This window comes from Danio rerio, chromosome 20, assembly GCF_052040795.2.
Source record: "Danio rerio strain M-AB ecotype USA chromosome 20, GRCz13ab, whole genome shotgun sequence".
Classification (NCBI taxonomy): Eukaryota; Metazoa; Chordata; class Actinopteri; order Cypriniformes; family Danionidae; genus Danio; species Danio rerio.
In genome coordinates, this window is record NC_141040.1 from 38800580 (window position 1) to 38944758 (window position 144179).

General features: G+C 35.0%; 9 protein-coding genes across 17 annotated transcripts; 4 read left to right on the forward strand and 5 right to left on the reverse strand.

The window, feature by feature from the left end:
- Positions 1-834: 834 nt before the first annotated feature.
- On the forward strand, positions 835-30777 carry elp3 (elongator acetyltransferase complex subunit 3). Of its 3 annotated transcripts, NM_001014322.2 has the most exon segments (15): positions 845-994; positions 2023-2122; positions 2370-2508; positions 2609-2679; positions 4652-4715; positions 4820-4888; positions 5071-5225; positions 12554-12715; positions 13154-13280; positions 24185-24378; positions 25343-25433; positions 26405-26470; positions 26561-26788; positions 28574-28655; positions 30121-30777. In NM_001014322.2, coding segments are annotated over 15 exon segments (1647 nt in total). In that variant the 5' UTR covers positions 845-972; the 3' UTR covers positions 30198-30777.
- Positions 30778-32366: 1589 nt separating this feature from the next.
- On the reverse strand, positions 32367-40414 carry si:ch211-63o20.7. Of its 2 annotated transcripts, NM_001045121.2 has the most exon segments (4): positions 32533-33590; positions 36221-36446; positions 38968-39603; positions 40258-40414. In NM_001045121.2, coding segments are annotated over 3 exon segments (1074 nt in total). In that variant the 5' UTR covers positions 39583-39603; positions 40258-40414; the 3' UTR covers positions 32533-33357.
- A 6013-nt stretch (positions 40415-46427) lies between these two features.
- On the forward strand, positions 46428-63084 carry pnocb (prepronociceptin b). Its single transcript, NM_001015044.2, is given in 3 exon segments — positions 46428-46509; positions 56725-56904; positions 62225-63084. Coding segments are annotated over 2 exon segments (702 nt in total). The 5' UTR covers positions 46428-46509; positions 56725-56781; the 3' UTR covers positions 62804-63084.
- Positions 63085-66880: 3796 nt separating this feature from the next.
- Positions 66881-83900, reverse strand: znf395b (zinc finger protein 395b). Of its 2 annotated transcripts, none has more exon segments than NM_001045115.2 (10): positions 66881-68002; positions 71869-71987; positions 72085-72174; positions 75107-75329; positions 76074-76174; positions 76289-76488; positions 78661-78767; positions 78918-79066; positions 79181-79297; positions 83827-83900. In NM_001045115.2, coding segments are annotated over 9 exon segments (1164 nt in total). In that variant the 5' UTR covers positions 79244-79297; positions 83827-83900; the 3' UTR covers positions 66881-67890.
- Positions 83901-86073: 2173 nt separating this feature from the next.
- On the reverse strand, positions 86074-91820 carry LOC141379369 (uncharacterized). The gene is made up of 4 exons (XM_087298442.1): positions 91758-91820; positions 91059-91206; positions 90630-90705; positions 86074-87104 (listed from the first exon to the last, which is right to left on the reverse strand). The coding sequence occupies exons 2-4, from the start codon at positions 91187-91189 to the stop codon at positions 86700-86702; spliced, it is 612 nt and encodes a 203-aa protein (XP_087154568.1). The 5' UTR covers positions 91190-91206; positions 91758-91820; the 3' UTR covers positions 86074-86699.
- Positions 91821-93575: 1755 nt separating this feature from the next.
- Positions 93576-97564, reverse strand: paqr8 (progestin and adipoQ receptor family member VIII). 3 transcript variants are annotated; one of them, XR_015517481.1, is made up of 3 exons: positions 97407-97564; positions 93828-96740; positions 93576-93755 (listed from the first exon to the last, which is right to left on the reverse strand). XR_015517481.1 is itself a non-coding variant. In NM_183344.2 (2 exon segments), a coding segment is annotated over 1 exon segment (1059 nt). In that variant the 5' UTR covers positions 96732-96740; positions 97407-97564; the 3' UTR covers positions 94859-95672.
- A 1971-nt stretch (positions 97565-99535) lies between these two features.
- On the forward strand, positions 99536-112444 carry mcm3 (minichromosome maintenance complex component 3). Its single transcript, NM_212567.3, is given in 17 exon segments — positions 99536-99643; positions 99808-99920; positions 101155-101363; positions 101454-101584; positions 101969-102207; positions 103012-103120; positions 104542-104695; positions 105956-106087; positions 106167-106375; positions 106982-107156; positions 107404-107530; positions 107747-107897; positions 107995-108135; positions 108947-109059; positions 110410-110480; positions 111486-111561; positions 111724-112444. Coding segments are annotated over 17 exon segments (2424 nt in total). The 5' UTR covers positions 99536-99568; the 3' UTR covers positions 111923-112444.
- Positions 102343-130157, reverse strand: stmn4 (stathmin-like 4). Of its 3 annotated transcripts, NM_213401.2 has the most exon segments (7): positions 102343-102676; positions 124642-124739; positions 126173-126364; positions 126441-126646; positions 126761-126856; positions 128753-128808; positions 130065-130157. In NM_213401.2, coding segments are annotated over 5 exon segments (567 nt in total). In that variant the 5' UTR covers positions 128766-128808; positions 130065-130157; the 3' UTR covers positions 102343-102676; positions 124642-124679.
- On the forward strand, positions 121147-123447 carry il17a/f3 (interleukin 17a/f3). Its single transcript, NM_001020790.3, is given in 3 exon segments — positions 121147-121186; positions 121869-122098; positions 122497-123447. Coding segments are annotated over 3 exon segments (489 nt in total). The 5' UTR covers positions 121147-121171; the 3' UTR covers positions 122741-123447.
- Positions 130158-144179: the final 14022 nt, after the last annotated feature.

The window sequence follows — 144179 nt, forward strand, 5'->3', positions numbered from 1 at the left end:
TATTATATTATATATTCATATGACTCACAACCTAGATAGACAGACAGAAAGACTGACACAGATAGATTTGCTAATGATATATATTCTTCTTATTTATTTATTATTATTAATAGTATTTTTTAGCTTGCATGTTACAGTTTGCTAAATGCACCGAACAGCTGTGTTCTATAAATGATCAAACTTTTAGTTTAATTTTGCACTAAGCCTGTTGTAGAAACAAATCTTTCTAAATATAGCAAGTTACTAAGATGTTCAGTTATGAATCGTGTAAATATAGCTTCAAATGACTGCACAGCAATTATTATGACTGTAGTACAACAGCCTGTTACTTTCCAGTCATTTAAATTTCATCTAGTTTAGTTCATCTTATTGTGTTTGTTTTACTCAAATTATTATTTATTTATTGTTTTTACCACATTTTGAGTCATTAATTTATTCACATTTAATTATTTTTATTTTTCAAATAAGTATTGTATTAGTCATTGTAGCTACTAGAATATTTGATTTGGTTGTTTCATTATAACAATGTGTGCTTGTATATATCATAATAAAATGTACGTTTACTAATATTAATTTTAAATTTAATAAATATTTTATGATTAAAATATGTATTTTTTAATCAATATACTTTTTGTTGTTTTTAATTATTTAATTTTATATGTATTATTTTATTTCTTTGGTTTATACAATGATTTTATTATGAATGTTCTCACTATTCTTGAATGTCTCTACTATACACCTAATCTGAACACTAGAGGTCCTCAAGTATGTACTTCAGATCTGTGGTAAAGTGCTTGACAACTTTACGACAACAGTGCAGTGTTCCTTTACGACACACGTTTTCGTTTTACGGAAGAGTGTAGCATGTTAACAGATGTTGACAATATTATCTGCGAGTTCATGAAGTAAATAACTGCGCGTTTTAGTCTTTATCTGGTACGAGAGCTGGAGTGTTTGTAGATTGTGTCTAAGATGGGAAAGCCAAAAAAGAAGAGTAAGTATTATTTGCTCATTTTTAGCTGGGCGTATTCTGTTACGTTGCTGCTGAAAGCATGTTGTAAAAACTAATCTTCCATCATATATTAACAGCTTTGTGTTTGATTTAATATTAAGGAGAATGTTACGTTATATAGTTACGATAAAAACTTGTTGATCTGGCAATGTTCGTCAATATTAAAATAACAGCTTGACAAAAAGTTGGAGGGATTAAATGCACATGTTTGCTTACTAAATGTACCTTTCTTATGGGTATGTTTTGTTGAGGAGATATAAATGCAGAACTACCATGATTTTATTATAGTAAAACTGTAGTAAGCAGCCATGTGGTTATTGTGTAGCAAAGCCTTATTGGTTATTGTGATTTTTGGTTAGCCTACCATGAGATTACCAAACCTCAGTAACCATGATTTTTTGGTTTATTTGTAGTAAAATTCTGGTTAGTTATCATCAAAGTATAATAATGCGTGCTATTTTACTCCAAATAAGCAAGCCAAATGTCTGCCAGGGTGTTTATTTAAAGCATTTGGGGTTAAACCTTAAGTTAATGTTAATAGTTAAAGCTGTCAGTCTATTTAAAGTAATTCTATACTTTAATTCTTTACCATTGTGACAGGTATCTTGACACTTTATTGAGGTAAAGGTGGTTTTATATTCACACATTAGTTCATTTTTGAAGAGTTACAACTTGTGACACGGCCCCTATATTCTTTACCATGCTACTTTGAATATTCGGTCTAAAATCGCATGTAAGAATGACTTCAAAACAACATGAGCACTATCTAACTGACTGTGAATAATATTGTTTTTTGATTGTCATTGACTGTTAATATGACTTCCCTATTTAGAAATGGCAAATAATACATTTTTGAAATTATATTATTAGGTAGAAAGTTTAAATGTGCAAATATAAATCCAACTTAACATCAATTGATGCTTTCTTCTGAGGCCGAGAAGAGCACAGAGTTTGGCGTTTTTCCCAATATGACTTGTCTGTTTAATTTAATGGTTTGTTTTATACGTCAGGTGACTTGAGTCGTGCAGAACTGATGATGATGACAATAGCAGACGTCATCAAGCAGTTGGTTGAGGCCCATGAAGAAGGAAAAGATATTAATCTGAACAAGTCAGTGCATTTTAAAAGATGTACTAATTCTATTGCTGTGTCACAGTTTGCATACTTGTACTACGTCCTAAAAGTATGTACTTTTCGTGTGAAGAAAGTATATATTTTTGAGTGTGCAACAGAAGAGTATGCAAGTTTTCCTACTTCTATACTACTAGTATGCAAATTGGGATGCAGCTTATGTTTCAAAAGCACAATTGTAAGTGTTTATTTAAAGACATTGACAGATAAAATCATGTCTTTATAGGGTCAAGACAAAGACCTCAGCTAAATACGGCCTCTCCGCACAGCCACGGCTGGTGGACATCATTGCTGCAGTACCACCACACTATCGCAGAGCATTGGTACCAAAGTTGAAAGCCAAACCCATCCGCACAGCCAGTGGGGTAATGATGGGTTGATGTTTATTTTTTGGGAGGTGATGTAAATTGTAATGTAGAAATAATTTTAGTATTTTTATATATTTTTAAAATATTTCTTTTGTAGATTGCAGTCGTTGCTGTGATGTGCAAGCCTCATCGCTGTCCACACATTAGTTTCACTGGCAACATCTGTGTGTGAGTATGTCTAGCATAACATGTCTTATGTCAGACTTCCCACATTTCTTGTAAGACTTTCATTTCAGACATATTGATTCAAGCACTGGAAAGTACTTAAAAACAAGCTTGGGTCCTTGAAAGTGCTTGAATTAAATTTGAAATTAAATTTATGGTTTTATTTTTAACAATTGCACTCAATTTCAAGTTGGCTTTTAGTACTTAATTGTATCTGCACTAGTTGTGTACACTTTTTATGTTTTTCTTGTTCTCTTATTGCTTTTGTTTTATTGTACAGTGTCCTTAAGTTACCGCAAAGGCAAAAAAATGTATTATTATTATTATTTTTATTATTATTGTCAAAGACAAAAAGAATAAAATGTAAAATTCCTAAATGAAAAATCTTACATTTAAATCTTGCACAATAACAATGGCAACGTATGCACATTTGATCAATATTTCAGAAACCATATTTGAACATTACCAGTATTGAATTCTACATTTTTATTTAAGTTCCTTGAACATGACTTTTTAAATCAGTCAGTTTCTGAAAATTCCTCATTTTTAATGTAAATATTAAGTGTAATGTTAAGTACAAGAAGGACGTTTATGCCACTACATTCGCTGGGTATGAATAATAAAGGTGCTTGATTTAAACTTAATGGTGCTTTAAAAATTCATGAAAAGTCTTTGAATTTGCTGTTCATGAAAACGTAAAAACTCTGCCTTGTGTTGCTTTTACGTAACTGTTTAAAAGATTGTCTTTTTAAAATGAATTATTATTTGGAATTAACACCAGGAGAAAAATACATTATCAGTTTTAAGCAATGAACATTAAATAATTAAAAAATGTGTCCTGGTTTTGCCAAACTGTCTGTGATTATAGTGAATATTTTGTAGAATTCCAATATATATATATATATATATATATATATATATATATATATATATATATATATATATATATATATATATATATATATATATATATATATATATATATATATATATATATATATATATATATTCTCAGCGCTAAGGATTTTCTTGTTTAAAAAAAAAAATGAAAAAATAAAAAAATGGGAGGAAAAGCAATATACTATGGAAGAATTTTTATGAGTGATTTATCCATGTAATACTAAACACAGACACATTCTAAATTAGCATGCAGCTATTTTAATGCAAAAATACGCAGACTCCGTATAATAATGCACATCTACTTTCTTTCTCAGATGTTTATATTCACTAAAGGCACCATCACCTGTTGCTTGTACAAACCAAGATGCTTATATTGGCAAAATGTGTTTACATATTTAATGTAAAACAAATGTTAAAAGCATACTTTTTGTTACATTGAAGACAACACACAAAACATAAATTCCCGGACATAAATTCTTGCACATGAAAAAAAATTGTGCTTAAAGTGTTTAAAATAATGATACATTGATTTTGACAATGTAACTGTGCTTTAATTAGGTCGGTGAGTGATCCATCAACTTTCCCAAGTGTGTTGCCCAATACCCTTACTTGGTAATTATTGTGGAGCCCTACTACCAGATCAGTATATTAGAAGAATTTTTGAAGGATCACCTGCCACTAAAGACTGGAACAAATTATTTGCATAAAAAGTACATTTAATCTGGAAACCGTTAATACAAAAGAGTTATTTTACTGTAAAGTGGTATATTTCAGTTTTTCAAAAACAGTAAAACAAAAATCCGACCCTGCACTTTTAAACAGTAGTGAACATGTATTCATTCAGCCCATTATTGTGTACAAAATGACTAAAAAATGAGCAAACCCACAACACAAGCTGTTCATCCCAAAGATCTGCATCATGAATATTTTACAGTACATATTCAAAATGATGTCCTGCATCTGGTTCAAGCAATAAACATTGTGTTCCAGTTGTAGTGGAGACATTTATGACCTTAATGACAAACCTGGCCTCACTTTTGATGTTTGTTGTTTTTGTTTTCATGTCCTCAAACAGCTATTGCCCTGGGGGTCCAGACTCCGATTTTGAATATTCCACACAGTCATACACAGGATACGAGGTAATTGTCCTTCTGTTTCCCAAAGCAATACTATCACAGATGTTTTTATGAGTTTTGCACTGGTGTCATTCAGTACGCTTGGTTTTGATCATCTATTCACTCAGCCCACATCAATGAGAGCCATCCGTGCACGATACGATCCCTACCTCCAGACTAGGCACCGAGTAGAACAGGTGAGTCATCTTCACAGTTCATAATTCATCAGCGCTGTACAGTGAAAATCGTAAGGCATCATAAAAGCTACTTAATGGTTTTGTTTTTTACGGTGTAGATCTGCAGGTTTGATGATCCTCTCAGCTTTTCCGCTCATTTAAATGCTGTTAATGTCATTGCGCTGCTGTGTTTGCACATCTAGCTCAAGCAGCTGGGACACAGCGTGGATAAAGTGGAGTTCATTGTGATGGGAGGCACATTCATGGCTCTGCCGGAGGAGTACAGGGACTATTTCATCCGTAACCTCCATGACGCGCTGTCAGGACACACGTCTAACAACGTCACCGAAGCTGTCAGGTACCAGCAGCCCATGATAAACTTTGTTTGAGTGATAGAATCAGGCCAGTCTTAATTATGAGCTTCGTGGCACAAATTCTCAGGGCCAGGAGAGGGCAACGAACAGTCAATCACCAGCTGGTGTTGTGCCTTGGGAAAGACAACACTGTTTGAGACATGATGCGCTTGTCTTCGTGAGAATTAGTTGGGGTGATTTCTGTTATCTATCATCACATGTTTGTTTGGAGTCAACTTTAAAGGGCTGTGTATGGAATTCAGTAACCCTTGTTATTGTGATGCCGAGAGCTATTAAGTGAGCTGCGGCCATAAAACTTATAGCTTGTTCTTAAAATCGCGCACACATATAAAAGATGGATCATGTTTTGATTCTCCAACACACTAATGGCAAAGAGCTAATGCCTATCCCATTCTGAAAATAAGAGTCCCATATACATAGTAAATATAATAAGCTGTGTTAAACTTAAAATAAGATTTAAATATTATAATTGTTTTAATGTCGCTAGGAAATCTTGTGGCCAATCAAACTCTGCCTGGAACATGCATATTAATGATGCCATGAGTAACATCAGTTGTTGTTTTTTTCTCAGATTGGCTTGTTTTTACGCAACGATTTTACACTACTCATATTTGCATGAGAATGAGGAAACGGTGGTGTTTGCAGCTCAATGTATGCCATTTCCACATACTCAACTCTTGTTTAGCTTTGTCTTTGTATATCCAGTTTTTTCTTTCTATAGCACCTTTAAAAAAAACTTTTAATCTTAGCATTGTGGATGTTTGCATTCACTCCTAATTTCACTGGCCTCATGTAGTCAAACGTCATATTCTTTCAAGAGTTCACACTTAGCTGATGATTGATAATAAAGTGTAGTTAGTATGCTGTCCTGGGAGAGGGCCCTGAGCTCAGAATATCCTCGAACCCCGGGCTCCCCTCTCGTCCTTCAAACGAAAGGAAGTGTAAGCTCAGGTGGGTCTCGAACTCCCTTGCTTGTGAACGTGCTGAGATATAGCTGGCTAAGAGTTTGTCTTAGAATGCTACTTTTGAATAGTCAATTTACTTAAGGTGTATGTCTTTGGACAGTGGGAGAAAACCAGGAAACCCGTGGAAAAGAGCATGTGGAGAACATGCAAACTCTAAACAGAAACCGGCCCGGTGAAGATGCCGAACCATTGGCGTTCTTGCTGTAAGGCAACAGTGCTAACCACTGGGCTGCCGTGCTGCCCTATCAGGAAAAGGGGAGGCGTAGGGTTGGAAAGGAGGATTCTTCAAGACGAAGATGACTGAAGTGGAAAACTCTGGTTATAGTGTGTCAGTATTCGTCTGATTGGTGCAATAAACGGAGCTGAGGCGGTACCAGACATGTTCCATCATAAGCACATGATCCTCTCAAAATAAGTAAATAAATAAACCACACTTAAATTTTCCCAGCAAAAGCAAGTGCCAGTTTTATATATATATATATATATATATATATATATATATATATATATATATATATATATATATATATATATATATATATATATATATATATATATATATATATATTACAGGCTTCAAGTTATTATAAACTTTTGTTACGACTTCTCGATGTTAATCTAGGGACTGAAGTAACATTTTTATTGTGACCATTCTGTGTGATTCGAAACTGTGCATCAACCAATAATACTGCAAAAAAAGAATAATTTATAATTTGTAAAAAAAAAAAAAAATAATAATATATTAAACAAAACCAAAGATAAACAGAAAATAGTAGTAATAAAGATGAGTAATATAGATAACAACAAAAACCATTTATTCATTCATTCATTTATTCATTTTCTATTTAGTCTCTTTATTAATCTGGTGTCGCCACAGCGGAATGAACCGCCTACTTATCCAGCATATGTTTTTCGCTGCGGATGCCCTTCCAGCTGCAACCCATCACTGTGAAACATCCATACATATGTGGAAAAATTAGGTTTTTAGCAAGGCAATCTGATCTTTTGGATGTTCATTCTTTACAATTGTTGGCAGGAGCTTTAATTCAACCCCATTTTGATTATGCTACGTCATTTTGGTACAGTAGCTGCTCACAAAATTTGAAGAAGAAATTGCAAAAGGCACAAAATAAATTAGTACGAATAATTTTAAAAATGCATCCTAGAGCACATTTGCACAAAGAGTCTTTTAATAAATTAGGTATGTTAACTGTTAGTAATAGAGTGTGTTTTTTAAAACTGTGAATGGTACGTAAAATGTTTAATAATGTGGTTCCTAGCTATTTGATGAACTATTTTCAAATGGTGAGGCAACAGCATTCATACAGTACTAGGAGTTGGGATTTTAATATTTGTTTATTTAAATTTAGAAGTTTAGTGGGGAAAAATATGTTTTTATATACAAGTGCAATCATGTGGAACAAACTACCAAAAGCAATCAAGGAAATAAAAAATTTAAGGTTGTTCAAAAAAGCTATTAAAAGATGGTTGTTTGATGAGGATAATTAGTTTTGCATGGTGGATGAGGATCTTTTAAATTATGTTACTTGAGTGTGAATAGGTTGGCGGCTGGAGGGACATTGTGCTGGATAGGTTGGCTGTTCGTACCGCTGTGGCGACTGTTTGTTTTATTCTTCATTAGTATTTTGAAGCCATACATTGTTTTTATTTAACAGAGGACCACAATGGAAATAAGCCCAGGGCTTTATTGTGTTTTTATCCTCGACAGTTTTTTTTAACAAAGTGTATGGAATATTTTTTGTACAGTTTGTCTAAAATCTGTCAAATAAAATTCAATTCAATTCAATTCTACACACTTATTCACACACAAACACTACGGACAATTTAGCTTACCTACATAGCATGTCTTTAGACTTGTGGGGGAAACCAGAGCAACATGCAAACTTTTTACAGAAATGCTAACTGACCCAGCCGAGACTTGAACAAGTGTCCTTTTTGCTGTGAAGCAATTTTTCTACCCACTGAGCCACCGTGACACCCACAACAACTGACATCAAAAGGTAAATTATATACAATTTTTACACCGACAAAAATAATCCAAAAACTGTCAAGGACAAAAGTGGTGCTGAAAAAAGAAAATAACAAAATCAAAAATCAAACTAACTCAGTAGAACCCTTTTCCCTAGCTAAAAACAATAATCGAAAGCAAGTCTTCGGCGTTTGCGCGCCCTAATTTAGCTACTCTAATCTAACCAAGTAGAAAAATACAAGGACAGCGCTCACTCCTAAACCTGGTGTGTCTTTACACAGGTTCACTAAGTGTTGTAAGAATGTAAGTCACATGACATTTACCTCTCCAAATCCTTTGGGGGAAAAAGCAAAGTATCAACAAACAATCACAAATGGGAAAAAGAGAGAGACACGCAGAAGTTTATGTATAACATATTTAGATTTGAGAAAAAAAAAAGAAGAATGCAGTTACAGACAGTCGTTTAGTAGCGTTACTAAATTATTAACGAGAATTTGATGAAAGCAGATAGTTTAATGTTGAAATGGGGTGATTCATTTATTTATCAGGGGTCGCCACAGCGGAATGAACCAACTTATGCAGCTTATGTTTTATAGCTTATGCCCTTCCAGCTGCAACCCAGTACTGGGAAACATCCATACACACTCATTCACACACACTCATACACTACGGCCATATTTAGTTTATTCAATTCAATTCACCTATACCGCATGTGTTTTGACTTGTGGGGGAAACCGAAGCATCCAGAGGAATCCCACACGAACACGTGGAGAACATGCAAACCTTCATTCAGAAATGCCAACAAACCCAGCCGGGACTCGAACCAGCGACCAGGGGACAGTTGTAACCACTGAGGCACTGTGTTGCCCAAAATGGGGTGATTCATATATAAAATTAATTTGGCTGAAATTTGAACTTGAACTAATGAGAGAAAAAAAGATATTGAGTCCTCCTGACTTCTTTTCTCATTCACCCCTCCCTTCCTTTAATCACTTTTTATGTTTTGATTCTTTCTGCTATCACATCTCAATAAAAAGAGCAAATTTCATAAATACCTGCTCACATTTGCGTCAGTAGTAATTATACATAAATGCACTTGTTTTCAAGCCATTAAACAAGTGGTCTGAGATCAGCCGTTACGTGCAGGAATTAAAGTGCGGGAGTTAAATGGAGCAGTTAGAGGGGAATTGAGCAGCTGTGTTGTCTTATGTCCGTCTGAGGAAATTCACCACTTAATAAGCTCTGATCTGGAATCAGTGCTTTTTGTTGTTGGATCATTTAAGTCCATATTGGCAGAACTAACAAATACTGGTCTTGGATCAGTTACAGCACGGTGCCAACCCCCCCTGTTGGGCAGATGTAGCAGCATGTCAGTGTTTAGAAGAATAACTGGTGTTTTTGAGCAGTCTGAGCAGCTGCATTGGCTCTGTTTTCTGACTAGTCACAGAACAATGAGACAGAAGGTGGCATTTAAACTCTTTGCTTAAATGATCACGACAAGATAAAGTCAGTTATTAGCCACATCTCCTGATATCTCATTTAACAGTTAGGCTGACATTAACTCAACTAACCAAGCAAATAAATTATTTTTTTGCATTTAAATGAATAACTGAATTCTGTTTACACACCTTTTACATGTTCCAAACCTGTTTAACTTTCTTTCTGCTGTTAAACACTAAAGAAGTTATTTTTGAGAAATCTGGAAACCTGTAACCATTGACTTCCATAATATTTGTTTTCTCTACTATGGAATTTAATGGTTACAGGTTTTCAGCTTTCTTCAAAATATCTACTTTTTAAATATCTTACAGAACTTGAGGGTGAGTAAATGAGCAAAATAAACATTTTTAGTGAACTGTCCCTTTAAATATTTTTACACTAGCCTCTGTGACACTAGCCAAATGATTTTTAGAAAGGCATCAGTTTGGGCTAAGTGGTGACGCTATTGTGATGCTGTTGACCTCCAAAGTAAAATTATTTCCGTAAGGAAGGCCAATGTTTTGACGTAAAACTGATTGTAAGATTGTGATAGACTGCCACTGCAGGGCGCTGTTAGTTTATTCCTGAGGTTTTTTATTATATTTATTTTCTTGATAAGAGTGTGTATGTGTTTGTGTGAGTGTGTATATAGACAGGCGTCCACAGGATTGTCGGCACACCACAGCTTATCAGCAGGTTTGTTAAGATGACACGATTGCCATAATTGTTCCGGCAGCTAATCAGCCAGAGATGGGGGAGACAACAGTTCGATTTCAGGCACATTGCTTATCTCGGCGGAGGATGTGTGTGTGTGTGTTTGTCTGTGTGTGTGAGGGAGAAAAAAATAAAGAGAAGAAGTAGAAATGAGAAACACTCCATTGGTTTCATAACTGCGTTGTCTGAAATCTGGAGAAAGAAACAAGAGCTGAGCGGACAGAAAGAGTTTTTAGGTTATTAAACGTCCATTAAATTTTCAGAACAATGTCAGGCGTGACAGGAGGCTAAAAACCACATAGTTCAGAATTAGTGTTAAATTTATGCAAGTATATTCAGTCGGCCAGATGACGCCAATTCAGTCGTGATATGGTTTCATTTCAACACCAGATACTTTAGAAAGGTTTTTGTTAAGTTTATCTGTTATTAATAATATGTATTCATTATTATAAATAAGTAAGTATTTAGTATTCAATATTATGTACATTTTGTAGATTGCTTCTATCATATATGGGAGTTTATGTATAATCATCAGTAACTGTAATGCATACGAAAAAGTTTCTTGTGTTTGCTAAGTAACATTTAATTGATTTAAAAATACATTAAAAGAGTAATATTAAAAAATAAGGAAAAAAATGTATGACCATTTAAATGTATTATTATTGTGATCCATTATAAAATGTAATTTATTCATTTCAGCATTAATATTATTAATTTATAGCATACCTGAATTGTTTAGCAGTCGTTACTCTTTGGCGTCAAATGATTCTTCCGAAGTATAAGCTGATTTGTTCAAGTAATAATCAGTTGTGCTGCTAATTTATGATAAAACTGTGATACATTTATCGTGATTCAGAAATGGAATTTCAGCAATTATTTAAAATTTGAATTGTTGTGACCTCTTTTAATTCCATTATAAGATGTCATTATTAATCAATGGACCCTATCATGCACCCGGTGCAATAAGGCACAAGACGTGTATGGCATGATTTGTTGCTATTTTCAGACCAGTGCAACATGCACTTGCGTTTTGCGCCAGGTTGTTTAAATAGCAAATCCATTTGCACCTCTTTGTGGACTCATGGGTGTGCTGGACTAGAAAGGAGGTGTGTTAAGGCACATTGTTGACGCCTTGCTATTTTCAGAAACTGAACGACTGCACCACTGACCAACTAAAAGCTGGTCTAAAGTCCATTGCAGAGCGCATTAGTTATGCGCCTATGCAGGTCCAAATGCATACACATTGCTTAATACACACAGGATGGTCAGCAATACACAAATAGCTTTACCTATGAAAAAATATTAAAGGATTAAAATGTTACAAAAAAAAAAAATTCTACATAAATATAAAAACCACTGTCAGTTTATTCATGGCAATTTGCATTTGTGTAATGTTAATTATAGTATTAATATTATTTATTATATGTATTTTTATATTTGTTTTAATAAAAACAAGTTTAGATTTGTCTTCCTGTCAGGTTTTGGATATGTATACATCACTCAGTTTTTTGACCACACTTCGTTTTTATTGTTCATTTATTTGTTTGCTCAGAACTGAATTTAGAAATAGTTTTTAAATCTTTGCGCTTAACAAACTAAATTAAATATGTAGGTTATGGAGGTCTTCAGTGGAGTGCATGGAACACCGTTTCCTTATCCACAAAAATAATGGAGTAAAGTAGGAAGTAAAGAGGCCAAATGGTGAAGGCTCATTCTTTCTTCTTGTGCTGCAGATGCTCTGTTTTCTTGCTAGTTAAGCATTCAGTTTTTCCACTTTCAAAGTCCACAATGTAAATAGCAAATGCATAGCATAGCACAACGCAACTGACTCTTAAAGGGAATGTGAGATGAGAATCTGATTGGTTTAATGCATGTTATGCTCAAAACACACCCATAACTCATTAGGAGAATAAGCACAACCCTGTTAGACCATGCGCCGGGGCGCAAACCGTATTTTTCCCACCTTAAAATAGCAAACGTGGAATCTGATACGCCCTTAATGCTTTCGCACCAAGCGCTTTAGACTTTGCGCTTAGATCATTAAAATAGAGCCCTATGTATTCTTAATTTGTCTGTTTTAGTTTTATAACACTTGCATTTGATAAAAATGCATCAAATGTATAACATAGCATCCGAATTTCTAAGTTAATATTTATTTCATCAGGTACTCTGAGCGCAGTAACACCAAATGTGTGGGCATCACGATTGAGACCAGACCCGACTACTGTCTGAAGAGACACTTGAGTGACATGCTGGGCTACGGTTGCACCAGACTGGAGATCGGCGTACAGAGTGTTTATGAGGATGTTGCTCGGGATACCAACAGGTCAGCGTCTAATGCTTTTAACATCAAGGACTTTATTAGGAGAAGCCATAGAGTAAGATGAGTGGTGTTAAGACTTCAAGTGAGTCATTTTATTTGAGCAGTTTCTGCTCATGTTGGTAATTGCAGTTTACTTACTTGATTATGTGTCATTTAGGAATCGCCACAAGGCATCAGGAGACTTTGATAATCACTGTGCTAATAATTACACTGCCTTTATACCCTTTGGTCATCAATGTGCTTTGAAGGACGGTGGAATTTAACCTGTGCATAGATCCTTAACTTATAGCCAATAAAGAGGTATTTTTAATTCATCACCGAACAATGTGTATTGTTCTTGTTAGATTTAATTTCAGTGTTTCAGTCAAAACTTTGGGTGATTATATTTTTTGGAGATGCATGTGTCTTATGTTATTTTGCATGTGTATGTTCCTTTTCCAGAGGACACACAGTTCGGGCTGTGTGTGAGTCTTTCCACCTTGCTAAGGATGCTGGATTTAAAGTTGTTGCTCACATGATGCCAGACTTACCCAATGTTGGCATGGAAAGAGACGTGGAGCAGTTTATAGTGAGTACTTCCTGGATTAGTATAACAATGTAAAAATGGCATAAATTGTAAAAGGGATGGTCAACCCCCCACCACAAAAAAAACATTCTTAAACATCTTATAAAACCCTTATGAGATTGTTATAAACCGCTGAACCAAAAAGAAGATCTTTTTAGAAAGTTATAGATTACATTAGATTAGATTCAACTTTATTGTCATTACACATGTACAAGGCAATAAAATGCAGTTTAGGTCTAACCAGGAGTGCAATAGCAGCAAGTGCAGGATACAGGTAAAAGTTATAAAGTGTAAATAAAGAAAAGCTATGGTGATATTTACCGTTGGATGAACAGATTTATAAGAGATGAATATATGTACAGTTTGCTATTAATAACCAGAGGTATGTAGATGGATATTAAATATTATACATGCTTTTCGCTACATTCATTCTTCCATGGTGGGGCGCCACGACAAACTTCATCCCTACATAGCTACATTACAGCTTCTCATTCAAAACATTTAATTTTTTTAATAGCGGGTAATATCGCACCTAAACATATTAAAAGATGAATGAATTAAAACAGTGCAAACTTCTCTGTAACCGTAGTAGTGCTGTGCATTTTTTGTTTACCTCGTAAAGGTTACATGCTGACTGGCTGACTGATAGGTGCATGTTGCGTGAGGCCAGCAAACACGACATTTAGCCGTTTCACTTTACTTCAGGACACATTAATATGGCTCTGTGGGTCTATTAGAGACATTCATAAAAATATTCCTTGCAAATCTATTAAATGCTGGAGACATACTTGTTACATAAACACACTAAATCGCACTTCAGCAGCGTTTATTTGAGAGCACACAAGAAGATCTGCGAGCTCTTGAAGCAGCTTATATTTGAGGGGACGTGCAAGAAGTTTTGTGCACGAGCAGAGAAAATTGGCGCGCAAGCAAAGAGATCCGCATGCTGTAGGCTATTACATAAATGTGATCTCGAATTGTAATACTGCGCTCACGACATTTGTCACTGAAATAACGCCACAGGTAGGTGGTAGATCTGTGTAAAAAAAAAAAAAAAAAAAAAAGGTATGCTGCTATAGTTGGAAAAAAATCCTAGAGGAAACACTGTTATAGTATAGCCATTTATATCCATAGTGAGAAACAAACAAACTGTGGAAGTCAATGGCTACCAACTCCAGACATATTTCAGTGTTCTTGTGGTGTGTTCAACATAAGAATGAAAGTCAAACATGTTTAATTTGGACAGTGGAGGATGAGTAAAAGATGACAGAATTATTTTACTTAATACTTTTGAGATTTAGCTCATTTAAGGTATCATATTTTTTTTGTGTGTGTGGAATGTTCTTACTGGTCATCCTACTGGATATTTTTATGTGAAAATGAGAAAATTCATGATAGTTCACTTAACATTGAACCTGTTCTCATCATTTACAATATTTCATTTTGTTCCATAGACTTTTTTCTTTTGTTTAGCAAAATGTAGACTTGAGAAATAACAGAAAACACCATTGAAATATCATTAAATTAGCAAATAAAACTCATAGACTTATATACATTTTTGTTGCGAAGTAAAAATTAATGGTGTTCTTTTGAACTTTCTATTCATCAAAAATATTAAGAGCCACAATTATTTTCATTATTGATGAAGTAAGAAATGTTTCATGCTCACCAAATCAGCATATTAGTATGATTTCTGAAGCATCTTGTGACACTGAAGACTGGAGTGGTGATTGCTAAATATTCAGCTTCACCATGACAGGAATAAATCACATTTAAAACATAAATGGGAAGCTTGTTTGGATTCCAATACTGTTTCACACTATTACACTATAAATATTGTTTCACAGAATTTTCAGATTTTTGCATCCAAGTTTTTATTTATTTTTGATCACATAAATGCAGCCTTGGTGAGCAGAAGACACTTTTCAAACAGTGCAAAAACGTTTTGATAAGCTTTCCAACCTAAACTTCTATGTACAACAAATATTAGCCTCTGGTTTTTGTGTGTCTCATAACTGTGTTAAACCTGATTTATTTATTTATTTTTTTAACAGTCAAACAGATTCATTTACAGTGAATAACAATTTAAAGGGTTCACCAATAAATGATCATTCTGTCATTATTTACTCATCCTTTACTTGTTTCAAACCTTTGAGTTTCTTCGTTTGAACCGAAAATAAGATATTTTGAAGCAAGAAAATACACAAAAAAAAATATTTTTAAACTATGTAAACAATTGACTTTCATTGTAGGAAAATGAAATACTATGGAAGTCAATGGTTTCCATGGTTTAAACTTTCTTAAAAATATCTTTTTTTGTGTATATTCTTGCTTCAAAATATCTTATTTCCTGTTCAAATGAAGAAACTCAAAGGTTTGAGTCTTTTGTGGTCAACAGAAAATAGAAACTCAAAGGTATGGAAAAACTTGTGACTGAGTAAATTGTGAGAAAACTTTTGTATGTCTTCAGAGTACTTGCACTATACCACAATGATATTTTATGGTGGTTTTTTTTCTTCTTTTCTTTAGGAAGACAATACTTAACATTCTTAAAGTTTCTTTTTGGTGTTCCCTTGAATACAATAACAATGCAAGGGTGAGGAAATAATGACGCAGTTTTCACTTTCATAAGTGTCACTTCAGTAATCACGCTTAAAACCGTTTCTTCAAATAAGACTTAACCATAAGCTTCAAAAGGATTATGCGTAGTAGTACATTGTAATTCAAGGCCTTGCTGCTTATAACTGTTTATTTTGTAAGCTCTTTTAATGTAAATGAAGTGAGGAGCTGAGCGGCAGGCAGCCCAATCCTCATGCATTTGGTTATTTAAATGCACAGAGTTATCTCTGTAAACCTCACAGGATATGCAGGTGGTTTACAAAATGTCACTTTCATCAGCTGAAGGAGTTCAATTAATCAACGTTTCTGTGAAAAAGCTGTCGGGATATCCGAAATTTCCATTTAGCTTTCAGATGCTCTATTAACTTTGACACTGGAAGTAACTGCTGAGCCATTTTCGTCATCACTGCCCACAGGCATCCGCGTTAGAAATGAAACTAGAAAATATCTTTAGAAGGTATAAAGTGGAAAAATGTATAGCAAAATGAAATGGTTTTCTGAATCACACAGCCCTAGAGGTAACACTTTACTTGAAGGGGGGTTCATAAGACTGTCATTAAACTTTTAGAATGATGACATGGCATATGGATTTTATACATGTTTATAACAGGTGTCATTCGCTCAGTTATGAGATTTTAATTGCTAAGATGATATTGTTTATGACAACTTGACATAAACAAATACATCACGATCTGTTTTTGTCTGTCGTGACAACTTGACATTATCAAGACAATGTACCTTGTCATAAGTCTGTCATAAACATGATGGAATCGTCATGAAGTCATTACACTCAAATTACTTTTGCTGCTCGTTCAAACTACTTATTTAAAATAAGTTAAAACAACACAATTCTTAAAGTTTTTTTTAAGACACCTTAATTGTTTTATGTTCAATCTACTACAATTTGTAAAAACGATTAAGTTAAATTAATTGATTTGTGTTTGGACAACATCAAGAAATTGTGTAGAATTGTGTTTTTACAGTGCACAGATATTTAAGGAATTTAATAACACCGTCATTACTACTACTAACTACAGTGGTACAGGCTGATTTTGTAATTAAAATTACATTTAAATTTTAATGATACTGTTAAAAATCTTCAATAATGTGACTAAAATCGACATACTCCGCATGTCTTAATTCGATTTCTGTTTTGTTCGATTATTACTCTATTCAGATTAAGGTAATCAAAAATCACTGTTCACATGGTAGACTCTTAATCAGAGTTTTGTCTTTATCATATTAAAATTGGATTATTGGTGTCCATGTAAACGTACTCAATGTCATCTTTGGAATTTAAAGGGCACCTATGGTAAAAAATCTACTTTTCAAGCTCTTTGGACAGATCTGTGTGTTGGTATAGTGTATAGACCGTCATACTGGGGTGATATGAACACACCCAGTCCTTTTTTTTCAATTTAACTACAAAAAAAAGGGTCGGCCAATTGGAGCTGTTTTCAAATCGATCGCACCATTACGTAGGTGTGCGATTTCCCCCCGCCCACCGAATTGATTGACAGCTGCGCGCATTAACATGTTCCGGTAGTCGCGTGTATATGTCAACAAGACCAGGCAGACATACGCAAAGCAACCGGGAATAAAAGGTCTGTTCTGTTCGCTAGGATCATCAATCATCATCAAATGTGATTAAGAGTAAGTTTCACATGTTTAAAGTGTTTTAAAACAGAGTATATGTGTAATTAATTACAGCGTTTTACTTCAGCTTTACTTCATCAGCACAGCCGCGTGTCAGAACAATTATAAAAGAAGACGCTTCAATCCCGGTTTGTGGAAGTTAAATTAGGTTTATTTTGTACATTAGCATAACAGATATCCACACTTGAGGTTAGCCTTAACTAGGCTAAGCGCGCTCTGTCTGTCTGCCTGCCTGCGTGTGTGTGTGTATCATCTGCGGTGTGTGTGTGTGTGTGTGTGTGTGTGTGTGTGTGTGTGTGTGTGTGTGTTTGTGCGCGCGCGTTAACTTTGTAACGATATTGTGTGTGACTCATCAATGCAACTTCACAATACTGATTAGTAAAGGTTAGTTCTTACTGTAGTATCTCACAAACGCTACGTGAGACCTTCTTCCTTTAAGTCTGTCTGTTTTCTGACGCAGCTGAGGGAGGAGGCATGTAGAAACAGTGGGCGGGAAAGAAAAAGCTTAAAGGCGCAGTACGACAAAACCACCCCCTGCTGGAAATCAGTATAAAACAGCATCTTGTAAAAGGTATAATGAAAAATCTGATGGGTATTTTGATCTGAAACTTTATATACACATTCTAGAGACGCAAAAGACTTGTATTAAATCTGAAAAAAGGGGTAACCTAGGTGCCCTTTAAAATGACATGACTGAGCGAATATCTGTGCTAGGGTTGCACGATATTGGAAAAATTTGATATTGCAATATTTTATTTTAATGCAATATGAATACAGTTTCACAAGATGGTTTGAATAACACTATTTGACAGTTTTCTAAAGAGTCCAACAGTGTTCAGGTACAGAAATGGAACAATCACAATGCAAAAAATGCTTGTCTTTCACTCATTTCTAGTACAAATATCAAGTAAAAATATTGTTTTCAGAAGAAATAAGTCAAAATTAAGAGTTTTTCCTTAAAACAAGCAAAATGATCTGCCAGTGGGGTTGGATATTATCTTGTTTGCACTTTAAAATGTAGATATTTGAACTAGAAACAAGACAAAAAAGAAAGAATATATATATTTTTTTTTTTTTCATAAATTCGATAAATTTTGTTTAAATACAGTAATTAAATGCAGTTCTGTAGCTCCTGGTCCACTATAATTTACACTCAACATTGCAGATCTTGTGATGTGACTATTTCAGATGCGCAAATTTTGATATTGATGCTGAAACAATATATTGTGCAGCCCTAATCTGTGCATAAAATTTCCTTCACTTTAATGACATGTCATGATTATAAAAGTTTCATGAACGTCTTATGAACACCCCTTCAAGTAAAGTGTTACCGCCCTGGATTATAATGTAAGGATTCAAACAGAGGTTGTACAGTACAAAAACACCGTAACCACAACAATTATCCTGAGGAGCATTCCTCTTTTATCGGGTGCAGTAGCTAATTGTTACGTAGCTGGAATGATGGGTGAATGTAAATGAAGTGGTGAAGTGATGTGCCATGGCAGGCTGCTCTTTTATGGCCTCTGTCAGTGTCCAGCTGTGACGCATTGGTTCACATTATCGGGGGCTTCATTATGTGAAGTGAATGGAGCATTCATTATGGTGGGTTTCATTACCGAGGCATGGAGATCCAATCAGCAACCCTGCTTTGGAAGCCATTCAAAGTGCTTCTCTCTGAAAGACTGTATTAAACACCAACCGGGAGCAAAATTCAGGTGCCAACAGGTTTCTTTGATGTTTTTTTAAGTGAAGGCTGTCGGTGCACAATCTCAGGAGTTTAGCCATTTTAAAGCTGGTGATTATTTCCCATTAGGAGGACAAAAGAGCCCGGAATGAAGCGAGTGACGTTAATGTTGCATAAGAAACAGCGTGATTCAATGAGTACAATTATATAAATAATATTTTCCGCTAACGGTCACATAAATGCCACTTAACTGTAGAAGAGAGCCATTAACTTTTTATTGCAGTCATCCAGTCTCTGAAGGCATGTGTCTCTGAAGCAAAAAGTCTTCACTTTAGTTTTTGCATTGGTGTAACAAGGCCACTTTACACCTACCTCATTTCCCCTTGGGAGGCTCTTACTCGCCTCCCACACTGCTACAATCTACTGATGGCTCCCAAATATTTGGACAGCAACACCCTTTTTAAGCTGCGTTTCTACAAATTATCATTGCAATTAGAGGCTAATAGTACAAACAATCCATTTTATTAATGTTTATCAAAGTTTCTTTTAGAATCAGACATAGCCAAATATTGTTTTTTGGCTGTATGGTTGATCAATTTTATAGTGTTAACTCATAAATTACTGACATTAAAATTGTGGCTGATACCAATAATTGTTATTTTCAGTGGTATTTAAAAAGTCAGTATTAAAATTCTGGCTCACAGTGATTTTATTCTGATTACATTAGTCGTTACCAACTAGATAACTGATGTTGTAATCTGATTGATACAGAGAAAAGCTCAATATTTTCATCATTAATTTAACCAAGTTAGTTGTTATCCGATATTTACCTTTATTTTTGTATATTACACAGTATTTAACTGTAATATGAACTGTATTTGACAGTTATGCTGTATGTTACTCTATTTTAAAGTTGCATTGTGAAAACTGCTGTACATTTTACAGCAAAGTAACATACTGTAAAAACATATAGAGCCAGATAAATGGTGCTGTAAATGTGAATACAGTATTTTTGCTGTAATTGATTTAAAGTAAATTAGCAGCTAACTGCTGCCAGTAAAATACTGTAGATTCTACAGGAAATTGTTAACAGTGTAACAGTTCACATTAATCTTGTTAACTGATAAAAATTCTGTTGTCAGTGATGGGAGACAATTAATTGTCATGTTGTGGTCATTAACTAAGAAATAGTGAAAACTAAGACTTAAATCTAGCAGTAAAATCTGTCTGATACAGATAAAATTATTATTTATTATTGCTATGTTACTCAATAATCAATTGATATTAAAATACTAGCTAAAATTATGAGTTATTATAATTTAGGCAAATAACTGATATATGGTGCACACAAAAATATAAATTCTAATGACAAATAAATTTCAAATCAGGGTGTGAATTAATATTGGGGTTGGGGTGTTTGCTGGCGGATTGACCCCCCACTAATTAGGACATCAAAACAAGATGTATAGGGGGGGATATTTCTTACTCTTCATAGTAAGAAAAATCATTCTTTAATATCAGCTTTCTTAAATAATAATAATTAGAATTGTGTAATATAAATATACATTTGATTAATAATTTGATCTAATTTAAATGCATTCATAAAGTTGATTTACTGAAGCATGTATTACTCAACTACTACCGAAACGGTTGACTCCCCCTCCCATGTACTGTATATATAATATACCTAATACTGTATATATAATCATGACCACATCTCAGCAAACTGAAAATGGGTATTTGTCAGCATAAAGCGCCTACCATTTTTCTCCTTCCTGACCGTGTTTGCTTCATGCTTATTCTTGAAATAGTCACTTTGTACAGTTTTCTTTTTGAAGATAATCGGCTCATTGCCTTACTACTTTAATACCTTCAGCATATTATTCATACAAAAGTGTGAGTGTTTAATAATTCATCTCTCTCCACACCTGTTGCGATATCTCCATGATAGAAAGCCATAAGGAGTGTGTATGTGTGTGTGTCAGAGCGAGAGAGAGGGAGATTAATGGCTCTGGAAGGTGGTCTCTGACCCCGGCGCTATCAGCTCTCCTCCTGCACCACCACATGCCCACACAACCTCACCTGTGTCACCCACCGGCAGCGCTCGCCTGCTTTATCTCCCCTAACCTGCTTTCCCCAGTGCTCGTGTTCTCCTCTTCCCCTCCCACTTCCACATCGGCCCACTTGCTCTCCCTCACGCCTCCCTCCACCTTTGGAGAAGGGACCTGTCGCTGCTATCTCAGGACGAGTATGCGGAGGAAAAAAGCGTAGCTCTCTGATAATGAATCCCATTACTGACTCATCCGACTCCCCTCTCACTTATCAGACTGTGTGCAGACTCCACTCCCTACACAAAAAATAACACTCAGCGTAAATATATCACACAAACACTCACTTAGAGTACGGAGGAGCTCTAGTCGTGACTCGTAATCCGTGATTTTGGTTTGCATTTGAAAGGCAACTATTTATGTTTGTTTGCACTATTTAGAGCCACTGTTCGGTTTGTACTCATGCGATCTTTGGTTGAATACACTAGTGTCCGATCTGATGATTCACTTGGGTGTCAGGAAGTTGGACAGTGCCAATTAAATGACCACTGGGATTGTCTCTTTGATTGTAATGGTTTTGTTTCTGAATGTGCTCTGTGACCCCTGAGGTTTTTCAGAGTGACAAGGGTAAAATAAGTTTCTGCACAATTACACATTACTTGGAAGACGCAAGCAGGAATCTTTAAATAGCAGCTTGTCAAGTGAATTCATGAATGGTGCCGTTTTACAATTACATTTGATTCGTTAGGTTTATTTGAGGTGAAATGGATCAGCAGACATTTCATAACATGTTTTAATACAAAATCATTGGTAACACTTTATTTTGGTGGTCCATTTGAGAATTAGTAGACTGTCTGCTCAATATCTGTTGATACTGCTCCTTCAACAGACAACTTTTCAAGTACATGTCAACTTGCACTAACCCCAAACTAACACTCTGTCTATAATCTAAAGAGAATTAGTTGGCATGTAGATGAATTGTAACTTAAATTTAACAAATGGAAAATCAAAATAAAGTGGACCCAAAACTTACAGCATACAATGAGCCACAGCTACCTTTTGTACTACAGTATGTGATCAATACATTGTGTACTACAGTATATGTGATCAATACATTTCTTCTAATTTAACTTGGTACTGTTGTGCTAGCTTAAAAAAATTGACATTTTGTCAAAATTGTCACCAAAATTTATACCAATTCCTGCAACTTTAAAAATCTTATTTAACAAAATGCACCGTTAAAGGGCACTTATTTTACTGCTTTTACTTTTTAGAATGTGTCTGTAAAGTTTCAGCTCAAAATACCCATCATTTCTTATAGCCTCCAAAATCTGCCCATTTTGGTGTCTGATCACAATATAGCTGTTTTTGTAGCCCATGGCTTTAAATTCAAATGAGCTTCATCTCCCTGCCCACCGCTTTGACGTGTGTGTCTGCTTTTCCTGTGTCGCATTAGATAAACAGCCGTCAGTGATTAAGACAGACGCGGAGACTGAAATAAGTTCAAGAATACCAAGTAAGTTTATTTAATGCATTCGCGGTGGAGTTTATTCAAGCCTTTCTGAAATAATGAGTCTCACACAAATGCCGTTGGAGTATACACCCACACAAACAATTGCACGTTTACTGTCATCATGTGGCTGTAGTAATTATAGCGGTTAAGAATTGCAAACCGATTTTACTCTTTATTACAAACATGCACTGTTTCAAAAATGTTATAAACTTGCGGGTGATCACAGAGACTTGTAAAATATGTTTTAATCCCAGGTTCTTTGCAAAAACATGTTCTGTGGACATGTGTATACATGTAATTATGGAGACATGGCACCTGTGAATCAATTCAGTGGGGAAAACCGCACTCCTACGTCATGTTGAGGTGGGCCTCAAAATCACTGGGATTTGGATCTTATTTTAACGTCAGGAAATTTAAAAAAAAAAAAACTTATTGTGTTTATATCACTCCAATATGACTGTGGACACGCTATACCTACACACAGTTCTGTCCAAACAGCTTACAAAGGATGACTTTCATCATAGGTACCCTTTAAAGATTTTATTAAAGCATTATTAAGCAGTATACTTAAATGTTTTGTTTTGTTGTTGTTTGTTTTTTCCAAATTACAATGATTGCAACCATGATATTGATTTTATACAGATAAAAAAGATGTTGATATTTAAGGACATTTACATTTTAGGCCTATTTTATAAACCATTATCCTCTTTTATCATTGAAAATAGTTCTAAACAAATCTATATTAAAACTGTTGGCATTTCTCTTTCTAGTTTTTAAACAATCACCAGTTTTAAAGTAATCAGTCATGAAGTAATATCTTTGGCAATGTCTTGATATCAACACACTACTGTGGTCTTGGTTTAGGCAGTGTTGCCGAAGGCTGGGCAATTTGTCCTAAAATCAAAATCTTGATTACGATTAATGAACGATTATTTCATTTTTTTGTTTAATATTTTTTTCCTTCATAGTTTACTGACAATTTTTTAATATGTCGTCTCAAGGCATCTCTGGCTCAGCTTTCAATCATCATCAATGTAGTGCAAAGTAAGGCTCAAGAATGAGTCCATCGTCCTACTTGACCAGAGATCAGATGTGACTGCAAAATGGCGGCAGAAGTAGAAATTAGCCACAGCCTTTTAACAGAGTAGGCTCACCTGATTCTACACACGGTAGGGAAAGTAATTGGAAAAATCGTCCTAGAAAAATTCGATTATAGGTTCTGAAAGTCTTCTTTGATTACCTTTCAATTACTTGCTCAGCCCTAGTGTTGCCTACAAATTTAGTGTTGAATGTGGATAAGAAAATAATATAATCATTATCGGTCATAGTTGGCTCTAAGTCTCATGTTTGCGCTGCTTTTTCAAACGTCATTTGTCTCTGTCTGCAGGAGTTTTTTGAGAACCCTGCCTTCAGGCCAGACGGGCTCAAGCTTTACCCTACACTGGTGATACGAGGCACTGGACTGTATGAGCTGTGGAAAACAGGCCGTTATAAGAGCTACTCTCCCAGTGCCTTGGTGGACTTGGTAGCAAGAATACTAGCGCTGGTTCCACCATGGACTCGTGTGTATCGTGTACAGAGGTAAGATGAATGTAATGATGCTGTTACTGCACATACAACCTCTCATTGTATGCTCACAGATGAGTTTAGACCTACGTTTTTCTTGATCCAATCTCAAGTGGACCTGAAATGGGCTCTGAAGTGTTTTGAACTTGTCCACTTTCAGAGGTAGTCAAAAACACAACTGACTTTATTGATTTCACAGTATAGATGCTCAGGTAATAGAGAGTGTTCAATCAGCCACAAAACACTGTCCCATTCTTTGCCCACTGACTTTGACATCATGAACTTTAAGGAATGAATGTAGTGTTGAAGTGATGTAGCCAGACAAAATTTTAATGTGATTCCTTCATTTGTTAGTTTTAATTGGGGTTGGAACTAAAATATGCAAAACACCGGCCCTCCAGGACCGATTTTGGGCACCCATGTCCTAAACTCTGGGACCCGGTACTGGGTCCATGACATCATTTACTTCTGCATTCTTTAAATTTTAAAGGTCCGTACTGGCCCAATACTTCTATAAGTGGTTCCGTTTTCTCATCAGTTGGAATAGAAAAACTTTTGCATAGATTATGAATGAGACATTTTTGTTTATTCCTATGATTACTGACATGTGCAGGAACCAACAAAATTAATTACAGCAATCTAGACCACACAGAACCTAAAAAGGTACGCTTTCAAATTTGAGCTTACAAAAAAAGCACCTCTTTTTTTGGAGGGGTTTACAGTATTATAAAACAGACAATATACACAATTATTTTAATCATTTTCAACAGTGTTTTTGAAAATGCAAAGGGTTTTCTTTAAAATGATACCAAACCTTTACTTTTTTCACCTTTGCGTATTGATTTGGAAAGCTTTTAAATTTGGGTAGGCAAAATCCAGGCAGAAACCCCAAAATAGCACTTGACTTAGAGGTTAAACAAATTTGCTCGTTTAACAGTGTTGAAAGGCTTACAATCTGATCTTCTGATCAATCTTTCAGGGATATCCCAATGCCACTGGTGAGCTCTGGAGTGGAACATGGCAATCTGAGAGAACTGGCACTGGCCAGAATGAAGGACATGGGCACTGAGGTAACATTCAGTTTACAGTTACTCATTTTATCCAAAGGGACTTCCAAGTGAGAATAAAAGAAGCACTTCAAATTATCAGGGATTATAGGTATTAAAATGCTGTGACAAGTCTTATTTTTTATAACTTTTTTAGTGTTCAATTCATCTTTGTTTCTATTGCACTTGTACAATGTAGATTGTGCAGCTTAACATAGAAGTTCTAGTAAATTGAAACTGCCTCAGTTCAGTTTTCAGAGATTAAGTTCTGTTTAGTTGAAATTTGACTGCTGAAAGTCCAAACACTGAAGAGCAAATCCATTAATGTGCAGCTCCACAATCGTCACCTTAGAATTATGAGGTTCTATCTGACATTTTTGTCAAAATTGAGTTATTGACATGTATTCTTGTTAAATGACAACTTAAAGGGATGTCTTTTATATGTTGTTTACATTTTTAGACCTTTTATTTAAAAACCCAAATGTTACACACATACTGAAGCAAACATTGAACCTCAATATCTCAAAATCATTTAGAACGCAGATAGAACCTTATTATTCCAAGGTGACAAAGTCCCAAGCAAGCCAGTGGCGAAGAAAAAACTTTACCAATTGACGAAAGTGAAAGAATAAAATTCTAGAGAGAAACCAGGCTCATTTGAGCATGACCATTTTTTATCTGGCCAAACGTGCAGAGCTGCAGTACTGATAAGAAAGTGTCTATGGGACTGGAGAGAGTGTCACCTACAGGTGGTTTGCCAAGCCCACTCACCTGTGTGAAGCACACTCAGAATTGCACAATGTTTTCATAAACCTGGAGTGTTAGTGTCTGTTTGTATGGAGAGGAGAGAGTGCCACCTACAAATGGTTTGTCAAGCACACTCAGAATTGCACAGTGTCTTCATTAACATAGAGTGTTAATGAGAAAGATCATCACTCATTTTATTTTCTGTATGAATTAAGTTAATGACAATGCCATGTTGTTGACTCCTACAGTGTAGAGATGTAAGAACCAGAGAAGTGGGCATCCAAGAGATTCATCACAAAGTTCGACCATATCAGGTAGCTCATGTTCGGCATCAGTGATCAGGAGGGTCTTGCTGTTAAACAGGGTACAGTGAAAGACGAAAAGAGTTTCTGTGCTTCTCGTAGGTCGAGCTGATCCGCAGAGACTATGTGGCTAATGGAGGCTGGGAGACCTTTCTGTCTTATGAGGACCCCGAGCAGGATATTTTAATTGGTCTCCTGCGTCTCCGCCGATGCTCTCCGCAGTCCTTCCGGCCTGAGTTGAAGGGTGGTGTATCCATAGTTCGGGAGCTGCATGTCTACGGAAGTGTGGTTCCTGTCAGCAGCCGAGATCCCAGCAAGTTCCAGCATCAGGTAATAAAAAAATCTTGGTTCCACTGGTAACACATGGAGAGTGTGGAAGCTCTTCTCTTTTTTTATTCTCTAACCAGAGAATAAAAAAATTATTTCATCTCAACTCTGCTTTACAGTTCTGATTTTTTTTTATAAGATTGAGTTTACAAATTAGTCACTTTTATTTCTCAAAATACTGATTAAATTTTTCAGTGTGTACTTTTTCTTCAGAATTCCATTTGCATTTACATCTCACATTTCTACTTTAGAATTCTGTTTACAACTAAAAGTTTTGACTTTTACTCAGATTTCTGTTTACAACTAAAAGTTTTGACTTTTACTCAGATTTCTGAGTTTATATATTTAAATTCATTTTGTTTTCTGATAAGATTGTTAAAAGTTCAATTGGGATATTTTTACCTCAGAAGTCAGACTTTACATTTCACATTTCTGACTATTCTCAGAATTATTTAGTATGTATTTAGCAGTTTTCACTTTTTAACTCTAAATTTTGGTTTTATAGCTCTAGTCTTATACACTCGCCGGCCACTTTATTAGATAAACCTTACTAGTACCGGGTTGGGCCCTCTTTTGCCTTCAGGACTGCCTTAATCCTTCGGGGCATAGATTCTACAAGATACTGGGTATATTCCTCAGAGATTTTGGTCCATATTGAATGATAGCCTCACGCAGTTGCTACACATTTGTCGGCTGCACATCCATGATGCAAATCTCCCGTTTCACCACATCCTGAAAGTGCTCTATTGGATTGAGATCTGGTGACTGTGGAGACCATTTGAGTACAGTGAACTCACTATCATGTTTAAGAAGCCAGTTTGAGAGGATTCACGACTTATGATATGGCGCATTATCCTGCTGGAATTAGGCATCAGAAGATGGAAGAGGGTTCACTCTGGACATAAAGGAATGGACATGGTCAGCAACAATACTCAGGTAGGCTATGATGTTGACTTGATGCTCAATTGGTACCAATGGGCCCAAAATGTGCCAAGAAAATGTCCCACACACAATTACAACGTCACCAGCCTGAACCGTTGATACAAGGCAGGATGGATCCATGCATTCATGTTGTTGATGGCAAATTCTGACTCTACCATCCGAATGTTACAGCAGAAATCGAGACTCGTCAGACCAGGCAACGTTTCAATTTTCTATCGTCCAATTTTGGTGAGTCTGTGTGAATTGTAGCCTCAGTTTCCTGTTCTTAGCTGACAGGGGTGGCACCCGTCGTGGTCTTCTGCTGTAGCCCATCCGCCTTGAGGTTGGACGTGTTGTTCATTCAGAGATGGTCTTCTGCATACCTCGGTTGTAACGAGTGGTTATTTGAGTTACTGTTGAACTGCAGCAGATCGTCTTGACCATGTCCACATGCCTAAATGCATTGAGTTGCAGCCATATATGATTGGCTGATTAGAAATTAGCTTTAACTAGCAGTTGGACAGGTGTGCCTAATAAAGTGGCCGTTGAGTGTGACTAATAATTCTGACGTTTCTCCTCAAAAAAGTTAATATTTTGTGATTCTGACTTATTTTTTGACAATTCTTAATAAGAATAGTTATGTTTAGTCTCCACCACAGAAAAAAATGCCACAAAATATAAAAAGGAGGAGATACTGTGTAAATTGCCTATGTTTCATGGCTTGTTTTCTATGTATTTTCCATGGAGATACAGATAATTGGGTAAAATATCCAGAGTATTAGAGTATTTTTCTGTCTTTTATCATTTCATGTATAGTCTTGCTGTCCAGCATTCTCATGTTCTCTTTCTCCTCTTGTGCATTTCCAGGGTTTTGGAATGATGTTGATGGAGGAGGCCGAGAGGATAGCCAGAGATGAGCACGGCTCCAGCAAATTGGCTGTTATCTCAGGTATCAAAAATATTCCCGGCCTTAACGGAAATGGCGTATTCATTTTGTTGGTTCCTCTCTTGCACTCGCTTGAAAAGAATGAATATGAAATTTTCACCTGCACCTCCCCAAATCAGCTGTAGGAAGGAGATAACGGCAATTGGAGAATAAATGAAAATCTGCATTCATATTACTCCAGCTCAGGGATGTTAGAGAGAAGATATGACACCTTTCTACTCGCGTCCATCAAACCAAGCAAATCAACAACAGTAGAGCATACAAGAAAATACAATAGGTTGTAAAAGGCTAAGACCGCATTAAGTATCTGGTATTGAGAATTTGATTTATTATTATATTTCATGCTTAAAATATTAAAAAACTTTATTGAAAAATGGCTGAAAATATGGATCCACTCAAACCTTCTTTTATGTTATTATTCAGAGTTTGGGGTTATATGTACTAGTGGTGTAACAGATCACAAATCTCACGGTTCATATCATCATTATGATTTTTCAGTCACGAACTGAACCGTTTTTATGATCAGCAGAAAAGGGGAGACAAATGTTATTTCCTTTCCATTTATAACAAAAACATATAAAAATATTACAGATAAAAAGAAGAAATGATCAGCTAAATAAAAATAAATTGTAAAATATTCAATACTGTGACAAATTCACTGTTACTACTGTTGCTGATAATAACGCTAAATGTAGAAATCTGACATTATAATTTGTACAACCCATATTTATTTTTAGTCTCATCTTCAATAAATGATTCAGTTTTTCACTCAAAAAACTTCATGTTTCATTGTTAGATGTGTCGTTTTTGAAGAATTATTCAGTGGCATATTTTTGATGGCTGATTGTCGCCACCTACTGGTTCTATGATGTAATTGCTGCCTACAACTTACATTTTAAGCATCAAGTTAAATGCATATGATGGTGATTGTAATCTTTACCGTAAACATCAGTGGTTATATCGAAACTATAAACTGTTATCCCAGTCTTGCTGTGTAACTGATTTTTGCATTTTTCAAACACAGAAATGAATGCAGCAGTTCGAAAGATTAATAAACATATGCAAATCACCATCATTTATAATTTATGTCGCATGGGTGTTGAGATCCTGATCTTTTAATGAATAATCATGCACCTTACACTAAATACATTAATGCAGGCTAAAGAAGTAGTGGCAGAAAACACCTTAAATAACCCACAAATGAATAACCATCACCTTCTCAAAAACCTGAATAACCCACCACAACTTCTTTTGTCATCATTATATTTAGCAGGAAGGCCTAAATGCTTTCATACATGTGATTTAAATGACGCAAAAGGCCAACTTACAAATTTAGTTACAAATTTAGGATAAATCTACCAGTTAAAAAATGTATTAATCCACGGGTCATGTGTTCAGGACAATGGGTTGTAATCCGTACAAATCATGGATCAACCGTTACACCCCTAATATTTACTGTATTTTTCAGGTGTTGGAACGAGGAATTACTACAGAAAAATGGGTTATGAACTGGAGGGGCCATATATGGTGAAAAACCTTTACTGAAGCAAAGAGGAATCCAACCAAGATGCGTCATATTCCCTGGAGAATATCATCAGACATGCAGGACACTGATTTTAAGGGGGATCTTTACATCCCACCTGTAATTGGGCATGGCTTTGGGACTAGTGTGTGTGTGGTCAGCACAAAGCAAATGGCAACTATTCCGTTACATGCCAGCCAAAGAGTGTATTCTGTACAAGTATTAGTGCTTGTTAGAAAGGTACACTATTATTTTACCAAGGTTTTCTCTTATATACATGCCAATGCATGTAATTCTTTGGGATAACACTCATTTTTTTGGTCACATTATTTTTGGTTTCTATTGACAACATGGGGCATAATGGAAGAAAAGAGACTGCATAGACTCTCCGTTATCCCGTTATGGAAGCACATTTTTCATGTGGATTTGCAAGGAAGAAATTATTCATGCTTTCAGCTTGGCACATTTGACTAATCCATCGTTTATCCTGTCCGGTTAATTCTGAAGTTGGATTAATTGCATTTTTATGTTTTCTTGGCTTTGCATGAAAAAACGTTCATTTGGTCATTTTTATTGTTGTTAATAAAAGATATTTATCCAGGATTTCTCTTATCGCCTGATTCTACATTGTCATAAATCGCGGATTGGCACCAAGGCAGGCAATTTGGATGGAGTTGAATAGACATAATACAGCCATCACCGAACATTCAGCGGAATTAATGGGTAAGAAATCATCCACGGCGATCTCCTGTCCGGCTCCGATATGAAAAACTGTCGCCAAAATGATTGAAATTCAATTGCTTCTATTTCTGACAGAATGAAAAGTTCAGTGAACTACTCTGCCGAGGTTTAGTGCCTGTCACCACACCACCAATTTCTGAGAAACGCCGTCCGGCATGGCGAGAGCTCTCCTCCGTGGAAGACCTCATGATATGACTGCTGATGGGTTTTTACTGCTTCATTTGACATCGCAAAACCCGATTATATCGCTATCTCTGCCTGTGAGTCAAGGTGTCAGGCGAATGATGACCGACCACCCTTTAAAGCCCAGCTCAAGTCCGATCGCACTTGTAAGGGGTTTGTCATCACTGAAATGGCTTCCAATAAATGGCAAGATGTTGTTTTGCTACCCCCCCGCAATAAAGTGATGACTTAACAATCATTGAGCTCATAATTTCCTGGCACAGAACCTTTGTTGTGACGTTTATGGCTCAATAACGACAATGAACAGAGGCACTGTCGTTTTGCAAACCAATCAGCAGCTTTCACTCAATCTCCAGAAGTTTTAACGACAATTCCAGATTGAATGTTGCTAATTTCCCTCGCTCATTACGGCCATCGTTGCCCGTGAGTAAAATCTTACCAATGCAGGATTAATTCTGATGATGACCTCAGTGAGAGGAAGACAGAGTGCCGTGTTTAGATGATGTGCATATTTGGCCATCGAGGTCAAGATGAGCCATCGCAGCGTTTCATTTGCAAACCAGCCAAGCGTGAGGTAAAGGGCAAAGTGTCTCCTGAGATGGAAATGTCACAGATGAGATCCACTTAGGAGGATTCACAGACGCTTTATATTATTGCCGGAGAGGCTGTAATGTTTTGAAACCTTTAGCCATCTTGAAATCCATTAATATTCAACTTTGACATTATTATTGGCCTTCATCAACTCAGCGCTGCAGTTAACTGCTTGATCACGGAGATCTGTTTAAAAAATTTCACTTTTCACTCTGAAAACTGCTGAACACAAATACTTCAGGTTCAGCCAGATATCATTTATATCCATCACAAAGGGAGACTTTCATTTCCTTTAGAAGATGGAGCACTTTCTTAAACCAGAAAGCCATTTGAGTTATCCTTCCTTGGGCAAAACCAAATACAAGGCTGGCCACTAAAGCGTCAGATCCGGCTGGTGGAAAACAGGCGATCTGGATGATTGATACATGTGCCATTTTTCACAGATGCGCATTAGGGGGAAACCGACTGATTTGGCCTTCCGATCTAGATGTTGAAAATGCGCCACCAGCTGTGAAACTTCAAAGGTTTCAGTCATTTTGACTTTCTATAATTACACTGTCGCTTCAAGGTGGCGATTTGTGGTGTGACCGTTGTGAATGCTCTTTCTCCTGTCTGACAACACCACAGACACCGATTATGACGGGCTATCTTTATAAACACGAAGGCTTTGAAGCAAGTTTAAACTTGTTTTATATTGTTCTTTAATAGTCTACTCTATAAATACATAAAAATCATTGAAAATACGAGACAAGTTATATACTAATTAGCCTGCATTGTTTAAAAAAAAAAAACTGTGATATTGATCATTCTTTAAAAAATTAAATTCACATTTACAAATTAAAATGATGTAACCAGCATGTTTATGTAAAAGGAAAACAGCAGTGTTAACTGTGGCATTTTATAAATTAGTTTTATCATTAAAAACAAACAACATCTAAAATATTCCACTAACTTTTTCACAGTCACAAGCCACTGTGAAATGCATATCACCATTTGCAATTGTTCAGACCTAAAGCTATGGACAAAATTAGGAGACCACTTGAAAATGTATTTACTGGATATAAGTCTGAGTAAAATGTAAACAAGTTTTTGTTCTAATAACATGTTTTAAATAAGAAAACCATATTATATTCCATCTCCCCCCTTGAAAATGCCAATTGGACAAAATCAGTATATAAAATGTTATTCCAAACACTGATTTCTTAACTTTGTAAAAATGAATATAAATGTCTGAAGTTATTTTATACATTTTTTTAATGTTCTAAATTAATTATTTTTAAATTAAATCATGAGTAGTTAGTAGAACAAAACCAACATTTCATTTTACTCAAACACGTAAATATAAATTGTAAATTCAGAGAAACTAATAGACAAACTATTACCAATTGGAAATTCTCAGTTCATTCTCTTATTCCCATAGCTATATTAGCAAATGTCATCCTTTTATTATATTTCAACACATATTTCTCTTTTTAAATATCAGTTTTCAAACAAATGAACAGTACCCAGGCTGTTCTGTTCTGTTCAGTAACTTCCCTCTGCTTTATCTTCAAGTTTTTCAGTACATTAAGTGGTCTTGTGTTGATTTCTCCCTGTTTTGTGGTGTACAATTTAGCAAAAATGAAAAAAAAAATTGTAATAGTCTGTTTGTTTAGCCTGATGTTTAGATCAGTGCAGCTTTAAAGCACACTGGACTCTCTCCTCCAGCTGGTCCGCGGTGGGCCGGGCGTCTGGGTCAACATCCAGCATGTCCAGCAGAAGCTCACACATGGAAGGGTTTGGAGGAGGGGGCAGTGGAGGAGCCCGTCGAGTCCTCATAGGGATGATCAGCTGCAGGTCTGGATTCTCACACAGTGCTTCTGCTAATGGGGAGAGCCAGCGGCCCCGCATCACATATGCACCTACACACAATAAACAGGAAACACATGTTATGCTTAATTCATTTTCAAGCATTTGGTGAAACAGGTCCTTCATTCACTGTTGTTACCTTTGATCTACCGAATACTGCATTTGAATTTGCCCTCTTCTTTATAGTCCAACACTAAAAAGCTGTGACTAAAATAGGTCAATTCATTTCTTCAAAGTATATTTTGGGGTTTTATGAGAATACTGGGGGCGTCAAGGTGGCACAGTGGGTAGCACAATCACCTCACAGCAAGAACATCGCTGGGTCAGTTAGCATTTCTGTGTGGAGTTTGCATGTTCTCCATGTGTTGGCGTGGGTTGCCTCTGGGTGTTCTGATTTCCCCCACATGTCCAAAGACATGCACTATAGGTGAATTGTGTAAGCTAAATAGTCTGTAGTGTATGGATGTTTCCCAGTGATGGGTTGCAGCTGGAAGGGCATCTGCTGCGTAAAACATGCTGGATAAGTTGGTGGTTCATTCCGCTGTGGTGACCTAAGTATTAGTAAGCTACGAGAATACTTTCGTGTGTACATAAAACAAAAATAATGACTTAATTCAATAATCACACACTCCCATGAATGTGCGCCCTATACTGACACTGAGGAGGAAAAGAATGTTGAATTAACTATTTTTGTTTTATGTGCGCACAAAAGTATTCTTGTAACTGAAGACATGTTTATTGTTTAGTGGATGTTTATTAGGTGTTTTTCTGGAATTTGAACGAGTCAGGACTGCTGATGTCTATGGAGAATGAGGGTGATTTTGGATTTAATTTAAAATATCTTAATTTGTGTTATGAATACTATCAAAATTTTCAGATGTTTGGAATAACATGACAGGGAGTAATTAATAGCATAATTTTCATTTTTGGAGAACTAACCCTTTAAGGAACTTTTGCACCAGATATTTACAGGAAGAGTAATAGGAACTATCCATTACTTCCCCTTTAACTAACTTGCACTTTAAAGGAGCTGTATGTACGTTTTTGACTTTTCTAAAGCAAAATACCATAATATGTTTGCAGACATTGAAGAAAGATGCAAAGTGAACATTCTTGTTTATCTGAAAAATAATGTTGAAGTCAGATGTTCTGCTTTTAGCCAATTATGTTTCAACACTTCAGGTTGCCTTGGTGAAAAACAGCATATTTCATTTATTCAGTCAGGAAGGCTCTCAAAGTGTGCATCAGTAACTGAAATGAGACGCAGATTCAGAGTTCCACATGAGGTGGTTATTAGCCATTCAGAAGCACAGAATATATATGCACTCTCTGCACTCCAACGAAACGGTAAGGTTTATAATCTAATTAATACATATTAAACCTCTTTATCATTATCATCACAGCTATAAAGTTTAATATCAAACGGTTTATTTTGTTTTTAAGATCTGAGGTGAACTCTATGCTGCTGCTTTCAGTAGTATGGCAATAAATGTCATGTAAAATGGCATTCAAACTCACATTATTAGCGTTTAAAACTAAATAAAGCATATGACATGTACTTGAGGAGAGCATTGTCAGTTTCCTGTTGTTCAGCTGCAAAAAAAGAAAGTTTCTAAAATATAAATTTCAGGTGTTGGTTAGGACAAAAACTCCTATCACGTGCCTTTGCTTTTATTTAGAACACGATTTAAACCAGCTTTTATTGATGTTGTCAATCTAACAACCTACTCTTGCATGTGTTTTGAACCAGGGGTGCAAGTTTAACCACTAGGTATCAAACTTACTGCACCTTTAATCCTTTTCCTGGTGGCATTCACAAAATATTTATTGAATGGCACACTTGATGTTGCATTCAGCTGGCTTTCTATTGACTTTGTGATTGCGACCAGACTTTTGATTAGAGGGGTAAATTCCATTTTTGGGATAGTTCTTGTAACTACCAACTGTGCATGTCCCAATTTAGCTTTCAGAAGGTGTTTGAAAGCCTCTGACAAAGTGTGGAAAAAAAAATCAGCAAGGATTTAGGGTGCAATCCCAAGTATTCTTTGGGTTTAAGAAATATGCCTAGCACAAATTCATTCTAATTCACAAAACTCTAAGACGAACACACCATACAGAGAAGTTAATAAGTGGAAGGATGCTAATTGCCCTTATATAAATAAGCTACAACATTTGACCTTTTAGTTTGCCTGCTCTCAGTTAAGCAAATCGCTGGGCTCCAGTAATTACTGAGGACTGCCTGAATAGCTTATGCACTCCATCCAAACCTCGCGTCCTCAGACCACTTTACATTATCTCAGCTATTACACATTAAGTTAATGGGCTGCTGTGTCAAGCACTCAACAACAAAGCTTTCTCACCAATCTAAAGTGGTCTGTATGATGGTAACTAGTGAGAGGGGTAACCAAAATAGCCACCCGCCTGCCAGTGCCAGGGATGTGAGGCTCTGAAAACTTTTCTCTTCCATTCCTATTTCTGTTCCTTTTCTGTGACAATCACAGTATGATGGGTTTTATATTAATCCGCTATCATGAGACCTCATTTAACTGCCTATGCAAGTTCCTATTTTGTTTTAATCATAAAAATGCATGCATCGCGGATCGAGATTGATTAAATAACAAAGACATTAAAAACATTAAATGGCTGATGCTAAATGTGCCAAAGTATTTTCGACTCGACTAACCCAGCTGTTCTTGATTGGTGCCGTCTTCTAAGAAAGTGATTCTCTCCAGCACAGCCCAGAAAAGCACACCCAGAGAGAAGATGTCAGCCTGAGCTGTATAACTACGGCCTGCCCAAACTTCTGGAGCCATGTAGAAGTCTGAGCCGCATGTAGAGGACAGAGCCAGTCTGCTCTGAACACCATCTGTAGGATTGTCCAGCATCTTACTGAGGCCAAAGTCTGCAACCTGGAATACATGAGGAGGTAATTAACATACACATTTTAGATGTGGGACTTGAAACAGACTTGTTGTATACAGGTTTCACAACTAATATGTCATAATTTATTCACCCTTGTTACAAACCTTTACGAGTTTCTTCCATTTTTTAAACACAAAAGAAGATGCTGAAATACTGTAGAAGTTGACGGTTACAGGTTTCATTTTCCTACTATGGAAGTCAGTGGTTACAGTCTTCATCTACTTTTGCGTTCTATGGAGAAAAGAACCTTTTACACCACATGTATCAAACTCAGTTCCAAACGGGCCGCAGCTCTGCACAGTTTAGTTCCAACCCTAATTAAACACACCTGATCAAACTAATTGAGTCCTTCAGGCTTGTTTGAAACCTACAGGTAAGTGTGTTGGAGCAGGGTTGGAACTAAACTGTGCAGGGCTTCGGCCCTCCAGGAGTTGAGTTTGACACCCCTGCTTTACACTGTAGGGTGACTTAATAGTGAGTAAATTTTAACATTTGGTTGATGATCCATTTAACTAGCCTATGTCAAAAAATGTTCATGTATTAATAGCTTTTTTCCCCCAATTTGTGAACATCTTATAAAGAAACCTAAAAAACAAGATAAAGTTTTGGTCAATGAAAGCCTGTAGACTGATTTTTTTATGTAAAACGCTTAGGACATTTTGTTTTTTTGGGGTGAAATGTTTTCTTCTAATTAAAAAAGCTGAACTTTCAGTCTATCATACATTATTGATTTAAGAGCGAATCACACAGCAGAAACATTGGGAATCTAAAAGTGTGATGATGTTAGAAATGTACCAAATTTAATAATTGGTAATTAAAAAATTCTTGCTGTAAGGTGACAGTGTTAACCACAGAGCCTCATTTATAATTATTTATTAAAGAGCAGTTTATTAGAGCGTTAAATAATCATGTCTAGGGCTGGGTAAATCTTTTTAATCTCTTTTCCTACTGTTTGTAGAGTCACGTGACCCTGATCTGTTACGGCTAATTTATACTTATTATATTTTGATTTATACTTATTATATTAATCTGATATTATACTTCTGCCACATGTACGATCGGGCGCAGCCTTCGCATGTCCACGCACCTCTCAAAAACAATTTAACTGCACGTCACAATGACATGTAGTGCAAGCTTTGAGATTGGTCAGTTTGATAGTGGTGATGAGGGTGGGTGGCTTGGACATCCGTGTTTTAGGCAATGTGTGTTTTAATTTCAGTTGTTCAGCGTTGATGTTAAATAAATATTGATAGATAATAGATAGTGTGTGTTTACTTCAATTATTTTAAAACCAATTCAAATTAATTAATTCAACTTAAACTTCATTCAAAAATCACTCGTAATATTTGAGCATATTTACTGTACAAAACTTGTCTGTAAACTATAAAGGCAAAAATAAATAAATAAAAGTAGCGTTAAGCAATTGTAATGGACTTAAATGTTCAATCAAATGAGACTTTGGTTTTAGGTCAAATCGCCCAGCCCTATTAACGTCTACAAAGACATTATGCATCATTCTTTGTCTCTGCAATAGAAAATATGTATATTTTAATACAGCATTTATAAATAGAATATTTATTTAATTACATCTACAAAACCCGTTATACAATTTAAATCATTTTTTTGTTTCAGTATATGTAGGTTCCACTTAGAAAAAAAATACAGTCTAATATTATTAAAAATATTCAGTAAGAATTTCTCTAAAATAAAGCTTCAGTATGCTTGTTGGGGATAAGTTAACTACAAAAGCACAAATTTTTAACAACTGCAGATAACTCCGATTCAAGATAAGCCCAAGGCAACTTCCCATCCATATTTGTGCATTGGATGGGCAATATTTGACTGGAATAAACTACACATTTATAGTGCAATGAATCAGTCGCTTCAAAGCACACTACACTGACTGTCTTTGAATGCAGTCAAATGTTTAAAAACCCTTATTATTTGAAAACATATGCAAGCTGATTCTCTTGCCAACCTTTTTGCTGTGGGAATGACATACACTGTCTTTGTAATGATTCAAGAAACAGATCAAAGTGTTCAGACACATTTTGTTACTATACAAATGACAATAACCCAAACGCATAACAACATAAATGGTCATTTACTCTTCCCCCTTCCATCTTAAAAAATATTCCTATGCACTTTAAGTTGTGAACAGCGTCTTCAGTTTAGGGCACCACCCAAATCTGTCTACGTCTGTCATGCAAATACAACCTCAAAAGAACTTTTGTATTGCTTTGCTATATAATCACAACTGTAGGTGGAACATTAGCTATGCCTTAAGACTACAAAAAATATACATACATATCAAAAAGAAAAAAAAAGCTGCATAAGAAGTGGGCTATTTCAAAAAGCAACATGAAAGCTTGAAAATGCAAATCAAGCCCATGACAATTGCACTTAGCTTGACTCCAAATACGCCATGAGCAACCGGTTTTACTGTTTGTTATAAGTAGCTGCTTGTAACACCATAATCTGTGAAATATTAACGTATACAATTTGTACCTTCATGACTGGTCCCTCTTTAGTAAGACAGACGAGAACATTATCTGGCTTTAGATCCCGGTGCACTATCCCATGCTCATGCAGGAACGCAATGGCACTGCAGATCTGCCGAACCACGGTATTATTGCATTCAGCATCCGGTGGCCTGGACAGAATATACTGGCCTAAATCTCCACCCTCACAGTACTCCATCACCAACCATAGCGCAAAGCAGCGCCTGGGAACCTCCTCTTTAGAAATCAGTCTCCTCTTTGACCTGGAGGCATTCCTCGTTTGGGTTTTGGAGTCTTTGTCCACAACTCTCCCTTTGAGAGCACTCTCCACCAGATCCAAAGGCAGCCTGCTCGATCTGAGGGGCTGCAGTGTTCGAGGGCCGGTCTGTAAGAGGCAGTTGTAGAGAGCGATGACATTGGGGTGGTTTCGTGCTGTGATTCTCATAGCCCATAGTTCCTGCAGGTAGAGCTCTATGCTCTCTGGACTACAGCATGGCAGGCGTTTGATGGCTACTGTGTCGCCCTTTGCACCCCACCAGCCAGTCTCAGTCACGCGCCCCTTGAAGACCACTCTATAGCTTCCCCGGCCCACTTCCTGCTGCAGTGTGTAGATATCATCCATCCTAGCAGGATCTGTTGTTTACTGCATGAGAATTTGCTGGTTAGTTTTTTTTATTTCACAGTTCTGATATTGCATGCCAAACAAGTGTTATAAAATTACTTTTATTCAATTATTTTTGTGTGTGTGTGTGTGTTTGTGTGTGTGTGTATATATATATATATATATATATATATATATATATATATATATATATATATATATATATATATATATATATATATATATATATATATATATATATATATATATATATATTTTTGCATAAATAGTGCATTTTTATATGCACTATTTTTATATATATTTATTTATTGGATTTGCAGGTTTTGTCCTTATAGATTTAGTTTTAGTATGTAAATGACTGCAATACTTTAAAACATGGCAAAAAATTATGAACTCTATATATATATATATATATATATATATATATATATATATATATATATATATATATATATATATATATATATATATATATACTTGTTTCTTTTTTAAAAATACTAATATATATATATATATATATATATATATATATATATATATATATATATATATATATATATATATATATATATATATATATGGGCTTCGACAACAAAGACGTATCCCCCAACTTGACTTCTCCACTTCTGCTGCTTTTTGTAACGTTATTTGATCCAATAATATGAATAAACTTACCCATTAAATCGCAGTCACAGTCAAAGTTTCTTTGCTTTCTTGTCCACTTATATGTATATTAACGCGTATTTATAGCGTGCGATCTAAACACACTCATAATACAACTCAAACGTAAACAGCATTTCCGTCATAACACTTCCGTATTTTTCAGATCTTCGCGCGTCGGGTGCTGTTCAGCGTTTCTATTGGTCAATGCAATCGCAGTCGATCGCATTCACCAATAAGAAACGAGAACATCATCGCCTATTCGAAAACTGGCCAATGAAATGCTGAGTACTCTTTTCCGTAATGGCCGTTTTAATAAATATCTTACAGAGGCGTTTTTTTAAATGTTAAAGTATGTAGTTTGTCTACTGTTTTCTAATACTTTTATGATTTGATACATTTCCTCAACTGCGACGAAATCTACGCAACTTCGAGTTACAAGCTTAACGTTAGTCTAACGTTATTCATGTCTAACAAAACTTTTATATAAATTTCTAATTGTATCATTTTTGTTATTGTTTGGTTAATAAAACCTAACGCTAATTCAGACAAGCAGCAACTATTTATAATATGACGGTAGGTAAAAGTTCAGTTGTGCAATCAATCAGTCATATCAAGTACTTGACACGTCACGTTTTAAATGTTTGAACCGTTTATGTTGTGTTGTCTAATCAAGTGTAGGATAAATATCAGATCACATCTGTTTTAAATGTTAAACTTTGTGAATTTTTTGATCAAAATAAGACACGTTCAATACATTTCCTGACAATATGCAGTTTAATAGCATGTTTCATTGTGATAACTTACCTCACACTGGACATGTTGTAACAATTGCATTTCCTCTGGGCAAAAATGAACACGTCCAATAGTTTTGTGTTACTTTTACTTGTTTTATTGGTTCAAAGCTTCTTCCTTTTTTTCTTTCTTTGTTTTCTATATATTAAAAACTTAACACCAGTGTCCCCATATATCTTGTCATAATCAAGAATTCCCTGTTGAAAAAAAAATGCTGGTTTTAACTGTTCGACCAGCCTGATATTAGAGGGGTTTTGGTCATTTGGCCATTAGTCGTTGCTGATCATGCAGGCATATGACCAGCTAAAACAAGCTTGACCAGCCTAGCCAGGCTGGGAGCTCAGCCAAAACCAGCTATGTTCAGCTTAAACCAGGCTGGTCAAGCTGGTTTTGGCTGTTCGACCAGCCTGGTTTTAAAGGGTTTTTGGCCACTTCCAGGCTGGTCTTAGCTGGTCAGGCTGACAGATGACCAGCTAAAACGAGCTTGAACAGCTTAGCTAGGCTCTGAGCCCAGCCGAAACCTGCCATGTCTAGCTTAAACCACGTTGGTCAAGCTTGACCTGTTAAAACCTGGCTGGAAATGACTGAAACCAACCCGGAAATGGCCAAAACCCCTCTAAATGCAGGCTGGTTGAACAACTAAAACCAGCCAACCAGCTTAGCCTAGGTTAAGCTGCTTTTTTCAGCAGAGTTATTCAACGTTAAAGGGATAGTTTACCCAAATCCTAAAATGTTGTCATCATTTACTCTCCCTGCACTTGTTACAAACCTTTATGAGGTTCATTATTCTGATAAAAACAAAATAAGATATTTTGAAGAAAGCTGAAAACCTGTAACCACTGACATGCATACTACACTGTAAAACCCAACAGTGAACTTTATCAAATTAAGTCTTGTTAACTCAAAATTTACAGAAAGTTAATCCTATTTATTTGAAAAGAGATTTGAACTCAGTATTAAAGCTAAGTTAATTAAATACCTCATTACTTCAACTTAAATGGAGTAAGTTTACAATACCCGTACAGATTAGTTTTTACTCAAATTGTTTGTAGCAATCAGTTTCCTCAAACAGTTTAAGTTACCTTAACTAATTGGGTTTTACAGTCCTCAGTTGGTTTGAGTTTTCTTTATTTATCGAGTTTTACTCTGCTCAAACTGCTTTATTTACTCAAATGGATTAACTTCACAGTTCTCATTAAGCTTAGCTTTTGAGCTTAAATGATTTGTTGCAATCAGTTTCCTCAAACAGTTTGAGTTACCTTAACTTATTGGATTTTACAGTGCAGAAAAAACAAATACAATAGAAGTCAATGGTTTAAGGTTTTCAGCTTTCTTCAAAATATCTTATTTTGTGCTCAGCAGAATTAAGAACCTCATAAAGGATTGAGGGTGAGCAAATAGTAAGTAAACTTTCATTTTTGGGTGAACTATGCCTTTAAATGTGAGATTGAACTGCTATTTTATAGCATTTTGGCATTAAAAGCACTAAAAATCCCTCACAAAAATCTTTTCAACTTTTTAAAAGTGATAAAAAAAACCAATGACACAGGTGACTCTTTAATGCTTTTCTAAAGTTATCTTAAATGTCAGACAGAGATAAGGAAGCCTCCATGATAACACAAGAACATCCCTTGACTGTCTGAACAGGCTGTCACTCCCATATAATACTAGGGGGGAAAAAACTCAACCAATTATTTCTTTTATTTGACTTCTCAGCTAACTATAGCAGTATGAAAATGGCTGAAGAATTTCTTGTTCCTCTTGCAGTCGCCATCCTGAAATGCATTTCAACTCGATTTCAGAGTCTCATTAAAACTAGATTGTTTTTCTATTTATTTTAGTCAAGTAAATGTACAAAATGTGAGAAGGCTCTTTTCCTTGATTTTCTATAGCCTTGATTAAAACTTTCTTCAATATTTTTTTGCTCTCTCTCTCTCTCTCTCTCTCTCTCTCTCTCTCTCTCTCTCTCTCTCTCTCTCTCTCTCTCTTTCACCCACAGGCTTTGTATTCCTCTTATTTTGTTGCATTAATTCGTGTCTTTAGGTTATTCTGGTGAAATCAATTAAGCTTCTAGTATTAATAGTCATCACTGAAAATTATTGCCAAGGGCTTCCCATAAAACATAGGGATGTGGGCATGCCTCAGTGCTCTTCATTGCCTCATATAACGATAAAACTTTGCCATGGAATGATGAAGGGAATGAAACAACATTGACCAGAGAGGCTCGCAATCATTCTGCGTCACGGAGGTGAATAAGCCCTCTCATATAATTGCATATCTTGCGTGGAACTGACTTCAATTTTACTCAGAGGTGGTAAAAACACACACACAGCTCATTCTGTGATTCAGCCACTGCTGTAATATGATGTGGCACAGAATCTGATGGGTTTCTCTGCAGCGGCAAGACGCATTGTTGTTTGTCTTTGTATAATATCTAATTCCAGGCTTACTGTATTGAACAGTATGCAAATCTATGTGAGCGGGACTCAGGTGATGGGTTATTTAGGTTGTTTATGATTTGACTATGGGACGCTTCAGATTAATAACTGGTTCATTTCCTCTGAGGCACAAATGCAGGACACATGGTTTTTTATATAGATGATCACTATGCACATTTAGAGATTAATTACAAATCAGGATTGGTGTTTATTTTTGTGTCCAATCCATGTTATTTAACAGCCTCTGAAATGGCGTGATTAGGGAGATCAAAGCAAGCTATTGTTAATTAAAATGTGCTTTTTTGTCAGACCTATATTAACTACTGGGCTTTTTCCAACGGGCTTTTCCGAATGCTGAACCACTTACATTTATTATGCGTCATTCAAAGTAATTACCAGCTAGGACACAATGTTACAGTATTTCAATTTTCCTGAAAGCTTTGGCTCAAGCATTTTTTGTGCGTGTTCTCTGTGTTTTCTATATAACTTGCATTCTTATAATATATTAATTAACTAAGATTGTAAGTAACGTGTCTGTTGGAAAGACCAGGTGCATGCTGATTTATGCTAGTTTGGTGCTGGTCTACACAGTAAAAAAAGATCTGTGCAATTTATGGTAAATAATTCACAACAGCTGTGGTTGTCTGATCTGCACCATAAAATATTATATGTAAATTAAAAAGTAACGATAATAGAAGATGTTTTTATTATAAATTATAAACTGATAATGCTAATATACAAATCTAATTAAGCACTAAATTATCGTTTGCACATTTGTAAAAACCAGTGTTTGGGAAAGTTACTTTTTAAAAGTAATGCATTACAATATTGAGTTACTCCCCAAAAAAGTAACTATGTGTTACTTAGTTAGTTATGCATTATGTTACATTATGCTTTTTCAGACCCGGCTGAGGCTTGATCTCTTTTAGAACTAGTTTTTTTTTTTTTTTTTTTTTTAATAGAGGAGCTCTGCAATTAACAACACACTCTATAACACAAATTTTTCCCTTAAAAAAACAAATAAAAAATATTTTAAGATAATGTTATCTGAGAACTTCCTGACCCCAGAGCTATATGTGTCGTATATACAGATTATTGAAAGTTTTAAGCAATGTGTTTGCTACATTTGTACTATTTGTCTTAAGTAATATCATCGTCTATAGAGATAATCCCCTTTTCTTTTTCTTCGATGCTTTCAAAATAATGAGCACATTCTCTTATTAAGTGCGTGATTCATTATGACTGCATTCATTTTAATTTAGCAATTTATTTTTTAAAAGCTAATTAATTAAACTAAAAAGGAACCTGCATTACATTATCAAAAAAGATATTAGATATTATTCACTCAGATATTATGACTTTTTTTTTTAAGTGATGCGTTTATTTAACAGCCCCAACACTGGTAATAACCATTGTAAAGAAGTTAAGATCTAATCACAAAAAAATTTAAAATAATGTAATAGACACTATTTAAAAAATAAAATGTGACATTAAACTTGGGCTGCACTATGTTGGAAAAACATGACATTGTGATATTTTGTTTTGCTGCAATATATTGTGATATGAATTCAATTTCACAAGATGAAATGAATGTGCTCTATTTGGAAAGATTTCATTAACTTAGTTCAGGATGATCAAGTCTTGTTCTATGCATTTCATCTGCGTCAATTCTAATAAACAACAATCAAAAATAAATAAATAAACATTGCTTTATGGATTGTCTAAATAATTTAAAAATAATAATATTTAATAATATATTTATCTTCTAATGTGACTATTGCAGGTACACACATACACACAAAAACTAAGAAACAGCAATATATTGTTTAATGAAAAATGTCAAAGTGAAATCTCAGGTAGGGGATACTGGGATGTTTATGTTTTATTTTACTATAAAACTACATAAAATGCAGTGTTGGATCTATTACAATAGGTTTAGTAAACTTATTGGTAACCAGTTAACATGTTTTAATATTAACATTTTTATTCGAATTGAAATGAGTTAACAGGATGCACAATTACATTGTAAATTTGAAAATGTCAGTAATGTAGAACAGTAATTTAGATCTGGAAAAGCAAATTTGGTTTATACAGATTTTGAATGTTGATTTTATTAAGCCTTGTTTGTTTTTTGATCATATTTTTTAAAAGGTATTATCACATTAAAATTTGAACACTTAATTTCCCCCAAATGCTCTAACTCTTTCTGCCATTTCTATTTAATTTCCAGTTCAAACTCCAAGAGGTGTGAGGTTGGGGAGGAACCAATCTAGTCTGTTTTAAGACTGAGGTATGACCCACAATTTGAACACACATCAAATACAATTCCCTTAAATGCTATACAAAAAATTCAGTTTATTCTTAGTAGCACAAGTCAACTCTTTTCAGCATCTTTCCTTCAGGCAAGTTTGTGTTGTCCTCATATACAACCCTTTGTTGCGGATGTGAAGTGTCAGCGTCCACCGAGACTTCCCTTTGCCTCTGGGAGATTTTGTTTTTCTTCTGTATGCACGGCTCAACTCTAAATTGCATTTCGGGCTTAATTTGCGAGCGCCGCTCCCAGGCCTGCATTCAGCTTGTTAAAGGCACCTTATTCAAGTTTCAGATCATTACTTAATTGATAGGAACTATGTTTGGATGTATACAGTAAATATGTTACTGGATGAAACCAATGGATTTTGAGTTCCTTACAAGAAGTATGGGTATATGGGAATTAAACAAAGCGTATTTTTAGTTCAAGTCATATCTTCTGGGGTGGAGAAAGAGGTGACGTTGGTTGTGTCTTGTACGTCAGCATTGACTAAGGGTTGTATGGCTGTCCAGGTTGTGCGTAATACCCTGTAATACCCTGCCTTGGTGTAGCCCCATCCACAGACACTGGGGAGGCTGAACCACTGGAAGGGGTGTGTCGTTATAAGAGGGGAGAGAAAGGGAGCAGGCAAGCAGTTGAATAAACCCAGAAGCTGAAGATTGGACATATCCACCACACCTCAAGACTGAAAGTGACAGAGAGACCCCTTATCACCGACGGCAGGTAAAACAAGGTGTCATTCTGATGCCTTTTGTATTTACAGTCTAGATTATAGGTGTTTTATTAGGTTAGTGGGTCAAATATTTTGTGAGTTTTTGAGATTGCTAGGTTCTTAATGTTAATATTTGTCTTGGCAGAAATGAAAGCAGTTGCCAACACAGTCATTGTTTTCTTATGGGAGTGTGATTGGGGTAATATTAATGTGTTGATTCCCTCAGTGACGTTTTAATAATTAGTGCTGCTCTTTAAGCAGTCTTTTTTCCATTACTCATGGATTTTACCTGTTATTCCTCTTCATGGCTACCAATTAACCTACATTAACCCAGTTGTTGCAGGAACCTTTTTTATTCTGTTACTTGTAAAGTTCTGTTAAGTTTCTGTATTTGTAGATACGTTTTTTACAGTTTAGTTTTGAAAATGATTATAGGTTTTATTAAAATAAGTTAAAAATAAGTAAAGGAAAAAATATATGTTTTTTAAATGAAGAATTTTTGTGTAAGATTAGAATACAAATGTATAAGTCCTCTTAATATTTGACCCTTCTTACAGTAGATGCTTACAGTGCACAATGCAAATTTAGCAATTTCATATGAAATTGCATATAATGATCGCATTTTAGACAGTACTATACAAATAAATTTAATTAAAAGCTTTAACGACTGAAACTCGAATGTGTGCACTGGGTTTTGAAGTCAGTCAAGAGGGAAGAGTGATATATTTTGGCTAGTAAATTTTGTAGCTGTAATTAAGCTAGATTTAATACAATGCATCCTCTTAGACTCCCTCTAATTACTAACAGAGCATTTTGTGCATATTTTTTTCAGTTTGATTATGTCTATAATTGCTGCCTGACAAACAGAAGTGCAACAAGTGTGCGACTCATTTATACTAATATTCCTGTTTCTTTAGTGACAGTCAATTTATGCTTATTAAATATCATCGATTGTAAGAAGACAGGTAAAATGATTGTGATCAATGCGAATGTGTGTTAATTATTTATTTATATTTTTAAAATACACAATGTGTTGTGCAGCAATGCAAATAAAAATTATAGTCAAATAGTAGCTTAATTAGTTAACATTTTGTAATCAATAAAAATTTTTTGACAAACTTTATTGTGTTTTTAGTAAACATGATTATCAACAACGGTAATAGCAGAAATCCTTAACATTGACTTGGTTCAATGTCTAAAGCATGGTTTATAACAATATATATATATATATATATATATATATATATATATATATATATATATATATATATATATATATATATATATATATATATATATATGTGTGTATATATATATATATATATATATATATATATATATATATATATATATATATATATATATATATATATATATATATATATATATATATATATATATATATTTATATATATATATATATGCATACAGAAACCTGTAAATAAGTTAAAAAAAAAAAAAAAAAAGAAAGTCGAAAAAAACTATATACATAATTTCAGAGAAGTACATAAATGGAAAAAACGTGCCTAAGAAAGTTATTGTAAAACAGATCAAACAGAAAGTGTGTATAGTGTTGTCACCTATATCTTAAGGCATCTTAATCAGAGATTTAAGCGCCAGTATGAACCACCAGATTTAAACAATCTTAACAAATTTTTGCTCTGTTAATTAAGGCAGTGAACTGTTCTAACCAAACAATGTCTATAAAATAGTATACTGAATTGACAGGATATTAGGATGGAACCAGGAATAATGATTGTTTCCTTTGCAGCTGTTAATCCTGAGACAAAAAGTTTGTTTTTTTAACAATTTTAATTTTTAATAATTTTAAATATTTGTATATTAAATAATTTTGTAAAATTATTTGCCTTACATTAAGGAGAATAACAGAATAACAGTATAAGAGAATACCATATATCTATATAAATTAGATGTATTTGATTTATATTTTCTTTTAGATGTTTATCATCACTATTTTCATATTCCCAATGACAACTCTGACTCTTTTAAAGCAATCAGAATATCTCAATGCGTCATTCATATAATTTAATTAGTGTATTTATTCAGAGAATAACACATTACAATTAGGTTGTATTAGTTAATGTTACTTAATGAATTTACTAACATGAACGAACAACATACAAAACATTTATTACAGCATTTGTTCATGTTAGTTAATGAAAATACAGTTATTCATCATTAGTTCATGTTAACTGACAGTGCATTAATGTTAACAAGCATGAATTTGGATGTTAATAATGCATTAGTAAATGCTGAACTATGATTTATAAATGCTCTACAAGTAATGTTCATTATTGAATTATGTTAGTAAATAAAGTAACTAATGAATGTCATAAAGTGTGACCGAATAACTAGATGTTTGCAAAAACGGCTAACATAAGACATACACCAAGTCTAAATAAATCATCCAAATTGCACAGATTATGCCTCCCATCATAAATTCATGCAACAGTCCACTATAAATTTAAAGCCGCTTGTCTAATTTACTGCAATTATTTCAAAATTTTGTACTGCATTAGGGAGAGACTAGTTTTGCTCAGATTAATTACCTGCGCCATGTTAAATTGATTTTTACCCTAAAATCCATTAGAGCAGAAGTGTTGCATGCATAATTACATACATCTATCAATTAGAGTTGTTCTCTCTTACACAGGGAAGAGTAAATCTATTAAATCAGTTAATGCTCTCAATGAATTTGCAACATTTAAGCTCGAGCAACATTTTCAATATTAATTGCAATGATTAAAAAACAACTTTACAGGATAAAGAGATCGCTCAGATAGAACTCGTATAAGGTCAAACCTCCATACCTGATGTTCAGTTGTCAAACTATTTGTAAGTATGCATAATCATGACACCTAAATGATTGTAATTTGACTCATTTACTTATTTCAGATGCTCTTGAACTCACTAAATGCATCAAAGTTTTTACCATACTCATAAAAAATGCAGGTTTCCACACAATTCATTCAGGTTGTTCCAACACAAATCGATTAAGGTAACTTAAATTTAAGTCGATTGAACATAAAACAAATAAATTGTCCAAATAATACCTCAATAATTGTGTTGTTTAAGTTAATTTTATGTAAGTAGTTTGAACAAGCAGCAGAATAATTATTTTGAGTGTAGCCATCCAAAAAACTGCATTCTTATGTGGACTCTAAAGGGTCAGTTCACCCAAAACTGATCATTTTCTCACCCTTCTCTTGAATCCTTGACTTTCTTTGTTTCTGCTGAACACAAAAGATATTTTGAAAATTGTTAGAAACCAGTAACCATTAACATCCACAGTATTTGTTTTTCCATGGACGTCAATGGTTACTAAATTTTTTCAAAATATCTTCTTTTGTGAAAAGGTTTGAGACCACTTTAGAGTTAAAATCTCACATTTGGGTGAACAATCCATTTTCTCTTTTCCTGAAGCTTGCCTTGTTTAGATATTTGCCTTGAAATTGCAGACATTGCAATTGAAATTGTGACTTTCCATGAGTCAAAGCGTGTAATGTATGCAATCTGCCAGTTTACCTTCACCTTTGCTTTTACGTTTAAGTGGAGGTGACGGTGGCTTTTATCTTATTTTCTTCTCGCCAATTGAAATTGCATGCCTATAGTCTTTCAGAAATAAAGAGAGAAACTTTTTCGCTCCCTCCCCCTTCTCTTTATGGTAAATTCAGTGCTCATTGTCATGGCCACGGGGAGGATAATGCAATGATTGCTGCCAGTGTGTGTGTGGAGGGGAACCATGATCATCTGTAACGGGACCGCAGACTCTCAGCCCTCTGGCAGTTGCTGTGCTCTCAATTAAAGTAACCATGCGAATCCCCCTATTCCTCAACGGAAATGGTTATGACAATGAGAAGAGCTTAGATTATTTTGATACGATGCTTCTTGCGAAGGAAAGGGGGAAAAAAGAGCTAGATGTAGCAAACAGGTGAGCTATCATTTACTGCGTAATAAATCCGAGATGAAGTGCATTCGTCGTATAGTATTAATGTGGATGAGAAATGTGAACGAGGTCATGTTGCTCCTTCCTCCATCTGCTGTGGAACAAACAAACAAAAGTAATTGTTATTTGCCGATTCTTGACATGTCATGACACAGTTGGCTGGCAAGAATGGAAACGGGGGAACAAAAAACAGCCAAAGCTGAAGAAAAGCTTGCAGACTTGATTTCACAGAATCTGGGGGTGACTCAGTTGAGGCGTTTGTGTTTCAGGAATGGCGCAAGGACAGAATGAGAATGGGGTTTGGTGTTTACCGTGGAGGAGATACGATCAGGTGGCTGTAAGAGAGGGCGAGCAGGCTGGTCAAATCAGATTAGTCACATTCCCATAGATTAGTCAAAGCATGGACAGAGCATCCTCTCTGTGAGGAAACATGTTTGGGCTCACAATTCACATTTACTCAGTAGCAGCATGTCATTGTGAACCGTTTTAATCCATGCAGTGAAAGTCAACAGCGCAAAAAAATATATATATATATATTGTGTTTTACAGAGGAAAGAGGCCTACGTTTGGCATGTGTAATCATATGTAATATAGCATATGTAATATATAATATTTCAAACAGGGTCCAGGTAGTTTACTGATTGGGGTGACAAGAGAGTGCTAGGGGTCTGAGAAATGGTTGGGGGGGAGGGGTAGCTGGGGTGGAAGCATACAGCACCTTGGGAAACCTGATGTAGAAAGGTACTATATAAATAAAGTTGATTGATTTATAAAATGTTAATAATATTAATAGGCAGCAAGGTGGCTCAGTGCTCGCCTCACCGCAAAAAGGTTGCTGGCTTGAGTCCTGGCTGGGCCAGTTTGTATTTCTATGTAAAGTTTGCATGTTTTCCCCGTTCATATGGGTTGTCTCCGGGTACTCTGGAGGAACAGTCCAAAGAATGCTCTGTAAGTAAACTGGATGAACTAAATTGTCTGTTGTGTACGAGTGTGTGTGTGTGTGAATGAGTGTGTATGGGTGTTTTCCAATACTGGGTTGCAGCTGGAAGGGCATCCGCTGTGTTAAACATATGGCGAAATAGTTGGTTGTTCATTTTGCTGTGGCGACCTCTAAAATAGAGACTATGCTGAAGGAAAATATATGAATGAATAATAATATTAATAAATAGTTTGAATAAAATTAATAAAATATGAAATATATAAATAATACACTTTAGTTTAACATATAAACAAACAAATAACTAGAAATAAGATTTAGATTATTTAAAAAAATATTAAATAAAACACATATGATTAAATTAAATTTAAACAAATAATAAATAACAAATAAATAAATAATTGAAGTAAATCTAACAAAAAATACTTATTAGACTGAAAATAATAATGCAGTTAGGTTAAAATAAATGATAAAACTGAAAAAAAAAGGCTGAATATGAAGTTTAAACCCATTTATAACACTTATTTTACACAGTATAAATTGGGTATTTAGATAAAAAGCTATATACTGTGATTTCTAGATTGGGCCTTGAACAATATTTGATTTAAAAAATCCTACAAGTTAAATTAAATCCTGCAGGATGTCAATTAAACCCTCCACACACAGGTTGTCAATATGATGTCATATTGACGTTGTACCCCAACGTCGTGGTGATGTTGGAAATGAAATTCAGGTTGACGTTAGAACCCAACATCGGGCCAATGTCCAACCTAAAATCAACCTAAAATTAACCAAATGTCAGCGTTGAATCATTTTACACCTTGATGTTGTGTGGACGTTACCACTGTGACATCTATCAGATTTTGGTCACTTTCCAACACAAAATCAACTAAATATCAACATCATTTGATGTCGCTATTTGGATGTCAAAATAATGTTGTCCTTAGACACAGGCTAGACATTGAATTTTGGTCATCTGACGTCATGACCTAAATCTAACCTAATATTAACATCGTATGATGTTGTGTGCCTCCTGGGAAACCATCAAAATATGAGAAGCTTGTTATGTTGGGAAAATAAAACTCTGGAAAATCTGGAAAGAAAAGAAATACATATTACAAATATTTATTGATTCACTCACAAGAAATAAAATATACAGTGACTTCAGATAAGTTATCAATATTTCATTCTCCCTTGTATTTGTTTAGCAGCTTTTATTCTGCACATATCTTACGAAGGAAACAATTAAACTGCAGAGACCAGAGGTTTTACACTCTTAAGCACAACTCCAGAATATTCTTAGAAAATCTACATCAACAAAACATCAATATGTTTTTAAAAAGGCGGGGTAGAATATGAAACCCAACCGTCATTCTGGGATAAGCAAATTCAAACTAAATTCATACGAATTACCCACTAAATCAAAAAGTTACGAATTGCCGTGAGATTGTGTTGGACTTTCCTCCAAATGTAATCATTGTCGTGACTCGTGAGAGAGACCCTCATCCTAAAAATGTAAAACAGATCTACTGAAGTGGCCAAAAGTGATTCTTGGCACTTCAGTAGATTCCTTTTACATTTTTTAGGATGAGGGTCTCTCTCACGTTTCATGGCATGTTAAAGATTGTATCAAGAAAGACAATTTACTCTCATTCTCTCTGCAAAATAACTCATTCTCAGTATATCAGTACTGCAGATGACGGTCGATGCTTTCGCACTTTCCCTCCAGCTGTTCTCGTGTTTTCCATTATCTCGGAAAAAGACTTTTAATAAGAGATTATAGCAGGGGATGATCATAAAAAAAGTACCATCAAATCACTTTCCAAATTGAACTGTATTAACGATGCAATGGATTTAATTGGCCGGAAACTTTTCTTTTTTTTTTGGCATCCCTTTTCTTTTAGAGTGCTCTGGATACCCATGTCCGTGCAAAGGTCTGTAATTATATGCAGTCTTCTTGTTCATTGAGCACAGACATCTCAAGATGCTTTTATTGTCAACTTTTCATCACTGCTTTGGAGTTGGGCTAAAGAATTTTGTTGGCTTTCATCAAAGAAAGCTTTTAGAGGTGCGCTCATATGTGCGTTTCTCTCCTAATGCAGTCGTGACTAATGTGTGCTGGCGCAGTGCGTGAGTCAGAGTTTGATGGAAACTGCATTCCCGCTCTTTCTCTCCCGCACTCATTTCCTTCTCATTACGCCACACACACACACACTAATTCAGACATTAATTAGGGCCTATGATGAGTTTCCTTAATGAACTTCAGTATGTGTGGGGGAAAGAAAAAAAAACAGATGGTGGCTTCCAAATTTTGACATGTTTCAGTGGTGGTGATCCACATCATTATGTTAGACTTTCATGTGTGAATTTGAGTCACTTTGAGGGTTCATTGTCATTGTCATCAAGTGATCTTATCTCCAGGGAGACATGTGTTTATCTTCGAGGAAAACTGGACCCATGTTTGGGTTTATCCTTAAAATACCAGGTTATCAGTCTCAATATCTGGGATTAGCAGGAATTCGTTAAGGTGATTGCTGGCAAGGGTGAAAAACATGTTTCTAGAGCTGATTAGCTACAGATTGACTTCTGATGTTCACATTCAAACATGTGAATGTCCTTGTGAAATAAGGAGCTTTAGAGCAGCCACCAGGATAAACAAATTACACTACCTTACCTACTGTAATGAGGAAAAACATGCTTTTCAAGAACTGTTCACTTGTAGGTTTTTCAGGGAACAATTAATGGCTCTTCATAGACATTGTTTTGTGATTTTCCCTTTTGGGATCGTTATTTTCTAGTTGGAATGTTACTTGCTTAGATAATTAGCTTAATGTTCATTCAGATGTTTACCTTCCTATTTGGTGTTCAAGAAACATTTATTAATTTTCCTTCGGCTTAGTTCCTTATTTGCCACAGCGGAACAAACCACCAACTATTACAGCATATGTTTTACACAGTGGATACCTTTCTACTGGGAAACGCCCATACACACTCACATTGACAAACACACTCATGCATTACGGCCAATTTAGTTTAACCAATTCACCTATAGCGCATGTCTTTGATTGTGGGGGAAACCGTAGGAAACCCAACGCCAACACGCAGAGAACAAACTCCACACAGAAATGCCAACTGGCCCACCTGGGACTCAAACCAGCGACCTTTTTGCTGTGAGGCAAAAAAATTATTATTATCATCAATGTTGAATGCCGTGCTGCTTAAAATGTCTGTGTACAACTCTGCTTCTATGACTAGAAAGTACAAAAGAGCAGAATCATATTTGCAACATTTAACTTTTTTTTTTTGTTAAACTTAATGCATTCTTGCTAAATGAATAAAACATGACTTCAATCATTTAAAAAGCAGTGTAGTCAGAAATCATAGTTTACTTAAAGCAAATAATTCAATAAAATAAATTTTTGGGGGTTCATGTGGCAATGAAGATTTAATTAATGATGCTTAAAATTCAGCTTAATGACATTAAATTATATTTATGTATGAATAAAAGACACAAACAATGTATAAATAAATGACATTTTAGCAGCACAGTAGTGCAGTGGGTAGCGAGCGAACTCGCCTCACAGCAAGAAGGTCTCTGGTTCCAGCCTTGGCTGGGTCAGTCTGCATTTCTGTGGAGAGTTTGAATGTTCTCCCCGTGTTGGCGTGGGTTTTCTTCGGGTGCTCCAGTTTCCCCCACAAGTCCAAAGACATGCGGTATAGGTGAGTTGGATAAGCTAAAATTGTCTGTAGCGTATGTGTGTGAATGATAGTGTATGGGTGTTTCCCAGTGATGGGTTGCAGCTGGATAAGTTGGTGGTTCATTCTGCTGTGGCAACCCCTGATTAATAAAGGGACTAAGCCCAAAAGAAAATGAATAAATTAATGAATGAATGACATTTAAAAAAACGTTCACATAGAACAGTGGTTCTCAAAGTGGGGGTCGGAACATCCTGAGGGGTCGCGGGACAATGAAGGGGGGGTTGCCTGGTGATTTCCAAAAATCTATTTATTTTTATTAAACCATAAGAATTTAAATTTTAATCCATAACCTATTAAAAAATTGTCGTTTACAGTTACTATATACACTTCTGTAAATAGTAACTTTATAAGCTTATAGTTACTAGTTCTATTGGATTGCGACCCCTCAGGTAATTACATTATATTAAAGACTCAGTAATAGCGTCAGATGCAGCAGATTGATTTTATAAGACCAGGTTAAACTTTCTGGCACATTTACAGCACCGACATACATTTAAAAAAAATAATAAAATGAAGAATAGACTTTGGTTTATTGGTGTGTGTGCGCCATTGCATTCAAGGTTTCTGTATTTATAACCACCTCAGAGGATATTGGGGGTCGCGAGTCACTGGCATTATTATTTTGGGGGTCGCGAGCTGAAAAGTTTGGGAACCTCTGACATAGAAGACAGTTATTTTAAATAAATTTGAAAGCAAAATTGGTGGCAGCATGGTGGCTCAGTGGTTAGCACTGTCGCCTCACAGCAAGAGAGTACCGACTTGGTCAGTTGGCATTTCAGTGTGGAGTTTGCTTGCATGTTCTCCAGGCGTGGGTTTCCTCCGAGTGCTCCAGTTTTCCCCACAGTCCAAAGACATGCGGTACAGGTGAATTGAATAAACTAAATTGGTCATTGTGTATGAGTGAGTGTGTGAATGTGAGGGTTTGTGGGTGTTTCCCAATAGTGGGTTGCGGCTGGAAGGACTTCAGATGCATAAAACATGCTGGAATAGTTGGCAGTTCATTCCGCTGTGGCGGCCTCTGAAATAGAGACTTAGCTGAAGGAAAATGAATGAAAGTGAAATGATTTTTCTCAACATAGCTGTTTAAACTGTTCAAATAACATTCAGACCTGGAGAGAAGAAGAGACTTTCAAAAACACTTAAAGCTACCTTATCAATTCCAAACATATAATATTGTATATATACATTTAAAGAAATGTCATATAAATGTTAGAATCATCTTAGCAGAGCCACTAGAGTAGCTTTTTACACCTTGGTTGAAAACCCTGCAACTGGAGTCATAAAATGAGTACGAAGAAGCAGCCAAGGGGCAAACATGACTAAATTGGAATCCTGGAGCCAAATTGCTTAGCAAAAGAGTTTTTCAGAATATGTCTTGGAAGAGCTTCCATTACTTCCTGAACTTTCACTGTTTTAGCCACTTCAAAGTGCTTATTGAATCTGGAGAATCATTTGGTTGTTCTTCACTAGATCATTTACAGGAAACAAAATGTAAATTGCACTAGTTTTATGCTTGAGTTGATTACTAATCAGATCCCTCTGTTCTTGTCTCTCCTTCATCAGAGAGCCCAGTGTCTGATCTGAAGTTCCTGCCTCATTCCTTTGTTCTGTGAAGAAGTCATGAAGACTCCATTTTGGACCCTGCTGCTCTTATGCTTGTGCGCTTCAAGTCACAGCGACTGCCAAGGGGACTGCTTAACCTGTGGACTCATCCTGCCTGAACACCAAGCTTTTAATACACTGGTAGGTCTAACTAATTAAAAAAGGTTTCGTCATTTAAATTGAGAAGATTTCAATAGTCATTTTTGACCACTGTTTTTTTTTTTTGTCATAATAATGTACATGTTTTACAATATCATAGTGTTCACTATAGGTTGCACAGACTAATTAACTTAAAAATCCATGTGGAAATCAAAATGTTTATTTTGCTAGTCACATTGTTATTCTTTACATCAGGAGTTCTTAAACTTTCTCGAATCCCTCAGAGGTGGTTATAAATATATAAACCTTGCACACAAAGGCGCACACATACCAATAGGCCAAGTCTCTTCATCATTTATCTTTGAAGAACACTTCTCAGAGACCATCCTCCATGTTTAGGTGTGGCCTGAAATGATTTTTAATGTATGTGAGAGCCGTAAAGGTGTCATAAGTTTAACCTGGTGCTATAAAATCAATCTGCTGCATCTGACGCTATTGCTGTGTCTTTAATATAACATAATCACCACAGGGGTCGCAAAAAATGAAAGATTGATGGTTTGATGATTGATGATTTTATTTGCATTTTTTTAATGTAACTATGATTTTCTTCTGTAGGTTAATTCTATTAGTTTAATAAAATGAATTAGATTTTTGCAAATCACCAAGCGACCCCCCCTTCAATGTCTGTCTTCAATGTTTAAAGGTGAACAATTATTCTGTGCAAGTTAATCCACTGTTTGTTTTGTAATCTTCAATCTAATGTGACTATTTGCTTCTAAGTGATGGCCCTTAGCCATGCCCCTCTTACCATTAGTTTGCTACAAGCACATGAAGTGCTGTACAGACCATGTGATTTTGATATGAACAACAAAGCAGCTTTTCTCACAGAATGTATTTTCCCTTTCCAAAGTGCTATTTTTTTCTTGATGGAAGTTAAAGGAGACCTATTATGCAAAAATCACTATTATAAGTGGTTTAATCACAGATGTGAGGGTAGAGTGTGTGAATATAGGTAGCCTCTAATGGTAAAAATTAATTCATTCTATTTTTATAATCACACTTTATAAAAACAGAAAAAACACTTTGATTGACATTCTCCCTTTGTATGTGTCATCAGAGGGGGAAAGCTCTGCCCATTAGTGACAATGGGCCCTATCATACACCCGGCACAAGGCGGGACGCAATTGTTGTTTGCTAGTTTCAGCTTGACGTAAGTGTTATTTTGACGTGTAGCACCACGCTGTTTAAATAGCAAATGCATTTGCGCTCATATGTTTGCCCATATGTGTTCTAGTCTAAAAAAGGAGGTGCGTTATAGTGCATTGCTGGCTCGTTGCTATTTTGAGGATCTAAAATAGACTGCTCCATAGCGCAGAGAGGAGGTCTAAAGTCCAGCGCAGAGTGCATAAGTTGTGCGCCTCCCTTACACATTGCTTAATACACATAGGATATACAGCAATAAACAAATATCTTTACAGATGAAAAATAATTAAAGGATTAAAATATTACAAAAATGATTAATTTCTACATAAATATAAAAACCACCGCCATATGGGGCACAGCATGTGTATTTGGATATAACTCAGTTTTTGACTACCCTTCATTATTATTGTTCATTTATTTGTTTGCTGGAAATTAGAACTGAATTTAGAAATAGTTTTGAAACAAATCTTTGTGCTTAACAAACAAAATAATTATGTAGGCTAATAGATGTCTGTGCGTACAACACGTTTCCTTATCCACGGAAGAGAGTAAAAGTGAAAGTAAAGAATAAGGAGGCTCATCACTTAATCTCGCGCTGCAGATGCTCTGTTTAACTGTTTTCTTGCAAGTGAAGCGCTCAGTTCAGTCAACTTATAAGTCCATCATGTAAATAGTAAATGCGCTATGGCGCCACGCAACTGACTCTTAAAAGGAATGGGACATTGGTTTATTCTCAAAACACACCTATAACTGATTAAGAGAATAAGCTTAACCCTGTTAGACCATGCGCTGTGGCGCAAAAGTGGATTCTGACACACTTAATGCTTTTGCGCCCTGTGCTTTTGACTTTGCGCCAAGATCGTTAAAATAGAGCCCAACGTCTCCCTCATTAGCAGTAGACATTAGTTTTGTTTTCTTTTTCAATCTGCCACTATTCTGACCCACAGATATTTGTAGATCCAGAGGACCAATCAGAAAAACTCATATGCAGGGCAAGCATTGTGAGCTTCTGTTTACAGTAGCAAGCTGGCATGACAACTGTGTTATTAGATGGCAATCTGACATAGAAGGCTCTTTAAAAAACAAAAACTTTTCCTAGTGCTGAGTCTCACATTTTTAAACACAAAGATGCGTCCTGTGTAAATAAAGTTACAGACACAGTCAGATGCCGCAGTCTCGCTAGAGTTTGAGGATGCAAAATTACATGCATACAGCGCTGCAAAATGAGGCAGTATTGACCAAGATGATTAGACATTTAAAAAAAAAAAAAGAGCGATTGGTCCATATTTTCTATTTCTATCACTGAGGTTATCTTCGATTGGTCTCACGCAGTCACATGATGCGATTTTACAGGTCAGAGTTTACCAAGCTTAAACTGTGCAACACAGCGAACTGCAAAATTTGTCAGCTACATTAGCTAGTAGCAGCAACTTTTATCACAGAAATGTCGACTTAGTCGTCTCTGTATTTTTGGTATCCCAGACAGCAATATTTAAACAATTCATAAAAGGTGAAAAATATAAATGTTGACTGACTTTCTGAGATTAATCGTCAATTTAAACATTAAAATCATGCTTCTCAATAGTATTACTGTGCACTGTAAACAGATATCAGTGCCATTTGTTTGCATCTGAAGAAGTGTATGGAGCAAGATTAAACAAGTAGATTCCCATTCATGGTCTTGAAATCAAATTCATAACAAGAACACATGAATGGAGTGTTCACAACTGCAATACATTCAAAGATGTCTACAGCATGTTTTGCAGCAGGACTGAATTAGCAAACTACAACAGATCAACTATGTCAAAGTTGGTCACTGTCACAATAGTGGCTGTAATGAAGTTGCTAATGGCTTTGCAGAGCAAACAGCTGTGACTGCGGTGATTGGGTTATGTCTGCCTGTAATTGGCTGCCATTGTGTCATCAGCTGCTGATGTTGTGATTGACATTTGGTGAGTCCCAGTGGGCAAGATTTTCCTCTGACACCACAATGTTGTCAGAACCTTGAACATTCATCAACAGATTCATGCATAGTCAGTATTAACACTCACATACAGTACGCAACCATACAGAAACATATGAAAATCTTAATATACAGTGCTTAGCATAAACAAGTTCACCCCATTTGAAAATAATATTTTTATCCATTTCTCAGTGAATATAGGTCATATATTTTGGTGCATTTAAACAAAGCAGATTTATTGAACAGATATATTTATTAAAATATTTTAGTCACCAAACATATTTAGAAATAGATAGATCATACATTTAAGCAGCCATGTGAATTATTGCAAAAATATTACAAAACAAAATTTTAAATGTTTTTTTTTTTTCTTTTTTTTTCCACTTTTGGATTTGAATTTTTACATTTTCCTTAAAATATATATATTCGGGCTACTAATATATGGACTGTTATAGTAAGTTATTTTTTTAGATTAGCTCCAGATTTGGCTTCAGTACCTACTAATCCAATGTATATGCACCATGGAAAAATGTCCATTTTTCTCAGAAAACATATTTTTAAAGGTGACGTTGAGTTGAATTTTTTACCAGATGTTGATAGCAACCCAAAAAATCCATATATAAAAATAAAACAAATCTAATTAGTTTACAATTTAAGTTATGTGTAATAAAATGAAATGATGCAGGAAAATGTATTAAACACATAAAGATAAGGAAGTGTAGAAAGACAAATCTCATAGTGGTTCTTCAGCAACCCTCTGCCCTTTGTCATTGTAAATGAATATTAGCTGCTTCAGTTCAACATCCACATTACCAGGGAGATGAAGATGAAACCAGGGTGGACATTTCAGCAAGACTATGATTCAAACCACAGCCAAGTAAACTTTCAAATGCTTTCAGAGCAAGAAAATCAAGCCGTAGAATGGCCCAACCAATCACCTGACTTGAATCCAATAGAAAATACAAAATAAAATTCAGTTTGCATAGATGAGACCCACAGAAACATGAAGATTTTCACACTGTTGAAATTTGTGAAAAACTCACACCTGGGCAGTGCATGTGACTTCATTCTCCATATGAGAGGCGTCTTTAGGCTGCCATTAATTTTTTCCCATTTGGCATCAACATTTCATTTGCAAGGCCAAATACTTTCCATGCATGCAACTTCTTGTTTCACTTGAATGTTCTATGCTGCTACACGCTTTATGATTAGTTTTCTCCCTATTAATGCGAGATCATAAAACAGGCTTGCTTTCTAGATAATCCTCTTTAAAGAGGGCATCTTTAGAAAGAACATGCATTTGTCTACAGCTGAGCTCTGCTGATCACATACAAAATGAAGGTTTTTATCCCATTCTAGTCAGTCAATTATCATATCATTTCTTGCACCAATGCCACATATCATTTCACATCTCATTGCACTGGTAAGATGGCTTGCATGCAGCATTGTGCCATTAGGATTTTTTTATATGTACTTTTTATTACAAAGGGCAAATTCCAAAAAAAAAAAAAAAAAAAAATTCATAAAATCTACCAAATAGCGAAAGAAGACTGTTTTCCTAATAAGACACACACATATATTGTGGTCATCTATCTATCTACCAGGATATCCAGGACCACACAGTGGGTAGCACTGTAGCCGTACAGCAAGAAGGTCGCTGATTCGAGCCTCGGCTGGGTCAGTAGGCATTTTTGTGTGGAGTTTTTCTCCCCGTGTTGGCATGGGTTTCCTGCTGGTGCTCCGGTTTCCCCCACAGTCCAAAGACATGCACTATAGGTGAATTGAATAAGCTAAATAGGCCGTAGTGTATGTGTGTGAATGAGTGTATGGCTGTTTCCTAGTACTGGGTTGCAGCTGGAAGAGCATCCGCTGTGTAAATCATAAGCTGGATGAGTTGGTGGGTTATTCTACTGTGGCGACAGCTGAAGAATAAAGGGACTAAGTCGAAAAAGAAAATGAATGAATAATTGTTTAAAATCGTTTCTTTAAAACATTATGTTATAGAATTTAGTTTTTTTAATGATAAATGGTAACTGCTCTCCCTTACTTATCATACAGTGATTTCCAAATGATCACAGAACACTGAAGACTCGAGACATGACTGCTGAAAATTTGCCTTTGGCATTATCTTTCACTTTAAAAAGTAAACAAAGATTTACTTCATGCCATCACCCCCAAAAAAATTCTGTTTTGCAGGTGTGTATCCTGGAATGTGAAGCACAGGCGTCTCCGGCACTGACCTGGGATCTGTGTTACCAAGCAGCGGGTTTGAAGCATCTCCCACTGCCCTTGCAGGACGAGGAAACATCAAAGCGCTCAGATGATGAAGCGGAGCCTGTGGCTACAGTCAGCATAGAGAATGACAACGGTGTCGAATACACGGAGGCTTTAGAGCGCTTTCGACACGCTCTGCAGCCTTCAGAAGAGCTGGAGAAACTCACGGCTTCATATGACCCAGACCTCGACCCGCGGACACAGGAAGACCAGGATGATTTAGGAGACGAGAAGAGCGACGACGCAGCCGTAAGCGTGTCCAAACGATTCGGGGGCTTCATGAAAGGTCGTCACGGTTTACGTAAGCTGGTGAGCTCCGGAAGGCCTTTGCAGAAGCGATACGGAGGCTTCATAGGGATCAGAAAGTCTGCCCGTAAGTGGAACAACCAAAAGCGCGTGAGTCAGCTCCTGCGCCAGTACCTGAGTTTAACGGGCCGGTCAGGTCGCTCGGGTCACATCAACAGCCTCTCCACCAGAATCCGGAGACAGAGCGAGGTGTAGGTGGCTGTTAACACAGGCCACGGTCACTTACCTCATTAGTAACTGTGAACATCTCCATCATGACATGCACCGCGACCCCAGAACTAGATGTAAATCTGTGTTTAATCAAAGAAGAGGAATATTTTGTATAGCTGGGTTTTTAATCATTGACATTTCCATGGTGGCGACATCCCCCCCAAAAAAGCATCTGTTAGGACGAATGTTGCTGATGATGAGAACTGATTGTTCATTTATCTGAAACTCCGTCAATTAACCTTTGAAGCATTGTGAATACAAAATAATAAAAGGCAAATCAGTGAAACTTGAATGAGCACGTGAATCCGTTACAGATGAGAGAGAGCGAATAGGCTGTGGAGGAGTTTGCTTCTGTTTGAGGTAAAAACAAAAAAAACAAAAGCACTTTATATTCTTACCTTGCACACTGCTTTGTGCTATGATTGGTTGTTTTGCACAGATTTGTGTTGAATGGAAGTGTCTTCGAAGACCTTGGAGCAATCAGACTTGGTTAAATTCAAAAATCAATAGGTGATTATGTTTGGTTCACCATTACAGGAGTGATGTAATTCGGAAGCTGTTAGATGTTTTTGTCGGGTCACTGCTGCCCCCTAGAGTTTATAGTCCAGATTATTGTTGGTAATTTGTGGAATGCCAAGCATTAAAGCAGGGGTGCTCAACCCTGTTCCTAGAGACCTACCTTCCTGCAGAGTTTTGCTCCAACCCTGATCAAACTAAACTAAACCAACTGAGTAGGATCTAATGGAGCGCTTACTAATTAAAGACAGGTGTGTTTGATCAACGTTACAGCTAAACTCTGCAGGAACTCCAATAACAGGGTAGGGCACCCTTGCATTAAAGGGCTAGTTCACCAAAAAACAAAAAGGAAAAAAAAATCCTTTAAATAGTTTCTTTTTTTTCTGTTGAACTGCCAGCCACCTTTGACTTCCAAAGTAACTTAATGGGTGCCAGCAACCAGCATTCTTCAAAACACCTTCCAGAAAATGAAGGGTGGGTTAAAAAAAGGCAGAATTTAAAATTTTGGTTCAATTATCTCTAAACTAGGGCTGTGCGATTTGGGCGATTTATTTTATTTATTTATTTTTTTACAGATATTGCGATTTGATTTATGATTTAATCCAAGCTGATTTTAATTTAATTCAAGCTTCAGCTCAATAATCTGTAAGTCGTGGCAACAGTTCTGCTCTTAAAAATTTCCTTGGTGTAGGTTGTTGTGGGGAGTCGTAAGCGACAAATGGGCGTCGTGACAAGTTCGTTTCTTCTTGTGTAATGGCATAGTTCACGACAACCGATATCATGTATGCGAACCCTCACGACACCATTGCAGAAAGTCTAGCGTGTTTAATTTTCTGATGCATAGTGGATTGGTTTTGAAGCACGTCACCTCAGATGTTATTCGTTATTTTTGTTTATATATACACATATATATTTTATATTGCAGCCTCTTGCGATTATATAATTGCAACGTTCCAAATTGCGATTCGATTTCGATTAATTGCACAGCCCTACTTTAAACCCTGACTGATGCTGCAGAAATAGTATGGCAAGCTGTTTTAACATTTTATCTATATACCAAACTAGCATCTTTCATGCTACTAGTGCTTGTTTTGTAGACACCTGTATCTTTCCTGTACAGTATGTAGTAGTACTTTTTCTTTAGAAACTAATGCTAGTATATTTAAAAAGCAAGGCTCACAAATCTGGTAGCGCGATGTCCTGAGGCTATTGTTTTTTTAGTCAGGCTACCAAAATCTATCCACACCGTGCCTGATTCTGCTCATAGATATCCTGCAAGGGCACGGTGTAGATAGATTATGGTAGCCCAACTAAAAATAGCCCCGGGATGTCAGGCTACCAGACTTTGCAAGCCCTGAAAGATACTAATACTACCACTTATTTAGGAGTCTAGTAGTAATTTATTTGGTACTAGTACTTATTTATTAGACACTAGTATTGTAGTAGTGTAGATATCCTAATAACATCCTCAGTGAAGTCAATGGCAAGCATTTGCACTAGTGTCAAAACTGTAAAAATGTAATGACAAAAAGTCAAGACAGCTAATATTTTTATGTTGCTTTAACTTATTTTAATACGTCAATTACAATTTTTAAGTTATACAAAGTTTAACTTAATATTTTCAGTCAGTTTGATTAGTAAAGTTTAACTTAATATTTTCAGTCAGTTTGATTAGTAAAGTTTAACTTAATATTTTCAGTCAGTTTGATTAGTAAAGTTTAACTTAATATTTTCAGTCAGTTTGATTAGTAAAGTTTAACTTAATATTTTCAGTCAGTTTGATTGGTAAAGTTGAGATGACTAAAAAAGTTCATTTGATTCAACAAAAAGAGGTAAGATACGAAATTTCTTATAGTGTATGTAATACTTTAACAAAAAACGTATAACGTTTAAAATTTTTTTAAATAACGTTAAAAAGTCGTTTGGTAAATTACTACTCTCTAATAGCTAGAATGTAATAAAATTCTATAAAAAATTGACTAGTAAGTAGAGAATAAGAACTAGTGCTTAATGAAAAAGATAGTACCTGGAAAAAAAGTGTACTGTACTGGTAGCATGAAGATAGATGCTAATGTAGTTTATAGATTAAATGTTAATTGGCATTAACTAGGCAACAATACTAAAAAAAAAACAAATCTTACGGTGGCCTGTCCACGTTAGCCAATCAGAAAACTTGGGTGGTCTTCTCAGGCCAGTGGAGTGAGATTACCTGTTCGTCCTCATCACAACAGAAAAACCTTTTCAACTTCAGTTTTGTTTTTCTGTTCAGTTTAGTGTAGCAGAAATAAGACTTCTTAAGCGATACTCCACTCAAAAAACAATATTTACTCACCCTCAAGTGGTTCCAAAACCTTTGTAACTTTCTTTCTTTTGTTGAACACAAAAGAAGATCATTTGAAGAAAGCTGAAAACCTGTAAATACTGACTTCTATAGAATGAAAATGACTAAGGAAGTGAATGGTTTTCAGCTTTCTTCAAAACATCTTCTTTTGTGTTCAACAGAGGAAAGTAAACCCAGCTGGCACAACATGTCAACGTAACATAAGATTGACATTCTACTCCAACATCGTCAGACATCGTCATCGTGTCCAACTACAGACGACGTTGCATTTTAGTCACTTTCCAACACAACCTATAAACAACAAAACATCAATGTCTATTAGTTACAGATTGACGTTACCAAATGACGTCCATCAGATGTTGCATTTTGGTTGCCGTACCTGACGAATAAATGTCAGTATTCAAAGTCAATATGACATTGATTTAAGATAATAGGTTGAAGTTGGATTTTGTCTATTTTCCAAGGTAACCTATAAACAACAAAATATTAATGTCTAATAATGTTACAGCTTGACATTGTGTGGACATTGCCAATATGACGTCTATCAGATGTTGCATTTTGGTTGCCGTACCTGACGAATAAATGTCAGTTTTGACGTCAATATGATGTTGGTTCTACGTTGGATTTTGATCACTTTCCAACGCAACCTACAATTAACAAAATATCAACGTCTAATGATAGAGCCTGACATTGTGTGGACGTTACCACTATGACATCTATCAGTTGTTGGATTTTGGCTGCCATACCTGATAAATAAATGTCAGTATTTGACGTCAATATGATGTTGGCTTAAGATGTTGGTTCGACGTTGGATTTTGGACACTTTTTAACACAACCTAAAATCAACATCGTTATTGGACATCAAAATAACATTGTCCTTAAATGCTGGCGACCTAAACTTAACCTAATATTAACGTCTTATAATGTTGTGCGTCTGCTTGTAAGGGTGAGTAAATGATGACAGAATCGTTCCCTTTAATTGTTTGGTTTAACCTGGTGGCTATTTAGCACGTGTTCCTGCTTTCTGCAACTGCATGAACGTAAACAAATGACATCATCATAGTGCTCGACAGACCCTTACACACTGGAAAATGTCAAGGAATGGGTTCACTAGCAAACAGTCTTTCTGGACAGTATTTTGCATATAAATGTTCATTTGTGTCTGTGTCGACTCTTTGTGAAGAATAACGTTCATTTCAGACACATTTTTTTGGAAAGTGATTTTTTTTTATTGTTTCAATCCTTTCCACTTGTACATGAAATGCACACAACAGGCCAATAAAATAATTTGACGATTATTCCTGTTATTTGTCATGCACAAATGACAAGCGTTTGAAATTTGCATATTCAATCATGTGTCTTTTTAATTATACAGTACATAATATCTCTTTGTTTTTTATCTGATGTTACACTTTGAAATCCTTTTAAATGTTCCCAAAGGAATGATCCAGTATTGTACAAGACCTAAACACATTTTTTTTGTTAGTTTTTTTTTTTTTGGAAGGATGACAAGAAACATAGAAAAGGAAACAAGCCCGATCTATAACTCGGGACAGTATTCAGTCTAGCTCCCTTTAAACTCTTTGCAATAGCACTTTGGTATTCAATCAAAAGGTTATAGCTGCACTTTTTTTTTCTCCATCAGACAACACACCGTGACCACCCATGTGGCCGACGACAACATTCACTTCATCTTTCACTCGACACCACTGTAGCTTTATATCTGGCAGTTTAGATTGATTAGGAAGCGCTATGGCAAACGACCTTAGTCAAACCTTTGCAAAACAAAGTAAATACATAGAAAAAAAAAGACAATACGTGACGTTACACAAAAAAAAACAGCAATAGAAAAACATCATGAAAATTCTTAAAGCAATACATTGTCCACAGTATACAAAAAATAAAATCAACAATCACTTAAATATCTGGGCTATGGTTGAAGAAGTGCAGGAGCAGGGTTAAAAACACCTTGTTCAGATACAGGATTACACTTTAGACTTGTGCGAGAGGGCAGAATTCACCTTCGAAGGGTCGGGATCCTACAACTCCACAGTCTTGACAGCTAGTACCAGCGTTCACTTTGTGGAAAAACAGAACCAAAACACGCACAAAAAAAAGGTAGAAAAGTGAAAAGAGGGGTCCTCTACAGTGCAGGAAGTAATTGGAGGACAGAAAGAAAGTAGAGATTCTTTCTCATCTCCTCAAGTCTTTTTGTTTAGTCTGGGAACCGCTGACAAGCTTTCTTCCAGCGGCAGGCGGTGCACCATTGGTCCCTGCGCTCCACGCCATACACTTTTCGGCACTTTTTGGCCTCGCCGCGCCCCTTCCTGAGCACACAGAAAGAATGCATGCAGACTGAGAAATTGTAAACATCAAGTGAAGTCAAAATTGTTAGCCCTCCTGTGATTTTTTTTTCTGATGATGATGTTACAGAGCAAGAAATTTTTCACGGTATTTCCTATAATATTTTTTTCTTCTGGAGAAAGTTTTTATTTGTTTTATTTCGGCTAGAATAGCAGCAATTAATTAAAAAAAACATGTTAAGGTTAATTGGGGGGGTGTCAAGATGCTTACTCCATCAGACGAGACGTGAGGTTGGGTTCATGTGAACAAGACAAGATTTTTACCCTATTTTTAAGAAATCTTCAATGATGAAATTGACTCTTATTTAATTATTTTAGTCTCTTATTCTCTTATATTCTTATTTTAGTCTCTTTAACTGCAGGAAAAAACTAAACTATTTAGCTTTTTTAAAATGAACTTGTGATGAATGATTTTTTCTTCTATTTTAATGAGTTCTAGGCCTATGCTAAAATGGACTTGCAAACATAGCTAAATATTTAGCTATAAACTCTACTGACTGGCTTCTCCCCAGTACAATTTCACATAAGAAATCAAACTTTTTTCCCACAAATGGAACTTTTTAGCGTGTGTTCTGTGATGATGACGATGGGTGTTTGTGTCTCCAGGAGTTTACTGTGTCTGTGGTGCGCACTCAGAGGAGATGTGTGTCTGTGGTCCATTACTGACTCGATAGGTGCAGAAAACAGTGTCAAACAGCTGTGTGTGTCTGCCTTTTTGCAAAAATGCGGCTAAAAGTCCTACACGACGGTTATAGTTTGATTACAGCGTTTTCGTGTTTGTCCTGCACTTGGCCTCAATTCGAATAAAATAGGAATACTCCACATGTCTTGTTTCCATTTGTGTTTATGACGATTATGACTTTCAGCATACCTAAAGTGCTTTTCCATTGCATGGTTATGAGCCGTGGTAAATTTTTGTCGCAGCAGTTGTTTTTGGATGCGGCAACCTTTGAACTCCGCTGAAAAAGGCGGTTATGTCACACCCGCCCAAGCAAAGGAGTGACCCGCAACACCGAGGCAGCCCGGGTTGCTAGGTGTGTGCAAAGCACTTGATGTGCAGTTTAAATCCAATCCTGCATCCAAGCTTCAGTGCTAAATTCACCCTCACACTCAGATAACATCAGATAACATCAGATCACAACTCATGTGACTCGCAAGATTTCACACCTCAACGCCGCAAAACAAACCACTGTCGTACAATGACTTGCCCAATTACCCTAACTAACCTAATTAACCTAGTTTAGCCTTTAAATATCACTTTAAGCTGAATACTAATATTTTGAAAAATATTATGACATTAAAAAGTATTAAAAGGTGATAAATCAATTATGAGAAAAGGAAGGCCCTTAAAAGCTATTAAAGTCTTAATCACATTTTTACAAGGTCTTACATTTTGTTCAAGTGTTGTTTAAAGTGTTTGACTCCAAAAAAGCATAAATATATTTGTTTTCCTCCTAATATTAACAACGGTGTGCTTGATTTACGCAATTGGTTCATGCTGAGGCCCATTCGGCTAAGCTCCTCCGTCCGGGTGATGTTACGTAATTTGCGACAAACTCGGGAAGGTGATGAGACGCTCTTCACATGTAGCGAAACCATAGATTGAAACAGACGGCAAAATGGGAAAGTTTGTGTGCTCCTGGTTGGAGAAAGACGAGTTTAAACAGTGGCTGAAGCCTGTCGCTGAAAACAACAACGTAGTTTATAACGTAGCCTTGTTTCTTCTGAGCTTTTGTTTCTCCATTCATTTATTTAACTACAACTGCTTATTAAGTTAAAGGTTTGACACTGATTAGATCTTGAAGTGGCGATGAGATCTTAAAATATTCTGAGAAAAGTCTTTAAAAAGTCTTAAAAAGGGATTGAATTTACCTTTAGGATTCTTGCATATACCCTGTATTATGTACTGTCATCATGGCAAAGATAAAAGAAATCAGTTATTAAAACTTTTATGTTTGGAAATGTGTTGAAGGAAAAACCTTCTTTACATTTCACAGAAATTGGGGGAAAATATACAGGGGGGCTCGTAATTCAGGAGGGCTAATAATTCAGACTGTAAAGTATATAAAGTGCCCACTTATCCTACTGTAAGCTTGCTGACTTAGTTTTGAATATGTCAAAAAACTAAATTTGCACTAATACAAAGACTGTGGCCTATGCTGCACAGATAGCGCTTTATATTTGTAAGCCGCTAAATGATTTTTAGGCTAATAAATACAAATCAAAACCCTCATGCAATACATATAGAAGTGGACCAACTGCCCACTGCTACCAACTGATAACATTGTAAAAAGAAGACATTTTCGATTTGATCACCAATATTTTATGCGTCACTAATTTGGTCAATGCAGAATCAGCTCTTTTTTACCAGTGTCTGAAATGGGGATTTCAAGATCCCTTTATATCTCTCCTTTTTGAGAGCCCACTCTGCTGTGACTGGTCTATCATTTACACAGTGTCCACAACACAGTCAAGCAACCCGACGTGACTAAAAACAATGAAACTCATCATAAACAGTTGTTCAGACTTCACTTGATTTGACAGTTAAATGACTTGCAATGGGCACTTTATTGTACAACCTTTGTAGCCTAATAGGCTTTTTGCACAGCAAGTGTTTTTCAGGCATCGATACACCTCTGGTGAAAGGTTGATGTGACTATTTTTAATTTCATACGGTTTCTTTTAAAGCATCGATAATGCCATTTCATTAAAATACAATCAGTTAAATAGACTTAAGCATTCCTTTAGTTGTCCAAGTGTAAAATGAGGTGAAAGACCGTTTAAGGAGCGTCGTCAGGAGCATCATCGAACCCCATTGAAAACACTGTGGTAAAATAAATCTCCATATTTTAAAGACATGGCAGTACACAAAGCAATGTAATGCAGTGTTTCTTGTCTGGTGTGAGACTCACTTTATATTTTATGTCAATCAGGCAGTGAAGTTCATTAAATTGTTAAAGAAATCAGATCATAAATGTGGCGCTTTTATAATGGCATCATCGTAAGTGCTTGAGCTGGCTTACTGAAAAGTAAAAGCCCCTGTGCATACAGCCCATTATTAGACTACGCTATTCTATGACATTAGCGATGTCATTTTACATTCATTTGTTTCTTCATCTATTTGGCCACATTGTTTTAAACTATGCTTTATAGCTGTGTGTTGTGATCAGACTGTCAAAACTAGTTTGCTTTTAATTCTTTAAATAATGCCATTCCATTATTTTGATTCACTGAGAAAATACTATAGATTATTTTATGTATTTATTGTATTAGATCAGATAAATGTTTAAGCTATCATATGGTCATGTACAATGTGCCTAATGTTGCCACATTTAACTCTCCCGATCTTATGATGTATATGCTCTAATAAATGAATTAAAAGCACATATTTGGACTTGATAATTTTGAGATAATTTAATGTTTATTTACAAAAATCTGAGAAATTCAAAAGTGTTTTTGTTTTGTTTGTGGGTTTTGCTCTGCTCTCACCTACTAACTACAAGAAATGTTTTATCTAAAAAAACCAAAAAGGCATACAGAAGGCCCAATTCTTATAATAACAAGAATACAGTATATATATATATATATATATATATATATATATATATATATATATATATATATATATACACACACATATATATATATATATACACATATATATTTATATATATATATATATATATATATATATATATATATATATATATATATATATATATATATATATATATATATATATATATATATATTTTTTTTATTTTTATGCTTTAAGACCTAATAGGATTTTTTCACGCTGTTCCTCTAGAGGGCAGCATCGTGTGCAGTACCTGAATGAGCAGTGTCCTCTGGATGGAGACGCACTGATGGTGTGTGATCTGGTGGAGGTGCTGTTCCTCTGGAGCCACTGCTCTCCCACACTCACCGACCGGCTGCGAGGGGCTGGAATCTACACATCAATACAGTGACAAAAGGCCAGATGCCATAAGTGATTCAGGTTCTTAATACACTTTAAGATGAGGAGTGCTTGTGGATATCAGACTAACCTGAGGTTTCTGCTGGACGTCTCCAGACGGAGTCCAGCTGCAAAATGTGGGGCTGCCCGGAGAGACCGTCACCTGAATGGGTGAACAGGCCTGCAGGGAATGACACAAGTAAACACACTATTGACACAACTATAGTGTATATTACTTGAACAAGATTTCAGACTAGGCAGAAACAATGTTTAAGATGCTGAAAATCATACCCAGAAATGACTTTATTTTATTTTATTGTTTATTTTAGTAATTATTTTGGAAAATTGTAACGAGATTTTACCTAAACAATATATTTAATATAGGTGTTATTTATTATCATCACTTAATTATATTGAATTAAAGCAAACAAAACTGATTTGTACCAAAAATTAATTGAAATGAAAAAATGAAAATTGAATGATATTTCCATTTTACTTTGATGGTGAAATATTTAAACAATGGCTGTAATAATTTGTTGTAAAATTTATTCAAAGACTGTTGATAGTAAAATGATTGCCCTCCTGTGAATTTTACTTTTTTGTTTTTTAAATATTTCCCAACTGACAATTAACAAAGCAAAGACAATATTTTGCACAGTGTTTCCTGGGTAGGGCTGATAAAACGGTATCTGTATTTATTGACCAAACACCTTTGTCAATATCGATAAAAAAATGGTAAATGAAACCATGCTCCGTGCACTTTCCACACACTTTTAGATGCGATGTGTGAACAGATTTCAGGTTGGTTGAGGCATCGCCACCTCAGAATAACAGACGTGAAAATGAGTGCCATGACTAGCAGCAGTAAGGAGATTGTAAATAAAAAAGGATATAAGGATGTGGCTTTTTGGTTTCTTTTCTTGTGCATCCCAGCCACTAGTAGCACCCCATCTGAAAGATTGTTTAACTTCACAATTTGTAATGTTGCAATATGTATTTGAATAATGATGCTTGGCTCCTTTCCTTAAAAGAGTTTGAGGTTTACTGTATAGTTATTATCTTAAGCCTGGTTTATGCTTCTGCGACAAGTGATCTGCGTAACCCACGGCGCATGCGATGCACGTAGCCATGCATTTAAACTTCTGCGCTGTTTTGTGTTCCTCTGCAATAACACTTCCGAAACACTAGCTGGCAGTATGTGTTAATGTTTCTCTGTGTCAAGTTTCTTCACTAGTGTTTTGTTTTTTCTGAACGCTACCTTAATGTAAAAGTGGCTCAAATTCGCTCATTTTAAGGCTGGAATCTGCGAACGTGCAACAACTTTAATCATAAAATAAACACAAAACTACGGGGTCCATCTGGAGCTCCTTCACGAGACTCCACACTTGTAAACACTCGCTGCATCAGGCTCACACGGCTCTCACCTCCGCCCACACTCCTCAGCACTATCAAGTCGACAAATAACAGAGCTTGCGATAAGCGTTGTTGCGACGTGTAGTTAAATTTTTTGAGAGGTACGCGTCAATGTTGCCGACGGCTACAGCAAATGCTATGCACCCACGCGTAGGCTACGCTGTAGCATAAGTGTGCGCTTGACACAGAAGTATGAATCAACCTTTACAGATGTTGATCAACCTTAAAGTTTGCTTTGAAGTTTAGGAGTCTCTTTAACACTTATTTACTTAGTTTTGATTGATTTAATTAAATTAGAATAAAGTGATTGAATAAAAAAATCCTAATATTCCTAAATGGATTTAAAAAAAATATTCAATTATTAATACCAATATCGATATATGAAACATTATATAGTGATCTTTTTTTTTTTTTTTTTGCTGTATCGCCCAGCCCTATTTCCAAATATATATTTTTTCTTTTGGAGAAAGTCGGTTTTCATTTAGTTTTGGCAAAAAACCTTGCCTAATCAACCAAACCTATCTAGTTAACCTAATTTGTACTCTAAGCTTAATTTAAAAATCTTGCAAAAATAAGTTATTTGAACTATAATTTCTAAAAATGTGCAGAAAAAAACTGTGAAAACTCTCAATGAAACAACATGGGAAATATTTTTTAAGGAATCAAAATTGCTAATAATGTTACCTTCAACTGTACATTAAAGGATGTAAATGCCACTAACAGGTTGAGTAAGAGTATATGAATGCATAATAAAGAGCAGAGAGAGAATAATCTCAGTATTTTTATAACAGCTGTAAACCTGAATGTAGGCCTGACAGTAGCTTAATTTACATTACTTAACGATAAACTGTAAACTAGGGTTGCACGGTTTACCAGTACTATGGTAGTATCGTGACACTCTAACACCGAAATACTGGTGGTGCCATTGCAGATTGTAAATGATAGAATCATCATTAATGGTTTATCTACAATAGATATGTTGTATATGGAAAAGCCACTAAAATACCCAGGTTTGTGCAACAATAAACCACTTTATTTTAATAGTCTGTGGAGCCCTTTAAGGTTGCACATTTTCTGATGTTTGCTCACGTCAATCGCACATCTGAATGGGTTGATTTCTGTTCCTCTTAATATGAACTTGTTGACTGGTTGAATCTACAACAACCGCAACAATCTCTTAAAAAGAACGACTTCCAAAGTGAAATTTTGAATTACTTTGGATTGTTACCTGATAGGACTGATTAAAAAACACTAGATGAAAAACCCAAAATAGCATCAGGAAACATTGAAACAATTTTTGACCACTTCATTTAGCCTGATTTTGTTGGAAAATTAGACAAATTTAGTTTGGTATAATTTGTATCGTTATTTTAATGTATGTTTGTTGGCCAGTTATCAACAAAATAAACAAAAAAAGAATGAATAATTGTAGGTGAAGTGACATGCAAATAATACTTTTTTCAATAATAAGGAAATTATGAATTAAATTCAAGTAGACCTATTATAACATGTAATATAGTATTTCTGACAATTTTCTTTATAATTTGAGTTATAAATTACAGTAATAATTGCAATACTATTTGGTATTGTGATACATCAGCTGGTATCGTATTGTAAGATGAATTAATGGTATCGCGACAACCCTACTGTAAACTTAAAAAAAAGAGCAGAATTCAGCAGCTATCTTAGCGGACCTGTACCTGATAGAGGTGTTCAGTGTGGATCTGCCAGACACTGCTGGGAGCGGATTGGCTGAGAGGACTGGACAGGACTGTTGTATCCTGGCTTTGTGTGGAGCTGCAGGATGTCCAGGCTCTGCTGGAGAAGGAAGGAGCGGGAGATGAAGGTGCAGTGTCTTCATCTTCAGAAGAGACCTCTGTGTAGTAGAAGTCTTCCTCTCTGTGGGACTGCTCTGAGCCTCCACTATTTGACAGAAAACAAAATCATGCCAATAAAAACATTATTTCTAGCTTATTCTTAGAGGGTCTCCTAAATAATTTCTCTTTCGAATTTGTGCTGAAAGAGAGAGATGCACATGAGTATTTTTAAATAGAGTTCACATACACCAAAATAAAGCCATTTTTGTGCCAAAATTCTGAACAGAAATCATAAAATGTACATCCAATTTGGTCTTTACAAAAATGCATTTGCTAAAACAAAATCAGAAATGGCTCATTGCTGATAAAAGATTCCTGACCCCTGCATTAGGTGGTGTAAATACAGCTTATACTGGCTTTTCCGACCATGATTAAACAAAAAAAAAAAAAAGATGTTTAACACAAGCAGTCAAGCCGCTGCTAAACAATTGGGTCGTTTAGTGTGTGTGCACATGAATTGTGAGTTTTGACTTTATATCACCTGCAATTTACCCATACAATATGAGCTGGTACCTAGCTGAAATGACATGAAAATCGCAAAGAAATAGCCATCAACCTTGTTTTAGTCACACAACTCTCCTTCCCACCAACACTCATCACTGATAGGAAGCCAAACAATTATAGATTTTTCCCTCCATGCTGTTCCGACATGTAATTTTATTTTTTAAAAGCTGCAAGTCAGGGTACTGTGAACGGTATGCGACCCTAATCCTACCATAAGCATGCAGAAGTATAAACTGGCCTTTAGGTGTTAAAGATGTATCATTTGGGTTTGCGCAAGCATACTCACCCAAGGTGAAGAATGCGAATGTGCCGCTTCATGCCGACACGCGATGTCAGCACTTTTCCACAGCCCGGCCACAAACACCTGTATGCTCCCCGGCTCAAGCTCTGAGAGCAAGAAAGTAAAACAACAAGTGAGTCACACAAATTTTGAAAGCATCAGCTTAAAGTGCTGCATGTTCGCCCTCTGGGTCAGCAATCTGACAGTCGTCTCTTTCTCACCTTGCACCTCCGGGCCTCAGGCTCCTCACATGCACCTTGGTCCAGCTCCATGTGCAGGCCCTCGTCTGTGGGTCGGCCGGGGCTCCTGTCCATCTCATTGACCGATGGAGACGGGGCTGGGCTTACATTTCCATGGTCCCAACTCCAGTAACCACTGCTGCCACTGTCAGACAGATCACCTCCACAACACTCCATGTCCCCTACAGTTACAGAAGCAGAGAGTCAACAACACAGGCTTAAACAGTGGGATTACTCAAATTCATGGTTGGGTTGTGCATTACACTGTTTAATAAGATAATACGATTTAATAGTCATATAATTCAATAAGTGCACAGTCAAAAATAGAAATTCATAAAATTATATCTGGTGAATAAACCATACAATTATAGAAACGAATTGTTGGGATTTATGTAAAAAAACAGCGTAAAACAATAATTTAATATTTAGAAAATCAAATATATTTATAATAAAAAGCAACATAATGTATGATTGTTGCGTTGTGTTACAATGTTTTTTCAAAATATTACATAATGATCATATACGTAACCCTGGACCACAAAACCAGTCTTAAACCTGGTTTATACTTCTGCGTCGAGTGATGCATTTATACTTCTTCATGCTGTTTGTGTTGCTCTGCAAAAACACGTCTGAAAGGCTAGCTGGGAGTAGGTTTTTATGTTCCTCTGTGTCGAGTTTCTTTGCTGGTGTTTTGTTTTTTCTGAACGCTATCTTAATGTACAAGGGGCATAAACTGGCTCATTTTGAGGTAGGAACTGGCGGACATGCAATAACATTAATCATAAGGTAAACACAAAACAAAACTTTCCACTTGGAGCTCCTTCACAGGACTCAACACTTGTAAACACTCGCTGCAATGAATTTGCGCGGCTCTCAGTCCTGCCCACACTCGTCAGCGCTACCAACCCGACCAAAAACAGAGCTTGAGCTATGCATCGTTGCAACATGTAGTTACATTTTTTGAGAGGTGAGCATCGGCAACGGTCCCGGCGAGGGCGACCACACGAAGGCTGCGCCGGAGCATATACGTGCACTTGATGCAGAAGAATAAATCAGCCTTTAGGTTGCATGCATATATTTGTAGGCAAAATTTATTGTACGAGTCAAAATTATTGATTGTAGTTTCAAGCCAAAAATATTAAGTAAAAATTATCTTCCATGAAGAAATTTTGTATTGTTTGTTTGTTTGTTACAGGAACGCACCACTTTTTTGTAGAACTGGACTCATTTTACAACTCTCCTAGTTAAACAGTTGATCTTTAGCATTTTTTAATCGATTCAGCCAAGAGCGTAGAATTGGCATGGATGTGTCCCCACCAATATCCACCAATACCTGAAATGTCCCTACTAATAATTTAATCAACTTCAAAATCAAGTAATGCTCCTTCAACTCTTAACCTACACGTGCACAAAGTCAAGTATGGGTTCACCGTAATACTATCAACCAAGGCTGTGCACTTAAGCAAAATTCAGTTTCGATTATGGCCTCGATGATTATGAAAAACAAGAATCAGGATAAAACTATTAAACTGATTCACACACCTCTCTAAATTACTCAACATTCATACCTCCACAAAGCCCAGCTGCAGTAAAATCATGTAAATTGACTTTTGCAGCATGGGACATGATTGTTATTTTTAATATTAAGTGTTTATTTTATTTTATTAAGTAATTTATTTATGTTTTTAAAAGCGCAAAACAGATTTTGTGCTGTTCAATGCATGAGCTCAAGGGATGTATGTCCCCACCAATGCCAAGAGCGAATTTACGCCCATAGATTCAGCTGATCTTCAGGTCTGGCAGGAGCATTTTTAGCTTAGCTTAGCATAAATGACTAAAATGGATTAGACCATTAGCATCTCACTCAAAAATGTCTTATTTAAAGCTTGACTCTTCTGTTGTTACATCATGTAATGATACAGACTGAACATCGCTGCCGATATTATGCAGCACTGTTACTTTGTTAGCTAATGGGAACTATTTTCAGGTGCTGCAGAATATCACTGCACCTGCTGCAGCCAATGGAATGGCAGCAAACCTTATTGATTATAATGCCAGAATGAGAGTATAGTTCCACAAAACACCATATCAACCCAATAACCAAATAACCCGTCAGTCTTAGTACCGGCTGCAACAGCAGAATAGTCAAGCTTTTAAAAGGAAAATTGCCTAAACTCCATATAGACATTTTTGAGCGAGATGCTAATGGTCTAATCCAATTCAATGATTTATGCTAAGCTAAGCTAAAAGTGCTCCTGTCAGACCCGGAGAGCAACTGAGTGGATTTAAAAATGCCTAGGGGAGTTGCAAAATTAGCCTTTGTTCTTTTAAGATTTCCAAAAAGTGAAATTCACCTGGTAGGAGGTCTTTTTGCGGGGGGCTTTGGACCACTGGACTGCAGGACAGACTGGTGAGCACCATCGCAGCCATGATCTCATCCATCTCCACTGATTCAGGACTTCTGAGCCATGGCAGTAAAAAACACAACAGTTCATGAAAACAGAGCAATACTCATCAGACAGAGCTAAAAAATTAAATGTTTTAGAAAATGAATCGTTTTTGCCTTGGTAGGACAACATACTACAGAGATTAAATGGATGTGCATGTTAACCTGTAAGGTAAGTCCATGCCGGAAGACCTTGGGAAGGACATTAGGTTTGTTTGCTGTGTGTTGGCATCGACAGACCAGTCTGTGGTAGCAGATCCTGCATTCAGCTTCTTCTGCACCCCTTCTCCTTGCCCACAACACTGCATGTAGACCTACAGGATTAAAAACAACCACTTAACGCTAACATACACACAAGCTACCCTTTTCTCATTTAACTTGTAACTTAAAAGAGCATATTTCGACAATTGAATGAAATTCACACATACCAGTCCATCCTGGCCGTCAATGCCCATCGTGTCAAGTCCTGCTCGGGATCCTACCGCTGCCATACTGTGTCCTCTCAGCTAAAACAGTCGGCTTTGACTGAGTCCGCACAAAAACAGCTAGAAAGAAGGTAAACTTGTTTAAAACAGTGTTATTGTGAGGGTTGAAACAACACGCGAGCTCTGCGACAGCGCCATGAGGCCACGAGAACGTGCTACAATATTAACTAAATAAATATATTTACAAACAACATCATCTAAGGCAAAACAATCCGCTTAAATATGTGAGAAATTAATTACTTAACCTATTGTATTCACATGAAAACGCCAATAATGTAATGGAAAAAATATTAAAATACCTTTGTCGAACACGCGATAGATTTTTTTTGCAAACAGTCAAGCAGCGCAGTCGGATATTGCTTTACTTTTTTTTTAGGGCAACACACCCCCTGACGGAGAGCCTCTCACATACTGTAACTCTGGATTTATGGAGTGAAATCATGGAGATGGCGAAAACACGGAGCGGAGTTCGGATTCATTTTAGTGATTCAAGTGTTTTGCTAAAAGTATTCGTCCAGAGGTTATTTATCTTGCATATTAAATCATTATTTGTGCATATATATATTTTATACTTTATAGTACGACAGTCCTAAATGTCACTGCTTGGTGTAGGCTATATATTATATTTACCGAATGCGAAAAATAAAAATCGCAAGTTTTAACTCAAGTGTTTACAATCCACAGGCCACAAAATATGATCATCCTAGTGCAAGGGTCCAACATCCGAAACATTTAAAAGGTATCTGTATTATTTCTTTCACAAAGAGCCTTTTTTACGAATATTATAAATGGGTCTAAATTATTATCAGGAATATGTTTTGTTTTGTGGCGAGGCAGTGGCGCAGTAGGTAGTGCTGTAGCCTCACAGCAAGAAGGTCGATGGTTCGAATCTCGGCTCAGTTGGCGTTTCTGTGTGGAGTTTGCATGTTCTCCCTGCCTTAGCGTAGGTTTCCTCCGGGTGCTCCGGTTTACCCCACAGTCCAAAGACACGCGGTACAGGTGAATTGGGTTGGCTAAATTGTCCGTAATGTGTGAATGTGTGTGTGGATGTTTCCCAGAGATGGGTTGCGACTGGAAGGGCATACGCTGCGTAAAAACTTGCTGGATAAGTTGGCAGTTCATTCCGCTGTGGCGACCCCGGATTAATAAAGGGACTAAGCCGACAAGAAAATGAATGAATGAATGTTTTGTTGTTATGCAGCATTATTCGTTTCTGCTCATAATTATTTTAAGCCGCTAAAATATTTTAGTCATTCATTCATTTTCAGCGTAGTCCCTTTATCAGGGGTCGCCACAGTGAAATGAACTGCCTTAAATATGTTATAATTATTTTTTAGCGTTTTTTACCTTTATTGATAGGACAGAGGAGATTTACAGACAGGAAAGTGTGGGACAAGATATAAGGGGAAGGACAGGCAAAGAACCTCGAGATGGGAATCGAACTCTGGTCGCCATGAGCACCTTGGTGCTATGTGTCAACTTACTAACTACTAGGCTTTTATATATTTCCAATTTGATTTAAATGTGTTACTATTTTTTATTCACTTGTTTTAATCTAATGGGCAGCACGGTAGCTCAATGGTTAGTGCTGACACCTCACAGCAAGAAGGTCGCTGGTTTGAGTCCTGACTGAACCAGGAGGTCTTTCTATATATATATATATATATATATATATATATATATATATATATATATATATATATATATATGTAATATATAAATTGCACCAGGTCAGTAGTACCAGGATGGGAGACCGCATGGGAAAGCTAGGTTCCTGCTGGAAGTGTTGGTAGTGAAGCCAACAGGAGGTGCTCTCCTTCTGAAAAAAAAATAGGGGTTTAACCTTGGCATCCTGGCCAAATTTGCCCACTGGCCTCTATCAATCATGGCCTCCTAACCATCCCTATATCACAATTGGTTTCATCCCTCTGTCTCCTCTCCACCAATCAGCGGGTGTGTGGTCTGGCGCAATATTGCTGCCGTCACATTATCTAGGTGGATACTGCACACTGGTGGTGGATGAGGAGATTCCCCCTTGTGTAAAGCGCTTTGAGTATCTAGAAAAGCACTATATAAATGAGCTAATTTTAATAGGTGAATAGGTTATGGGTGAATGAGAGAGTGTATGAGTGTTTCACAGCACTGGGGGTTCAGGAGTTGTGGCTGGAGGCCATCTGCTGCATACAAACATATGCCAAAGTCACTGGTGGTCCATTCTGCTGTGGTGACCCCTGATAAAGCATGGAGTAAGCTACAAGTAAAAGAGTGCCTACTTTTAAATTATTTTAGCACAATTTTATTTACTTTACTTTACAATTTTATAATACCTTTTTTATAATGATTACTTTATTATTTATAATAGTTTGATATATGATTGTTTATTATTTAAGCTTTTTAATTATTATTATTATTATTTTTTTTTACAAATGTTTGTATTTATTATTTTTAATTTTTCTTTTTTTAACATTCTCTTTATTATATATATATATATATATATATATATATATATTTTTTTTTTTTTTTACATCAGTACAAATTATAACTTACATATACGTTTTTTCTTTTAAGCAATAAGTTGTAACATCTTATTAATATTTTATGTATACAAGAACTTTTATGTATACAATATTTTATGTATACAAGTTAACTTTTCTTTTTCTCTAGTAAGAGGCATCCCTAGACCTCCTAGTGCTCTCTTGAGGTCTCCAAGTATCCTCAGACCACATCTCTAAGTTACATCATTTCATTGGTATTTTTGTATACACAAATGAGCAGAGAGACCTGCGGGTATTTTTTATTGTGTCTTGTGACTCAATGAATCATTCACTCATTCTGTTGGTTAAAAACAAACAAGCAGTGACGTTTTTTTCATCTGTTTCATCAGTGTTCATTCGTTCTTCTACATCTATTTGAGCGTATAGGGCAGTTTATTCATCTTTCAACCATCATTCAAGTTTTGATCATTTATCATTATTTTGTCATCTCAATCACAGCAGACAGAAAGTAATTTAGTTTACAGTAGTGTACAGTATTTCTCTTAAAACCTAACACCATTCATTTGCTGCCTTGCCAACACTTGCATTTTAGCCAGAAAACCCAACTCTAGTTTAAAGATTTGATAAAAGTTAGTTTTTCTCAGTGGCTGTTGCATTTCTCACAACACTAATTACATCTGCACAACAGTTAATGCATTTCTCAATACAATTAGTGCAAACTGCAAAACTTAGTTGATAACTTGCAAAAGTGCGTCACTTGCTCAAAACGGATAGGTCATTCCTCAAAAGCAAGTATTCATGCTAATAAAAGTGTCGGTGTCAAGATGAAAAGTCCTGACACTATTGTTTATAAACCAGATGTTCAAATGGCTGTCATGTTTTTATCAAGACAATTTACTCTGGACATTATTTCCAATGTAAAAAAAAAAGTCAGATTTTGGTGACACTTCCAGAAAATGCTCAAGACAGCACTTTATGCTATTTGCACAGCCATTTGAAAACTACAGTAAATTAGACATCACTGCATTTAATGAGGTATCTGAGTACAAGACACTGAATATGTATGTTTCACATTTTTACTGCATTTGCTCTTTGTAATTAATTAACACAGCATTGTGTGAAATAATAAATACACCCTTATTTACAACAAACATAAACTCCCTTTGGGTGAAGCTGTGCACTACTGTAAACAATGTTGCAGTACATATTGGAACTGAACTTACAACATACACAGGTCTGCAAATCATTCATGAAATTGTTCAATTTAGAAGACATTTAGGGAGGAAAACTAGTTCAACATTTTTGTATGTAATGACTCAAGTAATGAAATGAGGACTGTTAGTTTTATATGGAATGACTATTCAGCTTTCACAAGTTTAGTTAATTTTGACCGACATGAACTAAGCAAATGGTAATGTTGTGAAACAACAGAGTTGAATGAAAGCAATTGATGCATGTCTAAAAGCATTTGCAATTTGTTGGAAGGAATTAGAAACTGCTACTATGCGCGCAAAGACTAATTGTATTGAGAAATGCCTTAACAGTTGTGCAAATGTAAATAGTGTTGTGAGAAATGCACCAAAGCCGCTGAGAAAAACTGTAATACACAAACCCAGCAAAAATCCAGATCCACAGTTTATCTGCGACGCTTCTAATGGGCGTTCCCAACAAGCGAAAAACAACCTTCCCACTGGGGCAAAAGCTGCACTCTGATTGGCTGACGCGCTTGCTCAAAGGACACACCTTTATCCAGCAACGTGTGCGTACACGAGTTTCTGCTCAGCCCCCATTAATGTACACAATCCAGTAGAAAAAACAACAAACAGTTGCAATACAATAAATCACATTAGCGCATATTTTTCACGAAAACGCAACCTTTAAAAGCCACATACAGTACACATCCCCGCCAAACAGCTCATTTTACACAGCGCATTCAATCGAAACGACCGCGGTAGGATTAAAATCACAACAGTTCGTATAAACACCGGCTACGTGATTGTAACAAGAAGAAAATATGCAAGCACGCACGAATATAAAACTAGCCCAGTGTTTGCAGTATTGTCAGTGAAAAACCGGCGCGTTTACTGGATTTACCTCGGTTGTTTTGGTGGAGATGCCGCCGCTCCGCTGCTGCTCTACCGTCAGTCAGTCATCAGTGAGGGGAGGGGGGGACTTTACGTCGCGCTTACGTGCTCTCATATCGCTCAGCTATGCCGAATGACAGCTGCTTACAGCAACATGCCACAGCCGTGTTAATAGAGCTTAACGCGGTGCTACACAAAGAATGATTCGTGTTATTGTGCATGTCACTATTCGTGATATTATACCACTATTCCTGAATCACGCGGGGTTTGTATATTTTATGTGTTTACTGTGGTGGATGATGCTGCTATATGCATGAAAATTACAGTTTGTAACTCTTGTGAATTCAATAATATATTTAATTCTATTTTCCACTTTTATTTTCAATGCAATGTATACATTAGCCTATGCAGAACACATTATAAATATGCATAACATGCAGAACACTATTAATTCATTAACATAGGATAGATAGATAGATAGATAGATAGATAGATAGATAGATTGATAGATAGATAGATAGATAGATAGATAGATAGATAGATAGATAGATAGATAGATAGATAGATAGATAGATAGATAGATAGATAGATAGATAGATAGATAGATAGATAGATAGATAGATAGATAGATAGATAGATAGATAGATAGATAGATAGATAGATAGAGAAGTCAAACTACTTTTATTTTTAATGTAGTGTAGATTAACAAGTACAACCAGGGGCGAATTTACTAATATGAGGGCCCTTAGCAATTCCAGATATGGGGCCCTAGCATTGAAACTCAAATCATTCTCTTTCTCTGTAGATTATTGTTATTATTTATTAATTTTGGTAAATAAACTGCATGTTTTAAAAATATTTCAGTGGAATCTTTATCTTCCTAATGTGAAATTAAATGTAACAAATTCACAAATAAAAAAGCAAGTTCGCAAACTAAGCAATTAATTAGCCATATTTGTGATTAGATTTTAATATTTTGAACATGAATACTTTAAAGACTTTAACCTGCTGTATTTTCTTAATGTAAAATGAAATCAAATTTAATCCCCAATCAAACAAATCTTTTCACCATTTTTTTCATATGAACTGAACAATTGCTTTTTGTGAATCTGCAATCATCACTGTTCACTGGGAAAAAAATTTTTATTTGAGCAGGCCCTCTCTTAACAAACTCACAGTGCTCATCATCTGACAGGTGTTTAAAAGAGACGGTTGAAAAGAAGCAATAGTGTTAAAATTTTAATGGTTATAGACAGATTTTACAACATTTATTTGTTTATTAATTTATAAATGAGCGATCTGATTAATATAGGCTTCCTGGCATTGGTTGGGGTCCCCTAATTCTCCGAGGCCCAAAGCGGCTGCTTACCTCACTTATTGGTTAAGTCAGCCCCTGAGTACAACAAATATTCCACATTATTTTTTATATTTAGAAAGATACACAAACATACATTCATTCATTTTCTTTTCGGCTCAGTCCCTTTATTAATCTGGGGCCGCCACAGCACAATGAACCGCCAACTTATCCAGCATATATTTTACGCAGCAGATGCTCTTCCAGCTGCAACCCATCTCTGGGAAACATCCATACACGCTCATTCACACACAAAAACAACAAACAATTTAGCCTACCCAATTCACCTGTATCGTATGTCTTTGGACTTTGTGGGAAACCGGAGTGCCCGGAGGAAACCCACGCGAACGCAGGGAGAACATGCAAACTCCACACAAAAACATCAACTGACACGGCCGAGGCTCGAGCCAGCGACCTTCTTGCTGTGAGGCATCAGCACTACTTACTGCGCCACCGTGTTGCCCACACAAACAGTCATATAGACAAAATAGATAGATAGATGGATAGATTGATAGATAGATGGATGGATGGATGGATGGATGGATGGATGGATGGACAGACAGGCAGAGAAACAGATAGATAGATAGACAGACAGACAGACAGACGGACGTACGGACAGACAGACAGACAGATAGAGACAGGCAGAGAGACAGATAGACAGACAGACATAGAAAAGATAGGCTGATAGACAGAGACAGATAAATATAGAGACAGACAGACAGACAGGCAGAGAACAGATAGATAGATAGATAGATAGATAGATAGATAGATAGATAGATAGATAGATAGATAGATAGATAGATAGACAGACAGACAGACAGACAGACAGACAGACAGACAGAATGATAGATATATAGACAGACAGTCAGACAGACAAGTAGATAGACTGATTTACAATTAAAATTCTGAATTAAAATGAAATTTTATGTACAAATATCAGCATCTATCTTATATCTGTCCAGATTCATTTACAAACAACACATGTATGACAACAAAAGAAGAATGCATTGCAAAATGAATGCATAACATTTGTCATGTACAGTGAAAAGTCCAGTTTAGCCAGCGATCTGCAGTTTGCACTGGCGCATCACCTTTCACCTACATTGTTTGCTCCATTTGCTAAATATTCAGCTTTGTCTATTTGCAAACAGAGATTTGGAAGAAACCGCTCATCATGTAATGATGTCTAGGGATTATAAGCTTTCTTCTGTCGGCAGCCGTGGCCGACGGACTTCATCCTCCAAAAGGGGATTTTAGGTCTGGACAGCAAAAGCATGTTGGGTTTCAGTCTCTCAATCCAGTCTGGGTATTGGCTGGAGGCATCATGTCATGTGACTCACGCTGACCTACAATAACCCAGACACGCTTGGCTTCCTTTAAACAGTTTTACATCAAGTCGCGGTGTATTTGGAACAGATATATTTATTATTCCAAATGATTCAGATAAGCATTAAATACATTATTTGTGTATGTCTTTGAGCAAAATGTGAATTTAAAAATATGTAAATTTAAATTAAACTATATTAAAACTAGAAATGTTTGTCTGGAATGGGAGGAAGAGCCTCACAAACAGTTTCCCTCATATCGAGTTCAGTATCTGCATAACACAGAGGTGTAATGCTCTTCTGGCTCTTGGTTTTCCAGTTGACTGAGGCGTAAACAGCACTGGGCTGTGAGTGGCTCTGGCTGTCAGCTGAAGTGAGAGGCTTGTTTACTGGTCTGCTGAAGGCTGAGATGGAGTGATTATCATCAGGCTTTGTCATTGCTGGGGAAGGGCTCTTATTCTGCTCTTCAGCGTTGTCAGGCTGTAATGGAGGCTCGCTGATGCATTCATAAGGATTTTCCTCATTCAGTTCAGCCTCCAGGATTGGGAGTGTATGATCAGGTCGATCTGTGGCAGATGGCATGCATTCGGCACTCTGCGACAAAGCTATCTGCAAAAAAAGATACATTTGTGAGAATCTAGCTGTCTGTCTGTCTGTCTGTCTGACTGAATATACATCAGTCTGATTATCTGGATGTTTGTCTCTGTCTGTCTGTCTGTCTGTCTGTCTGTCTGTCTGTCTATCTATCTATCTATCTATCTATCTATCTGTCTATTTCTCTGCCTGTCTATCTGTCCATCCATCCATCCGTCTGTCTGTCTGTCAGTCTATCCATCCATCCATCCATCCATCCATCCATCCATCCATCCATCCATCCATCCATCCATCCATCCATCCATCCATCCATCCATCTATCTATCTATCTATCTATCTATCTATCTATCTATCTATCTATCTATCTATCTGTCTGTCTGTCTGTCTGTCTGTCTGTCTGTCTGTCTGTCTGTCTGTCTGTCTGTCTGTCTGTCTGTCTGTCTGTCTGTCTGTCTGTCTGTCTGTCTATCTATCTGTTCATCTGTGTGTCTGTCTCTGTCTATAATTTCATATCAAATAATAATTTGTTTATTTTTTTTGATAACTTTTCCTCCATTCCATGACTTATATGTCAGTCTTGAAAAAAACACATTTTTTTTGCATCAGTAGCTTTCTGTGCTCTCCATTACAGTGTCTTTTCCTTTAGAAGATTAATCCAGTAACTCTATGGAAATTGCTTGTCCTCTCTTGCTGATTCACTGCAATTTACTACTAAATGATTTTAATTGACCATAATAGGATGGATACGGTTCAGCAGTCTCAAAGCATGAAAAATAAATTCTTCTCCAAGCAATCTGTCATCAGTAAAGGGCTGCATGACATTGCAATATTTTTTGCAATATGCATTGTGATATGAAATATACAATAGTATCTGGATGCAGCCTTTATGATGCAAGCTGATATCGCATCACTCAGCGATGCAATGCCAGACACAATGCACTCAATGGAGTGAGTGACATCACTGTGACGGGTAGGGTTAGGGGTGGGGTTAGGTGAGTGCATTAAAAAGCATTGGATGCACCTCAGACTGCACTGCACCAGGTCTGCATTCAGACCCCGCTCGAAATATATACACCAGATGGATTGAGTAACTCTATATAGAATTTATTATTTCAGAATTGTTGGGGAGGATTTCATAGGTGAGTGCATCTTCATGAATAATTGTCGACTGATTAAAATTAGAAACCATAAACTATATTAAAAACTTACAGACAAAAAAAAATAGTGCTTTATGTTTCTGGGAAGATTTAATGGCAGTCAGGCATATATACGAAATAAAAATACAAAATATCAATATTTTAATGTAAAATAACACTTCTCAGTGTTTGCTATGTAAATTACATTTAATTAATCTTTGTTAAATGTTATTGTTTCTTGTGCCTGGATGCTTTAAACTCATTTAATGTTTAACAGAAAATAATGCAAATTCATTCATTCGTTTTCCTTAGGCTTTATTTGCTAATGTGATTTTGATATCGAAGATCCTGCAATGTGACCGTTGAAGATTTGTTCATTGCAATATCAATGCTGAAACTATTGTTTAAATTATTGCTGACAATGCCTTAACCAGTAGTCATACACGATTCAACATAACGTTTGTGTACAGTATTTGTTAGGGGTCAAATTAAAAATAAACTTTATTTATTGTATCTACAATTCCTTGAAGAAGCATTATAGACACTTGAATAGTGGTTCATTGTGGAAACTAAAATTGTGGATTTGGAGCATTTTTTTTTTTTTTAAATCCTCAATTGTTAACTTTTTTCCCTTCAGTATTAAAGAAGAAGATGCAATTTATTGGCTTTAAGGACATTGAATGTCAAAAAAAAAAAAATACAGGTAAAACAAAATTAATACATATGGCTCTTGACAATACAGTAAAGCAAAATTATAATTATAAATAAAAATAGTGCAGTCAACAATCATCTTATCTTTGATCCACAGTCCTGCATTTATGACAGTCTGGAACCCAAACCTGTTCAGTTCCTCATTCATAAGATCTCAGTGTATCATGAGGAGTCATCATGGGTATTCATTTTGTTTAGACTGAAATTGTTTATTTATTAATTTTACTCTAAAAGTGCTGGAACTCAGTGACCTGCAGTTTTATGAATCAACATGGACCACAGATTTAGCTAAAAATCTCATTTAGAGAAAGAAAGTAACCTGTTTCTGTTTCAGATTCCAGTGAAACAAGAGTAAATTTTCAGTTTTGACTAAATAACCCATATGTTAGACAAGACTAAAAGTGTATATGTTGTTAGCTAGATAAATGATTTCTGCATTATCTAACTCTTGCACCCGAATGAATGTAACAGGATTAGTTCTTAAGCTGGATAATATTTTGCTTTGAACAAAATAAGGTGATTTAGGTAGACACCCATGACATGGGTTCAATTCTGGCACCTCTCCTGTTCAACCTATACATGCTCCCTCTGAGCCAATAATGAGAAAGAACCAAATCTCCTACCACACCTATGCTGATGACACTCAGATCTACATACTGTAGCCCTTAATGCCAAACGACTACAGCCCCATTGGCACCTTCTGCCAATGCATGTATGAAATAAACAGTTGGATGAGCCAAATCTTTCTTAGGTTAAACAAAGAGAAAACTGAAGTCAATGCGTTTGGGAACGGAGATGAGGCTCTCAAGGTCAATGCGTACCTTGGCTCTAAGGGTCAAACAACAAAGTCATGTCAAAGCAGTCAGTAAATCAGCAAATATCATCTTAAAAACTTTACAAGAGACTAATTGCTTTGTTTCCAGTAAAGACTTAGAGAAACTTGTATATGCTTTTATTACTATGGATTACTGTAATGGACTCCTCACTGGCCTTTGGAAAAAGCTCATCCAGAACGCTGCTGCTCGGATACTGATCAGAACAAGAAAATCAGAGCGCATCACACTTGTCCTCAGGTCTTTAAACTGGCTCTCAGTTACATTCAGAATAGGTTTGAAAGTATTACTACTAGTTTATATATCACTTAATGGTCTGGGACCTCAATCTATTACAGATATGCTCACTAAATACAAACCTAACAGGTCACTCAGATCATTAGGATCAAGTAAATTAGAAATTTCAAGAGTTCAGTCAATGCAGGGTGAATCTGCCTTCAGCAACTACGCCCCTGCTGCTGGAGTCAACTTCCAGAAATGATCAGATGTGCTCCAAAATTAGGCACGTTCAAATCAAGACTGAAAATCCATCTGTTTAGCTCTGCCTTTACTGAATGAGCACTGTGTCTTTCTTCTCTTTTTCATTCTTTTATAACCTGTTTTAACACATTTTAATCTGTTTTTAATTATTTTTATTTTCTTGTTTCTTCTATTCTTGCTCATGTAAAGCACTTTAAATTCCCATTGTGTGTGAAATGTGCTTTATAAATAAACTTGCCTTGCCTGAGAAAAATCACATTATTTACAAATCATTGTACAGTGCACTTCAATACTGAATGATACTCCATCGTATCAAGAGCCAGTATAATACTGATATTTCTAAATTTAAGCATTAATGGTGTCTAATGTCAGCCTCTTACGTTTTGAGGAACTGCAGATGGGATATTTGTACTTTCTCTCCTTTCTAAATGCCTGGAGGGTGCACTATCGGACAAACTGAAAAACATAAAAAGAAAAATTCACTATTTCACATGTCCCATTTGTTTACATAGTTTTGCATGTTGTGATGTTATCAGTCCATATAATTTTTCCCTGATTTACATTGACAGAAAGTGTGCTGGAGTCGACAAACAGGTCTCTGCTTTTACTACATTAACACAAACATTAATGTTACTCATTGTGTGTGACATGACATCTGAACCTGCCATTGCACATTCCACCCATTTACTCACAGCATTCCGTCTCAATCACTCCCTTCTCCTGGGTGTGTGTTTTAGATCAGCACAAGATGTGATAACGAATAATACACCTGTAAATATATGAGAGAGAGAAAAAATAAAAAGCCTTACTTGTAACAGCTTGCACAAAGGCTGTGGAGTGTGACATAAATGATGATGAAGAGAGCTGACACAATGCTGATCTGAAGGGAGGAAGAAAAGCTTGATAACCAGGTGATCAGACCCTCCTCCGCTGGAGCCATCGCTCTTCATCCAGAGTCTGTATTAATGAAAAGACAAAAACTGAAGAAGCTAAAAGTTTATATTATATAAAAATATTGAGTTGGATGAAAGGAAAGCAAATATAACCTCTTGTGCTTCTCAGAAACACGACGATTACACAGGTGAGTACTTGTACAAGTCACACCTCTATTTCATGTTAACATAAACAGTCAAGAGATACTTCAATTTCACGTATAACCATTTTAAAAATGCTATCACTGTAATTATTTTTTTAGATTATAACAATAAACTGTTAAAATACTTTGATGAATTAATTACACTCTAAAAAATGCTGGGTCAAACTTGGACAATTATGTTCAAAAGTGTCACTTAACTTTAGTTGATAAAATGAATCCAACATTGGGTTTGATCAGATTTGTCCCATTGTTGCTTGGGTTATAAAAGCCCAGCAATTTTTGCGTGTACACAAAACTTTAAAATAAATATAAAAATTAATCATTAAAGTCACTAGCACATTTTTTTAGGAATTAAAGAGTCTATAAACAATTAAAACAATAATAATATTAATAAAAGAGAATATATCCTTACCTTTGATCTCAGATAGAGGATCCAAGTTAATTTGTCATCATCTTGTCTTTACCGCAATACACTGATCCTACATGGATTTGACAAGTCACACTTCCTCATACTGGATTCCAGCCTTTCCAGTGCCTGATCCATGTCTCCATATAAATCCCTCAATACAATTCACTTCATTTGCATTTAACTTCTAGTTCTAGTTTTTCTTTGCATACTGTAGAATTAGGGGGAACTTGTTGAGCATGAGATTTAAAAATAATGATAGTGAAAAAAATAAATATACTTCAGTTTTGAACGGAACGCTGCTGCCCACTAATGGACAAAAAAGGCGTAACTGGCTGAAGTTTAACTGAAGTGTTTGGTCTTCCTGCAAATACTACTGGGTTATTTCACACGACGAAGCTTTAATAACTAAGAAAACACTTCAAACTTGTTTGTCATCAAATACAATCAAAACTCACCAGAGATTTGTTGGAATACATTGATCGTAATGTTAACATTTATTGAAATACAAATCAGTCAAATGTACAAAGCAGAAACGTGCAAAGGCACATTTGTGTTAATGGTTAGTTCACCCCAAATTGAATTGAATTAACATTTTGATTGTTCCCCACTGAGGTAGAAATGAGTTATAAGGCGAAATAAATGCAGTCTTACATAGAAAGGGGACAGAATACATTTCAGTACTTGTGAATTAATCGAGACTATATACTCAATGTGGCTGGCCCATTGCTTGTTACCCATTGTATCCTGCTTGTTACCCAACTTTTTCATAACTGAAACAAGAGGCACTTTTATTTATATTAATGTTAAAATGGCTGCCATAACATAATTTATCAATATGTGAACTGTTTTAGATTCTTAATGTAAACCCGTCGGTCCCACACCACCCAACGCTCTCTGAGCTGGGATCGAACCGGCGACCTTCTGCATGAAAGTCAGTTCCTCTAACAAGGAAGCTAAAGACAATGGTCTCTAGCATTTGTCGCTAGAGCACCTTTAGAGATCAGAGAAGCTGCACAGCACAAAATGTAATACAGGAAACACATTATGACTGATGTAAATTGTTTACATCCATCAAAATGGTCTATAAAAAGTTCTAAAATATGTGATAATAATGAGATAATCAGCAATATTTTATGTCACAATGTTTTATTGGGATTTGGAATGCCAGATTTCCATTGTTCCATGTTTGGATATATATTTTTTTTCTATTAGTTCTGTGTGAATGTTCTTGAGCAAACAAGAGTCTATTCGTTCCTGAACCACAACAACACTGCCCCGACTACGCTGTGTGCAAATAAAAGTAGCCTCTTTGTTCCTCTGCCCCTCCAACTCTCCCTCTTTCTAATTTGGGCCAAATCCAGCTCTGCTCCTTCATCTGAATGTTTTTTTTTTTTTGCCTTATGCAGCACTCTCAAAACTGTTTTCAAGTAAATAGGCCAGTTATGCAAAGACATACAGTACTGGATCTCAGAGGAATGTCGGCTAAGTGGTAGATTATCCTCAGCAGCGAATTCATTTGTGGGAAAAACCCACTTAGTATTTGTGTTCAGGACCATTAGTAAACATATTTGATAGTCAAAAACTAAGATGCTTTTCTGAGGCTGATGTCTTTCACTTTTACCCTTTTAAAAGACACAACTAAGAGTTATTACTAGGACCTTAAACTAACCATGAAATCAGAATAGACTATGACTATTTTCTTAGTTTATAATGGTCAGCTGACATTAAATGAGTTTCTGGAAGAAATGCTATATCTGCCTCCAGACTCTTTAAATGGGTAAGTACCTTATTGCGCTTAGTGAAAAAAAAAAATAACAAAAATAATAATAATAATACATTTTATTTGTTATGTGTTTTTCTCAAGCTCAAAGCGCTACAAGGCAAAAAACAATAAATAACAGTATAACAATAAGTAAGATAACAATAGATCACGCATTAAAAACACTACTAAAAAGGTGAGTCTTAAGAAGCTTCTTAAAACAGTCCAGTGACAAGGCATTCCTGGTAATGGGTAATGCATTCCATAATTTTGGCGCATGGTATGAAAAAGCCCTACCACCCATGGTGTTAAGCCTTTAGCGTGGCTGGAACAGAGTAAGACCCGAAACACGAAGACAGTGAGCAGGAGTAGAAAGTGTCAAAAGATCACAGATGTAATCAGGAGCTAGCCAATGGGCTGCTTTATAAGTTAAAATCAGAGTCTTAAAACCACTATGTGACCTAACCGATAGCCAATGAAGTTGCTGGAGAACAGGTATATACTGTATGGTTAACCCCTTTCACATTCCAGTACACTAAGTTATAAAAATGTAAATTAGTATTTTCCTTCTTATTGTGAAAAAAGTAAATAAACCGAAAAAAATGCTGAGTGAGAAGCTTGATTTTGTTCATAATGAATTGATTGCAATGTCAGAGTATTGTGGTTTGTTATTGGTTAATCAAGTTGTCCCACCCTCGTGCCAGTGTACATGAGATGAAGTTATTTGACTAAAGGCACATTAATTAAAACACAGTTTGTATGGTTAAGTAATTTACAATAGTGCAATACCGCGTTATTGTCCTCGTCACAGAATAGTCTTGGTTTACACCTGGTATCAATATGCAATCTGGTCAATCAGATCACAAGCAAATGCAAAACATAAATGGACATTACTTACAAGTGTACAAGGGAGACACATTCTCATTTACACCTGGAGATTTAATGCATTATTGTGATCACTTTGCTGATTTGTTGATGGGAGGGTGATTATGGTCAAATTTACGGCCATGTTTAAATCCCATCTTGCTATCCTGTTTCAACAACACATCTGGTAATGTTTATTAGGGCTGCATGATATTGGAAAAATCTAGCATTGTGATATTTGTTTACTTTGCGATATATATTGCGATATGAATACAATTTCACCAGATGACTCAATATCTCTGGAAATCAGTTCGGATGATTATGCATCTCCATAAAATCTAATAAACAATCTATTAATTTCCTGTGCTATTTGCAGTGCATTTCCATATATGCATGTGTTGTGAGTATTTTCATGCATGTGTTTAGGATGAATTGATGTTTACTAGCATCTTCATTAAATCTAATAAACAATATATAAACGTTTTGGGGTCCCCGACACATTTTTATTGTGGTCTGTGCTATTTGCAGTGCATTTCTGTATTTGTATGTGTTGTGTTGTCATGCATACCAACCAATCTATAAACACAATCAAGAAAAAGATAGAACAAAAATAATTTATCATTTCCCAAATCTAAAGTATACAAGTACAGTAGTGAATGTTAAAATTAAAAATAATTCAATAAACTTATTCGTAGTTTAGGCCACAAATGGTACAATTTCTTATGCCTGACTGCTTTTAAAATCATTATACAGTTCCAGGCATCTAAAACACATGCAAATGATAAATAATAACAAACTCAACTTTGCAAATCCTCCGATGTGTCTATTGCGGATGATCACATTGCGATATTGATGCTGAAATGATATATTGTACACCTAATGTTTAAAAATGAGGTCAGCAAGTGGAGAGTAGATGTCTTTTGTGGCTTTTCCAATGCATTTGACTCCATGAGCATCAACACTATGAATTTTGACTAGCTCTGGATGTGTATTTTAATCCCATTTGGCACCATTTTCTTGTAATTAGACAAGAAATTCCACAAACAAAATGTGTAAACAGTGTCTGAATGGTACATATAAATAACTTTTAATATGCAACAACTTTTGTGCTATTTTTCAGGAGCAGGTGTGGGATTTCAACATGACACTTGGACTTTTAAGATTTAAAATAAAAGCAAACAGACATCCCATCACAATTCTCATAATGAATGCACTTCTATAAAAACAATTCAAAATGGATATCAATAAATACCTTTTGGTACTTCATAACTAACCTAATCTTCAGACATGTTTGTTCAGTCTTTTTTCCTCAGCTGTCTTTGCACGGCTCCCCTCATCAGAACTGCAGTCAGAATGCTGCACAACACCAACAAGAAGAAGGATCCTCCGGCCAGTAAGATGAAGTGCTCTCCGTGCGCATCTACAACAGACTGCTGATGTACTAGGAAGTCTCTAAACATTGCCTCCAGCTGGCACATGGTGCACAAGACCAGGAAGATGTGAAAGATCTGATGTCCGTGGCCTACAATATCACACCTTCCTGGAAAGAAGCGCTCAGGAACAGGGCACGAGAAAAACAGAGCTGCCAAAAGGAAAAACGCCACTTGCATAGCGTGAAACACCAACACCGGCTCATCCCAAGATTTGGTGAGCAGGCGGTGCGCTACAGGGCTTATGTCAAGCAAGTATGCCAAGCTGGTGGGAATGATCTGGCAGATCTTCCGGTGAAATGGGTAAGGACGGCGGTAACGGAATTTGGAGTAGCAGCAACTGGCACAGGACAACCAGGCCAGCATGGCAGCACCAGGAAGAAACAATACACCAACTAGACTGTGTCTCCATTCTGGCTCAGAACAGTAAAAATAGTGGCCCATTGAGCAGCCATATTGGTAAACAGCCACACCAACGTAGTCTACAAAGAAGAGGGAGTAATGGGCCAGTTCAGAGTGAGACTGCAGCAAGTGGGCGGCCACACTGAAACTGAGGTAGGTAAGTGATGACAGCACATACAAGAACAGAGGCAGAGAGGCCAGATTGAGCGTCAGCCCCCACGCCCCTGCGAAAAAAGAGAACTGCAGTAGCACGGCAGGGATGGCCAGCAGGTGTGTCCACACATTCAGCAGCTCGTTGTGACATTGGAAGAGGCTACAGAAGTAGCTCCGCCATTCCTGATGCACTGGACGATAACCAGACAAGATGTAGGGCTCACGAAACAGGCTCGGCACTTCAGAAGCGTGTACTGTGGCTTGACGTCTAGGCAGACGAGGCAACCAGTTCGACAAGTGTGGTAACTGACCCAGCTGCTGCAGACTTAAAGTCAGTGTACTCAAACGACCCAAAACTCCACTTGACATGTTGAAACTCTGGTGAGATGGAAAAAAAAGAGCTGTAAGAAGGAGAAAACAGCACGTGGGTAGATCATATTGACAAATCAGTATGTCGTGATTCATACCTCTGCCTGACAAAGAGCCAGTTCTTGCTGAACTAAACCTCTTAGACTTGATAAGTTAATAACTGGCCTGGTTCAGCTGACCATTGTGTTTACCAAGCGCTCACAATATGCTCTGCTGTATATTGCTCCAAGACCTCTTAGTTTTATGTTTGTTTGTTTTTTTGGAGCACTTTCTGTCTCTTGAAACTTTGGCATGTATTCCTAGAAAGCATTGCTAGAATACGTAGTCTTTGATTCGCTTATTATTGTTGTCTGGGCATGGAGCTCACTTTGACACACTAGTTATAGATAATGTGTGCATTAGGATTAGGGTTTTGTTTTAAAATATACCCCTAAACACTTTTAGCCTACTTGCCTATTTAAGGCAAAAGCATGAATTAACACGTTCAGTCAAACAAATAATAAACAAAACAATGTATCCTAATAAACAAATGTGCCTTAAGCTGTAAAATGAAACATTTATGTGACATTTTGCACACCAATGATATACAAAACACCAGAAACTGTGTATGTAACAATAAAAGAGAAAAACAAGAATCGTTCCTATCGTTTTATACACATTAGTGTTATTTCTTACCTATGCAGAAAGTAGCTCTTCGTTCTTCTCAGTTACTTTTTAAAAGTTATAAGTGGTTTCATATCATCTGAAGGATTAAGTCTAGTTTTCAATCTTGAGCATTTTAACCTTGGTAACAGCGCTGAGCATGCCAGAGTTTCTACCGAGGGACCTGTTGTGCAGGCTCGTCAATCCGGGCGGGGTTTCAAATGACTCAGTTCAGATTCAAAACTCAGTTCAGTTCAGACAACAGACTCAGTTCAGACAACGAGCGAAAATCTAAAAAAGGTATATGACATATAAAAGGCACCACAGTAAAACATGTTTACATAATTATAAGATAATACCATTATATATCCAAATACTTATTTTTATTACAGTTTTTTTCAGTCTTTTGTGCATTTCTCACAACACTTTGCACTGCACCGAGTCTGCAGCAAAACAAAACCCCTCTCATTAGCCCCTCTAAAAATGAAAAATGCTTTTGGACATGCATCAATTGCTTTCATACAACTTTCTGCTGTTTTATAACATTATCGTTTGCTTATGTCATGTCAGTCAAAATTAACTAAACTTGTGAATGCTGCTGAATAGTCATTCCATATAAAATTAACAGTCCTCATTTCATAACTTGAGTCATTACATACAAAAATGTTGAACTAGTGGTCAACATTTTTCAAATTTAAATTTTATAAACAATTATATATACATATACATATATACATATATATATATATATATATATATATATATATATATATATATATATATATATATATATATATATATATACATTTTTTTTTCTGATAATGTCTTCTAAATTGAACAATTTCATGAACGATTTACAGACCTGTGTATGTTGTAGGTTCAGTTCCAATATGTACTGTAATTTTATTGACAGTTGTTCACATCTCCAAAGGGAGTTTGTTTGTTGTAAATAAGGGTGTATTTATTATTTCTAACAATGCTGTGAATAAATTAGAATTACAAAGAGCAAATGCAGTAAAAATGTGAAACATACATATTCAGTGTCTTGTACTTGGATACCTCACTAAATGCAATGATTTCGAAATTTACAGTAGTTTTTTTTACAAGAGTAAACTGTCATAATTAAAACATGACAAAGCCATCTTGTTCATAAATAATGGTGTCAGGACTTTTCATTTTGATGACACTCACACTTTCATTGATATGAATAGAATACTTGCTTTTGAGGAATGACCTTTACGTTTTGAGCAAGTGACACACTTTTGCAGGTTATCAACTAGATCTTGCAGTTTGCACTAATTGTTTTGAGAAATGCATTAACTGTTGTGCAAATGTAAATAATGTTGTGAAAAATGCACCAAAGCCACTGAGAAAAACTAGTTGAGAGAGAGAGAGATCAACCACGAGATGGCGGTAAAGCAGATACATCTACTCTTTGTATAATACAATTACTTGTTCTTAAACGCAGAAATATCGACATGATCAGGAAATGTATTCAATAAAAGTGCTGAAAAGGTAAAGAAAACATTTTGTTAGGCTTACAATTTTTCAGTCATCACTATCATTACATTTTCTTTATTCAGTGAAAGCGAATGGTGACTGAAGCTATCATTACGTTTTAAACCATTTGGTACGGAGATAGGACAAGTTCTTCACCTGCAGTCAAACATCCATATTCTGCAATAGGCCCGTATTTTAATTGTGAATGAATAAGCCCTATATTGGTCATAAGCGATAAAAAGAAATCAAGCCTATCTTGTACTTTAATTATATTCAGTATCATTAATTGTAGCAAATAAAGTTTGTTTTCTCATTCTGTATATCATAGGGAAGTAGAATTCTTGATTTGAGAATTAATAAACGAATTTACAGGCAAAGGACAAAAAAATGTCTGCATCCATTAGCTCTCAGATCTGCTGCATCTCTGGCTGTGCGCGCATGCGCAAAACCGCCTCACTTTTCGCGCGAAATACTCGAGTGGGTTGGGAAAAATCTTCCTTCCGAGGATTTGATTGGACGCCGCAACCCAAGAGGCAGAATATGTTACTGAGTCACTGGTGTGTTGGCCAATCAGTGCTCAGATTCCACTGCGCGACAAGTCTGGTGGCGCGAAAAGGCACACAACAGTGCTGCGACAGACACGAGGTGTTCTGCACTGAACTTTTCTCCATACTTTTAAAAGATCTGTAGCAAAAATGGCTGCTGAAGTTGTGGACGATCAGGAAATGAGGGAGGCTCAGAGGGATTACTTGGATTTTCTTGACGACGACGTAAGCATAAATACGTCATTACATGTTTATTAGAGGTTGAATTGTTGTAGTAAAGGTGCCTTATAGGAACAAAGGCCCACACCCACGTAACATTTTTCGTAGAACTTTTAAAGCATATTTTGCCTGTTTACAACTTTATTCTTGCGTTTTTACTCTTTTTCCAGCAAGACCAGGGCATCTACCAGAGCAAAGTACGGCAGATGATCAGCGAAAACAAATCCAGGCTCATTGTGAACCTCAACGACCTGCGACGACGAAATGAAAAGCGAGCAGCAAAGTATGTCTAGTTTGTTCCCCTTCACTACTACACCATGTGCACATGTATGATCAGGTCATGCTATTATAATTTGCAAGTATATTTCCACGCGTAATGACATAATAACTACACGCATTTTATATTGTACCGAAATTGAAAGGATAGTTCACCCATAAAATGAACATGTACTGATGTACTCTCCCTCAAGGGGTTCCAAACGGTTTTTGGTTTACTTTTTCTGGCAAACAAAAGGAGATATTTAGAAAAATGTTTGAAACCTATGATCCTTTACTCGTAGGAAAACAATAAATACCATGTAAGTCAATTACATGTTTTCACAATTTTATAAATAACTTGATTTATGTTCAACAGAAGAAAAGAAACTTAAACAGGTTTGAGACAATAAAGGGTGAGTAAATGGTGATGAAAATTTCAGTTTTCGGTGAGCTATCCCTTAGTTAGTTGATCTCACAATTAAATTGTCACCATTATGTTGTTTTAGATGCAAAAGATGAGATACTGAGATACTGGTTTGAAAGTATATTAACATAAAACTTGTCATAAAGATAGTAAATAAAACAGTCCACATGAATTAAGCCGTTTAATTCAAGTATTCTAAAAACACAATTGGTTTTTTTTTTTAAGGAACAAATTTGAACACATAAATATCTTACCATAAACAGAAGCAACCTTGCTTGATTAACACTGGAAAGCGTTGGTTCTTGTGGAAGCCACAATGTGTCATGTGACATGTACGAATGAACCCTACTGGTCCTTATACATCAAGCATGCTTGAGCGTCTGTGACCAAATCTCAACAGGACAGAAATCAAATCAAAGTCCAAATTTAAACCAGTTGGAGACAAAGTATTCAATATGTAAATGTAAAACGCGTCCCTCTGCAATAGAAGTCTATCTATATCCCCGGCCCTTCTCGGAACCTTCACTTGTTCAATGCCAGCATATCGTAAAATCGAATAGTTATGTTTCAGTACATTAAAATGAACAGAACTAGGACTTCATTGATAATTTAATGGTAAATTCTGTGTTCAGAAATTCGTGGTTTAGCTTACATCGGTGAAACAACACATTGTTTTTCCTGATTATTATTATTTTGTTTACTGGCTTGTTGGTTGATTGGTGTGGTTTTTGTGTTCTTGGTGTGAGGTGTAAAGCTTGACTATTTGTTATTTAAGACTTTAACATTATTAAGTGTGACCGTGTTTTCATTGACACAAGCATTCTCTTTCCCTCAGGTTGTTGAATAACGCTTTTGAAGAGCTCCTGGCATTCCAGCGAGCCCTGAAAGATCTGGTGGCTTCAATAGATGCCACTTACGCCAAGCAATGTGAGGAGTTCTTCATTGGTTTGGAGGGCAGCTTTGGGAGCAAACATGTCTCCCCTCGAACCCTGACCTCTCGCCTGCTGGGCAGCATGGTGTGTTTGGAGGGCATCGTCACTAAATGTATGTCCAGCAATATTTATAGGACTTTTATTGATGTGGTATGTTGGATGCTATGGATGGTAAACTGATTCTTTCTTATTGAAACAACAGGCTCTTTGGTGCGTCCCAAAGTAGTACGCAGTGTGCACTACTGTCCAGCCACTAAAAAGACCATGGAGCGCAAATACACCGATCTGACTTCTCTGGATGCCTTCCCTTCAAGTGCTATTTACCCCACCAAGGTATAGAATTTGTCACAGTTGATCACATTGATTAGTGAAATCATGCAAACATATTTAGGACTAAGGCCATTTATAGGCTGCTATATACCATTTCAATTTGTTTGGGTAAATAATATTACTATTATTAGAATGAGTTAATAATTAATGATAAATAGTTTTGTTTTACCACTGTTATTGAAGTAGTCTTTTAAATATCACTCTAATTTCACAGTATAAATGTAGAAACTATTTTATTAGTGCATTTCTAATATTTTTATCAGAATTTTTGGATTTTGCACCCTCTTAACAGCTGTTATGAGCTCCTGTTTGATTATCCCTGATAATGATGGTTCAACAATAGTTTAAAAGTATTGAAAGTCCTCTCTCTGCATTTGATCCATTCAGGATGAAGAGAACAATCCATTGGAGACAGAGTTTGGTCTGTCCGTCTATAAGGACCACCAAACCATCACTATACAGGAGATGCCGGAGAAGGCCCCTGCTGGTCAGCTGCCCCGCTCTGTGGACATCATCCTGGACAATGACCTGGTGGACGCCGTGAAGCCTGGAGACCGAACACAGGTGATCGGCACCTACCGCTGCCTGCCGGGCAAGAAGGGTGGCTTCACCTCGGGCACCTTCAGGTACAGCTGCTTCATAATGTCATCATCGTAAAACCTACAGGTGTAATGGTTTACTGAAGTCACGGTTCAGTACGTACCTCAGAATTGGGGTCACAGTTGGATACGGTTATGGTACAAAAGGAATAATAACAAATCCCCAGTGCTTGCTTTTCCTCTTTATTTTAAACAGGCTATGTCACAATCAGCTACCAAACTGAAAAGCTACCAGAAGTACAAAATAAATAGAAATATGAATTATTAAACTTTATAATTAAGAATTTTAAACTTTTAAAAGTTCAGCCCGACCATTTAATAACAACAAAAGCACAGTAAGTGTGCAGAGATTCAGTAAGCTTCAATCTCTGAAAATGCTAGCACTGACTGGAGGTCCGTTCATAACAGTGGGTGCAGCGGACAACAACTGTTCAATCTTGTGTGTGTGAAGAGACAGGACTTGGACGTAAGTGACCATTCACGTCTTCTGCAGCACCTAGCACACAAAAAGCACCAGGTTTGTTAGTCAGTGTGTCAAGATAAGTGTCAAAACCTTCAGAGCAGCGTTCATTAATGTTAGTTACACAGCAGTGAGCCTGTCAGATGAACTCGGAAGATGGGAAAAGCATCAAGACTGTCTGTTTACAAGTCCCAAGTTGACATGACAACGACAAAATGGCAGAACCACTTATGAGAGCTGCATCTTGCATTTTCAGGCATGAAGTTGTTGCACTGCTGTGGTCTTTTCTCTTGTTAAAACAGTGTTCTGGAATTCTTATTCGAAATGTATTGATATTCATAGTATAATTTGTCCCTTGTGTGTTTCTTCAGGACCATCATGATTGCCTGCCATGTCAAACAGATGAGCAAAGAAATTTCCCACTACTTCTCTGCGGATGATGTGGCCAAAATCAAGAGCTTCTGCAGGTCTCGCTCTAAGGTGAGCCGATGGAAATCAACATACAGTCTGGTTAAAATTATTGGCACCTTTGTTAAATATGAGTAACAAAAATTGAAATAAATTTGAAAAATAATTTATCTTTTTTCTTTAATTAAAAAAATCTTTTTATCTTTCTTAAAGATGAAAATATATACACTTCGGATATGTTTGACTCATAGGAATATTTTTGGGGTGCCTTTAAATTTGGCTACTGAATATTGGCAAAACCTACTTTTAATGAGACCCCCCTCCCATTTTAATTGATTAATTTCCATGAAAGTTTAGGTTTTTTAATTAAACAAAAAAATCAACAGAGCAGATTTATTACAAATATTCTTTGCTTAAATTTACCAAGTGTGCCAATAATTTCGAACATGACTACTATTTTTATAAGTTTCAGTTGAGTTTAACTGGTTAAATATAAACAGATATCTATATTAGAGTCGGGTCGATAGACAATGCCATCATCCATCACCGATGGCCGATAGACATCACAATCCTGAGACTACAATGCGTTCGCCGTCTCGCCCCTGTCGCAGCAGCAAACCACTCACGAACGGTCCTGTTTACATTAATACAGCTTAGTTTTAAAATGGCATTTTAGAACGAAACGATCCACGACCACACTGGCGTTTCATCTAGCATTTCTGAAAAGCCCTGCTTTCACACTATAACTCTAAAAACACACATCACGTGACCACATACACACAGGAACTCTGTCATGCTGCAGCGTAGACGCACGTCTGAGCTCCAGCAGTAAGCGGGTGCTTTGAGCAAAACCAGAGTTTTTATCAAGCATGTATCACTGGATTGCATCTCACTATAGTTATTAAAACGTGATATTTATTTAATCTTATCACTATCTAACGATACTTCGGTCTTTTGAGTCTATTAGGTAACTTGTCACAGCGTCAGTACACAGCTTCAATCTATCACTTTCATGCTTATACTTAGTAATTTTAACGAAAACCTGAGATACTGTTGATTGTTCACCTTTTTTACCAACCAAGTTTGTCAACGCCATTATAACAACACATCACTCTGCCTATTCATGCCAGAGGCCTGTGGAAAAAGTGATTGCGTGTGGTAATTTGTGTGTAACTTATCTATCTTTATTTATGATTTGCTTATGGGTAAAACAAAGACTATGCGGGTCAGGTAGTTGAAACGGTAGGCTACAAATTAGTTCGTTATGAGTTAATTAATTATTCATAAATAATTAATTCACTGCAGATGATGTCATCGTCCATCACGATGTTTCACTTTCGACATCGCCCAACCCTAATACAAATGCACACGCACTTGCAAACATTTTTGTGCATATATTCAGTGCATTACAGATTTGCACATGTAACAGTTTTGTGATCTTGTTTGTGTGTGTTTCTCTAATGTGAATGCTGTATTTGTCTGTTTTCCTGCAGAATGTGTTTGATCAGTTGGCTCGCTCTCTGGCCCCCAGTATTCACGGTCATGAGTACATAAAGAAGGCCATCCTGTGCATGCTTCTAGGAGGAGTGGAGAAGGTGCTGGAGAACGGTTCGCGTATTCGAGGAGACATTAACGTGCTTCTCATAGGTAATTGCCTGCGTTTTAATTGCACAAACAATGTTGCACAATATTGAGACACACTTAGGGTGAAATGACTGGTTGTGAACATGGTGATAGCTTTTTTGTAATTATAAGTTGTAAGTAGGGCCAAATTAAGTATCATTTATTTTGGAATTTTCTGTATTGGGTAAAGATTTAAAGATTTCGGTATATTAAACAACGTGACAAATATAAAGCTGTATAAACTAAGTTTGATGTTTGTAAGATTATAAAATGAACTAGTTCCCTGAATAACAACAGTAAATTTTGTTTTATTTTTATTACTAAAATATATATTTTTAATTTTAATATTATATTTAATAATATTGTTAAGACAATATCATAAGCAGTAGTGTTAAATTAAATTTTATTCCCTGATTTTTAATTGTTTTGTTCTGAATTATTACAATAGTGGAGTTAATGTATTGCATTAGAGTTTTGTCTCTTTGCTAACATCTGATTGTAGATATCCATTTTGATACCAGGCGAACCAGATAAACCAGCTTAGTAAAAGCAGTTCCGTACTGCTGTTATTCTTTGACCCACCAGATGGCGCCATTTATCAGTTTTCTGTATTATAAATATGACAACATGTCATAACGAACAGAGCTCATTCATTCACGACTTAGTCCCTTTATTAATTCTGGTCTCCACAGCGGAATGAAATGAATACAACTATTGGAATATTTCTTAATCTTCAGATATGGAGGGAATAAATATATACAAAAATGTATTAGTGGAAGATCATTATTGAGAGTAGTATACTCTAATAGTAGTTTAAAGGTGCCATGAAATTAAATTTAAGTTTTATAGATGTTAATTTGTCTGTTTAAATCTATAAGCGAGTGTGCTCCAAAACAGTGACAAAATTTGTGTTTAGAAGATATAAACTGATATAAACATACAATTGCAGTTTGTAACCTCCGCCTAAATGGATCAACACATTTTTATGTTACAACATCAGTATCTCATCTAATCTTGACCAATCAAAGGCTTTCTAGTATCTGACGTGCCTCATCCTCTTTAAAACCCTTGACATTTGCTTTTTGTTTGATGCATTTGAGCTCAACCATTTTCACTAGCAGAGCTGTGATGAAAACAATATTGATTGGCAGTTTTTTTTAGGGTGGGGGGAGCTACTCTATGTCCCACCCTCTATTCATTTTTCAGTTGAGATTATGTCAAACATTGAATAAAAAAATCCTTTAGATCAATTTAACGGAAATACTAAATATCTGTTCTTCTCAGGTGACCCATCAGTGGCCAAGTCTCAGTTGCTCCGGTACGTTCTTCACACTGCTCCTCGGGCCATTCCCACAACAGGCCGTGGTTCATCAGGTGTGGGTCTGACCGCAGCCGTCACCACTGACCAGGAGACAGGTACTGCCGCTCATACACTAACACACACAGCTTTGTGGACTCTGCGTCAGTGTTAAGGCTGCGTCTGTCTGTCTCCCAGGCGAGCGGCGTCTGGAAGCTGGGGCCATGGTTTTGGGGGATCGAGGCGTTGTCTGCATTGACGAGTTCGACAAAATGTCAGATATGGATCGCACTGCTATACATGAAGTCATGGAGCAGGGCCGAGTCACCATTGCTAAAGCTGGCATCCACGCTAGACTTAATGCCCGCTGCAGCGTCCTGGCAGCTGCCAACCCCGTCTACGGCAGAGTGAGTTCTGTGTTAATAAATTAATTATTAGGGCTGCACAATATATTGTTTCAGCATCGATATCGCAATGTGTGTGTCTGTAATAGTCACATCGCAGGATATTCAATGTTGAGTTGGGATTATAGTTGATCAGCACAACATATGTGACATTTGTGTAGTCTTTGCTTTATATAACCATACCAGAGTGAAGTTTGATTATTTGCTTGCGTTTTAAAAGCATTCCAATAGAGTTTAAAGAAATTGGGCACAAAAAATATATCTGTAACTTTAATGAAGAATAATTTTACTGAATTATTACAATGAAGACTATATAGAGGTATTTTACATACTAAATTAAACTGCTTAACAGAAAACGAACAAACATCTTCAGCGTCTGCACGGCATATCTAGACTACGCTTCTTTTCAAAAATGTGGGAAAAACTTACAGCGAGTGGTGGTTGTGTACTGGAACATGACAATTTAACATACATCTCGGGTGGTGGTTAGCGCAATGATCTGAATTATAGTTGTTTTAAATAGCAGTTCAACATTTCTAGTCTTTTCTGTACGTTGATGTTTCTGAATCTGTGTGTGTGTTTTGATGACGTGTCTGTGTTGGTCTGCAGTATGATCAGTATAAGACACCCATGGAGAACATCGGTCTGCAGGACTCTCTGCTGTCTCGTTTTGATCTGCTCTTCATCATGCTGGATCAGATGGACCCTGAGCAGGACCGCGAGATCTCGGACCACGTGCTGCGTATGCACCGCTACAGAGATCCACATGAGCAGGACGGGACAGGTATAAACTCACACACTACTGTTTGACTGAAGAGCAGTGTCTTCAGATACAGAAGTATAATTGATATAAGGTGGCTCAGTGGGTAGCACTTTCGCCTTGGAGATACACTATGCAGCGCTGTGAGTTTGAGACCACTGGTTTAAACAATGATTGATCATGGAAATTAGTACAAACTGACATCCCCACTAGGAATTAATCATGTTGCAGTTCGTGTTTATTGGACTCATCATGAGTTTGTGTGTTTCAGCTCTTGCTCTTGGTGGTACAATCGATGCTTTGGCCACGGAAGACCCTGATGCTACGCAGGAGGAGGAAGAGGAGCTCCAGGTTTACGAGAAACACAATCCACTCCTCCACGGCAGCAAAAAAAACAAGTATGTGAACACGTATTTCATTAGCTCGACCTTCTGTGTTTTCTGTCTCTAACGCAAATCACAATGGCTAATTCGGCTCTGACTGGTTCACTTACCAAATGAAATGAAGCTTTTTAGTAGGCTTAAAATGTTTTGTTTTTCTTTGATATAAAATGTTTTAATCTTTTGTTTCGCATACTTGAACGTCCATTATTAAAAACACTTTCTTTTTTTTAGGGATCGAGTAGTGAGCAAAGCCTTCATGAGGAAGTACATCCATGTCGCCAAAGCCATTTCTCCAGTTTTGACCCAAGATGCAGCCAATCACATCGCAGAGGAATATTCACGACTGCGCAACCAGGAGCAGCTGGGCTCTGACATCGCACGGGTAAATACAGGCGCTTTCACAAAGTGTTGCCGGTCATGTATTGGTAGATAAATTTTTGGTGGCTAACCTGATGAATCTGCTTTGTTTTGTTACTCAGACGTCACCGGTCACTGCCCGAACCCTGGAGACTTTGATCCGTCTGTCCACGGCTCACGCTAAAGCCCGCATGAGTAAAGCTGTGGAGCTGGTGGACACTGAAGTCGCCGTGGAGCTCGTGCAGTTCGCTTATTTCAAGAAGGTCTGTTTGCATATACTGTAGCCCATTAATCATAACAAGTCAGTTAAAGATGGACGGCATTCAGTGGTGTATATTAAGCATTTAGATCCACCAGGCCTCTGCGCAAACATTTTTTTGGGGGCATTTAAAAAAAATACACAATCAAAAATTGACAAACAGAAAATTTGTGGGTTTTTTACTTTAAATAATTATGTTTTGTACATATATTAAGGAAGGCATTTAGTAAGTCATTCTTGGTAATAGACTACTAATTTTAGAAAGGGAAAAATGACATAAAGCTGAATTACAGGATTTGCACTGTGTACATATGGCTGCATTTCCACCAAAGTGTCTTTTCTTAAGCTGAGCATTTGTTTTCTGTTGTTTTCATTGGTAGCACTGTTTTTTGAGTGCATAGAAGTGCAGCAAGCCACTGCATTTTACAGTCATCGTTGTGAGCAAAGCGCAGCGCCAATCAGTGCCACTTTTGAGCTAGCCAACCAATCACAATGGAGGAGGGCTGGGACAATACCACACAACTGTCAACAAATAAAGACTAAAGACTTTCAACTTGTTCACAAAAACTTGCATTTTTCTACAAACTTCCTACTGCAACTACTACAAACTAGGGCATATAGAGGAATATCTAGCGAACATTAATCTAAAACTATACTTTTATTAGTTTCATCCATAACACATTCAACAAAAACACCACTTCTTTCTGGCACCTTGCTTTGTTTATTTGTACATCCTCCCTTAGCGGCTGATTTTAATTCATTAAAACATTTCCTGTACATGATTTGTTGAAATTAATTGTTTTCCCACCCTTTAGGTTTTGGAGAAGGAACGTAAACGCTCTAGAAATGGACAGCAGGACGCTGCTTCAGAAGATGAGGAAGAAGAGGAAGATGAAGCTCAAGACACACCACGACCACCCAGAAAAAGGTCTGGTGTTATTCCAGAATAAAAAAATCTTTAATCTTTATCATTCTTTACTGGTGATGACAAAATGATTAGCCCTCATGTGAAATAGTAATTCTTTCAACTCATTTTTAAACACAATAGATTTAATGAATAATTTCTAATCGCTTAAATGTCTTTGTCATGATGACAGTACATGCTATTTTACTAATTATTTTGCAAGATATTAGTATTCTTAGATTGCAATTTAAAGGCTTACCTAGGTTAATTATATTAACCAGTTAAGTCATTTGACAACTGTGGTTGGTTCTGTAGCCAATCAAAAAAGTTCTTAGAAGGGCTAATAATATTGATCTGAGCAGTTTTTACATTTAAAAAAAATATTTGTTTATTTGTTTAGCCAAGCAAAAAAATATATGTATTTTGCAAAAGAAAGTAAAATAGGAAATACTGTGAAAATGTGCTCTGGTAAATATTTCTCTTTGGAAAATTTTGAAAAATAAATAACATTTCACAGGAGGGCTAATAAATTCCTCTTCCACTTTATGTTTTGAGATCAAAAGATACAAGTTCAAACAATTGAGGTGGGTAAGGTATGTTAATGTTTTTGAAAGAAGAGTCTTACTCTCACCAAAGCTACAATTATAAAACAAAAGAAGTGCAGTAAAGTCAGTCATATTGTCAAGAATTATTAGAATTAACACAAATATTTCTACTGTGATTTATTAATGTGATGAATTTTCAGCCTCATTACTGCCGTCGTCAGCATCATGTAATCCTAATTTGCTAATTTCTTTGCTCTAGAAAAAGATGTCTGCTTAATCAAGGGTTAAAAAACAGCATCAATTTGAAATAGATTATTTTGTAGTGCTGTTTTTGTTTTGAATGAGCTCAGATGTTTGACCTGCGCTGTTTCTGTTCATGTTAAAATTCTGACAAAAAGTTATAACAATTTTTTGTCACCTTAGCTTATTTTCATAAATTAAAATATTTTGAAAAATCACAAAAAATGAAAATTTTTTGAAAAATCGCAAAAAATGAAATTTTTTTGAAAAAGGTTTTAACTAAATATTTCAAGTTATACAAACTTTAGCTTAATATTTTAAGTCAGTTTGAGTGAAGTTTAGATGACTAGAAGATTTAATTTGATAAATAAATGAAGGCAACAAGATTTTTATTTTGTTTTTTACATTATTGAGATCATGAAGTGATGAATCATTCATAAAACTGTTAATACACAGTGCTGTATGACCTGTATGAAGTTCAGTGAATACAGGTCTTTGACCTTTGTCATATATGTAAGTGATGATTATTGATGTGTGTGAGAGCTCAGCTGAGATTTGACCACTGACCATGTTTTCCTTTGTCCTGTAGGCGCAGGGGATCTCAGGGAAGCGAGTCTTATGACCCCTATGACTTCAACACTGAGACTGATATTCCACAGAGTAAGGCAAACACACAAACATTTCCTCTACATTATTTTAAAGAAAATTATTTTGTCAGTTTCATAAATTTTGTCAGATTAATGACAAGAATCAAAACTTTACATTAAAATGTTTCTTTTATAGCACTTCAGCAGTGTCTGTAGATTCTAGGTACAACACTTATTTTTAAAAGTTCTTCCCCAGAATTGGTTTGTCTGTTCTGTGCCATAAATCTCACCAACACGTCTTCTGCATTTTGAAGGTCTCACTTGGAGATGTGCTCATACATCATTTGCCTGATTATAAACAACATTTTATTATTAAAAAAGAAATGCAAACATATATGTATATACTGGCTATTTGCCATATTTTCTGTATTATGGAGTGATAAAAAGAGTGACTGAAATGTCAACAAAACGAAACAAGAATTTGGAGCCTGACTTATCTAAAGCGTAGATAAAATGCAAATGCTGGAGATGCAAATTAGTTCACATTAAATAAAAAAAACAATAACTCCCTTTATATAGTTAACATGACAATTCAGAAAACTTGTAATACAAAAAGTTTACGGTTTTTAATATAATAATTGAACTGGGAAAGTAAAGTGATAACTATTAGTTCTTATCCTATTCACATGCAGTCTATTTAAAACACAATTTTTAACATTATACAGGAAATTGTATAATTGTATATAAGTAACTAACATTTATCATCTAAAATATTAAGTTACTTTGATAGTAATTAATTTATATATTAAGATATTGTAATTGTAATTAAGTAATCTTATTTTATAGTAAATAATTTACATAGTAGGATAATTTGATTGTAATTAAATAATCACATTTGATTGTAATTGTTAATTGTAATTTTGTAATATTAAATCATATTGTAAATATACAGCAAATCACTATTTGTTTAAAACCATTTATCTTAAACATTTAGAATATTGATTTGTATCTTAATTAAACTATTGTGTTTTACTATAAAATACATGCTCATTTTTTTGTGTGTGTGTGTTTTTCTCAGTTCAGTCTCCGGCTCCTGCGAGGCAGGGTGATGAAGAGCCTGATCAGAATGGCCACACAGAGTTGTCTGAGGACAGGTAAGCTTTCAGGATTTTCGGTTTTATTTATTGTTTTCATTTTCAGAGGATTGCTGAATTGGTTTAAACTCTTGTTTCTTAATAAGAAACTGCTGAGTGTTTGAGATGCTCTAATAAGAACATGATAAGTGTAATAAGAGTGTATGTGTGTGTTTGCTGTAGGTTTAAGGAGTTTAAAGCGGCTCTGCATAAGGTTTTCCGCTCTTCTCACGCTCAGTCGGTGGGTTTGATTGCTCTGATGGAGAGCATCAACAAGTCTTGCCCATCAGCGTTTAATGAAACAGACTTCCGGGCTGCTCTCGCGCGCATGCAGGACGACAACCAGGTCATGCTGGCTGATGACATCATCTTCCTGATTTAAACATCTTTTCTGGACAATATCAGTGATCCTCCTGTTCTTGCATTCATCTGTTTCAGAAGATCTGCAATATGTTTGCTTTGTTTATTACCATACTGTTGCAAGCATTTCTAAAACTAACTCTCTTCATCATTGACAGTAAATTGTTTGCTGTCTATTATTTTTCGCATGCTCATCTATGCGTATATTGGCATTCAATGAAAAAATAACTAGGTTGTATTTTTGCCAAGAAATGATAGTTTCTTTTTATTTCTAAACAGGCATGTTTCATGTTTCTCAACATACTCAAACCTGGCTTATGTTCTACAGAAATGAGCTTTCTGGTTGTATTTCTTCCTTTATTAAATGGTTGTTTTTTGTTTTATTAATGGCTTGTAAATACAGATGTTTTTAAATACAGATGTTCCAAACTAAGAAAAAATACAAATTCAGAAAAATGATAATGGTCAAGATTTGTTTTCTGTACTTATTCCAATATTTCTTGTCTAGTCTGTTGCCTTTGTCAATAAAATTGTCAAAAATGAAGAAGGGGTGAAGAGTATATATTTTTAACTACTTTCTTAGCAGCTTTATTATTCAACTGACATACAATTAAACATTTAATACTATAGTTTTACTTATTTTGCTGTTTTAAATTGAAAGTTGTACTTTTTGCCACTTATATTATTTTATTTTTAGATATCAAGTTTTCTGTTTTTATTTAAATTTCATACTTGCTTTCTACTATGAAGCCAAACAAAATGAAAATCATAAATGCTACACTGGTAACATTTGTATGTTTATATGATCTCAAGCAACGTAATTGACTTGATTTTTTGTGTTAATTTTAATTCATTTTATTTTTATATTTAATGGGCTGTGAATATTTCATCACACTTTAGAATAAGATTTCATTCTTAACATAGTGTAAATATGAACAATACCTGTATAGCATTTCTTAATCACGTTTTAACATTTACTAATGCTTTTTAACATTCAAGTTCATGCCAACATTAGTTAATGCACCGTAGGAACAACTATTTTCATTTATGAATGTAATGTAATGAATGTATCGTTTATTTTTTTATGTTAATAAATGCACTAGGTAACAACCTAATACAGGGGTCAGCAACCTGTTTTTTTGGAAAGAGTCATTTCTGATATTTTTGGCAAATGCACTTTTTTGGGGTATATATACACCCCAATGTATACTACTACTATAAATAATACAGGTTTTAATAAAACCACAACTCAAAAATAAATATGAAGCATCATGTGCATGTTGAGCAAAGGACAATTTATTTAAATTCTGGTAAATAATTTTTTTTTTTCTGAAAAGCAACATAATTTAAAATAAACATTTTACAAAAAATAAAATAAATAAACAGTTACTTCTTATAATACAAAATAAAGTATGCAGCAATAATTTTGGCTAGTTTTGAGGAACATATATTAATTTTGGCTAGTTTTGAGAAACAAAAATTATATTTTACTATTGAGAAAAATAAAGGGTAAATGACAAATTTCTATAGTAACCACACATACGCGTTTGCCCTTTATTGGTGTCGCAATTCAATTTTATCCACTGCACTACACGTGCATTGGTTGAAAGGTCCTTTCATTGTAAGCTAAATTTTTATTCATTTTGCTTTAAAAAATACAATGAAAAGGGAATTGTAAATGTATTTTCAATAGGAAACTGATTTCTAATGATGGCTATAATTTTTTTAAACTGTAAATAATTATTGAAGGGAGACAGCTGGAGAGCCATGTATTTTTGGTCAAAGACCCATGTGGTGCGTGAGCCATAGGTTCCCTATACCAATGACCTAATACCCTAATACCCTACTGTCAATTGTTACTGAATATTTTGATACCAATAAAACACAAAATAGCTAAAATTTCAATACATCATTTTACAATTTTTGCCATATTCATTTATTGATAATTTAATTTTATAACCTAAGCTAAACAAAAATGCAACTAGAATTTAACTTGGTGTATTTCATTTCAAGTAGGCTAACACATTTTTTCTGGATTTATTTTTACCTAACTATAACAACTTCATATATGACTACAACATACAAGATGACTAATGATCCTTATCTAGGGTCTGATAAATCTCTGCACATTTACCTAACACCAGAAAGCCGCATAACCTCAAGGCAGTTGTGCATTGGCAGTCATCTGAGCTGTTTTCTTTCATTGTGTGATGTGGCCAGAGTCTGTCTCTTCTCTTATGACTGTCACTGTCTCAGATGTAGAGCAAATATAATCATTTAAATGCAAAAGTGCAGCTTCTCGCTTCAATAAAGCTTTCAACTTATTTTGCTGCTCTTCAGCGTCTTCAAAACCGGTTGTCGAAACTTTTATGTTTTGTGTGGGAGATCGAGGAGCTTTTATAATCATTGATGTAAAACTGACGGAAAATATTCAGTCTTATTTCCCACGTAATTCTGTGTCAAGTATATTAAGACATAGCCTAGATAGTTCACCCAAAAATTTAAATTTAGGGGGAAAGTGGAGACCGTTGGAACATGGGGCAGTTGAAACAAGACTTATCAGCCATATGTGACCATTCATTCAGTATAAAACTCATTTATAGGGGGTTATGTTTAGAAAAGTATCATACTGTCTAATCTGTTTTAGTGAAACATTATTCATTCATACAATTTAAATCACTGTTTGCAATACCTAGCTTCAAATAGGAATAGCTATGAAGTGTTAAAGCTATTGTATCTCCCTATAGAATAGAAGATTTAATCAGGGTTGACAGAGGTGAGACAGTTGCATTATGCTGTTACAATTACACAATTGGGTTTAATGCTTGTCATATTAACAATGTACAACTTGAATTTTATTACAGTTTAATGTAATTTAATTTGAAAAAAAAAAGTAATTCGTTGATTAATTCATTCATTTTAGAGTTTAAAAAAAAAGTAGTTTACTCTCAGAAAAAAGTACACGGTGGTACAAACAAAGTTCCTTAAAGAACAGTTTTGTACCTTTGTAAAAGTTGTTCTTTATGTGGTACAGAAAACACCTCTTACAAGATTGTTCTGTATAGTACAATTGAAATGTAGGTTCACAATTGTTCTCATAAAAAGGTACATACATGTTGGACAACTCCTTTATTGCAACATCTATGAAAATAATTAAAACTGGAAAGACAAAGTGATTTATGAATTAAACAAGAATCACCATTTAAAAGCATATGTTTAAAGAAACTCATAAACATTCATTATTAAGTTCTATAATACAAAACAACTTGTAAAACCAAACTATAGGTATTGTAAACTAAACATTTAAGACATTTTTAATAATTGTTAGAAGCATTTTCTGATAAACAGTTTCATTTTTGATATCTGCACCTTTAGGCGTTTTCTTTCCACTACACACGAGCTGGCAAAAGTCCTGCATAAGCAAAATGCAGACATGCAGACATTTTAGTATTGTAAAACTCAATCAAACATCTTGATACAATACTTTTGCATAATTCTATTTCTATTTTAAAATTAAGTAAATTAAATGTACTTTCAAAGGTATTGTGTGAAAATTGGAGAAAAAAATGTTTTATTTTGTACATGGGAGAATTTACAGTGTTTCTGTAACATTTTTGTGGAAAGTGTTGTGAAATGTTTAGCAAAAACAGATCTTTTAATTTATGTTAAATTATTTTTCATTCTTTATTATGGAAAAGGTGCATTTACACAATAAGAAACATTACAAAAAATGTTGTTTAAAACTATTTGATGTTTTATGTTTACTGAAAATGAACACATTTTTGATATACAGAAGCAAAATGCCTTTAAATAGTTCTTGTAGGAACACATTTGACACTGTTAAGATACAAACTGTCTTGTCACTGTAGTGGTACCTTCATGGATCAGATCTGTACCTTTGATGAAGGTACACTATTGTATCTGCAGGTTTTAAACACCAAAGGTACATTTTGGTTTCCCATGGTACAAATAATGTCCTTAATGGTACAAACTGCAATGGCACAAGTTTGTTTGTTTGCCTTAAGGTACAATTTTTTTCCATAAAAAGATACTGCCCCAGTGACAAGGGTTTTCTTTTGTTACAACATTGTACCAGAGTTTAGTAAATATTCAGTCTTCATTTAACATTTTAACCTATTCACATTTAGTCTGTTTAAAATAAATAAATAAATAAATAGATAAATAAATAAATACATACATAATAAATAAATAGATAAATAAATAAATAAATAAATACATAATAAATAAATAAATAAATACATTTCCAACATGTTGTTTTAGATTTTTTTTTTCTTATTGCATTTTAATGAATTTGCAACTTTGTTCGAGTTTAAATCCTGAATATATAATCATATGTACACATATTATAGCAATGTGGGGTGGGGGATGTCTGATAGATGTCGGTTTATTATATTAAAATTTTGGGTTTCCACAAAAAATTGTCCAAAAAAAAAAAAGACACAAGAAACTAAAGAAAATGCAAAAAGTTTTGTGACTGTCCCCACTCTCGCCTCTTATTTACTTTCCCCCAAGTTGTTCCAGGCCTTTATGAGTTTCATTACAATGTTGAGCATTGTTGACTTCCATAGTATTGGTTTTTCCTACTATGAATGATGTCAATGGTTACAGGTTTTTAGCTTGCTTTGTGTGAAACAGAATAAAATAACTCAAACAGAGCAAGGGTGGGTAATTGACAGATTAAAAATTTTGGGGTGAACTAACCCTTTTATAGGCATAGTCTTCCATAGAGCACCTCAGAAAGATGTCATATTTAAATTGAATCTTGTCTTTCTGCATTTGCTTTTTGTGCTCTGCTACCGTAACAGAGCATTGTTGTTTTAATCATCATGTGATGTCATTTCTTGTAATGACTTTACCATCTGCTTGTGGCCGTGTTTATTTTTTGCTGTTTCAAGAACTCAGTCAGCACTTCTGTGACCTCAATGCCTACTGAAATAAAGGGGGAGAACGAGTATTGTGCAGTGTTACAAGTTTGTACCTGCGGCAAACTGAACTCTGAATTGCCAATGTTGAGTTTCATTAATTGTTGGCTGATGAAATATTTAACACCAAGTAATTCTTAAAACATTAATGGTAACACTTTACAATAAGATTGTATAATGTCAGTAATGCACTTACTAACATGAACGAGCAATACATCTAATAATGTTTTGTGATGATGCAAAGAGCAATACATTTATCACAGGACCGTAGCCAGCCTGGTGAAATGGGTGCTTCTATTTTCTCAGAAGACAGTTATTCTCCTCACTTTTCTATTTAATTAGGAGATTTAAATACTGAATTTAGGTTTAGACATTTTAAGCACTATTTTTGCTGGATTCGCGTGTCGGAGGGTCATCATAACCACACTTTTTGATGTACCAAATATATTTCCTAAAAATTTAGAATAAAGAAATATGACAAATATTTATTTTTTTAAAATACAAAAATAAATACATCTTATATTATTAGAAAATGAGTTTTAAATTAAAGGCTGTAGCCTATTGTAATTTAAAGCAGAGCTTCACACTTTTGTAGCCTCTATTGTAAAAATAAAAGCACATTTGAAAATTCATAATTAACAACAATAGCCAAAATAGTATTCAAATTAATTTTAATATTGGGTGCTTCACACTTTTTTAATGGTCATTTTTTTCCAAGAATAAGGTCCAAGTTTTAGAAAAAAAGTTGCTTGACAAATGTTCTCTCTATTAAAAACAATACAGTAGCGAAAGATGACCACTTATGTCAGATGTTTTCTTGCACAGCTGGATGTTGGACTCATGGAAAAGTTGTTTATGTTGAACAAAACTGATTGACTGAAGTCACACCTGGATTCCGCTTCGTCTTAAAACCTTTTTTGATAGGTTATTTTTACGATGGAATAGCAGTCGAAATAGGATAAATGAGCTCATGTATGGGACAAATTCTGGACTTTTGTCAGTGAGGGATGGGTCTTCCGAACCACCTGAACCCCTCTGGCTCTGACATTAGTTATTGAAAACACAGTTGTTTATTGTTTAACCACGATGGATTATCCAATGTTAACAAGCATGAAATTGCATTTTAATAAGGCGTTAGCAAATGTTAAACTATAATTGATAAATGCTCTGCAAGTTTTGTTCATACCTGATTCATGTTAGTAAATACATTAGCTCATAAAACCTTATTGTAAAGTGCGAAAACATTTATTAATGATGAATACCACTACATATATTTAATTTTGGGGTTTTCATCGTCTAGTAAAATTAACCAATTACATCTATCAAACACATATAAATACACATTGCAAAAAACTGAGATAACCTTGTAATTCCGAGGTGACGAGTTATTAAAAATTCTACAAATATTCGAAAATATTGATGTTTTCATTTATATTTATTTCTTTTTTAACAAAGTCAAACTAAATTGGATGTTGCATTTATAACAATGTGTCTGCAGTTAGCACTAATTCTGATGCAGGTCTTTTTAAGACCATTAGGAATGAAATTTAGGACCGATCACACCATCTTAAAGTAAATAAATAAATAAATAAAATAAATAAATAAATAAATAAATAAATAAAAATCAATACATTTGAAAAAATTACTGAAAACAATACTATAGAGCAGGGATCACCAAACTTATTCCTGGAGGTCCGGTCTCCTAGAGATTTTAGCTCCAACCCTAATTAAACACACCTGAACAAGCTAATCAAGGTCTTACTAGGTATACTTGAAACACCCAGGCAGGTGTGTTGAGGCAAGTTCCAGCTTAACCCTGTTGGGCACCGGACCTCCCGGAAGGAGATTGTTGACCCCAGCTATAGAGACAGTTTATTTATAGTGAAAAGTAGGGCTGCAGGATACTGGAAAATTACACATTGCAATATTTTTAATTCTGCAATATGTATTGCGATATGAATAAAACTTCACTAGATGAGTTGAATAAACGTCTGTAAAAAAATCTATAATTTTAGATTGATTGGGAAGATTCTGTAGGGGAGTCCATAAAATATAATTTGAGTAGTCTTGTATAATAAACATAATATTTATATTCATTTACTCATTCATTTTCTTGTCGACTTAGTCCCTTTATTAATCCGGGGTCGCCACAGCGGAATGAACCGCCAACTTATCCAGCAAGTTTTTACGCAACAGATGCCCTTCCAGCCGCAACCCATCTCTGGGAAACATCCACACTCACATTCACACCCACACTCTTACACTACGGTCAATTTAGCCAACCCAATTCACCTGTACCGCATGTCTTGGGACGGTGGGGGAAACCGGAGCACCCGGAAGAAACCCACGCGAAGGCAGGGAGAACATGCAAACTCCACACAGAAACGCCAACTGAGCCGAGGTTCGAACCAGCGACCCAGCGTCCTTCTTGCTGTGAGGCGAAAGCACTACCTACTGCGCCACTGCCTCGCCCTAATATTTATATTATTAAGCACAATATTTCTATAATAAACCATCTGCAAGCATAGATACATTAAATAAAGAAAAATATGCTAATTAAATATACAGAGTTTTATTGTTTTCCAAACAGTCCAAATGTATTCAGGTGTACAGTAGTTGAATTATCAAATGTAAAATAATCCTGCATATAATCTTCGTTTATATACAATTTCATGAAATAATTGTTATTAATTGTTCAAAGTAACAAACGGTACATTTTCTTATGCCTGAATGCTTTTAAAACCCCCACACAGCCACAGGCCTCAAAACACACTTGCAAAAAGATCAATTATAATCCAGACTCAACATTGCTTATTCTTGCGGTGTGATTATTGCGAATGATCACACTGCGATATCGATGCTGAAACGAAATATTGTGCAGCCCTAACAGAAAGCTTTTTTCTTTAAAATATTAAAATGCTATCCAGACACACACACACACACACACACACACACACACACACACACACACATACACACAAACACACATACACACACACACTTTTTTCCAGAAAATATTTTTAAAAATTATTTAATAATATTTCACATACTTTTAAGATTTTTGAAATTCTCTGTCACATTTTACATGCCAGAGGTTACGACATGCCATGGTAATATACGTAAAGGCATAGAAATGTTTTCCTTAATCCCCACTTAGACCTTTCAGAGTAGTTGAGTAGTTATTAGTGATAATCTGAAGAATGCTGGAAACCAGTAGCCATTGATACCATAGTATTTTTTCTACCATGGATGTCAATGGGTACCGGTTTACAACATTCTTCAAAGTATCTTCTTTTTTTACCGACCTAGCACTACTTTCATATAACTGTGGGAACCTTTTCGCAAACATGTCCTAACTCTTCAGCTTGACCCTGTTACTTCTTATTGAGTCAACCCCCAACTCCCAGCTTACTAGCTCAGCACATTGTAGACCTGTATTTTCTGCATGTAAGATTGCACTAGTGTTTTTCATTTATTTTTTTTGTTGTATGGCGCAAATCCTCTTCAGTGTATCTGCTTATTGTTAAATGTTTGTGTTGTCATTTTTGTATGTTTTTGTAATGTATTTTTTACAATGTATAAATACAACATTCTTAAAAATCTTCTTTTGTGTTTCTTTACGGAAAAAAAGAAACTCTGAAAGGTTTGGAACCATTTGAGTGTGCGTAAATAAGTACATGATATTTATTTTTTGGGTGAACTATCGTTAAAGCTCTTCATGGAACCATTAATACCAATATAGAGCTTTTATTTTTAAGAGCCTATTGCTACTTTGCGCTTCAAGATCAGCTAGAAAGACTCGGCTTAGGCTGCTAAGTTTTTAATGTGCATGGCGATAATCAATGTGATGTGCATTTGTGGGTGACTGTCTCATATTATCAGTAAAAAGTCTTTCAGAAGCTGTGAACATATCCTGTAAAAGCAGGTGACCCATATAAAGTGCAACTCAGTGCATGAAGATGTGAATCAGACGTCTGCTGATGTGTATGTGGGTGAAACGTGTAATTGTGGGAGAGTGCAGTTAAGTGTTAAACCCATAAGGGTGTTAAGGTGAAATTTCTACCCCACCAGAACACATTTGTTTTTGCTGAGGGGACCAAAAGCTGAAATATATAAATGCATATGGACAGAAACCCAATGCCACTGTTTGTGAATGAGGAAAAATAATTACGAACCAATTTGCATATCGGTCTTCATTGTCAGTTGAGTGATCTCAGACAACGGTCTGTACGTGACAGTTTGTACATCAAGATCAGGAAGCTGAAGACTTTCTCATCAGCCCATACAAACAGAAGCAGGACGCAAAGCTCAGCAAACTGACGGTGGAGATGCGGCTCTCACGGGTGAGTTTCTCACAAGTTTATAAAACTGTTGATTAATTTAGTTAAATGTAATGTTTTTTGCATTCTCACGAGAGGGGAGAAGTATCAGGTGCAAAAGTTCATGCAGGTTTTTTTTTTTTTTGCTGAGTTCTTGAGATCTGCATCATTTATTATAAAGATTTATTTTAGCAAAAGAAAAACATGCAATGCAGTTTTATTCTTTTCTACTTGAATGTCTCCTGTTATTTGTATTGTTTATAATATATGTTGATATATGATATATTTTTACCATGCAACAATATACCAAAAAAATCTTTTACTGACATGTTAAAAATACACACTTTTTTCAGGTGTTATCCTTTTGTCAGCAACTATAACAACTTAAAATATATATGACAATTCAAAATCAATCCATTGCTCTTTTATATATTTTAATGAATTCCAGACAGAATAGAATTTAACCAAATTTGACATTTTATTTTCACAAAAAGTTATTTTAAAGAATAAAGCTGATATACTTTACTTTTATTTTGCTTTCCATGTACATAAAAGGACTTTTGTCAATTTAATTGGATGGGATTTCACTGTTGGAAGCTGTCTGAGGAAATCCTTTAAGATTGTATCATCTTAATTGCTCAAACAAATCGTTTTTGTATGTTTTTGGAGTTTAACCCTCATGAATTCTTTGTTTTGGTCTTGTCAGGTTTTCAGAGCTGTGCTGCTGCTGTTTCTGCTCATGCTTTTGTTAGATGCTGCTCTCTCTGAGAATAGGACTAAAAGAAAAAGATGTTCTGGTGTGAAGAAGTGTACTAGTGCTGGATGTAAATCAAGATGTCAAAGAAAGACAGCTTGGGTCATTCTAAACTCAGCTTGGGACAATATAATGAGTGACACTCCGTCTCCAGACAGATCTCTGTCGCCTTGGACATACACGTGAGTCTAATATTAATCTTCTTCATTTAATCTTCAAATACATGTGTGAAATGTGAAGCTCTTGTAATTAATTTTTTTTTAATCTTGCACTTAAATTTTTATCTACATTTAAGTTGTAAATAATAACAATTGAAAATACAAGACAATACTAAAAATGTTAAATAAATGCACTGATTCAAATACTGAGTTGGTTTAACCCATTGTTTAGTCAAGAATGATCAAACACAATTTTAACCTAATGGTTGTGTTTGTTTATACAGTATTCGACCCCGTGTTTGTTAAAAACAGCCCAGCAGTTTTCAAAGTGTAAATCAAATATATTCAAGCAATTCCTGAGTGAAAACGTTTTGAAAAATGTGATTAAAGGCTGCTTTGTACATTTTTGTTTTCATTTTCAGAACTTCTGTTGATGAGTCACGAATCCCATCAACAATCTCAGAGGCAAAATGTGAAAAAAGAGGCTGTTTAACAAAAGACGGTGAGGAGGACCTGGGACTGGAGTCCCAACCCATTTACTACCAGATCAACATCCTGAGAAGAGTGAAGAAAAAAAATTCTACATTTTACGCTCTTAAACTGGAGACGAAAAAAGTTAGTGTTGGCTGCACATGTGTTTTACCAATTGTTTTGCCTCAGAACTAGTTTGTTTGATGTGCTTCTAAGCACATTCTGCTTTATTGTAATATTAATCTGCTTATAGTTATAGTTCTGTATTCTGTAGATGAGCTTTGCATTAATTAAAGCTGTTGTACATTACTTTGTATTTATTATATCAGTTAATAAAAGAATATACAGCGCCTATAGAAATAATCACTCCGTTTTTCATACAGCCTGAAAACGAATCACATTGTGTTTTTGTAGCCTTCTCCTTTCTACAACTTTATCCCAAAGGTCTTTTGAAAGCAGGGTGAAATGTGAGTAAAGGTGTAGATTTTCACAAAGTATGATGACTTTCTATAGGCACTGTGTATATGCATTATTGAAACATGTTATTGATATTATTGTAACACCCTGAAGATCATGTAGCACTCCAGTAAAGGTGTTTATTGCTGTTCAATATTTGATTATTTCACTTCTTCATTGTGCTGTACCTCAAATTAAAACACATGTAGTTCAGTTAAATGCAAAAAAGAAAAAAGTTTTTAATCGGTAACTATCATGAATAATTGTGATTAACATAAAATTTTCCAAAGTGGTTGCCTGAAAATTTGTAATTCAAGCTAAAGTACAAGTTTAATAAAGCAGGTTGTCTACTATAGATAGCTATTTTAGCATCTTATTTAGAAAAGTTCAGCCTTTTTTATGAAAGTATCCATGTTTTATTCAAAATAAAAGTTTAATTTTATTGATATGTGAACTATTGTTACACTGAATTATATTTTAATGGTGTATATCATAGTAAAAATGTCTGATGTTCATTATTTTGTACACAAAACAAACAGAAAAACAAAGTGAAAGTTGTATTTTACGTATTTTTTTTAATCTTTGACCCATAAATAAACTCACTGCAAAGAAAGACTTTGGATTTAGTTAAGAGAAGCATTTATTGAACTGTTTAACTCGAGAATTTAGTCATTGGGAAATTACAAACACAGAAAGCATAGACGTTTCATTTTCTTACTCGTCGATTAACATCACTTGTCACCATTGCACAAACAACGGCTCATTTTTTTTTGCTTTTGACGCTGCATGTACAACATCAAACTCCTTTATCTTTGTTTCTGATAAGTAAAATAAACAGAATAAAGCTCAGTGTCATGCCAAAGCAAAGTGCACTATTCACATCCAAACCATTTCCCAAATCCAAACAGGATCTATTGTTTTTCCTTACAGCTTAATACATTCATTTCCGAGATGCTGCTATGTGTTTTCCTACTCATAATACAAAATACTATGGATGAAAAAGCTAAATGTGCTTCTGAGTTGTGCTTAAAGTGTCACTGTGCTCCACTTTTCATTTGTGACAGGGATATGAGCTTTCAGATTTACAAACATCTTCTAATATATTATTAATTGGATCATATTTGCATCCTCATAGCGGGGAATGTGATACTATACTAATTGCCTGATTATTGTGTAAGCATGCGTCAGGTTTCATGAATCTCTGAATATTAATATCAAAAGATAGTTAAAGAAGAATGAGACAATGTCACAGTAGATGGTGCGTGTTTTAGGAGTTAGACTGCAAAGATATTGCCATTAGTAAAGGATGACTTTAAGATTTATGTTAATGCATTCATCTGAAGCATCTCTTCAATGATTCCACTTCCTGTCCTACTTTCAGGTCATTTCAAAAAGATCAGTTTGGTATAATATATATACGCATATTTACGTATATCTCCTCTGAATCAACCTTTTGTCCTGCACCAAGCGACATACAACCCTCTCAGTGCACCTTGCATTGCCATCTGGACAATACTTGTCCTGTTTTTAATAATATGAAGTAGTTCGGATGTTGTTAAACCCCACAAAAGCTTGGTGTGTTGCAAATTGTCGTTGTCAATATCCAATAAGTCCCCCTTTTTTTGAGATGTATTGGCTACCGTTTGCTTGGTTTTCATCAGCTGAAGTGCTCGCTTCTCTACCGACAGGCCTCCTCCTTCAGCTCTTTGTTCTTCCTCACCTCCTCTGCGTGTTTGTCCTGAAGAGACGCACAAAAGGAAACTTTCCTCAGTCTGTGTACATGCATGTATTAGGGTGCCTGAGGGAAACTAAATGCAGCCGCATAAACAAAGTAGAAAAACAAACCAACCCCTTTCTAATGCAATATTCATAGCCATTTTATATTTAGACCAGGAAGGGACTTAGATGCACAAAGGCCAGGAACTCAATGAATATGCAATCATACAAAATTCTGGGAGTTTTTGTAAACTTTTTTCTTTCTATTTTTTAAAATAACTTATACATTTTTTGTTTTCATTTGAAATAGAAAATCATTATATAAACTTATTCTTTTTTAATATATATATTAAACTATATATATATATATATATATATATATATATATATATATATATATATATATATATATATAGTTTAAAATGGTTAATGTAAAAAAACAGGAAAAGATTAAATGTATTTTCTGTTTCAAACTAATTTTAAAAATATTTTTATTGTTTACATTTTTGTATTTATAGTAAAACAATAGCAAAAAATCCATGGTTTTTGTTTGAATAATTATTTATAATTTAATAAATAAAGCAAAATAAAAAGTATAATAACTATGCATTTTATTCATTTATTAATTTTCTTTTCAGCGTAGTCTCTTTATTATTCAGGGGTCGCCACAGCGGAATGAACCGCCAACATATCCAGTATATGTTTTACACAGCGGATGCCCTTCCAGCTGCAACCCATCACTGGGAAACACCCATACACACTCATACTCTATAGACAATTAACCTTATCCAATTCACCTATAAGGCATGTCTTTGGACTTGTGGGGGAAATCGGGGCACCCGGAGGAAACCCACGCAAACACGGGGAGAACGAAGACTTCACACAGAAATGCCAACTGAACCAGCTGAGGCTATACCAGTGAACTTCTTGCTGTGAGGCGACAGTGCTACCTACTGCACCACCCATAATAAATATTATATTAAATAAAAATATATAAAAATATTAACTTTTACTAAAGTTTGGATCAAACAAATGCAGCCTTGGGGACTGTGATTTCCATATTATTTTCCATAATTGATTGTAATTTTTAGGCTAAATTCCATTTAAAGTTGTCAATATACATTGTAATACTGTAGCTGAATATATTCTAACAAAATACCTCTTTAAGTATCGAGTTCTACTTTGAAATGTACATTGAAAATAAAGAGTTCAGATGCAAAAACATATAAGTGCAGTCTGAAAATGTCAGCCTCCTGTGTTTATGATCAGATATTTCACTATAAATAAGATAAAACTAATATTTGCCATAAAAGTGAAATGACTGAACCTAAACAAACACAAATCATTTTACAAAACAATTTAGATAGCACTTTGCATCTGAACTCTTCAAATATAAGTAAAATGCAAACAACATGTAAACAACAATTTCTTTACACCCTGTCAGTAAGTTTGTACCTTTTCCTGTAGCCTCTCCAGCATGGCAGCAAGCAAAGCCTCGCGGTTCTCTTTGTTTGCCTCCATCCTCTGCTCCAGCTTTTCTTTAGCATTCTTAATGAAGTTGTTGTTCTCCTCAAAGGCCTTCTGAATGACCTCTCGCTCATGCTCTCTCTTCTCAGCAAGATGCTTCAACATCTCGGCCTCCTGGAACTAGAGAAAAAAGTACAATGTCAGCAACAGAATCAGACCACAGACAGAAACAGATAGATTGTGTTTAATATCCAACCTTCCGCCTCTCCTCGGCTGCTTCCAGTTTCTTTTGGATCTCCTCCAGCGACGGGTCTTTACGCTGGGGCATGGATGTGTTAAGCTCGGGTGCAACATCAAAGGAAGGGGGTTTCAGGATCACCTCAAAAGCCTGTCCCGAGGTCCGCTTGTTCAGCTCAATGACCTCCATCTCTTTGATCACACACCAGTTGAGATCCACCGCATCTTCAAGTAGGATCAATTACAGTCAATATCCTCTTTATATTTATGCTCATTACACTGTAGTGTTTGAGAGACATTTATGAAATATGAACACAGACTGAGAAATGTGTTATTTACCCTCGGCCTTGTATGTGGGGTTTTCTGCACGGTTTGAGTTGATGCAGGAGCACAGAAGTGACACTAGAGGGAGCTCCTTCACCTTGTCTCGATATGCTGTGCAGAGAAACGTCAGGTGTAGAGAATATCGGACATAAATATAAACATAATTTTTTATTACACATAAGGCTAAAAATATATCATTTAAATTATTTCATAGAGTTTATCCTACAAAAATATTTATACAAAAAATTTAAATTGATATTGAGTTAGAATGCTGTTTTTGTGACAGCTTTAATGGAACTATTTCACATTTATTTTAGTCTTGCCAATTTACTCGACTTTTTTGGATTAATGTTGAAGATTTTATCGCTCATAATATTTTAAAATCATTTTACTTATCTTATAAACATGTGATTTAGGATTATTATGTTAAGGATCGCTCTTTAAAAGATGCTGGTTTTATTATAAACTTTATTTTATTATTATGTGAACTTCACATACATAAATCCAAGTTTGCCAAAAGCAAACCTTTCTACATGGTGCTAGAAAAAGAGATTCAAATGGATATAAAATTTATGTCTAAGTCTGAACATAGAAAAGCAATTTAAACAGTTAATATATGCTCCTCCTTTAACATTTTTGCATGAAATGTTTGTATATAGGCATTTCCTGTAGTAAACGTGCATTTAATAACTAAAATTGAAAAAATGTGTGTAATATTTGTATGTAATTTGATAATTATGTACCCTCTCCTCTGTGTGTGTTTTTTTATTTATTTATTTTTTCCCCTCATTTATTGTATTCTTGTTAAGAAATGTAAAGTGAATTTGTTGTATAAGAAAACTGTACATGCTGGTTTTTGTTAATACAAAAATATAAATAAATAAATAATAAAGAAAGAAAGAGAAAGAAAGAAAGAAAGAAAGAAAGAAAGAAAGAAAGAAAGAAAGAAAGAAATATAAACAGAATCAAAAATCATATTCTGCTTGGAGAAAAAGATGCATTTAAAAGTAATCTGCAAAAAAGTAAGATATAAGAAATATAAGCAATTTTTAGCAAATGAACATGTGTTACCTGTAGATTATTTTTTTCTTCAGTCAAACATTAAAGAAGATTTTTAGCTATGGTCATTACATAATTCATAGCAAAAAAAAAACAAAAAACAAACAAATTATTACATACAAATTAAATAGCAAAACTCCTGACAATACATTAAAGGAATAGTTTACCCAAAAAAATCATTTCTGTCATCATTTAATCACCCTTTGGGGGACTGCCAATTTTTTTTTTTGGTAATAATAATTCGTGTAACACATCCTTCAGTCATTTATGTATTATTGCATCTAATTTATTAATAAAACATATTTAAGTTTTCAGTGTTTTGAGGGAGATTTAGTGTATTCTGACCTACAGTATCCTCTGATTAGCTATTCTATTACAATGTGATGATGCCATTGGCCCATGAACATTTTCTGCTTGTTGTCAAACTATTTCATAACTGTATCAAGGGGCAATTCAATAATATCTTAATGTTAAAACAGCTGCCATAACATTATTGATCAATAAGTGGACCCTTTTTGGATTTTCTGAAGCCATAGCAATTAAAAATGTAAAACAGGAAATAGGTTAGCACCATTGGTATTGTTTACATCTCTCAAAATGGCCTATACAAACTATGCGTCTAATTTGACATTACTTACAGGCTATATGTAGAAACAAACACCTATTTTATTATAAAACAGTCTTGTAAACACCATGTCTATCGGTGCTCTAGATCTGCAGTTTCAAACTGTTGAATACATTTTCTTCCTTGCATAGGCTGATTAGTGCGATTATGCATTCACAATGGTATGAACCATAATAGGGGTGGTCAAATGTATATTTATATAATCTATTATTTTAATCATTAACATTACATTATTATTTGAAAAACAGATAAGAGTGAGCTCTTTCTCAGTATTAAAGGGCTGTAAATAAATAGTTTGAGTATCAGAGCTGACTATATCTTACCTGCCAAGGTCATGTTTAAGCAGAATTGTGTTAAGTTAAGAAGTCTTCACTCTGTCCTGTTCAGAGAAAAAAAAAAGAGCAAGAGATGATTAGGAAAGAGTGTGGGCTTTTAGCTAATTGACCACATTTTCAAATCAATCTGTAAATGTTTTAAAACAATTATGTGTATTAATACAGCAATTAATATACTTCTTAAAGGAAAATCTGAAATGCATCTATTGTGGCTGAGATAAGTCTGAAAGACGCTTGTTGTATTGTGGCGGGACACTTGGGGAGAGAGAGAAAGGAGCATGAATTCGGATGAGGATCAGCAGGGAGTGTCACGCACAATCTCTGTATAGTTGCCCTCCCTGAAAGCTGCCTCTTATCAGTACACAAAACAAAGGCATCCTTGAAAAATTACACAAATCCTAAAACAAAAACACTGCATATGATTTTAAACACCCAGACCGATGCCCGCCCTAATGCCATCTCACAGCAGGTATAAGAGCATAATGAAAGGGCACGGCCAATGCTTTGTTTAGCTTGGGGAGAAATAAAAGCTAAAGACGGTCACCTGCTGATGTCTGTCTGTCTCAACCTATAATCATGAAGAAAAACTGACACGGACCCCTGTGGAGAGACCATACTGAGAGAGAAGCATTGCCCTGCCCTGATCGCCACACAATACTTTTGTACACACACTCAATGGCATTAGGATCAGTGGTCACTTACTGTTTATTTACAGCATGTTATCTGTAAATGAAGTAGATATCGGTGTAAACTTTTAATTTAATACCACCATATTCTCACAAATTGAACATAACTCCCTTAAATAAATATTACCTCATTTGGCATATATAAATAATATGAGGCTAATCATAAGTTAAATACACCGTTAAGATGCTGTTTAAGTAATAATAAGTTACAAAATCCTTCTGAAAACAATCATAAATGCTGCAGCAAATGCGTATGTGTGTGTGAAAGGTTGTTTACAACGTTGTTCTTATGTTTGAATGACATAATCTAGTAGTGCATTAGAATTATGTCATCTTTTAACACACTACTGCACATCCATACACATAGATTTATACCGTTTAATATTTTTATGTGCAACAAATATTTTATTGCACATAAAAGATGCTTTACATACATTATTGATGGCAGACACAGCATGTTGTAAGAACACCGAGTTCCCTGTAGATGTCTGCTGCGGTATGTTTAATCTCAAACATAAGATTTTTGCTTTTAATTATCAATGCAAGGTAAGTCAGTGAAAACATCGGAGCACATGCAGTGACCTTTATTTTAATTTTGTGATGCCCGCACTTACCTTTTCTCTTTGATGAGGTGTTGTCCCGATCTCCCCCTTTCTCTCTCTCTCTCTCTCTTTTTCTCTTTCCCTGGTATCCTCTCTTCTGCTCCTCAGATACAAGAGCTCAGCAGCATCAGCAGCAGCTCCCTCCTACCGCATGACATCATCTTTCAGGGCTGTGATTGGTTGAGGTGGAGCAGAGCACGGTGGGCCAGCGTTTCTCCATCACACTGAAGGACGGGTGGTGTTAACTCTTTGAGCCTCACTGCAGGTGTCCCTGGAAAACAGAGGATGGGTGTATTCCAGCATATACTGGAGATGACAAAAACATTGACCAAAAAGTGAAGGTTTGCTGTATTACTTTACTATCATAAATGATGGCATGATAACTTAGTCAGAAATAGTATTAGTAATATTAATACAGCAAACAAAAAAATCAAAACCCTTTTCTAAATCATATTGTTATATTTTATATAAAATGAATTATATAAAATGAATTATATAAAATGAATTATTATATTATATTATATTATATTATATTATATTATATTATATTATATTATATTATATTATATTATATTATATTATATTATATTATATTATATTATATTATATTATATTATATCCTGCTTGTGGATAAGTGGTGTGGAAAAGTAATGAATATTCTATTCTATTCTATTCTATTCTATTCTATTCTATTCTATTCTATTCTATTCTATGCTATGCTATTCTATTCCATTCTATTCTATTCTATTCTATTATATTATATTATATTATATTATATTATATTATATTATATTATATTATATTATATTATATTATATTATATTATATTATATTATATCCTGCTTGTGGATAAGTGGTGTGGAAAAGTAATGAATATTCTATTCTATTCTATTCTATTCTATTCTATTCTATTCTATTCTATTCTATTCTATTCTATTCTATTCTATTCTATGCTATTCTATTCCATTCTATTCTATTCTATTCTATTATATTATATTATATTATATTATATTATATTATATTATATCCTGCTTGTGGATAAGTGGTGTGGAAAAGTAATGAATATTCTATTCTATTCTATTCCATTCTATTCTATTCTATTCTATTCTATTCTATTCCATTCCATTCCATTCCATTATATTATATTATATTATATTATATTATATTATATTATATTATATTATATTATATTATATTATATTATATTATATTATATCCTGCTTGTGGATAAGTGGTGTGGAAAAGTAATGAATATTCTATTCTATTCTATTCTATTCTATTCTATTCTATTCTATTCTATTCTATTCTATTCTATTCTATTCTATTCCATTCTATTCTATTATATTATATTATATTATATTATATTTTATTATATTATATTATATTATATTATATTATATTATATCCTGCTTGTGGATAAGTGGTGTGGAAAAGTAATGAATATTCTATTCTATTCTATTCTATTCTATTCTATTCTATTCTATTCTATTCTATTCTATTCTATTCTATTCCATTCCATTCTATTCTATTCTATTATATTATATTATATTATATTATATTATATTATATTATATTATATTATATTATATCCTGCTTGTGGATAAGTGGTGTGGAAAAGTAATGAATATTCTATTCTATTCTATTCTATTCTATTCTATTCTATTCTATTCTATTCTATTCTATTCTATGCTATTCTATTCCATTCCATTCCATTCCATTCCATTCCATTCCATTCCATTCCATTCTATTCTATTATATTATATTATATTATATTATATTATATTATATTATATTATATTATATTATATTATATTATATCCTGCTTGTGGATAAGTGGTGTGGAAAAGTAATGAATATTCTATTCTATTCTATTCCATTCTATTCTATTCTATTCTATTCTATTCTATTCTATTCTATTCTATTCTATTCTATTCTATTCTATTCTATTCTATTATATTATATTATATTATATCCTGCTTGTGGATAAGTGGTGTGGAAAAGTAATGAATATTCTATTCTATTCTATTCTATTCTATTCTATTCTATTCTATTCTATTCTATTCTATTCTATTCTATTCCATTCCATTCCATTCCATTCTATTCTATTCTATTCTATTATATTATATTATATTATATTATATTATATTATATTATATTATATTATATTATATTATATCCTGCTTGTGGATAAGTGGTGTGGAAAGGTAATGAATATTCTATTCTATTCTATTCTATTCTATTCTATTCTATTCTATTCTATTCTATTCTATTCTATTCTATTCTATTCTATTCTATTCTATGCTATTCCATTCCATTCCATTCTATTCTATTCTATTATATTATATTATATTATATTATATTATATTATATTCTATTCTATTCTATTATATTATATTATATTATATTATATTATATTATATTATATCCTGCTTGTGGATAAGTGGTGTGGAAAAGTAATGAATATTCTATTCTATTCTATTCCATTCTATTCTATTCTATTCTATTCCATTCCATTCCATTCCATTCTATTATATTATATTATATTATATTATATTATATTATATTATATTATATTATATTATATTATATTATATTATATTATATTATATCCTGCTTGTGGATAAGTGGTGTGGAAAAGTAATGAATATTCTATTCTATTCTATTCTATTCTATTCTATTCTATTCTATTCCATTCTATTCTATTATATTATATTATATTATATTATATTTTATTATATTATATTATATTATATTATATTATATTATATTATATCCTGCTTGTGGATAAGTGGTGTGGAAAAGTAATGAATATTCTATTCTATTCTATTCTATTCTATTCTATTCTATTCTATTCTATTCTATTCTATTCCATTCCATTCTATTCTATTCTATTATATTATATTATATTATATTATATTATATTATATTATATTATATTATATCCTGCTTGTGGATAAGTGGTGTGGAAAAGTAATGAATATTCTATTCTATTCTATTCTATTCTATTCTATTCTATTCTATTCTATTCTATTCTATGCTATTCTATTCCATTCCATTCCATTCCATTCCATTCCATTCCATTCCATTCTATTCTATTCTATTATATTATATTATATTATATTATATTATATTATATTATATTATATTATATTATATTATATTATATTATATTATATCCTGCTTGTGGATAAGTGGTGTGGAAAAGTAATGAATATTCTATTCTATTCTATTCCATTCTATTCTATTCTATTCTATTCTATTCTATTCTATTCTATTCTATTCTATTCTATTCTATTCTATTCTATTCTATTATATTATATTATATTATATCCTGCTTGTGGATAAGTGGTGTGGAAAAGTAATGAATATTCTATTCTATTCTATTCTATTCTATTCTATTCTATTCTATTCTATTCTATTCTATTCTATTCTATTCTATTCCATTCCATTCCATTCCATTCTATTCTATTCTATTATATTATATTATATTATATTATATTATATTATATTATATTATATTATATTATATCCTGCTTGTGGATAAGTGGTGTGGAAAGGTAATGAATATTCTATTCTATTCTATTCTATTCTATTCTATTCTATTCTATTCTATTCTATTCTATTCTATTCTATTCTATTCTATTCTATTCTATGCTATTCCATTCCATTCCATTCTATTCTATTCTATTATATTATATTATATTATATTATATTATATTATATTATATTATATTCTATTATATTATATTATATTATATTATATTATATTATATTATATTATATTATATTATATTATATTATATTATATTATATTATATCCTGCTTGTGGATAAGTGGTGTGGAAAAGTAATGAATATTCTATTCTATTCTATTCCATTCTATTCTATTCTATTCTATTCTATTCTATTCTATTCTATTCTATTCTATTCTATTCTATTTCCCTAACTGTGGATAAGTGGTTTAGGGAAAGGATTGGTATGCCATTCCATTCTATTGTATTCTTTTATATTTATTCCCCTGACTTTGGAAAAATTATTTGGAAATATATGGCTATTTTATTTCTATTCTAGTCTTTATTCTCTTCTATTATGTTATAGTTTAATTCTAGCTTTATATTCTATTCTGTTCTTGTGTCTTCTATTCTATTACCTACATGAAAGTATGGATATTATAAAAAATACAAAAATATATAATATGAAAAAATAAATTCTTTAAAACGTATTTAGATTACACAAAGTTCTATTTTATAATTGTCTGTGTTTTATTGTGCATAAACAATCAATGCAATAAACTTTGTCTGTCCTATAGGGTATGTAATGCACTACTCAGGGTTGCCAGGTCTGTATAACAACACTAGCCCAATGGTTGCTCAAATAGCTTAAAACAAGTCCAGTGATCATATCCTCCCATAATAAAAACTATAAAATCTGTCACTCCTATAGTTGAAGTCAAAATTATTAGCCCCCCTAAATTATTAGCCCCCTTTATATTCCCCCCATTTCTGTTTAACAAAGAGATTTTTTTTAAACACATTTCTAATCATAATAGTTTTAATAACTCATTTCTAATAATTGAATTATTTTATCTTTGCCATGATGAAAGTAAATCATATTTGACTAGATATTTTTCAAGACATTTCTATACAGCTTAAAGCGACATTTAAAGGCTTAACTAGGTTAATTAGGTTAACTAGGCAGGTTAGGGTAATTATTAGGAAAGTTATTGTATAATGATGGTTTGTTCTGTAGACTATTAAAAATATAGCTTAAAGCAGCTAATAAATTTGACATTAAAATGTTTTTTTAAATAAAAACTTCTTTTAATCTAGCTAAAATAAAACAAATAAGACTTTCTCCAGAAAAAGAAAATATGGTAACACTTTATTTTAATGGTCTATTTGAGTATTAGTAGACTGCTTAATATCTGCGGATACTGCTCTTGCAACAGACATTTAACTGACTATAAGAAACTTTGCAAATAGTACATGTAAACTTACACTAACCCTTACTCCAACCCTAACCCCAACCTAGTCTACTTATAATCTAATGAGAATTAGTTGGCATGTAGATGAAATGTAACTTAATTCAACAAACGAACCATGAAAATAAAGTGTGACCAAAAATATTATCAGACTTACTGTGAAAATGTCCTTGCTCTGTTAAACATAATATTTCAATCAAAAGTTGGCTAATAAATCTGACTTTAACTGTATATATTTCTTGATCAATGTTTGGTTTACCTGAAAATCACTCTTAAACAGTTCTTATAAAGGAGCGTTCTTGCTTACTCCTCCCTCACTAAAGTCATAATCTAAAATGGTTGTGTCATTATAAAATTGGTACAATATTATAGTATTAATTCAATGCAGTATGTCCAGCAATCTTCACAGCAGAAAATTAAATAAATAAATAATAACAATTGCACAGCAACAGTTTACAAATTATGCGGTTTACACAGACTTGGCAACCCTGCCACCGCCCCTTCTTACAGTACTCCACAACATAACCTGTATGATGTCATTCAGAACTATGTCCACTTGCAGCACAACATCAGAGGAAGAGAAAACAAAATTAAAGGATATCGGGAAGCTAAAAGGTTGTTAGTTAGGGATGGATATTCAAGAATGAGCTGTGTCTCAGTACTGTGCTGCAATGCAATACAGATAGATCGTTCTGATAACAGGAAAGATCTTTGGTCAGCCACAGTTAATCATCTAATGACCTTAAGACTGCCTGGAAAGAGAGAGGGACATCATCACAGTATAAGAGATCAGATGAAATAATACAGTCTTCAGTAGCCAGTGTATTACAGTGTATCCTGGATGTGTTTTCAAAGGAGTGGCTTCCGGTGTCATTAGTTTTAAGCTATTTTAGCTGCTTGACATTACAAGCTGTAATTATATTTTATAAACTCACAAATTTGTAGGATGATTCGTCTTACCATTTGTGACCTGGACTGAAATGAACTGAATTGAATTTTTATTTGACAGATTTAAGACAAGCTGTACAAAAATACAGTATCCCATACATTTTGAAATAAAAACTGTCGAGGATAAAAACAAAATAAAGCCCTAGGCTTGTTTAGCTTGTGGACCACAAAACCAGTCTAAATTTACATTTTTTTAAAGTTAAGTTTTACACAGCACATAAAAGCTGAATAAATACACTGTTCGGTAAGACTTAAAAATAATGGTCCATTAGTTAATTTTAGTTAATGTATTTTCTAATACATTTCCTATGGTATTAATTCATTGTTGTTAACATTAGTTAATGCTATTTAAGTTAATGTTAGCTAATATAATAAAATAAAAATAAAAAGTGTGTTAACTAATATAATACAGGAGTCTGGATTTTAATAACGCATTAGTAAGTGTTGAACTATTAATAATAAATGCTTTACAAGATAATTCATACTTTGTTAATATTAGCAATAGCATTAACTAACATTAACCAACGCACCATTATTCTTAAGTGTTACCTGATGTATGGTTTGTTAGGATAGGTTTATATTTGACTGAGAAATTTAAACTGTAATTTGAGAGTTAAAAAAAATCTAAATATTGAGAAAATCACCTTTGAAGTTGTCCAAATGAAGTTCTTAGCAATGCATAATACTCATCAACAATGAAGTTTTGGTATATTTATGGAAGGAAACTTACAACATGCCTTTATGGAAAACGATCTTTACTCAATATCCTGATGAATTTTGGCATAAAATGAAAAAAAATAATAATCATTTTGACCTATACAGTGCCTTTTTGACTTTTGTGGTCCATATCACATCAAAGACTAAAGAATACACACTCTTTTTGAGTTGGGAAAAGTGTAACTATCAATATGGTATATAAAACCATGCCTATAGTATAGGAGCCAATCACCGATTGCTATATGGTGAAAAAAGCCTGCCTTCTAGTACAGGAGCCAATCATCGATTGCTATAGAATATAGATGATACTCTGAGGGAGGGGCTTGGACAAGATGTGAGATTCTGCAGATGTTGTTTGATTTGGATGTTTAGAAATGAAACTAAAGACTCAGTTGTTGTTTAATTTTATTGGTGATTCCTAATATAAAGTTTAATCGTAAGCTTGGAAAGCAATTTTTGAGAATTTGATGTTTCCCCAATCAAACAGAATGCCTGAGCAGATGCCGAGAGGTGTTTCAAAGATGGCCACTGAGTGAAATGACCTGCCTTAAAGGGACTTTGGTCACATTCAGTAGTTATTCTTTCATTTTATTCAACAACTAATGCAACTGAATTCTTTTATATTCACTAATTGTGCTAAATCATTAGATAACATTAACGGCACTAAAACAGTAAAGAATTTAACACATTTCTGATCATCTATAACATATACATTTTTATTAATGACAAAAACAGTGGTCTATTTGGACCACACTGAATACCTTTTTAACATCTGCCAAGCCCCAGAGACATACTGTAAGCACCAAGACGTGACTTTGCAGTGTCCCCAGGTGCTGTCTGTGTATTGATCTTAGGGGAAGGGAATAGTTGAAGCATAATGAATAAGAATCCTAATTAAATCCCACTGAGGTGTGACAGAAATTAGACAGTTACTGGAAGCACACATTCACTAAATCTGCTTTTTTTGGTACGCAATATGCAATATTCATCCTAGAAGCTTGTAGCACACATCTCCTGATATACTCCAGCACAAGGCATGACTCACTAAGCTAGAGCTGCGAATATGTAATCTGACATCATCCTGAGCCTTCTGATGACTTCATCCACAGATATTGATTCTACTTCAACAATAAGATCGCTTCTTTAAATCTATAACAGCAGTAAACGATTCTAATAGTCGGCCAAATCTAATTTATCTGACCCACTTCAAAAGTGTAATCAGCCTTTGTTAGATCTTTGACAGCTTGGTTATTTCCTCTGGTTTTATCTTCCTTTTCGCTGCAGTATTTAGGCTGAGATCTGTAATCAGAGGAATGACAACAGTGATATAATGACACTGGACAGCAGTGGACATCGAGAGAGAAAGAGAGAGAGAGACTGATGGGACGAGATTAAAAGGGCAGGAAATGGATTTTTTATTTCCTTGGAGATTTTTAATTAAAACGAGAGATCTTAGTGCATACTAAATGCGCCTGTTTCTTTTGATCTTTACGCAGGCATTTATGCAAAACAGTTAGTCTAGCACTGCACTGAAAACTGCCATTTTTGTCTGAAGTAGAGATAATGACTCATCCATCTGAACAGAAATCGAATCAAAATAACTGTAATTCAAATATATTTATGTGTTATAAAAAAAAACACACTTGTTTTATTCATACAATGTAAAAATGCATATATGTAAAAAAGTGAAGCCAAAATGCACTAGGTATGGCCACTCTCATTGTGTTTGACCTACGTATGATGTCATTTGAAGTCCAAGTCTTACAGTAGAGATCATGAGTTGGAGCTGCAAACTCAAACTCTCACAATTATACAGTTGAGGTCAGAATTATTATTCCCCTGTTATATTTTGTCTTTATTTCTGATTAACGGAGAGAAGATTTTTTTTTCAACACATTTCTAAACATAATATTTTATGTAATCTCATCTCTTACCTTATCTCTTATCTCTAATAACTGATTTATTTTATATTTGCCATGATGACAGTAAATTATATTTTACTAATTTTTTTTTTTTTTCAAGACACTAGTATTTTGCTTAAAGGGCAATTTAAAGGCTAAACTAAGTTTATTAGATTAACTAGGCAGGTTTAGGTAATTGGGCAAGTGAAACAAATAAGACTTGCTCCAGAAGAAAAAATATTATCAGACATACTGTGAAATTTTCCTTGCACTATTAAACATCATTTAGGAAATATTTAAAAAGAAAAAATTCAAAGGGGGGCTAATAATTCTGACTTCAACTGTATTCACTCATATAATCTGGACACAACACTCCATTTTTACAGCATTGATTACCTAAAAACGGGGTCTTTTTTAATTCTTGAACAAATTAACGGACAAATTTTTTGGACAAATTTATTTACATATTCTGCTCATCTCCACCCACTGGCGTTCATTTTCATTTAAAGTGTTAAGTTACTTTCTAAAGGTAATTTATTTTATTGATTGTTGCCGTAAACATTAGTGTTTATATCCTAAATATAATCTTTTATCTCAGTACTTGATTTTAATTTAGTGAAAAAGAAATTAGACTGAAATTAAAGACACAAAACTAGTCTTATGCTGCACTTGTATATTCATTTAATAAAAAATAATTTAAAATCTTTTTTTCAAAATCCATGTTTGTACATCCCAATTTTGTACATATACACATTTTATAAATTCCAGGTGTTGAAATAATTGTATGTCAGATTAATCATAGCAATGAAAATATATCTCATTTTACAAAAAAATGACCCTTTTGACTGGTTTTGTTGTCTAGCGAAACTGTTTTCAGTGGATGTGGTAACAAAACAACAACATCTGAATGTTCGCTGTGATCAAACTTTGAAATGTTTAAGACACAGTGTAAAGAATTTTAAGGCTAAAAAAACAATTCTTATTTCTTTTCACTTTTTCTTGTTTATTCAACTTTTGAAAACTTCAGCTGCACTAACCTCAAATTATTTGTCAGTAATACAAAAAACATTTAGTTGGGTATAACAACAGAGTATTCATACGTGAACTTCTCTACCAACTGACAATTTTTTGTCTGCAGAACTGGAATGCCTGAAATTGAGACAAAAAAAAAAACAAAAAAACATAATCCTTATTTCCTTTAGTTTTTTTATGTGTTCTCAACATCTTAGTAACAATTTCCAAAAGAGTTTTTTTGTTCACTCAATTTCAGACATTTTATGTCAGTGCAGCTAATGTTTTCAAAAGTTGAGTACACATTGGCGCCAATGGTGTAGTGTGTCGACACATGGGGCTCTGATGTTCAAGGCAACCCAAGCTGAATTCCACCTTGAGGTCCTATACTGATACTTCCCCTCTTTCTTCTTCACACACTTTCCTGTCTACTGTCCTATCAATTACAGGTAAAAAAAAAAAAAAGTTGAGTACACGAGAAAAAACTAAAGAAAATAAGGACTATAAAATATTTCTGTTCTTACCTCTCCAGAAAACGAATAATCTTATGTTAACCCAACTAAATATTTTTTGTATTACAAACAAATAATTTGAGTTCAGTGCAGCTGATGTTTTCAAAAGCTGAGTGAACAAAAAAAAAAGCTAAAGAAAATAAGGATTATGTTTTTTTGTTGTTTGACTGACTTTTACAGTGTAGTCAAATTGCTGTCAAATAGGAATAAAATCAAATTATATTTAGCCATAAAATTATAAAAATTACAAACACTATATATAGAGAGTGCCTTGCCTGGCCTCTTTTTTTTAGCAGAAATGGTTTCAGTTTATTCCAATTCTTTTTCCCAAAGGAATTTAAAAAATCTTTAAAGAATAAAACGTAAAGGGGAGATCCTCTGAGGATAAAATGAATAGAGATTTTACTTTTGGAACCCAACAGTTGCACCTTTTAGCAAATTCTGGGACTCTAAGGAATGTTTACACTATAGTTTCTAAAGTCCCTCCCATTCATCCTCCCTTTTTGACCACTCTTGGACCCGTGGACATGCCAGATGCTCCCTTCTCTCGTCTCAGGCTCGTTGCCATGGACACAGTTTTTCACCATCTTCAACTGTCTGGATATTGTTGACAGCTTTGAATTAATGGCAGCTTTGCTACAGAGCTTCAAATGTCTGAAATCATTAAACCGACCGGAAACTTCTTCAAGGTAATTTCAGGGCCAACACAAACATCAGGCTATCCGTTTCAGTTGCGGGTAAACCCAATATTTTAATGAAAAATCTGATTGCAAAGGTCATATTAAATTCAATCCATTCAGTTAATGAGTGGTTAACCTCAGAGAAAGTGAAATTCTTTGGTCTTTCTTTTTTCCCTGTGTGAACGTAAAGATCATTTCTGTAGCAATAGAGAACATTTTATGTCAAATATCTCATCTGATTCCACTGACCAATGTAATTTCTGAAAAATACAAAACAATGAAATGCCACAGATTCCTAAAGTCTCCCAATGCTTTTTCCAGATGTTCCTTATGACTTCCTCCTGTCAGTGACCTTAGCAGGTAAAATACAAAAAGGTGAATTTGCTACTTGCATAAAACGGCTTTCATGGGAATTAAGTTATGATGGGTCACTGCCGGAGGTCACGGTTTATGGGTGAATTGAACTGAACTTTAGAATGCAGTGTTTATGGGCAGGATCTCCTAAAGTTCCTTCAAATTCTCCTGCTCTTTCAGATTGAAGACAGACGGTAAAGGTCTGATGTTAAACTCACACTTCTGTTTTTTTGTTGTTCACAGAGTTTTAGTTTAGTATGCTCAGAACTGGAAATAGTTTGTGGGAGAGGATGATGGGTAATCCAGCAGATTGTGTCTCATGTCAGATAGCAGACGGGCAGGAGATTTGCAGATTGCAGGCATCATCATGTTCAGCACAGGCCGTGATGCTGCCACTGCCAGCTTGGATCACAGATTCGCCTTCCTCCTCTCTATCTCACTGTAGACACAGACGTCTGGACAAACATCTGTGTACTTTGTTAAATCCGTTATTTAAAGTTATTTTTTTCGGCAGCTGGGGTGCCAGGTCATTTATCAAAATATTGTTGGGTGTTTTACAGGCTTTTACATAAATATAACACAAAAATATACTGTACATTCAAAAGTAATTTCTGTAATTACTATAAATAAATAGATTAAAACTATTGAGTGGAGTCCAAAAATCTGGAGTATCAAGTATAAGTATGAAAAAAGAAATCAGCACTGCTTCTAATAAAGCCTCCCTCTAGTGGAAACAAATGAACATTGCATCTCTGACTATCTATTATAATATTTCAAGAGTTTGGTTTGGTGAGTTGAGAGTAACAAATTAATTAAAACAATTCTGTCCATATTACCATTCAGTGATTTATTTGATCTTTTATTGCATATATAAAGTAGAGCTCTCTGACAAAAAGCAATGGAGCTCTATTGAAAGGACCTGAGTGACTTGAGCAGATTGAACTGTTACAGAGGTGGGTCACTGTGGACAATGTGCTACCCTGTGACTCTCTGACCTCTGTGTGTGTTTGACTGAAGGATGTCAAGACGCTCTTGCCACTAAAGGTCCTCCTTACAACTCAATTTCAGCACCTGTCATTTTCTCTTCTCATTATTGTCCGTTAAAAGCACATTATTACATGTATGAACTGTGTATCGTGTGTATTGTATATAAATAATTGTCACACTAAATTACAATTATTGTTTGCAAAAAATAAATTAATAATTGCATTGTAATGTATGAATCAACAGCATTTAACAAACTTTAAATCATCACTGACACTTTGTAACACCTGAATGCATGCGTTATGAATACAATTTCACGCTTGCATTTCAGTTATTTGTATTTTCTCAGTTTAAGCAGAAAGAGAAGCAGATCATACTAGTTGACTAAAGCGCTGTGTTATGGCCTTCAGGTAGCTCAGTTCACCCTTAAGACTTGTGCTACTGGCCTCTTGAAGAGGGTTAATAGAAACCAGGTCTTGTGCTTCATTCCAAGACCTCTGTGTGGAACTTGATCATTTCAGCCTGAGGTCTAGAATGTGTGCTACGTGTGTGTTTTTTTGGTGTAACAAGACTCCAGTGCACTAAATCAAATAAGATGTAACCCTCCTGCATTGTCCGGGTTGTGGCCCAGAAATGAAAAGGAAGGGAAAACCAAAGACACCAGAAGAAGAGCTAAGATAAACAAACTGTCTGTCTCCTTTGTCCAAAAGAACATTTCTTTCACTGTTTGTGGAAACCGGTCATCCTCACTTAAGAATTCTGAAGGAAGTCATAGGAAAGAGGAAGTTTTTCAAAACAAATATTAAATAAACTAAAAGGTAAAAATGAATTAAGAGAATTTAATTAATGGTATATATTAAAAATCTGCATTTGCATAATAATACAAGGTTTACAATTTATTTAATTATTTATTTTAACTTGGACAGTGCTCATTAATCAACAGTGAAATTTGTAAATAAGCCATAAGAGCTAACTTTTGAGGTATACTTTTTAAATTTAAACTATTTATTTTACTATACTACTTTAACCTATATTAAGTAATTACATGTTTGTACTTACTACACACATTTATGTGTGTAGTAAGTATGTATAGGCATTATATATACACACAACAGTTCTGTCTGGTCTTGAATCTGATTGGCCGATTGTCGTGTGACATTCTGCAATATCAGCACTTCAGATGCAATATCAGACTATACAGTCTCTTCATCCTTGTGTTTGACTCCGCCCACATGACAGACAGAGAAATAAAAATAAACTCACTACAGTTTGACAAACATTGCAGCTGTTGGACAACATAATGTACTTTTGAGGGGGTTTTAGGTGAGGTTGTAGTTGTCTAGATTACAACTTTGCAGTTTATTTATAAGAATAGTGCCTTTTAAAAATATTTATTATTATTGAATGTTATTAATTTTCAATAGTACTTGAATGCAGCCTTTATGATGCACGCTGAGATCGCATCACTCAGTGATGCAATGTCAGACACAATGCACTCAATGGAGTGAGAGACGTCACTGTGATGGGTAGGGTTAGGGGTGGGGTTAGCTGAGTGCATTAAAAAGCATTGGATGCAGCTCAGATTGCACTGCACCAAGTCTGCATCCAGACACCGCTTATAATTTCTGAGATTCAGCATGTTGGCGGCCATTAGCAGAGCAAAGAAATTGACAGTTGACAATCCACTACAAGACGCATAATAAGCCCTCTGGGAGAAAAACTCTGAGAAAATGTCTAACTATAGCTGATCAAATTATTATAATCTATATTATATTCTAAGTCGATTGCTCTCTTTTGATTTTTGTAGTGTTATATTTATACATAGTAATCTGGTAGTGTTTGCTGTGCTTTGCTTTGGCTTTATTGTTGTTAACTATTGTGAACTGCCGATTGCAACAGAGAAATACTGAGACTTTTCTGTAGACTGATGACATTTCATGCCGTTCAGCCTTATTATAATCTTAAACGGTTTTGTCACCACGTTAGACATTATGCTAGACAATCATTAAAATGCCTAATACTAAAGTGACATTTATTAAG

Bases quoted from the DNA above. Each gene is read 5' to 3' on its own strand.
- elp3 (XM_087296783.1), top strand. From the start codon at position 973: ATGGGAAAGCCAAAAAAGAAGA. The intron at 995-2,022 runs GTAAGTATTATT...TTTATACGTCAG, and splicing joins GGGAAAGCCAAAAAAGAAGA to GTGACTTGAGTCGTGCAGAA. The intron at 2,680-4,651 runs GTGAGTATGTCT...GTCCTCAAACAG, and splicing joins TTCACTGGCAACATCTGTGT to CTATTGCCCTGGGGGTCCAG.
- si:ch211-63o20.7 (XM_087297545.1), bottom strand. From the start codon at position 36,677: ATGAAGACTGTAACCACTGACTTCCATAGTAGGAAAATGAAACCTGTA. The intron at 36,447-36,563 runs GTTTGTAACAAG...CATGTATTCCAG, and splicing joins AATGGAAGAAACTCGTAAAG to GTTGCAGACTTTGGCCTCAG. The intron at 33,591-36,220 runs GTTAGTCGAGTC...TATTGTGTGTAG, and splicing joins CACCAATCAAGAACAGCTGG to GTGCATATGTGATGCGGGGC.
- znf395b (XM_087297538.1), bottom strand. From the start codon at position 79,243: ATGGCAGCGGTAGGATCCCGAGCAGGACTTGACACGATGGGCATTGAC. The intron at 75,330-76,073 runs GTGAGTATGCTT...TCTGTCAAATAG, and splicing joins ATTCGCATTCTTCACCTTGG to TGGAGGCTCAGAGCAGTCCC. The intron at 72,175-75,106 runs GTACAGGTCCGC...CATTCCCTGCAG, and splicing joins ACACTGAACACCTCTATCAG to GCCTGTTCACCCATTCAGGT.
- LOC141379369 (XM_087298442.1), bottom strand. From the start codon at position 91,189: ATGGCTCCAGCGGAGGAGGGTCTGATCACCTGGTTATCAAGCTTTTCT. The intron at 90,706-91,058 runs GTAAGGCTTTTT...TATGTTTTTCAG, and splicing joins CTTTGTGCAAGCTGTTACAA to TTTGTCCGATAGTGCACCCT. The intron at 87,105-90,629 runs GTAAGAGGCTGA...CTTTTTTTGCAG, and splicing joins CATCTGCAGTTCCTCAAAAC to ATAGCTTTGTCGCAGAGTGC.
- stmn4 (XM_087296560.1), bottom strand. From the start codon at position 126,611: ATGGAGGTCATTGAGCTGAACAAGCGGACCTCGGGACAGGCTTTTGAG. The intron at 126,365-126,440 runs GTTGGATATTAA...TTTTTTCTCTAG, and splicing joins CAGCCGAGGAGAGGCGGAAG to TTCCAGGAGGCCGAGATGTT. The intron at 124,740-126,172 runs GTACAAACTTAC...GCGTCTCTTCAG, and splicing joins TGGAGAGGCTACAGGAAAAG to GACAAACACGCAGAGGAGGT.